We start from the raw sequence: 126,273 nt of genomic DNA, 5'->3' as shown, positions 1-126,273 counted from the left end.
CCCTCTTGATGGCAAAGAGAAAAATGCACTTCACATGTACATTTTAGTCATTTTAGCAGAAGCTCTTATGCAGAGTGACTTACAGTTAGTGCATTCATCTTAAATAGCTAGGTGAAACAACCCCACAACACAGTTATAGTGAGTACAGTTTTCCTCAATGTAGCTCTCAGCAAAGTCAGAGCTAGTAAGGGGGAACAAAGTCAAGTGAGAGTGTTAGTTCACGAAAGGCATATACTGTATACAGTACATTGAACAGTGTTAGTTCAATATTTATTTATTTAATTATTGAGGAGCTGCTGTGGGAATATTTAACATACTCTTTGAAGAGGTAGGGTTTCAGAAGATAGGCCTGGACTCTACTGTCCTAGCTTCTGGGGGAAGCTGGTTCTATCATTGGGGTACCAGGACAGAGAAGAGCTTGGACTGGGCTGAGCGGGAGCTGCCCTCCTGTAGTGGTGGGAGGGCCAAGAGAACAGAGGTTAATTTTCCTGCAATTAATTTCCTACAAGTCTACACATTTTCCATGGGGTGAGGAGAAAATGTTGCAGTTTTATAACACATTTCATGCAATTCTACTTATTTTGCCCAGGTGTGGAGTTAATTGTTTTTCAGTTTTAAAGCTTCCTGCATTTCTACACATGCCCTGTGTGCCTGGTAGTTTTTCTGCCATGATAACTACACGTTTAGATAGCTGGCTAGACTAATTGACCAATCTGAAGATTGTTAGCTGACATGGCTAATTGAGTGACTGACATACAAATACAAAAATACTTGATGCACAACCAAATCTTCAACTTCCACCTTGTGTATTCTACTATGTTAACTGTCAAGTCAGTTGAGACCCCGACTGAGTCACCCCCTCTGAATGATCCAATGTTGACCTAAATGACTAATGATGATAAATACAATCCACCTGTGTGTAATCAAGTCTCCGTATAACTGCACCTGCACTGTGATAGTCTCAGAGGTCCGTTAAAAGCGCAGAGAGCATCATGAAGAACAAGGAACACACCAGGCAGGTCCGAGATACTGTTGTGAAGAAGTTGGTTAAAATTGATGGGAAGATGGATGGAGCCAAATACAGGACCATTCTGGAAGAAAACCTGATGGAGTCTGCAAAAGACCTGAGACTGGGACAGAGATTTGTCTTCCAACAAGACAATGATGCAAAACATAAAGCAAAATCTACAATGGAATGGTTAAAAAATAAACATATCCAGGTGTTAGAATGGCCAAGTCAAAGTCCAGACCTGAATCCAATCGAGAATCTGTGGAAAGAACTGAAAACTGCTGTTCACAAATGCTCTCCATCCAACCTCACTGAGCTCGAGCTGTTTTGCAAGGAGGAATGGGAAAAAATGTCAGTCTCTCGATGTGCAAAACTGATGGAGACATACCCCAAGCGACTTACAGCTGTAATCGCAGCAAAAGGTGGCGCTACAAAGTATTAACTTAAGGGGGCTGAATAATTTTGCACGCCCAATTTTTCAGTTTTTGATTTGTTAAAAAAGTTTGAAATATCCAATAAATATCGTTCCACTTCATGATTGTGTCCCACTTGTTGCTGATTCTTCACAAAAAAATACAGTTTTATATCTTTATGTTTGATGCCTGAAATGTGGCAAAAGGTCGCAAAGTTCAAGGGGGCCGAATACTTTCGCAAGGCACTGTATGTCACTTACACCTGGAGCCGGTGTTGTGCCGAAAATCTCCTCCTGCCAACATTCGTGGCAAGAAAATGGCCTTGCCGAACCCCCCCCCCCCTTCTAATTTCCTTAATTTTGTCACTAGAGTCAAATACTTTCTGTGGCACACATTAGAGTCAAATACTTTCTATAGAACAAACTTCACATCAGGATAGGCAACCAAAATTAATAATTCATGTATGTGTGTTATATTAAACATAGAGGAGGGAGTCAAATGTAGGCAAGCAATAAACATTTCAGAATAACTAAGAAATGGGAGCGATGACACATTTTGGCAAAGAGATTTATTTATAGACTAATACACTTGAAACAAATAGCCAAACCGAAAACTGCAGACAAAAATGCTCTCTGCTACTAAGATCAGTGAAATGTAGGCTAAACTGACAACGGAGTGAAGAGCAGAAATCTCAACTAGCAAGCAAGTTGCAGCAATGAATAACGCGAATTGGGGGGAGAATTCTGGCAGGGGGGACATTTTCTGCACAATACTGGCCCTGGTGGTCTTGTTCAACATTGCATGCAATTGCTGACTGGCTGAGCTACAAAGAACCTTGCATCATGAATAACTAACTACTCATTATTATTTGTAGATCAGTCAGTCAATTTACCCATGATGCATTTGTAACGGATGTGAAACGGCTAGCTTAGTTAGCGTGGGCGCTAAATAGCGTTTCAATCAGTGACGTCACTTGCTCTGAGACCTTGAGGTAGTAGTTCCCCTTGCTCTGCAAGAGCCGCGGCTTTTGTGGAGCGATGGGTAACGATGCTTCGTGGGTGACTGTTGTTGATGTGTGCAGAAGGTCCCTGGTTCGCGCCCGGGTATGGGCGAGGGGACGGTCTAAATTTATACTGTTACACATTATGGTTTTAATCGTCTCGAACACAGTCAATGTTTTACCCACCTCAAGCGCATTTTAACGAGATTATACATGTTCACACACCGTTGGCAGCGTTAGAGAAGCAGCCAGTCAATGACTTGACTATTCAGCAGCATTGAAATCAACAGAAAAATAAAGTGTATCAGGTATGAAATAGGTGTCAAAAATTGTTATTTGACCTGTGTGTCAAGGCTCTCCAAATCTGATATGGAGGCTATCCCTGTGTTTGCCTAATTGAGGTCCACATAAAAGATTATCACAACCATATGCACAGAAACATGCACCAATTAAACATCTTACTATAATTTGTTTGACCAGGCCAAGGCCTATCCAATGATCAGAATGTTGCCACACCGAAAAGACAACTTCTTGACTGGTGAACACCTGGCCCTTGATCATGACTCTCAGTTCCATTACATTACATATAAGAGTCATTGGACGAAGGGATCCTCTGTATGGTGGAGTTTTGGTAAGAGCTCCGACGCTCGGTCTAAACATTAACACGCGTCTCTTGCTGTACGGTTTTGGAAGCGTAAGGATATCTTTTATATCATCAAAAAATATTTTTTTTCCAAAAACAAAAGGTTAAATTGATACACGTTTATAGGTTTAGGGTTCCCACATATTTCCATGTTACAGCGCTTGTTTACGGAAAACAGACAGAAGACAGTGTGGACTACCTGTGCTAATTAGCTATCTGCATCTTCAAACACCTGTGTCTAAATGGAAAACGGATGCCACAAACGTGTTGTCACTGAAAAATACTGTCGGCTGCAACTGTGTTAACACCGGTTAAAACAGTCTACAGTAAGTGTGTATTTTGCATTTGTGAATTTATTTTTATGTGGTATGAACTTAAGTTTCTAGAACCGTACTGCAATTGAGAATCAATTCACGTTTAGATGGAGAATTTGACTGTTCTGGCTTCCAGACTCAATTTGCCTTTAAACAGAACATTTAAGGTCCTTGGACTATGACTGACTTTAGGTTCCTTTAGTCCATTATTGGGCTAATGAACACCAAGCCTACATTGTAAACAAGCAAGGTAGAATTATTGAGATGGCAAACCCCAGACTATCATAATAATCCCTGTCGCTGTGCTGTCATGGGTCTAGAAAGCGAGCATCATAAAATGAACACAAAACCTGACCTTTGTGCAAATGTCAAGGGTGTGTATTTCAGCCCTGAACATCATCAGAGGCCTTACCAAGAGGGACAGGCCTGATACAAAGAATTTGTCACTCACTGTATTCCATATCAGAGAGCCTGGGCAAAGAAGTGGAGGCTATAAATGACTCGTCCCACCTGAGCGATTGACCATCGACTTACTTGGTTACAAACCTACTTGGTTTCCTCACTATAAAAAGGATCTCACTCTCAGCCACAGCAGTGATAGATTCTTACATTTTTCTCAAACTGAACTCGCGGTCATGTGTTTCCAGGCGATGTGTTCCCACTCCTCAATTGTCCAGCGTTGGTGATCGGGTGGCCCACTAGAGTTGCTGCTTCTTGTTTTTAGCTGATAAGAGGGGAACCCGATGTGGTCGTCTGCTGTAATATCCCATCCGTAACAAGGATCGACGAGTTGTGCGTTGCACACCACTGTTGTACTGCGCCGTTATTTGTCTGTTTGTGGCCTGCCTGTTAGCTTGCACGATTCTTGCCGTTCTCCTTCGACCTCTCTGATCAACAAGCTATTTTAGCCCGCAGGACTGCCGCTGACTGGTAGTTTTTTTTTTGTCTAACCATTCTCTGTAAACCCTAGACACAGATGTACATGAAAAGCCCAGGAGGGCAGCTGTTTCTGAGATACTGGATGCAGAGAGCCTGGCACCGATGATCAATACATGCTTAAAGTCGCTTAGGTCACTCGTTTTGCCTATTCTAATGTCCAATCAAACAGTAACTTTATATAGCAAGCCATGGCCACGTGACTGACTGTCTGTAGGAGCTATCCATTTTTGTGAACAGCCTGGTGTACCTAATAAACTGTCCAGTGAGTGTATTCTGCCCACCTCATAAGCTCCCTGCCCCCAAGACTAAACATACTTTTGTATGTGCGGTGTATGTGGACACCCCTTCAAATTAGTGGATTTTGCTATTTTTTCCACAAACGTTGCTGACAGGTATATCAAATCGAGCACTCAGCATGCAATCTCCATAGACAAACATTGGCAGTAGGATGGCCTTACTGAGGCCTCCCGGGTGCAGCGCCAGCTGTGCCATCAGAGTCCCTGGGTTCGCGCCCAGGCTCTGTCGTAACCGGCCGCGACCGGGAGGTCCGTGGGGCGACGCACAATTGGCCTAGCGTCGTCCGGGTTAGGGAGGGATTGGTCGGTAGGGATCTCCTTGTCTCATCGCGCACCAGCGACTCCTGTGGCGGGCCGGGCGCAGTGCGCGCTAGCCAAGGTTGCCAGGTGCACGGTGTAGCCTCCGACACATTGGTGCGGCTGGCTTCCGGGTTGGATGTGCGCTGTGTTAAGAAGCAGTACGGCTGGTTGGGTTGTGTATCGGAGGACGCATGACATTCAGCCTTTGTCTCTCCCGAGCCCGTACGGGAGTCGTAGCAATGAGACAAGATAGTAGCTACTACAACAATTGGATACCACGAAATTGGGGAGAAAAAGGGGTAAAATAATAAAAATTAAAAAAAGAATGGCCTTACTGAAGAGTTCAGTGACTTTCAACGTGGCACCGTCATAGGATACCACCTTTCCAACAAGTCAGTTCTTCACATTTCACAAAAATTGTCTGTCCTCATTTGCTAAAACTTCCAAATTGCTTCTGGTAGCAACGTCTTGCCAAGAACTGTTTGTCGGGAGCTTAATGAAATGGGTTTCCATGGCCGAGCAGCCACACACAAGGCAAAGATCATCACGCGCAAGCCAAGCGTCGGCTGGAGTCGTGTAAAGCTCACCGCCATTGGACTCTGGAGCAGTGGAAACGCGTTCTCTGGAGTGATGAATCATGCTTCACCATCTGACAGTTTGACGTACAAATCTGGGTTTGGCAGATGCCAGGAGAATACTACCTGGTTCAATGCATAGTGCCAACTGTAAAGTTTGGTGGAGGAGGAATAATGGTCTGGGGCTGTTTTTCATGGTTCGGGCTAGGCTGCTTAATTCCAGTGAAGGGAAATATTAACGCTAAAGCATACAATGACATTTTAGATGATTCTGTGCTTCCAAGTTTGTGGCTATAGTTTGGGGAAGGCCTTTTCCTGTTTTAGCATGCCAATTCCCCCATGCACAAAGCAAGGTCCATACAGAAATGGTTTATTGAGATCGGTGTGGAAGAACTCGACTGGCCTGCACAGAGCCCTGACCTCAACCTCACCTAACACCTTCGGGTTGAATTGGAATGCAGACTGCGAGCCAGGCCTAATCCCCCAACATCAGTGCCCGACCTCACTAATGCTCTTATGGTTGAATGGAAGCAAGTCCCCACAGCAATGTTCCAACATCTGGTGGAAAGCCTTCCCAGAAGAGTGGAGGCTGTTATAGCAGCAAATAGAGACTAACTCCATATTAATGGCAGTGATTTTTAAATAAGATGTTTGACAAGCAGGTGTCCAAATACTTTTGTTAATTTAGTGTATATCAATGACCTATCAACCTTTCACCTCATGAGTATGGCAAATGTAGTCAGATTGCATCTTTATAAGCACTTTAAGGGCTTCAGTGTGTCAATTTAGTTAATGTTTTAAAAAGTGTAGTATACCATTCACCCCTTTCACATATAAACTCAACTCAACCATTTTTCAGGACCCTGTCTTTCAAAGATAATTCATAAAAATCCAAATAACTTCACAGATCTTCATTGTGAAGGGTTTCCCATGCTTGTTCAATGAACTGTAAACAATTAATGAACATGCACCTGTGGAACGGTCGTTAAGACACCAACAGCTTACAGACGGTAGGCAATTAAGGTCACAGTTATGAAAACTAAGGACACTAAAGAGGCCTTTCTACTGACTCTGAAAAACACTAAAAAAAGATGCCCAGGGTCCCTGCTCATCTGCATAAACGTGCCTTAGGCATGCTGACTGCAGATGTGGCCAGGGCAATAAATTGCAATGTCCGTACTGTGAGACGCCTAAGACAGCGCTACCGGGAGACGGGACAGACAGCTGATCGTCCTCGCAGTGGCAGACCACGTGTAACAACACCTGCACAGGATCGGTACATCCAAACATCACACCTGCGGGACAGGTACAGGATGGCAACGCACAATCCCTCCATCAGTACTCTGACTGTCCGCAATAGGCTGAGATAGGCTGGACTGAGGGCTTGTAGGCCTGTTGTAAGGCAGGTCCTCACCAGACATCACCGGCAACAACGTTGCCTATGGGCACAAACCTACTGTTGCTGGACCAGACAGGACTGGCAAAAAGTGCTCTTCACTGACGAGTCACGGTTTTGTCTCACCAGGGGTGATGGTCAGATTTGCGTTTTTCATCGAAGGAATGAGCGTGACACCGAGGCCTGAACTCTGGAGTGGGATCAATTTGGAGGTGGAGGGTCCGTCATAGTCTGGGGCTGTGTGTCACAGCATCATCAGACTGAGCTTGTTGTCATTGCCGGCAATCTCAATGCTGTGCGTTACAGGGAAGACATCCTCCTCCCTCATGTGTTACCCACAATGCCACCACCCATAATGCTCATTCTGTGCGTGATTTCCTGCAAGACAGGAATGTCAGTGTTCTGCCATGGCCAGCGAAGAGCCCGGATCTCAATCCCATTGAGCACGTCTGGGACCTGTTGGATCGGAGGGTGAGGGCTAGAGCCATTCCCCCCAGAAATGTCTGGGAACTTGGTGGTAGTGTGGGGTAACATCTCACTGGAAAATCTGGTGCAGTCCATGAGGAGGAGATGCAGCTGGTGGCCACACCAGATACTGACTGTTACTTCTGATTTTGACCCCCCCTTTGTTCAGGGACACATTATTCCATTTCTGTTAGTCACATGTCTGTGGAACTCGTTCAGTTTATGTCTGTTGTTGAATCTTATGTTCATACATATATTTACACATTAAGTTTGTTGAAAATAAGCGCAGTTGACAGTGAGAGGACGTTTCTTTTTTTGCTGAGTTTATCTGTATATTGGTAAACAGCCACCAAAATACTTTAAACTATTTCTTCACTCTTATTTACTTGTACATTTCCGGAGAGAACAGATTATCAGTCCCACTTGATGGGACACTTTCTAGGGCCAGACACTCTGGTCCTTGCACACACACACATTGGCATTTCAATAGTCCTACTACTGAAAGCTCTGTTGAAACATCTATTTGCAAAACTTAAGCCCAAGCCCAGATAGTGAATCAAGCAGTGGGGAGAGGGATACCGTGAAACGTATGCACCTAATTATAGTTTTACATTGGTCGCTGTTATGAAAATGGTTTTCAATAATGGCTTCCTCGTGATTACAATCAAAAATATTATTAATAATGATCTAGCAGAGCTACTATACCTCATTGATGACTTACAAGGCCTTGGTGAAGGGCCTTTCAGTATATTAGAAAAATAAAAATCAATTTTAATAGTGTAATCGATACATGATTCAGCTCGTAGTCCTTTAAAGAGTCTGAGAGTACACAAAGCCTAACCTTCGCTCTGACTATGATTACTGTTCGCAGCACTGTACTGCATGCAAGGTTGCCATGACTAATCTCAACTTTGAGGAGCCTTGATGGATCTCATGCCCCCTGTAATAATTAGATAGACCTGCATATTATTGCTTTTTTTGCTGGAGTAGGAGCTGGTAAACAAATAGCCACAGCAAAATGCCAAGCAAAGAGTAGCGGCAGTATGTTTCCCACAGAAACAGGCTGCAGGCAGGCTGGTGGAGAGAGCAGCTCAAGGATCTTCGCAGACAGTCTTCCTGTTGTTTGTCTGAGTGCATTTTTTTTCTCCAGCACAGTCACAAATCATCTGTCTGTCTGTGTAGGACTTGACTAGACAAGTAGATTCATGGGTACCGGTAACACTGGATTTTATAGTCCTAGACCTAGGCTATTTCAGGGAGGTGGTATTTTTTACCTGGTGTGACACAGAGGACATTCACTTCAAATAATTCAACACGATTAGCAACTACCTGATACCAATTTATACTGTGTGGTGCTTGTTTTAGTGTTTCACAAATGAAACAAAATGAATTACCTGGCAGTAAATATAAAATTTTATCAGATTATACCTTTGTAAAAAAACAGGTAAACCAGTGGTACACACAAAATACATAAACTGTCCTTCACTTTTAAAGTTAGCATATTTTGTATTCTTTTCACAGATAAAATAATGTGAAAGGGAACAAAAAAAAGTTGATTTGCTCCAGGAGGCTTTGATGAGTCTTTGATGGGTCCTCTGTGTCATCCAGCTACTGCCATGCTACTTTACACCACTGGTCCTTCACGCTGAGTAAGCTGCATCAGCAGTACATTTGTGCTCACTGATGAGGTAAATAATATCCTCAGGTGATTTTTGATTAGAGAATTATTGTTGTGTTGCCTGACAGAAGACGGCAGTCACACTGTATAATGCTCTGCCTCTCTATCACCGTACCTTGCCATATGGCACAAAGTAAGAGATTTTTACTAGGATAAAATGCCTTTTTTTTACGGTTCATAGCACATGTTGCGTGAGAGAGTACAGAAATGACCTTATCATTCTGAGATAAAAACAGTGGTGGCCCCCAAAGGCTGGATGAGACATTAAGCCTAGTTTACACACCGAGCTCCAAGGCACTTGAAACTCCCGAGGAAAAACCGAAGCTTTAGATTTCCTGATTTGTATAAGAATCATAAAAGAAAGTCATTTTACTGGCTCTGTGTTGCCAGGTTTGTTCCAACGATACAGTATTGGATTTGATTTAGGATTTTGTATACCACATTTGTTTGTGGTTTAAAAGAAGTCAAATCAAATGTATTTATATAGCCCTTTGTACATCAGCTGATATCTCAAAGTGCTGTACAGAAACCCAGCCTAAAACCCCAAACAGCAAGCAATGCAGGTGTAGAAGCACGGTGGCTAGGAAAAACTCCCTAGAAAGGCCAAAACCTAGGAAGAAACCTAGAGAGTAACCAGGCTATGAGGGGTGGCCAGTCCTCTACTGGCTGTGCCGGGTGGAGATTATAACAGAAGATGGCCAAGATGTTCAAATGTTCATAAATGACCAGCATGGTCAAATAATAATAATCACAGTAGTTGTCGAGGGTGCAGCAAGTCAGCACCTCAGGAGTAAATGTCAGTTGGATTTTCATAGCCGATCATTAAGAGTATCTCTACCATTCCTGCTGTCTCTAGAGAGTTGAAAACAGCAGGTCTGGGACAGGTAGCACATCCGGTGAACAGGTCAGGATTCCATAGCCGCAGGCGGAACAGTTGAAAGTGGAGCAGCAGCACGGCCAGGTGGACTGGGGACAGCAAGGAGTCATCATGCCAGGTAGTCCTGAGGCATGGTCCTAGGGCTCAGGTCCTCCGAGAGAGAGAATTAGAGAGAGCTTACTTAAATTCACACAGGACACCGGATAAGACAGGAGAAGTACTCCAGATATAACAAACTGACCCTAGTCCCCCGACACATAAACTACTGCAGCATAAATACTGGAGGCTGAGACAGGAGGGGTCAGGAGACACTGTGGCTCCATCCGATGATACCCCCAGACAGGGCCAAACAGGAAGGATATAACCCCACCCACTTTGCCAAAGCACAGCCCCCACACCACTAGAGGGATATCTTCAACCACCAACTTACCATCCTGAGACAAGGCCGAGTATAGCCCACAAAGATCTCCGCCACGGCACAACCCAAGGGGGGGGCGCCAACCCAGACAGGAAGCTCACGTCAGTGACTCAACCCACTCAAGTGACGCATCCCTCCTAGGGACGGCATGGAAGAGCACCAGCAAGCCAGTGACTCAGCCCCTGTAATAGGGTTAGAGGCAGAGAATCCCAGTGGAAAGAGGGGAACCGGCCAGGCAGAGACAGCAAGGGCGATTCGTTGCTCCAGAGCTTTCCCGTTCACCTTCACACTCCTGGGCCAGACTATACTCAATCATATGACCCAGTGAAGAGATGAGTCTTCAGTAAAGACTTAAAGGTTGAGACTGAGTCTGCGTCTCTCACATGGGTAGGCAGACCATTCCATAAAAATGGAGCTCTATAGGAGAAAGCCCTGCCTCCAGCTGTTTGCTTTGAAATTCTAGGGACAATTAGGAGGCCTGCGTCTTGTGATCGTAGGGTACATCTTGGTTTGTACGGCAGTATCAAATCAGAAAGATTTAAATCACAAATAATATAAAATAATTTGTGCTGTTTTGCATTGAGCCATTGATGCTGTAAAATGTGCAGAGATTTTCCTGGCATTATGACTGCACTGTTTCACCAACTATCAACCAGCAAATAGATTTCCTAGTATTGTGCAGCATTTCTTATTCTCCTTCCTCTGAGGTAGAAAATATGTCACGATTCACAAACACGGTTCTTCTAAATCTTATCTACTTCCTAAACTAAACACAATGTGCAATATGGCTCTATTTGGCGAGAAAACAAATCTGATAAGACGATCGGGTTATCAAATGATTTCATCTAGTCACTTAGGACGGTAAGATGAGCCAAAGGCAAGGGTTTTGGAAGAGAACACATGGGATCTCAATCCTATCAGTTTGGTTAAAATACCTTTTTAAATTAGGCATTGTCTGTTGCAATCGCCTTTGAAATCAACACACTGGTTGTTAACTTGATAAGCTAGTGGAGAAGGAGCGAGTACATAAGTTGTTTCCTTTTTACCATAGCATTATTTACTATAGAACACAATAAATGATTATCAACAAATATATCCACAGCCATATACACTGTATGTCTATAGACCTAGCTAAATGGCACTGGGTATATCCATATACAGTGTATGTCTATAGACCTAGCTATATAGCACTGGGTATATCCATATACAGTGTATGTCTATAGGCCTAGCTATATAGCACTGGGTATATCCATATACAGTGTATGTCTATAGGCCTAGCTAAATGGCACTGGGTATATCCATAAACATGTGTATGTCTATAGGCCTAGCTAAATGGCACTGGGTATATCCATATACAGTGTATGTCTATAGACCTAGCTAAATGGCACTGGGTATATCCATATACAGTGTATGTCTATAGACCTAGCTATATAGCACTGGGTATATCCATATACACTGTATGTCTATAGACCTAGCTATATAGCACTGGGTATATCCATATACAATAAGGATCACTATGGAAACTAGACAAGTTAATATCCTTGATTCTATGTTCAGAGGATCCCATGGAAGCAGTGGGAGTGTTCCTCTGCCCAGGCATCGCTGACGCATGCCAGATCCTACAATGCCTGGAAAGGTATTTAACGTATCAGCTAACCACATCCTATGCTATAGCAATCTGTCAGTCTATGACGTGGCACTCAACCATTGGTTGATGCATGCAACATCTGAGCAGGGTAACGTGACCAATATGTCCCCATGGCTGACATCAGAAGGTTTTGGAGCGTGTTCATAGACTCATATCAGAGACTCATATCAGAGATATGAGTGTTCATATCAATGTTCAGAGACTCATATCTCCCTCACTAGCTTTAAGCACCAGCTGTCAGAGCAGCTCACAGATCACTGCACCTGTACATAGCCAATCTGTAAATAGCCCATCCAACTACCTCATCACCATATTGTCATTTATTTTGCTCCTTTGCACCCCAGTACCACTACTTGCACACTCATCTTCTACACATCTATCACCCCAGTGTTTAATTTGCCATACTGTAATAATTTCACCACTATGGCCTATTTAATGCCTCCTACCTCATTTGCACACACTGTATATAGACTTTCTCTATTGTATTATTGACTATGTTTGTTTATTCCATGTGTGTTGTTGTTTGTGTCGCACTGCTTTGCTTTATCTTGGCCAGGTCGCAGTTGTAAATGAGAACTTGTTCTCAACTGGCCTACCTGGTTAAATAAAGGTGGAATAAAAAAAGTGTTCCTCTTCCCAGGCGTTGCTGACACATACCAAATCCTACAACGCCTGGATAGTTATTTTTACTTATCAGCTAACCACATATATTATAGCAATCTAGTCGAGTCGACGGCGTGGCATGCAACCATTGGCTGATGCATGCAATGTCTGAGCAGGGAAGGCAACCTAGATTTTCATTCTTGTGGCATCCAGACATTGTCTGGTCTGAAATTTACATCATGCTAAAACGGGAAGGTTCAACCCATCATTGCCTCTTGTTGCACTTGACTGGCAAGCATGGCGACGTGGGAATCATGTGGCAAAGGCAACATTTTATTAAAATGAGTTTTCAATCCAGTCAAAAATTATATATTTCTCATGTGCATGAAGGTGTTATAATAGGAATGCACATTTTGTGGGGGGAAATTAGAGAAACTGATCCAAGTAGTGCCTAGTCCCTAGTATTCCCTCTTGCCTTTTGTTAAATACCTCCCATTGCCTGTTCAGTCTCTGTTACTGTCAGCAAAATGGGGATGCTGTATGATGTTGAACACTGCCTCGTCCATGTTACACCTTGTCTTTGAGTGGTAAAATATTATTTCCCAAGGGTTTTGTACAGTATGAAAAACTTTTCCCGAAAACAGAACAAGATCTGATGTTGTAATACACAATTTCTTCTCTGTCCTTAGAGGGGAAAATAAAATATGCTCCTAATCATTTGTACGAAGTGAGAGTGGCTCATCTTTTATGAGTTTTGTGAAAAGCGTCAAACATGCTCAGGGGATTTTCAGCAGTATGAAACAAACAATACCAGTTTCATATTTGCAACCACCAGTAAACCAGTAAGTAACTCTTTCCCTGCGAGAAAATTAACAGGAAAATATATCAAACAATATGTAGCTCACAGGTTTTTGCTCCATCAATGAGCCAGGTAGCTAAAGCAGATAATCAATTTTCTCCACGTTTCTCATGAATGAAAATTCAAAGGCTGCAGCTTCAAGCCCTATCAACGATTGATTCAATCAAACAATGCTCTCAGGTACCTCTTGTTATTGTTGTCTATGAATACATAAAAACATATTCATCAATTATTAAATGACTTTAAGTTCAAGTACTAGAATACGTCCTTGAATGTAGAGAAGAGTTTTATGTGTGTCACACTTGCATTTTGTAGCCCATGCTCATCCAAAATGAAAATATAGGTGATGCAGGGAAAAAGTGATAACTTTTCCAACTCGAGAGCAGGGTTGAGTGCTTGACAAATAGCATTCATGGACCCATTTTCTGTATCTGCAACACGTTTATTTGTTTAGATTATGAGCAATGGCAAGGCCCCAGACAAATTTGAGTTTGTACAGCACTTTTTATTTCCAGTAGTTAAGTTGACACATTGCGGTGGTGTGTAGCGGGGGATGACTGGACTGGATGGGCAACCAGCAGCATTCAGTGCTCAACGCAGAGGGCAGACAGTAAATAATGGAGCGTAGGAGCACCTCTAGAGCCTTGCCCTCCTGAGCCTCTTGCACCACCAATTGGTGGGCCAGTCCGCCCCTACAACACTCCTTCACCTCCACCCAAACACTCCACACACGAGGAGCTGTGAAGCAAGGCTTCTCCCCTTCAACGCAGTTAATAAAGAGAGATGGGGAGACAAATGTTGTTGATGGTGATGATGATGTCGGGAGTTGGGGTCATCTAGGGGTGTGTGCATGTGGAGAGGAGATGGGGGGAGGGGGGGGTGAATAAATGGTCCGAGAGTTCTATTCAGCATGGTTCTAGTCGCATCTTCTCCTCCCCCCTCCTCACCCCACAGCTCTTATGGGTTAGGTTGCCCTCCTCCTCCCACAGAATGACTTGCTCCCAGCTTCTCAGCAGGCCCTTGTTTCCAAGGCAACAAGATGTTGCTGTGTATCTGGGAGGTTGTTCTGGTCTAGACAAACATCATTATTTTGGTAACCACACATAAAAGAAGCAAAGGCTTGATTAGAAAAAATGTACGTTAAATTGTTAATAATAATTAATTTATGGAGCACATTTCCCCATAATGTTAAACAATAAGAAGACATTTTATATTTCCAGCTCTTGCATCCGCTTTGACTCAAATCTCTTCTTGGGAGACATACACTACATATACAAAAGGATGTGGACACCACTTCAAATTAGTGGATTCGGCTATTTCAGCCACACCTGTTGCTGACCGGTGTATAAAATTGAGCACACAGCCATGCAATCTCCATAGACAAACATTGACAGTAGAATGGCCTTACTGAAGAGCTCAGTGACTTTTAATATGGCACTGTCATAGGCTGCCATTTTTACAACAAGTCAGTTTGTCAAATTTCTGCGCTGCTAGAGCTGGGCTGATCAGCTCACAAAATGGGACCACTGAAGTGCGTAGCGCGTAAAAATCTGTCTGTCAGCCGCCCGGGTGGTGCAGTGGTCTAGGGCACTGCATCGCAGCGCTATCTGTGCCACCAGAGACTGGTGGAGGTCCTGGGAGGTCTGTTGGCCTAGCGTTGTCCGGGTTAGGGAGGGTTTGGCCGGTAGGGATATCCTTGTCTCATCGCGCACCAGTGACTCCTGTGGCGGGCCGGGCGCAGTGCGCGCTAACCAAGGTAGCCAGGTGCACGGTGTTTCCTCCGACACATTGGTGCAGCTGGCTTCCGGGTTGGAGGCGCGCTGTGTTAAGAAGCAGTGCAGCTTGGTTGGGTTGTGTTTCGGAGGATGCATGGCTTTCGACCTTTGTCTCTCCCGAGCCCGTACGGGAGTTGTAGCGATGAGAGAAAAGTGGGTAAAATACAAAAAATCTGTCTGTCCTTGGTTGCAACACTCACTACCGAGTTCCAAACTGCCTCTGGAAGCAACGTCAGCACAAGAACTGCTAGTCGAGGTATTCATATAATGGGTTTCCATGGCCGCACACAAGCTGGCTGCCATTGGACTCTGGTAGTCCGATGGATGAATCTGGGTTTGGCGGCTGCCAGGAGAATGCTACCTGCACCAATGCGTAGTGCCAACTGTAAAGTTTGGTGGAGTAAGAATAATGGTCTGTAAGTGTTTTTCATGGTTAACCCTAACCCTGCACAGAGCCCTGACCTCAACCCCATCGAACACCTTTGAGAGGAATTGGAACGCCGACTGTGAGCCAGGCCTAATCGCCCAACATCAGTGCCCAACCTCACTAATGCTCTTGTGGCTGAATGGAAGCAAGTCCCCGCAGCAATTTTCCAACATCGAATGGAAAGCCTTCCCAGAACAGTGGAGGCTGTTATAGCAGCAAAGGGGACCAATTCCATATTAATGCCCATGATTTTGGAATGAGATGTTCGACGAGCAGGTGTCAACATACTTTTGGTTATGTAGTGTATAAATAGCTGCAGTGTATATGAAGGAAAGAGGATCTTATCAATGCTCTTTGACAATTAGTTTGACACTCAAAAAGAAAACCACCAACTCGTAGTTGGCAGGGAACATCTCCAAACTTCCTTTAACAGAAAAACAAAGCAGCAGTTCAAATGAAAAAAATTGAAAAATAAATCAAAACAAACCATTAACTCCAAAAGGAGTCCAGGAGCTTTGTTCCCCTCCAACACCTTGACCTTGCAGCAGTATTAGTAGAGTTTTGTTGCTGACAAGAGCAGACAGTGTAGAAAGTGAGAAATGGTTTGGCTCGCCCAGACAGAAGGTAGTCTTCTAATTCCAGGACAAAGTGGTAAGAAAAATACCCCTCTAAGTTTGACTCTTTTACCTAAAATAACCCAGAATTACCCAAAGTTAGTCCAAGGCACAATTTAAGATCAGCTCTCTAGATGCAGTATTTGGGTGAGAAAACACTCATTTGACTGTATCTTACCTAGATGAATGTGTTTGTCGTCTTCCCAGTTAAACTTATTCAGAATTCTATCTCAAACAAATAAAAACGGTGTTATAAAGTAGTTTCCACTGTGTTTGGGTGACATTTTGTAAATTGACATTTGTTAATTGTATTGATTAAATACCCCTGAACAAGACAGTTAACCCACTGTTCCTAGGCCGCAATTGAAAATAAGAATTTGTTCTTAACTGACTTGCCTAGTTAAATAAAGGTCAAATAAAATGAATAAACATCAAATGTGGTAAAGAGTAAAGAAATACCTTGAGACTAAACCCAGTGTGAGAGGATCCTCTTCCCTATTGCCTCGCCTATCACCTGTCCTTGGAAACAAGCATGAGGATGACGAGAACGGACAGGCTAACCTTAAGACGCTCATTATAATGCACTGTGGCATTCGGAGGGATCCACATGATATTTAGCAGAGGGACTTTTACCTCCCCACCCCCTTGCTAATTAGCATGGAGGAAGTTACCTTTTGATTCATTACAGGCCTCTGCCGTTGTTGCCCTGGTGAGGTCCAGGCCACTGGGATGCCACCTTGGCTGTGTTCATTATGCACCAAACAGTGGAAAACTGACTGAAACACACAGGGACTTACCAGGACCCGGACTTGTCCAATTACAAATGCTTCTGTTACAAAACGTTTTAGAATGTTTTCTGATGCGTGCCTTTATTGAATACGTCCCTGTTTCTTGAAAGATGCTTGTATGTTAATGCAAAGCAACTTCTTTTGAAAGGCATACCAATGCAATTACAGTGCATGGCCGCCTAAAAGAAAAGCCTGAGGAATCAGATAGTCAGACAGTCATACCTTTCACTGATAAGAGATTGAAGATACTGTCCTTGGCTTGATGAATTAGGGGTTTGAAGACTACATTTAGATGTCATTCCCCTATCTGTCTTCTCTATGGCTTTTACAAAGTATTTCTTAACACAGTGTTTTTTAAAGTTAGATTTTAAAAGAGCCCAACTGTCAAAGTGTAAAGGATTGCCAATGTCCCTGTCAAGTCTGACAAACTCTGATGGGTATGTCTCATTAATCCCCCCCCAATAAAGGGAATCGCAGTGAAAAAGTGATCAATTGGATTCAAAGCACAGACATGTACCTTCAGAGTGACCGACGTATGGAATGGTGAGACAGACAGCCACACTGTAATGGTCATCACTCAGTGGTGTGGTATTGACAGGGGAGCAAGAGGAAGGGGGGTTAGTGGCTTTCCTCCATATTTCCTCTGCGGGGAGGCAAGGAGGCGTGTAGCTGTGTTACCTTAACGCTCCGCTGTGTATCTGAGCATCAGGAACAGAGATGCCCACACACACACACACACACACCTCCCAGGGATGGAAATAATTATTTCCCCCATTCTCTTGCCTCTCTCCCGGGCCAAACCTACAGCACTGAATCAGTGTCAGAGCGCGGTGGAAACCGGTGCGGGGCTGTCTCACTCGCCCATTCTCCTGGGCATTTACACCAGTGTGAGTGATGTCAGATGGGCAGAAAAAACAGGGGGAGGAGAAGAAATCCTCTTGGAGATAGGGGTTAGACCTAAGAGTGGAGGTGGATGAGAGCTGAGTTGGAGACACTGTAGAGAGACAGTCAGGCAGAGGCAGCAGCATATGCACCGTTCCTGCCCATCTCTTCTTCTCCTTTCAAAGCTGTCAAAGTCTCCAGGTCTAGCCTCCTACCTGCAGGCTGCTTAAATCAGCTCAGTTAATAATATAGCGCCTGGACAGATGGAGAGACTGAGAGGAGAGAGGGAACCGAAAGGAGATGCGGTTGAGGGAAGGAGGAGGGGAGGGAGGGATTCCAGAGACGGTCCGTTTCGTGTCTGCACGGGTCAGCGTGGACAGACCTCCAGAGATGTGTTATTACAAAAGAGAGGTTATTTCTCTCTCTTTTTTAATATCATATCAGTTTGTTCCACTTCTGCTCTTTTCAGATCCATGGGAGGGAAGTTTGGAGAGAGGGGAGATCTGCTGTGAATCTAATTGAGTTTGAGGTGAGATGAAGAAATTAAAGTCCTGATATGGCATGCCTTTGTACTTTGTGACCTGGGCAATTCCACACCAGCGAAGGCGTAAAATGTTTTTGGTAGCTCAGATTGTTCAGGGATTGTCATGGATCATAAGGTTTTACAGCAGGCAGTCGAAGTCAGAAATGTACATACACTTAGCTTGGAGTCATTAAAACTTGTTTTTCAACCACTTCACAAATGTCTTGTTAACAAACTATAGTTTTGGCAAGTTGGTTAGGACATCTACTTGGTGCATGACACAAGTCATTTTTCCAACAACTGTTTACAGACAGATTATTTCACTGTATCACAATTCCACTGGGTCAGAAGTTTACATTCACTAAGTTGACTGTGCCTTTAAACAGTTTGGAAAATTGCAGAAAATGATGTCATGGCTTTAGAAGCTTCTGATAGGCTAATTGACATCATTTGAGTCAATTGGAGGTGTACCTGTGGATGTATTTCAAGGCCTACCTCCAGACTCAGTGCCTCTTTGCTTGACATCAAGGGAAAATCAAAAGAAATCAGTCAAGGCCTCATCCGAAAGCCTGAAAGTACCACGTTCATCTGTACAAACAATAGTACGCAAATATAAATACCATGGGACCAAGCAGCCGTCATACCGCTCAGGAAGGAGACGCGTTCTGTCTCCTAGAGATGAACGTACTTTGGTGCGAAAAGTGCAAATCAATCCCAGAACAACAGCAAAGGACCTTGTGAAGATTCTGGAGGGAACAGGTACAAAAGTATCTATATCCACAGTAAAACAAGTTCTATATCGACATAACCTGAAAGGCCACTCGGGAGGAAACCACTGCTCCAAAACCAGCATTAAAAAGCCAGACAATGGTTTGCAACTGCACATGGGGACAAAGATCATACTTTTTGGAGAAATGTCCTCTGGTCTGATGAAACAAAAACATAACATTTTGGCCATAATGACCATCGTAATGTTTGGAGGAAAAATGGGGATGCTTGCAAGCCGAAGAACACCATCCCAACCGTGAAGCACAGGGGTGGCAACATCATGTTGTGGGGATGCTTTGCTACAGGAGAGACTGGTGCACTTCACAAAATAGATGGCATCATGAGGGAGGAAAAATATGTGGATATATAGAAGCAACATCTCAAGACATCAGTTAGTTAAAGTTAAAGTTTGATCGCAAATGGGTCTTCCAAATGGACAATGACCCCAAGCATACTTCCAAAGTTGTAGCAAAATGTCTTAAGGACAACAAAGTCCAGGTATTGGAGTGGCCATCACAAAGCCCTGACCTCAATTCTATAGAACGTTTGTGGGCAGAACTGAAAAAGCGTGTGCGAGCAAGGAGGCCTACAAACCTGACTCAGTCACAACAGCTCTGTCAGAAGGAATGGGCAAAAATTCACCCAATTTATTGGGGGAAGCCTGTGGAAGGCTACCTAAAACGTTTGACCCAAGTGAAACAATTTAAAGGCAATGCTACCAAATACAAATTGAGTATGTAAACTTCTGATCCACTGGGAATGTGATGATAGAAATAAAATATGAAATACATTTTTCTCTCTATTATTTTTCTGACACTTTACATTCTTAAAATAAAGTGGTGATCCTATCTGACCTAAAACAGGGTATTTTTACTGGGAATAAATGTCAGGATTAGTGAAAAAACTAGTTTAAATGTATTTGGCTAAGGTGTATGTAAACGTCCGACTTCAACTGTATTTGTCTAAAAAGGGCATAAAATTGTCACTTTCATCATGAACTTCTCAAAAATGGTTTGACACAAATGTAAAAAGCACGCCAAACATCCTTCCTCCCAATAAAGTTTCTATGTGAGAACTGCCAGAACATGCCAACAATAATTCCCACCTATGCATGGCATGGAATCGCCCACCTGTGAAACAAATTGGCTATAGCTGGTCATTCAGGTGTGTTTAAATGTTTTTATTTATTTAGTATTTAGTTTAGTTCTTGATAATATTGTGAAATTACGCAACATGCTAGATGTGTTTTCTACATAGAATCACAGTTTCTGCTTTGTTATGTGAAGAGTTTTTACATTATGTAGGTCTTGTTGTCCATACCATGAGCTACAACTACACCTACTCTCCGACCGTATTTTAAATTATACTGAAAACGGTTTAATTCTGTACATAAATCCGAGACACTCCATTTAGTATTGTAATGTTACATTTCATATACAGTAGTATGTATTAATTTGTGGATCATCCATCATCCATTTCATATGATATGTTACAAATTACAATTTTTATATGTTACAATGTGCAAAATCTTATGTTACGAATTTGCAAAAAGTACAATATGTTATGAATTTGCAAAACATACTATATGTTACGAATTTGCAAAATGTATGATATGTTACGAATTCTAGCTAGGTGAGCATCTGCTAAATGACTAAACTGTCAAATGTTTTATATTTAGGAGTTAGGTTAAAGAGTTAAAGTTATGGTTAGGGGAAAGGTTAGCTAACCTGCTAAGTAGTTGCAAAGTAGCTAAAAATAAGTAAGTAGTTGTTAATTGGCAAAAATGCTAAAGTTGTCTGTGATGAGATTCGAACTCGCTACCTTTGGGTTCACACTATACGCCCACCCATCCACACCGACTGACCAACCACCCTATTTTTGTTTTTGCCTTAAAGTAACCATCAGTCTTATGTAACCATACCAAACGTAACATATCATACTAATTTCAGTGTCACGGATTTAAGCTTACTATGTTACGTCTTGTCTATGTGACTAGACTGCTCTCCCTGACTTTAATCATGCAAGTTAAACTATTTGGGTAGGAGACTTGGCAGTCATTTCGGTGATTCTTTTCCTCAACATTGGAGGATTTGCCAAAGTGCTATTTCTCTTTCTGTCATGTTCTCAGACAAAGAGGAGAAGGGTAGTGGGAACACATGCACATAATAATTCCACATAAACCGTGAAGCATATAGGCTGAAAATGAATTTCTCTCAGATTACTGAATTAAAGAAATGCAGAAGCAGTGAGGGGGATTAGTGAAAAGGATTGTCTATGTAGGCTGCTATAGCTAAGTGTGCAGAACAGTAAGCACTTAAATGCTTTTTTAAATGGATTTTCTTCCCACTCGGAGGACTCGTCACACTTTGGACTGTATCCTTGTCTTCTCACTCGGAGGACTGATCACACACTGGACTGTATCCTTGTCTTCTCACTCGGAGGACTGATCACACACTGCACTGTATCCTTGTCTTCTCACTCGGAGGACTGATCACACTCTGGACTGTATCCTTGTCTTCTCACTCGGAGGACTGATCACACTCTGGACTGTATCCTTGTCTTCTCACTTGGAGGACTGATCACACACTGGACTGTATCCTTGTCTTCTCACTCGGAGGACTGATCACACACTGGACTGTATCCTTGTCTTCTCACTCGGAGGACTGATCACACACTGGACTGTATCCTTGTCTTCTCACTCGGAGGACTGATCACATGGACTGTATCCTTGTCGGAGGACGGATCACACTCTGGACTGTATCCTTGTCTTCTCACTTGGAGGACTGATCACACACTGGACTGTATCCTTGTCTTCTCACTCGGAGGACTGATCACACACTGGACTGTATCCTTGTCTTCTCACTCGGAGGACTGATCACACTCTGGACTCTGGACTGTATCCTTGTCTTCTCACTCGGAGGACTGATCACACTCTGGACTGTATCCTTGTCTTCCCACTCTGAGGACTGATCACACACTGGACTGTATCCTTGTCTTCTCACTCGGAGGACTGATCACACACTGGACTGTATCCTTGTCTTCTCACTCGGAGGACTGATCACACTCTGGACTGTATCCTTGTCTTCTCACTCGGAGGACTGATCACACTCTGGACTGTATCCTTGTCTTCTCACTCGGAGGACTGATCACACACTGGACTGTATCCTTGTCTTCTCACTCGGAGGACTGATCACACACTGGACTGTATCCTTGTCTTCTCACTCGGAGGACTGATCACACACTGCACTGTATCCTTGTCTTCTCACTCGGAGGACTGATCACACTATGGACTGTATCCTTGTCTTCTCACTCGGAGGACTGATCACACACTGGACTGTATCCTTGTCTTCTCACTCGGAGGACTGATCACACTCTGGACTGTATCCTTGTCTTCTCACTCGGAGGACTGATCACACACTGGACTGTATCCTTGTCTTCTCACTCGGAGGACTGATCACACACTGCACTGTATCCTTGTCTTCTCACTCGGAGGACTGATCACACACTGGACTGTATCCTTGTCTTCTCACTCAGAAAGGTGGGGGAGGGATGTGTTCAGAAGGGCTTCAGCCGTAAATCTAGCGGAATGTTTGAAACCTCTGCCACAGGGACAGGGAGCCTGGTTACAAATATTATCTGGTTACAAATATTATCTCTGACCTTAAGGCACCATCAATTATGGGGGCTTTTAACCTTGGTGTTGAGATTGACAGATGAGCTGCAGGATAACGGGGAAATGTTTTCCTCTGTTTACTGAAAATCTGGAGGAAACCTGCAGTATACAGAGTCTCGAAATTGAGTTTCTGTCTCTGTAATGGTTGTGTGTTGTGGCATCTCTGCTGTTGCTCCCAGTGGACTTAACAGACTTACTGGCACCTCAGACAACAGAAATGAGAAAATAAAAAATGAACCATGTTTGTGTATGGACGTGTCTCCTTTTATGTGATTACAGCTGATGTATAATCTCTAGCTGGTTAATTGTGGTCCACCTTGGCTTTTCTGGGCCAATGGTATTGATGGTGCTTTTTTAGTTGTGTTGTTGTGCAGAGGATTGTGCGTTTGCACCGTGTTTCTCTGCACAGCATTTTCAGTGGTTTTCCTACAGGAGAGGCCCGAGTATTTTGTTTAATGTAGATGTGACATTGTGGGGGAGACAGACCTTGACATGAGCCTTTATAAGGTTGTCAGGAGAATTCTAAGGGAGAGGAACTGCTAAATAGGATCACTCCTCTCTCCTGGCCCCTACGTAAAGGGAGCTATTGAAGTGACCACATATGAAATTATTCACCATTATTCACCAGTGTATTCACCATTTTTATTTTTATTTCACCTTTATTTAACCAGGTAGGCTAGTTGAGAACAAGTTCTCATTTGCAACTGCAACCTGGCCAAGATAAAGCATAGCAGTTCGACACATACAACAACACAGTTACTCATGGAATGAACAAAACCTACTGTCAATAATACAGTAGAAAAAAAAAGAAAAAAAAGTCTATATACAGTGAGTGCAAATAAGGTCAAATAAGGGAGTTAAGGCAATAAATAGGCCATGGTGGCGAAGTAATTACAATATGGCAATTAAACACTGGAATGGTAGATGTGCAAAATAGGGATATGCAAGTAGAGATACTGTGGTGCAAAAGGAGCAAAATTAATAAATACAGTATGGGAATGAGGTAAATAGATGGGCTGTATACAGATGGGCTATGAACAGGTGCAGTGATCTGTGAGCTGCTCTGACAGCTGGTTCTTAAAGCTAGTGAGGGAGATGGGAATCTCCAGCTTCAGTGATTTTTGCAGTTTGTTCCAGTCAGTGGCAGCAGAGAACTGGAAGGAAAGGCGACCAAAGGAGGAATTGGCTTTGGGGGTGACCAGTGAGATATACCTGCTGGAGCGTGTGCTACGAGTGGGTGCTGCTAGTGACCAGTGAGCTGAGATAAGGCGGGGTTTTACCTAGCAGAGACTTGTAGATAACCTGTAGCCAGTGGGTTTGGCGACGAGTATGAAGCGAGGGCCAGCCAACGAGAGCGTACAGGTCGCAGTGGTGGGTAGTATATGGGGCTTTGGTGACAAAACGGATGGCACTGTGATAGACTACATCCAGTTTGCTGAGTAGAGTGTTGGAGGCTATTTTATAGATGACATCGCCGAAGTCAAGGATCGGTAGGATGGTCAGTGTTACGAGGGTATGTTTGGCAGCATGAGTGAAGGAAGCTTTGTTGCGCAATAAGAAGCCAATTCTAGATTTTATTTTTGATTGGAGATGCTTAATGTGAGGTATTTGTAGTTGTGTGCCGTCCAGAGTAGTGTAGAGCCGTCCAGAGTAGTGATGCTGGATGGGCGGGCAGGTGCGGGCAATGATCGGTTGAATAGCATGCATTTAGTTTTATTTGCGTTTAAGAGCAGTTGGAGGCCATGCACGGATATCTATATTTGAAGTGCCTGGTGACATTTTCAAGGTCTACATTAAAAACCCTGCTTGGAGCAATTCCCTCTGTACAAACACTCTATCATATTTTATAGTGTGCGAGTCTGAGGAAGGTAGTGAGTCGATAAGTGCATATTTGCTGTTGATAGCTGTGTTCCTTGGTATCCTTGTCCCTTGTAGCGTCAGCTGGGTTCCTTGGTATCCTTGTCCCTTGTAGCGTCAGCTGGGTTCCTTGGTATCCTTGTCCCTTGAAGTCTCAGCTGGGTTCCTTGGTATCCGTGTCTCTTGTAGCGTCAGCTGGGTTCCTTGGTATCCTTGTCCCTTGTAGCGTCAGCTGGGTTCCTTGGTATCCATGTCCCTTGAAGTCTCAGCTGGGTTCCTTGGTATCCGTGTCTCTTGTAGCGTCAGCTGGGTTCCTTGTTGTCCTTGTCCCATATAGCGTCAGCTGGGTTCCTTGGTGTCAGTTCCCCCGTCTAGTTGTGCCAACAACCATTCTATTTGGTTTTTATTTGTTATTTTATGCACTTTGAGAAAAGTGCTTTACAAATGTAATTAATTATTGTTATATTCATGTGTTTCTATGCTTGTGAGTGAGAAATGGTACTGAAAGACAGAAAAGGCTTTCATCCAAAAAGACAATAGTATTGATTACAACAGTCCTAGGATGCTCCATGGTGGCTTACACATCAGTTTTTACCTGTGGCTTCCATTGACATTCTACTCCGAGGAAGTGGCAAAAGCATGTTGATTATCCCCAAGTGCGAGGCAAAGGCAATGCCCTTGACATAGCGGACCAACGCATCCATCAAACCAACACGTCTGTCCTTTGTTCACTTGTGTTGTTGAATGCTCATGGACAACCAGAAAATGATAAAGCCTGCCATGAAGAAATGGAACAAACACACAGATCATATCCTTTTCTCCAGTGCCTAGTTGGGCCAAATTCCCTTTCTTAGACACAAAAACACGCCTCGCTACAGAAGTCATCGAAGTCGACTGATGTCACCTGTTGTGAATGACGCGGCATCGTCAAGTGGCTCACGGTCGAGTGAGTGAATAAATATTTAATATTCTCATTTGAAGCCATCGTTCCGATGGAAAATTAGTTTATTGATTAGAACGTTAGAGGGCTCTGTGGTTCCGCCTTTACCTATGATGCCCATCAGGAGAAACCCTGGGGGCCACCTCGCCAAGATCAATCATGCTACTCTCACAGAGAGTGCAAGAGAGCGATAGCTGCGTTTGTAAAAGTCCTCACGTTCCCGGGGATTAAGTGCGTAATGACAGTTAGCTTATGAATCCCGGTTGCTTGTCAAGAGGAAGGTCCGCGGAGTCGTCTTACAGGGGCATCCGTGAGATTCCACTTTATTGGAATCCATTAGAGCCCCACCACCCTTCAATCTTCCCCCATTTCCCCGAGTAAAGAGACCCTGAGGATAAGTGTTCCCTTCAGGAGGTGGGGATGGAGCAGGTGGGAGCAGGATGGAGCCTAGTGGGAGTGATGCGCCAGAAAGCACAGGGCCTATTTTGTGTGTGTCAGTCATGGATTGCAGATTTAGAAAAGCCTCTTAAACTGACACAAAAGCACAATTTTTCTTCACAAAATGAGACAATGCCTTCTCATGTTATACAGAGCCATAATTCAAATAAATGGATACATTATTGCTGTAATGGTTGTTAAAGTAAATTACAGCAGTCTCCATTTCTGGAACTTTTCCTGTTGCAGTCTCTCCCCCTTGGGTTGTGATCGCTGTGAAGAAGACCCTCGCTGTTGACTACAAAATCCAATCTTTTTGACATTTGCCTATTGCCCTCAGATTTCCTTTTCAAAAATCTACTTAAGCTGTCAGAGGCGAGTATGCAGGGTTTAAGCGAATGTGTCAACCCACTATATCCGTTCTCATGTCCAGAAACCCTTCAACTCTCTGAGGCAATGTGCCTCACCTTCCCCCATTTCCGATGTTTCTTTTCATGTATTCATGTCGGGAAAAGGGGGTCATCAGCAAACTTGATTTGAGACAACAGGAATCGAGCTCTCGTCAGTAACTTGTCATAGTGAGGACGGTGTTTTATTATGGGCCTTCTAGGCCACCTTGGGTTAACTCTGCATTGGGCATGTGGAAGAGTATACATGTAATTTCAGAATCATAATGACAAGCTCCATCAGAGGGGAAAAATAGCCCCTTCAAAATCTGATTGTATGGAGATTGTATGCAACTATCCCCCAAGTAATGAGGAGATCCCACTCCCTTTCAGTCTGATTGGTTTACGTGCTGGTTTTTGACAATAGGTCTGTCTGTATGCATCGATTCATCAAGTGTCCACAACCTCCTACCTACACCCCCACATCCACACACACCCCCGCACTCACCCGCCCATGGGAGCACAGCAAACAAGAGTTGATTAGGAATGCCTCGTCTCAGACAAAGGACAGTGAGCTGAAGTTGCTGGTCTGGATTCATTGTCATTAGCCGTGAACGGCAAGTCCTTTTTAAACTCATTAGTTGATAAAACACCCTCTGATTTCCCATTTAAAAAATCATTTATCCTCCCTTGCTGGCAATGCACTCTTTCTTTCCACGTCTCCACACGTCCATAGCCTCACTAGGGACAGGAAAATGAACGGGAGCTTTCATACGTTTCACTCAAGGATTCTGGCAGTGATGCTTCTAATAGAAAAAAGTATAGGGGTGATGCATGTTTCTGCTAGTGACAATTAATGCCTCGGGGAAAAGCCTTCAAAAACTATTGATGTCCACTGGCTCCAGGTCATCTACAAGTCCATGCTAGGTAAAGCTCCGCCTTATCTCAGTTCACTGGTCACGATGGCAACACCCACCGCGCTCCAGCAGGTGTATCTCCCTGATAATCCCTAAAGCCAACACCTCATTTGGCCGCCTTTCGTTCCAGTTCTCTGCTGCCTGTGACTGGAACGAATTGCAAAAATCGCTGAAGTTGGAGACTTTTATCTTCCTCACCAACTTCAAACATCTGCTATCTGAGCAGCTAACCGATCGCTGCAGCTGTACATAGTCTATCGGTAAATAGCCCACCCATTTTTACCTACCTCATCCCCATACTGTTTTTATTTATTTTATTTTCTGCTCTTTTGCACACCAATATCTCTACCTGTACATGACCATCTGATCATTTATCACTCCAGTGTTCTGCAAAAACAATCTGCAAAATTGTAATTATTCGCCTACCTCCTCATGCCTTTTGCACACAATGTATATAGACTCTCCTTTTTTCTACTGTATTATTGACTTGTTAATTGTTTACTCCATGTGTAACTCTGTGTTGTCTGTTCACACTGCTATGCTTTATCTTGGCCAGGTCGCAGTTGCAAATGAGAACTTGTTCTCAACTAGCCTACCTGGTTAAATAAAGGTGAAATAAAATGTAAAAATTTAAAAATTTGCTGGGAGGCAAAGTTGTAAAATTTCATGAAATAGTGGCAACACTTTTTGCACTTGCCTAATGGAATTTGGCCCACTGTTGGTGTACTCTAATTAAGTAATTCTGCCTGAGGGGGTGTAGTATATGACGAATTGACCACGGCTAAGGGGCTGGTTTTAGGATTACAGCCCTTTGCCATGGTATATTGCCCATATACTGTACCACAACCCCCTGAGGTGCCTTATTGCTATTATAAACTTGCTTACCAATGCAATTAGAACAGTAAAAATGTATTTTTTGTCATACCTGTGGTATTGTCTGAAATACTGTACCATGGCTTTCGGCAAAATCAGCATTCAGGTCTCCAACCACCCAGTTTATAATGGAAGACTATAACAGAAAGCAATTGTCTATGATGCTGTAAATCTGTTGGGGAATTTCCTGACTGTTTTAAAAGTCAGTCTTGAATCTTCTGTGTATTACAGCTCTGCTCTTCTGTGATGCAAGCAATTTCGATCTTCCGCCAACAATACATTTAGCGACAGAGGAGCAAAAGCAATTGCGATTTCCTGGCAGAATATCCCATTTATTCAAATGTTAGACAAAAGGAAATACACATTTGTGAGGTGTGCAATCGATGAACAACTCTGTTTATCTACAGTTTATACATTTGTGTGTGATACATATATAATCTCGTCATATGTAGTTAAAACAACATATCCCCACCCCATTTAAATATCCAGAATATCAAAGACCCCAATCCCTCCCTCATTTGTTTGGCAATCTAAAGTTGTAAAAAAGCCTTTTTTTAATTGTTATTTTTTAAAAACATTAATTCAAAGATGCATTGAGTGTTAAAATTCAAGTCAGCATTATCCATCCAGCTACAATCAATATTCACTTTGGAATATGGCTAAAGGCAAAGACAACGACTTCAGAGTTCAGGCAGAAGTTCAAAGACTAGCATTGTTATGTCTCTAGTCTAGCGCCTGTAGCATCTGCTGTAATCCAGTCAAAACAAGAGGAGTAAGATAAAAGAGAATGCAAAAAACAAACTGCAATCTAACACCAGTTTTAATCCATATCTTCACTTCGTTCTCTGCTCACATGCTCTCGCTCTGAGATCCTGAAGACCTACCTGAGCAGAGTTTTTAGGATCAATGGTTATGAAGCATATGCCTCTGAAACACTTAATCCTCCTTTTTTAATGTATATCTTGCAGGCAGTTTTGGTTGAAAGAAGAAAAACTGAAATGTAGCATGAAACAATGAGGAAGTTGTGGGGATTAGAGCAGAGAGTGTATTACAAGTTTGCATGGATGTCTTCGTGTCGCAGCACTTTGTAGGTGATCCAGTAGAAAATGTTGAAGAAGAGGAAGCTCAGAGGGAAGACGGCCCTGGATATCGTGTCGATGCGCTTGGCCCGGTCCACGAAGCGCTGGCGGACCACTTCGCCATCATAAACAGTGGACACCGCTGGGGGTGGCGGGGTGAAGACTGTTGCCCCCTCCACAGTTGTTCCGTCCTTGGTCTGTAGGCAGTGACCCAGTCCGTAGCCGCGGAAGTAAAACCCACGGCTGTCTCTCGCCAGTTCCTCTTCCTGGGGGATCAAAAGGAAAACACAGATTGGCTTCACACTGTCAACTGGCATTAGCTCATATTTCTTCCCAGTGGATAATTCTCAGACGCAGGCATTTGGGGTGTATCGTAGCAAAAGGGCTATAGGGTGAGGGCATGATATAAAAATAAAAAAACATCAAGCATGCCTGAAAATATAACTTAAAGGGAGATGTATTTCCAGTCTAAAGTGTTGTACTTTTGCCTCGTGTGATGGATTCTTTATGAGAGATGGGCTTTATAAATACATTTGATTGATTGATTAATTAATCAAGCCAGCGACCTAAGATCACTTTTGTTCAATCATCTGCCTTTCTGGAGTGTCAACAGCGTCATTAAAGCGAAGGGGACGTTTTAATTATCAGTATAACAAAAATTACCTCCATTTCTCTTTGTAGGCTAAGGACACTTTTTTTAATGATCTCTCAAGGTGCCTGAGTGAAAAGTCGGGGTCCGACAAAAAACTCACAATGGGCATTACCATGTGATGGATGGCACCCTTTCCACGCAGAGTGAGACGCCCTGTTCTCTTTCTTTGTGGAGAATATTAATAGACATGTAGCTTAACGCTGACAGTCCTTTGACACCTTGAGAGATGCCATTTGGCAGGGGGAAAGTGGAGATGTAGGATCTAAATTGGGTGATTAATAGTCAGTGTGAAGGCAGTGAGTCAATTGACAATTGTCAATTGAGTGTCTCTCTCCCTAACCCTTGATGCCCTTAGTGAAGGGCAGTTACCAATATGTCCCCATTTATTGCCCAACTTCAGCTCCGCCATGTTCCTTTCTTCAATAATGAGCATTGGCTTCCCTCTCCAACTTGCCTGCCCTGTTCCTTGGCTGTAAGTGAACTTGGTAGAAACTAACCATTTATCTGTTGCACAATGACAAATTACACCTTACAACAGAAGGATGAGGAGATCTTCTTGCACTTAATTATCTCTTCTACTTCCACCTAAACTACAGTACGTCATGTGCTGAGGTCTAATGATGCGTTTCACTAAAGATAATAGGTACTCATCGTCATTGGCCCGTGCTCATGGCCCCAGTCAGGTAGCTTTGGTACACACTTTGTGATTTGTTGAAGAGGAGTGCCGTTCTCACCACTGGGATCAACAGCATGCAGTGTCCTGACTCTGCAGAGCAGGGGTGGACAAGGACCAGAAATTGGTCAGAGCATTTCTGAAACACCGGCCCTGGGTCGGTCCATTTTGGGCCAGCGTCTGGTTAATTGGACAGCAGTCAATTAGCCAAATGGTGATCATTCTGAGCAAAAATCATAACATTTGCATGCCCATGGGCTGCGCCCGCTCTGCGTCCTAAAGATGGACCAGCCCACCGGGTATTTGCCTGAACTGCCCTATTGCCAGTGTAAACAGAGTGTATATGGAAAAGTTGGTGTTAAAAATGGAGTTGCACTTCTGGTGACTTTCCTTTTACCCGACTGCTAGAAATTCACACCAACGTTTTACATTATCGACTTTGGCCTGGGGGTCAGAGCAGCAAGTAGTTGTCGCCACTTTGAAATCAAACAGGTAAGTATATTTCAAGGGGTATGTATACTTTCTGAAGGCACTGTGAACCACCCCCCCCCCCCCCACAAAGTGATGACAGACGAGGGAGAGAACACACCTGGAGCCGCAGACATAAAGGCATCGGACTTCAAATAAATGTTTATAATTAGGACGGAGTGAAGGTCAGGAGCCAAACCAGGGGAAGGAGAGTGAGAAGGGGCTTGTTTTAGGCCGACACATGGTGGAGCAGACCACATTCAGTTTGGGGATCAGAAGTGGCGGAATACATTCAGTTTGGGGTGACACGGGTTGGTTTTACCCTGGCACAGGCGCTGCAGTGCTGATTCAGGTTCCCGTGGTAGCTGGTGCTGGTAGTGCTGTTGCTAGGCAGGTCGTTCACTTTCCTCAGTGACTCTACACTCCCCGGTTGATTGGCCAAGGCCATGGCCTCCGTAGGGAAAGGAGCAAGGACACAGATTGGAATAATGCCATTTGAAACCATGCTATTCTCTCAATACCAGTCAGAAACCAGTTGCACATTGGACTGTGTACTTATTTGCTCAGCTTTTATTATATTACAAGGGTCCCGAGAGAAAGAGTCGCTTAGTTCCTTAAACTTAATTCCACAGAAATGCTAATCTGCTTTTTGCTGAGTGCAGGAAATCTTCTCTGCTTCATTCCAAATTCAGCTAAAGCACTAGCTTTGAGCCAAAACGTGTGATAAAAGAAGTGGACATAAAATGTATCAAACATGGTGATGTGGAACTAAACGGAAAACAAGCTATGCTATTTAGTCTTTAAGTCAGAAGTACTCAAGGAAAACGTTGAAAGTACAATTCATCATCCATAGCTGTTACCAAAGGAATTACTGTGGCTCAGGAGGCTGAGGAAAATATCCTTAAGGAACTAGAGTAGGCTCGGCAAACACCCTACAATTGTTGGCTCGGCAAACACCCTACAATATAACACATTTTAATTCCTGTATGATGTAAGCTGTAGTGTATACAGTAGAGGTACATGGGTGCTTGGAACTCAGGGTCTAACTGCTCTCTCTGGTTTTTCAAAGCTGAAGACCATGGAGGTACAATAGGTATTGATGAACCCTGGTCAGTCGGTGGCAGTAGACAGGTGTGCTCCATCAGACCAAGGCTTTGCCTCAATACCATCCTACAGTGCCTTGCGAAAGTATTCGGACCCCCTTGAACTTTGCGACCTTTTGCCACATTTCAGGCTTCAAACATAAAACTGTATTTTTTTGTGAAGAATCTACAACACAATCATGAAGTGGAACGACATTTATTGGATATTTCAAACTTTTTTAATCAAAAACTGAAAAATTGGGCGTGCAAAATTATTCAGCCCCTTTACTTTCAGTGCAGCAAACTCTCTCCAGAAGTTCAGTGAGGATCTCTGAATGATCCAATGTTGACCTAAATGACTAATGATGATAAATACAATCCACCTGTGTGTAATCAAGTCTCCGTATAAATGCACCTGCACTGTGATAGTCTCAGAGGTCCGTCAAAAGCGCAGAGAGCATCATGAAGAACAAGGAACACACCAGGCAGGTCCGAGATACTGTAGTGAAGAAGTTTAAAGCCGGATTTGGATACAAATAGATTTCCCAAGCTTTAAACATCCCAAGGAGCACTGTGCAAGCGATAATATTGAAATGGAAGGAGTATCAGACCACTGCAAATCTACCAAGACCTGGCCGTCCCTCTAAACTTTCAGCTCATACAAGGAGAAGACTGATCAAAGATGCAGCCAAGAGGCCCATGATCACTCTGGATGAACTGCAGAGATCTACAGCTGAGGTGGGAGACTCTGTCCATAGGACAACAATCAGTCGTATATTGCACAAATCTGGCCTTTATGGAAGAGTGGCAAGAAGAAAGCCATTTCTTAAAGATATCCATAAAAAGTGTTGTTTAAAGTTTGCCACAAGCCACCTGGGAGACACACCAAACATGTGGAAGAAGGTGCTCTGGTCAGATGAAACCAAAATTGAACTTTTTGGCAACAATGCAAAACGTTATGTTTGGCGTAAAAGCAACACAGCTCATCACCCTGAACACACCATCCCCACTGTCAAACATGGTGGTGGCAGCATCATGGTTTGGGCCTGCTTTTCTTCAGCAGGGACAGGGAAGATGGTTAAAATTGATGGGAAGATGGATGGAGCCAAATACAGGACCATTCTGGAAGAAAACCTGATGGAGTCTGCAAAAGACCTGAGACTGGGACAGAGATTTGTCTTCCAACAAGACAATGATCCAAAACATAAAGCAAAATCTACAATGGAATGGTTCAAAAATAAACATATCCAGGTGTTAGAATGGCCAAGTCAAAGTCCAGACCTGAATCCAATCGAGAATCTGTGGAAAGAACTGAAAACTGCTGTTCACAAATGCTCTCCATCCAACCTCACTGAGCTCGAGCTGTTTTGCAAGGAGGAATGGGAAAAAATTTCAGTCTCTCGATGTGCAAAACTGATAGAGACATACCCCAAGCGACTTACAGCTGTAATCGCAGCAAAAGGTGGCGCTACAAAGTATTAACTTAAGGGGGCTTAATAATTTTGCACGCCCAATTTTTCAGTTTTTGATTTGTTAAAAAAAAATGTCGTTCTACTTCATGATTGTGTCCCACTTGTTGTTGATTCTTCACAAAAAAATACAGTTTTATATCTTTATGTTTGAAGCCTGAAATGTGGCAAAAGGTCGCAAAGTTCAAGGGGGCCGAATACTTTCGCAAGGCACTGTAGATGGATAACTCAGAAGCCAAATTTCTCGACGGGAGTAATTGCCCAACTGATGTGGAGAGGAGGAGTCATAGGGAAGTAGGGGTGCTGGAACACCCCCTGAAAAATAGGAATTAAAAAACAATATTAATATTTCCTCACAAAAGTAATGTACTGGCCCTTTACTAGTCCTGTGTTAACGGACCGATATAGCCGCTATGGGAGGAGTTAGTTCTTGCTCTCGTGGACAATCATTTTCTCCCCTGTTATTGATTTGGGTCCAGTAGACGGTCCATTAAATCTGTGGGATTTGTCTGCCCTGGACAGTGGAGGCTTTACTACAAGTCTGGGAAAGCAGCCCAGCCATTTTGGAGCACAGCTTAATGTGATTCTTTCGGACTCTTGTCTCTGCTCTTGAGATTTAATTCTGTTTCGCTAAAGGGTCTTCCATTTGATCATATGCTCTCAGTAGCACTACCGCTCTACACTCTCTACAAGTGGGTACATGGTGGATTGGTTGTTTGCCTGGAAAGTAATACGTCAGATCAGCAATTTAAGTCGTAAGCTCTCATTCATCCTTTAAAACCCCCTGTATTACTTTCCCAGAGTTCCAGTGATGTGAGGCTGGAAAACAGCCTGTTAACCCAGCAGGGGAATGGTGTGCCGGGGGGAGCAGGGAGCACACAAACCTCTATGCAAGTTAGTGCTCACCATGGAAATGAGCTGAGCCTGAAACGAGCTGATCTTTCTCATGTAATGTGACGGCCAGCTGTAGTGTGTTGCCGTTGTCAGTCTCTGAATAAACATAGGCGCACTATAACATGGGGCATAAGTCAGTGTGATAGGAGATGACAGGTAGGTGTATGTGTGGTGGTTTACACTCACTATTCTCTGCCGCCGCTGCTTCTTCCTCAGTCTGATGAACTCCTTGTGTTGCCGTGAGACAAAGTTGACTGCTGCGTACTCGAGCAGTGCGGCGAACACGAACAGCAAGCACACGGCCATCCAGATGTCAATGGCCTTCACGTAGGACACCTGGAGACGCAGGGAAGGGGTACACAATGTCGCCGGGTCATCAATAGCCAATCAATTGAGGTGTTGGTGCGCATAATGACGGAGGTGTGACTTTCAACCCATCCCTCAACCAGGCAGACTATGGAGCCATGTCCTCAGAATGGCTCAGAATTCCAATGGGAGTCAATAAGATACAGGCAGACATCATCCTTGAGAGGTCACAGTAAGACCCAGGTAAAGTCAACTCCGCTCTATTCATGAACACGCCAAGGTCAAAACAGATCAAACTCAAATTGGAAATTCAATAGTCTGCCAGCTACCTGTCTAGACATGGCCTATTTATTGTGATATTTCCTTATTCAGTCTAACCTAGCTATTGTGATATTTTCTTATTCAGTCTAACCTAGCTATTGTGATATTTCCTTATTCAGTCTAACCTAGCTATTGTGATATTTTCTTAACCCGTCAAACCTAGAGGCCTAGCGTGAGGCAGCAGTTACTTATCCAGGTACTTCCACATGTGTGTCATGGCAAGCATTGCAGATGCTGGAAGTATTGGTTATGAACTGGACCGTTACATTGCGTTCTGTTGATCTGTCAGGTGACGATAACCAGGTGTAACATCAAATTGATCTTAGCTTCATACTTCGAAAATGGGCATGTCCTACTTTGAACCAGCCTACTAAAGTGACATCTGAAATAGCCAATCAGCATTGGGAGAGGAGTCATTTGATTGGACTGAAACAATTTGAAAGATTCTGATACATACCCACCAAATCTAGCGGTTCCTACAAGCCCTGCGTTGACAGTGACGCATCTGGTGTATAGTGTTTACGTGCGCTAGCACTTACTATGCTCGCCGTCCATCATCCCGCTTACTTGCCTTACTTTTTAACACTACATCCCTGAGGTTGGTAGACCATTATCTCTGCTGACCTTGGGTAGAGAGGCCCGGGACCCAGAGCTCTGGGTGGTCATAGTGAGCACGGTGGTGATGCCTAGGCCCACTCTAGCCGGGGCAGCATCCATGTTGATCCAGAAGGAGACCCAGGACAGGATGACAATGAGCAGGCTGGGGATGTACATCTGGATCAGGTAATAGCCCATCTGTCTCTCCAGGTGGAACTTAACCTCGATGCAGGTGAATTTACCTGCCACCGGAAACAATAGAAATGGCAAGTATGTGTGTCAGTCTTCTTGGCATATTCAGAAGAATTTAAGTAGTTCAAATGTGTAGGTTGGAAAAGTTGCCACTGGTCCATGTTGATAAGGAAGTTGTTGCTACTCCATAGAGCACTTAATTATATATATTTTTCTCAGTTAAACTAAGTGAGCAGAAAGCACTGTCTTTATGCTCTGAACTTTTCTTAAACTTGGATTCAATCCCCAAACCTCTATACTGTCATTTATGTTTCTACCAGAAGAACAATGGAAGTGAAGTTCCACCAAGGTCCCACCTGTGTTGTAGTGCTTGGTGCAGTAGCCTAGATCCTGCTCATCTTTCAGCACAAACTGTGGGAGCGTCAGATCATCAGCCACCTGCACCGGGTTCTCGGCCAACCACTCGAAGATCAGATCATTCATGGTATACCCAACTACAGAGAACGAGACAGTGGGGGGAGGAGGGGTGGAGAGATTGAGAAACAGAGGTGCAAAGGGCAAGATATAAGTGTTGGGCGGTTTCCAGATTTTTGTATCTTCATTCTGGGATTTACAATATTACATGCTTAATACACCAGGGGGCGCCAAACAAATGCAAAAAAACGACCATTGGGAATCTGTTTCCAGAATACTAACAAAAGTAGCACAAGTAACAGCGAATTTCCATTGAGTCTGCTATCTAAATATGCTAACAAACACACACGAAAATAACAAATGGCAAAGACAGGCAATCCAGCTCATAAAGTTATAAATATATGTAGGAGCTACCGAATGTCACTTTTGGTAAGTTTAGACATTTACAAGCGAATGTGAATGAGACATTGCGCAAATGAACAATGTTTTGATCCATGCTTGTCTGCTCTGATGCAGCATGTGTACACACTGTGTCTGTCCAGAGTCGCTAGGGCAAGGGGCCTGCCTGCTCTGCTCTGAGAAGACGGGAAAAGAGCAGACGGAGAGGAGCAGACAGGCAGAGGAGAAAAATGCAAGGAAATCAAAAAGACAGCATTGGCAGCTGTACAGATAACTCATCCAAAGGGCTTTGACTTCTTTGACACGGCAGAAAGCTAAGACATTATGATGCCTCGTCACCTTATTAATTCAGTATCTTAGTTAGATAACTAGCAACCCTTATAAAAAAAGTGCAGCAACTGCAGTCGACTGTGGTATTTTGGACACAGTAATTGCAGAATAACTGCAGTGGTACTGCAATATAATTAAGCAATAAGGCACAGGGGGGGGGGGGGTATATGGCCAATATACCACAGCTAAGGGATGTTCTTATGCACAACGCAACGCGGAGTGCCTGGATACAGCCCTTAACCATGATGGCCATATACCACAAACCCCCGAGGTGCCTTATTGCTATTATAAACTGGTTACCAATGTAATAAGTGGAGTACAAATAAATGTTCTCTCATGCCTGTGGTATACGGTCTGATATACCATGGCTGTCAGCCAAATCAGCATTCAGGGCTCGAACCACCCAGTTTATAACTGCAGTTATATTGCACTGTAACTGCAGTTACACTGCAAAATTACCGTAGTAAATGTTTTTATTTTTTTTTAAGCAGTATTTGCAGCATAGTGCACTTTAACTGCAGTTATACTGTATTGCACCTCGGTTATACTGCACTCTGACTGCAATCTTTTTTCGTAAGGGAAGTTAAACTGAATTTTTCACGCAGGAAAAAAAGATAATATGCGTAAGAAATCTTATTCTGCGTTTTGTAAAGGCAGATCTAAAATGCTTATTTTTGTCATTTCTGCTGGGCATCACACACATTTTGTGAAACCATGATAAACATTAGAAATAGCCATGGCCATGCACCTAGCTCCACATGAAAATTCATGAGAATTCAAGAAAATGGGCATTGAAACGCGACTTGTCAATACACAGCTGGCAGACAGTGCTAGTTGCACAAGTTGACTGCAGGTATTTACTTAAAAAGTAGCTACAATGTATTGAAAAACTTCAAAGAAAGTTTCAAATGGTATTGAAAAACCATCCCGTGGCCATTTACAAATAACCTGGTATACGGTATACCGCCCAAGCTTAAATGATAGACATATGGAGAGAGGGATAGAGTTGAGAAAGGGAGAGATAGACCAGGGTGTAAAGAGTTAGGGTGGGAGAGGGAGAGGTGTGGGATATACAGGGTGATGTCCCTCAGTCCAGCTGCCATTCTGTTCACATCTCCCTCTCCGCCTGTTTGTCATGATAAAGGTCATACGCCACAGCTTCCAAAGTGGCAGACCAGTTGCTTGAAGGTTGAATGCGAAGGTTGAACGTGAGGTGCATGCCTCCCCGACAGCGGGAGCTAATGGCTTAATGGATGTAGGGTTGCCCTTGCATTCGCTTACACGTGTTTGCGCCGCTGAAGACCCACAAAGCCTGTCAGTTTGGCGAGGTTACAGTGTAAGCAAACATACATCACACTCGACCAAGCACCCGTACGTAACCACTCAAGACGAGACTGTAATTGCTTTGCACACACACACCCCACCCTCTGCCGCCCATTAGAGCACAGTATACAGGAGTTGATTAGTGTGCCTGGCCTCAGACAAAGGACAGTAGGCTGCCGTGGAATACTTCACACATCTGAATAATACTACTGATGTCCATCTGGGGCCCCTTGGGGCCTGAATAACAAAGACATCAATTATTGAAGATATCCTTACCAGCAGACTGAAAACAACGCCACCACTAAAACACACGTATTTCTCCCTTGTTGAGTTCTGAGTCATTCACACAACCTTCATTAACGAGCAAGGAGAATATCAAGGTTTTCATAACGGTGATGAAATGTTCTCTGGACTGTCTGGATGTGTTTAACAAGGTTACCTAGCAGAGAATATGGTTTCGTATTGATGTGGTCTGGTCTATTTTTGATGTTTATGGGCCTTGTCCCTGTAAAAAACACATTTAGATGGTGCTCTGAATTAGTCCAGTCTAACTCTGTCCTGTGGATTTACACTTTATCCATTTACTTACTAGCTTAATGATACCAAATTGGGTCACAAGAACACATCATGGTTTAAAAGATTGTTTGAAATATGAAATAGCTACATGATCTGTCAGAATAAGGCAAACATTAAAAATGTAAATGTTTACTGGAGCTCAAGGCATCAAGATTACAGCTAACAAACAGCACTGGAATCCTCAGACCACTCCCTCTTTCCCTCCCCCTCCCTTCCCTCCTCGCTCTCTCTCAATGTGGCAGCGTTGGCAGTTAAACCTGCAACTGTGTCCTCGCCCTGTCCTCCGGGCAGACAAGGTGATCACACCCTTGGGCGGTGTAGTAACACTTGTCAAAACAGAGCTGGCCGGCCCCTTTAGAGCCACGGAGAGGAGGGCTTCCTTTAATCAGAAAGGATTAGGACTCCTGTAATGGCCCTGTCAGGTAGTAAACCTGCTGGCTGGCACGTTCTCCGCTGTTGGACAAGATCTCTCCTCACTTGATCTCCACACTTTAGGAGGGTTTAACTGCAGACAACGGAGGGGACGATGACGACGACAGTGGTATAGGGTTACTCTGTAGGGCAATGCTGAGAATAGTGAACCTCACAGATGTAGGATTTTGATTTGATCATTCTTTTGTTGCTGAGAATTTTCCTGCACCACAGGAAATGCAGATGAGCTTCATAATTTGCATAAATTCACAGAAAACCAACATGGATATATTAACAGTTTAGCACTTTTCATGTAGCCTGATTGTGGCCAACTAATAGCCTATCCATGATCAAGCAACATTATGAACTAAACTTTCAAATCCTATTGCTGCAGGATTATTTTGCTGTGACAATATAGGTCAAATTAAGATCCTACATCTGTATATGCATCTGCATATTGATTCCCACAAATATATTTATTCATCTTTATCATATTTGGCATTGAAATACACTGAGTATACAAAAGACTGGCCAGGTGAATCCAGGTGAAAGCTATGATCCCCTATTGTTGTCACTTGTTAAATCCACTTCAATCAGTGTAGATGAAGGGGAGGAGACAGGCTAAAGAAGGATTTTTAAGTCTTGAGACAATTGAGACACGGACTGTGTATGTGTGCCATTCAGAAGGTGAAAGGGCAAGACAAAAGATTTAAGTGGCTTTGAACACGGTAGTAGGTGCCAGGCACAACGGTTTGTGTCAAGAACTACAAAGCTGCTGGGTTCTTCCACACTCAACAGTTTCCCATGTGTATCAAGAATGGTCCACCACCCAAAGGACATCCAGCCAACTTGATACAACCGTGGGAAGCATTGGAGTCAACACGGGCCAGCATCCGGCATGGACACCTAGTAGTGTCCATACCCCGACATATAGAACCCAACAGTGGAGGTTTCATAATAGCCATAAAACCTAGTGGTCAAACAGGGAAATGGTTCCAATGGAAAAACGATTGGAACCATTTCCCTGTTTGACCACTAGGTTTTATGGGTATTATGACTCATACTGTGGTACACCCTAAAGGCTGTTCTGAGGGCAAAAGGGGGGAAGTGCAACTCAATATTAGGAAGGTGTTCATAATGTTTGATATAGTCTGTGTTTTTGCTCCAAGCAAGTTCTTAAACTAGTAAAACTCTTCCAATTGAAACAGAGGGGCAAAGCAATAGGAATATTAACTAGACTTAAGTTATTTTGTCTGGCCTTGTGGAGGGCGCCAGGGGTGGGTCATATAATAAAAGGGAACATAAAATGAAGGTTTCATTATTGATATCCTGGAAATTAGATTTGTGGGGGGGTAGATGCCATCAGTGCTGGGGGCAAGGGGGTAGCAAATTGACTTTTTTTCTTGACCTTTATCTAGGTAATAAGGAAGGACCTGCTATATCCAGGATTTATCCACTGACTTTGTTCTATTTATATTTTTTTATGAAGAGATTCCTACGTTTGATACACTGCACATTAATTTCATTACCCTTAAAGGATATCACTGTCAAAGGGTTGGCAGGTAGCCTAGTGGTTAGAGCGTTGGACTTGTAACCGAAAGGTTGCAAGATCGAATCCTCGAGCCGACAAGGTAAAAATGTGTTGTTCTGCCCCTGAACAAGGCAGTTAACCTGTTCCTAGGCCGTCATTGAAAATAAGAATTTGTTCTTAACTGACTTGCCTAGTTAAATAAAAAGTGTGTCATTTGTTATTGCACTACACAAGTCGGTGTCAGAAAGTCCATCTTTTATTTTATGCATGCGTAACCGTTATCAGAGGATGTTTGATAAAAGCAGCAACTCAAAACCTAGCCGGTCACATTCAGGCATTGAATATAACCTCAATCAATGTCACCCCTTTGTGATGATAAGATTAAGATTTTCACAACTAAAATTGCTCCATCTATAAGCTATTAGCCAGTGTGAAAAGGGGAGGAGGAGGAGATGAAAACGAGGAAGAGGAAGGAGATAGAGGGAGACTCACAGCTTTCAAGCTGCATGGTACAGGTCTGAATATCCATGGGGAAATTCTTTAAGTCCATAGGGCAGGACAGGATGAGAGTCAGCCTGAGATAGAAAGAGAGAAGGGCAGCTTTAGGTTAAAGGTAAAGGGCAAAGGAGAGCGTAAAAGAAGAGAATTATAACATACAGAGAGAAATGAAGACAGGGGCAAGGAGGACAGCTGCAAAGGTCACCAAAGGTGCTTCACAGGGCAGACATTTGATTAAAACTCACCTAATGCTTTGACGGTGGACAGTTTTACGACCTATCCCAAGATGAACTCTGTACTATACATTATGGCATGAATTGTGAGCGTTATCAAAAAAGGCAAATTGCAAAGGATGCCGTGAGTTACAATGCCATTTGGTTACAATAGCAAACTAATTGGTAGACACATCCTTCCCTTTATTTATTGAGGCGCTGATGCATTGAGCCTTCAAGGAGCCTCGGGGAAGGGAAGTAACTATTAAGGAGTTTGAGTTAAGAGAAGCCGTGTAATTACCTGCTGTAATGCATTGCCCAGAGGACAGACGAGAGGCACCAGCGCTATGCTGCTCGCAGCAGGAGCCCCATCGCTATCAAGCTGCGATGACGTGAAATTCCAGGCTCAAAAATATCCCCCACAAATACACTGACGAATGAGCCTCCAAAGTTTCTTTGTGTCCTCGGTTTCAGAGAGGTAGCTACTAAAATGCCTTTTGGACTACTGTGTGATTGTTAGCGAATAAATCTGCCATAAATCTGCCATTGTAACCAATGCAGTTAGGCATACCATACGTATGCCTAACTGCATGTTTTTCAATTCCTTTCATGGGGTCATGAATGTTGATGAAGGAGAGATAGATCAACTCACAGCAGTGTTTGGTTTTGATTGTGGGACTAATATATTGGTATCAAAGTTAATGTGATGAATAACTCACTCGGTCCCCCTGTGGCCACAGACAGAAGCATCTTGAATAACTCACTTGCTCCCCCTGTGGCCACAGACAGAATTGTTTCTGCTCACCTGATGCTATACAGTACACTCCCATCTTGGAAGATCCGCAGCAGTTTGTTGTCGGTGGTGACCTCGTGAAAGTTAGCCCCCTTCTCGTTAGCGAAGAAAAGGTCAGGCTTCCAGATGGAGTCCAACATGGAAGGATCCAGGTCCAAGGAGTCGTCTGGGTACTCCTGGTAAGCCAAGCGGGGATCGTTCCACTTTTGCCGTAGGAACACATTGAGCCTGTAGTCCTGTGGATTGACCAATACATTTAGTAATCGTCACTTTCTCAATTAATCTTTCCTCGATTCCTCGCATTCTCTTTCTTCGCCACCTCCTCAAAAACACACTTCTCCTGGAATTGAGAAGGAGGCAAGGAGGTAGGACGTCAGGAATTGTAGAAGATGAATCGAGATTGAGACATAGTAGTTTGAGACAGTGTGTCATGCCTTGTCACACACCATAGGAGGCAATTAATGAAGTGATACCATTGCCAGGTTTCAATTCTTCAATTAGCTTGTTCGGTTCATGATCGTCTGTCTCTGATGTAAAGTAGGAAGTCTGATTCAATGAATAACCTTTACTGTTGTTAATTATAGCCAAGACAATGCGACATTTTAATTAGTTCTTTGAAAAGTAGGGTGTATTTATACTTTGGAAAGTAGTGTGAATCTATGTAGTTTAGGGTTACGCTAAAGGAATTAGGAGTCATGCAGGAGTAATTGACATTTTGTCCATTTGTAAAGGGGGAAATCACAGACAATAACCTAGAATATTTAGTGCAGAATGAAGTACCAGATTCTGGGTTAATCTAAGTTCTGTTCAGTGCCTGCTGAAATGACAAAAATATGCTTTGTGGGAAGCAAAATCAATGAATGACTACTTTGAAATTTGGTTAATTCCACAAAAAGTTCACGTCCTCATTTAGTCACAGGAGTTATTCAAGTGAATAATTTAAGTAAATGCTCATGGTATTGAAAGACTCAGCTGTGTCTGTCTCCTCCGGCAGATCATAACGGTCTGTCTCTGTTCCCATGAGGTACCACAAATAAACTAAAGGGCAGCACAACACATTTATCACAATAAACACTAGGCCTTTACCACATCGTCCAGTGACATCACTAGTGTCCTCTGTCCACACTGACCTAACCTGGGGTCCAGCCCTCTGTGTCAAAAGAGCCTTTAACAATCTACTGACCAAGCACTTTCCCTCTTGTATTGCACAGGCTTACAGGGAGAGATTCTTTCACACTTCTTCCCATTTCACTCTTTTTTTCCTCCAATTTTTCATTTTAATTGCAGAGTGGACAGTTCATTATCAGAACATCACTGACCCACTGGTCTCTGAAGGTTGCTCTGATAGACTCCAGGAAATAAAGGGAGAGAGGTGAGGGAATTGATCCAATACTGAGCAGGCCAAAGGGTAGGAATTAACAGGGTATTGTATTAGCTGGAGGAGATCATTTAGATTTCTCTTTCTTCAATTCAGGGATTTAGCTAGTGTATACCTGCTCAAATATGCTCCTTATCACGGTCATTCATGATTACAAAGCAATGAGACTGCCTTAGGGTTATCATGCTACCTGGATAATTATGGTATTTTGTATAAAGCGCATATTCATTTACATTTTTTATTTCACCTTTCTTTATACAGGTTTGTCTCTCTGAGACCCGTTCAAGATGGCAGCAGTCAGCAACACATTAAATGATTAGCTTAAAACAGTTTCTTATTCCAGGATGTTAATTCACTGTGGAAATTCAAGTTGGTCAGTTGACTCACCATAGTAGTTTCCGTGATGGACCCAAAGCTGTTGATGAAAATATTGCAGGTGACATTCACAGGCGGACCTGAAGAAATGATAAAAAGACAATCCATCACTCCTTATATGGAAGAATCCTTTCAACTGTTTGACCTGCTGTGTAAAAGTTTGTTAGAGATCATTTTGAAATCTTTGAATGACACTGAGGGTTATTGTATGTACAGGAAGTGGTGAGTGTCTTGCTGTTAACTCTCTGATGTGGAGCAAGTCTGAAATAGCCACTCAGTGGCCAGTTTATTATGTACACTATCCCTAGCCGCATCCTCTGAGCATGCGCAGACCAGCTGGCTGGTGTGTTTACGGACAATTCAATCGCTCCCTATCCCAGTCTGTTGTCCCCACATCCGGGGGACTTCAGGAAACAGCAGAGGGAGCACCCCTCTATCCAAATCGAAGGGATGTGGAGAAGGTGGAAAGTTTTAAGTTCCTAGGTGTACACGACACAGACAAACTGAAATGGTCCACCCACACAGACAGTGTGGTGAAGAAGGCGCAACAGCGCCTCTTCAACCTCAGGAGGCTGAAGAAATTTGTTTTGTCACCCAAAACCCTGACAAACTTTTAGAGATGCACAATCGAGAGCATCCTGTCGGGCTGTATCACCGCCTGGTACGGCAACTGCACGCAAGGCTCAAGAGCCTTGGTGCAGTCTGCACAACGCATCACTGGACACCTACAGCACACCTACAGCACCCAATGTCACAGGAAGGCCAAAAAGATCATCAAGGACAATAACCACCTGAGTCACTGCTTGTTCACACCGCTACCATCCAGAAGACAAGGTCAGTACAGGTGAATCAAAGCTAGGACCAGGAGACTGAAAAACAACTTCTATCTCAAGGCCATCAGAATGCTAAACAACAATCACTAACTCAGAGAGGCTGCTGCCTAAACTGAGACCCAATCACTGGCCACTTTAATAAATGGATCACTAGTCATGCTACTTTAAATAATTCCACTTGAATAATGTTTACACATCTTACATTACTCATATCACATGTATATACTGTATTTTCTACCATCTATTGCACCTTGCCTATGCCGCTCGGCCATCGCTCGTCCATATATTTATATGTACATATTCTCATTCACCGCTTTAGATTTGTGTGTATTAGGTAGTTGTTGGGGAATTGTTAGATTACTTGCTAGATATTACTGCACTGTCGGAACTAGAAGCACAAGCATTTCGCTACACTCGCATTAACATCTGCTAACCATGTGTATGTGACAAATTTGATTTACACCACCCCGTTCATGAAATGGTTTGCTATAGAAAGTAGGCAGACCAGCATTGAGGCATTCAGTTACGGTTTGATTGAACGTTAACATGGGCAAATGAGTTCACTTTCCTTGCTTTGTCTAACACTATCATGAATCTAGCAAAGAAGTTGTATTTAGTTTCATAGCACAAACGTTTGTTAGCACGGTTCTTACACTGGGTTTAGCCATGGAGGGAGCAGGCCTGCCCAGGCAAGTGCAGGGCGTTGCCTAGCAACACGTGCCTCGGAGGGAGACCGTGTCTGCACAGCACAACGGATTCCCATGATTTGTGAATATTTCTGGCTGAGCAGCTAGCGTGACAGCTAAAATGGCTTCGAAAAAATATGATTACAGCTATTAAAATAATGACATTATAGCATTCAGTAATCAAAATGTTTTAGAAATCTGGGTACATTTATGGATAGAATTCAAACTTTAAGTAAGCAGTTCTATGCTTCCTATATACAGGCAATATATATCCTATTCTACAGGCAAGTCCTATTTAGCGTTGTATTAAAAACAGTGGCTGTCCGCTTGCATTCATTCCGTGACGTTTCAGTGTTTTTTTTATGGGAGCTGTGTCCCACTTCTGAACATACTTACGGTACCTTTGAAGTTGGGTCTGATGCGGGCGTCATAGCCAGACCTTTTCCCCATGAGCTTGTCCAGGAAGTCAGACGGGGACTGCGAGGAGGGGACTGTCCTACTAGAGGACTTTATCTCCTCCTTACAGGAGCCCGGTCTGAAGAAGAACAAAAACAAACACATAAAGAGGGGGAGAGAGAAGCAAGAGTTAGAGAAACTTCAAATTGGCATCAGTGGAATACATAATGAGAGAAAAAAAACTTTTACACGGCCGCCTCCGAAAACCCATTGTTTGTCACATGATGTTCAGTACATAGTGTTTAATAGACCCTAACTACAGTGAGGTGGTGAAAGGGAAAAGGTACATCCACATCCAACCCCTGCACTCCCCCTTTCAGTGTGTAATCCAGCCTGGCTTAGCAGCAGTGGGGCTTGACAGATTGATGGCTCAATTGAAATGCTGTGAATGTCACTCCAGGGGAGGAAGGCTTTGATTCCAGCTCCAGCATGGCTCAGTCTGCCACTGACAGGCCCAACAGGCCAAGGAGAGAAAGAGAGCGATAGAGAGAGAGGGGGAGAGAGCAGTTCCGGAGCCCACGGGCCCTGGCTTGTGTGATGGATCTCTCCTGTGAACTATGGAAGGCTATCCCACCATAGGCCCCTCCCCCAGGCTCCCTGTGTGCTGTCTGCCCTATGTAACCTGGTGCGCTGTGTAACCTGGTGCCCAGTGTAACCTGGGCTGTGAAGAGGCTCCCTCTCTGCTCTGTGTAACCTGGTGCCCTGTGTAACCTGGGCTGTGAAGAGGCTCCCTCTCTGCTCTGTGTAACCTGGTGCCTTGTGTAACCTGGGCTGTGAAGAGGCTCCCTCTCTGCTCTGTGTAACCTGGTGCCCTGTGTAACCTGGGCTGTGAAGGGGCTCCCTCTCTGCTCTGTGTAACCTGGTGCCCTGTGTAACCTGGGCTGTGAAGGGGCTCCCTCTCTGCTCAGTGTAGCCTGGTGCCCTGTGTAACCTGGGCTGTGAAGATGCTCCCTCTCTGCTCTGTGTAACCTGGTGCCCTGTGTAACCTGGGCTGTGAAGAGGCTCCCTCTCTGCCCAGTGTAACCTGGTGCCTAGTATAACCTGGTGCAATGTGTAACCTGGGCTGTGAAGAGGCTCCCTCTCTGCTCTGTGTAACCTGGTGCCCAGTGTAACCTGGTGCCATGTGTAACCTGGGCTGTGAAGAGGGTCTATGTGTGACCTGGTGCCCAGTGTAACCTGGTGCAATGTGTAACCTGGGCTGTAAAGAGGCTCCCTCTCTGCTCTGTGTAACCTGGGCTGTGAAGAGGCTCCCTCTCTGCTCTGTGTGCCATCTGCCCAGTGTAACCTGGTGCCCAGTGTAGCCTGGTGCCCTGTGTAGCCTGGTGCCCTGTGTAGCCTGGTGCCCTGTGTAGCCTGGTGCCCTGTGTAGCCTGGGTGGTGAAGGTTCCAGACAGATCACAAGGTTTCTGAACTGTACTCATCTGCTGAGTCCCATACACTCTTGTTCGAACCCCGGTCTCCTACGTGCCAAGACTGTGTTAGCCTAATGAGCTAAAGCCAAGGCATTTGCTTGAGAAACTAGCACACAAGTTCAGGTCTCAGGCAAGGTTACATATCCAAATATCATGGTTCAACAAACCACCACCTCCATTTCAGAAGCACTGGCGCATTTGATGTGTCCAGTTGCGTATGAGAAAAATAATGAAACCCAACACCTCGAAAAGCCACAACACTGACTCCATTCAATCCTGGAAGAGCCCCCAAATCTGATGAAACCGGGTAGCAAACTTAGCTACATAGAAATGATTGTCATTTTTTTTACATGATTGGGATGCTCTGGTGTTTCTGATGACTACATTTAAACAGGAAATACAATTGTTTAAAAGCCTTGAATAGTATCACAAATCCCTCACTCAAACTTTGCTGTGATGTGTTTAATAAGATGATGCCTGCACAAAAAAAACATGCATTTTTAATGACAGATGAGAGTAAAACCTTTGATTTGGGGTCTCCTTGGATGTCTGACTAACGTTCACTTTCTCCACCCTCCATTGAAAATCAATCATCAACTATATACCCCTGAGGATTCTACTGAGCTACATCTCAGTCTCTCTCACTGCGGGAAAGTTTCTGAATTCCCCCTAGTCTTTGGTTCATCTGCTGTTGAATGAAGTTTACAGTTGATGCTACTGCATTGATGCACCTTCCATCTCTTTTACTCTCGGTTATGGCCACAGAGAGAGACACACACACACACACACACACACACACACACACACACACACACACACACACACACACACACACACACACACACACACACACACACACACACACACACACACACACACACACACACACACACACACACACACACACAACGTTGTATGGGTAACCTGAATAGAATTCTATCCAGTAAATATATGTTTCATTCCTATCTGCTGTGAGACCAAGCTCCAAATTAAATTTCCAAAGACAAAAGCAATCTGATTTTCTTGACAAGTTTGAAATAGCGATTTCCTCTGAGCTGCAAATTTGCGACTCGATCTCGCCTCGAGCGTTAAAAAACTAAATAGCTGTGACAGTTCTCTTCAGACTTCAAGAAATATTGACACATGAGAAACTGGTCTCCTTAAATACAATTGCGAAGGTGTTGGCATGGATTTCTGGGTGATTGTGACAGGCCGGCGGGAAGGTGACTGAGGACAATTACGTGAAAACCGAACAAATCTCCATAGGGTGTCCATTTTATGACGCCCATGTCAGTTAAGCCGCAAAAGGGTTCAGGGGAGTTGGGGAAACTTATTTTATTCACATTCTCGCTCAAGACGGAGTGAGCCGAGACCATAAGCCAACCTACTTCCCTCCCATATACTGTATCAGCGAGGCAATGCTCTGGAAACAAAGCTATTAGGCAAGACATACTTTTGAGAGAATGAGTGAATGTCAGCCTAGAATCGTGGAGCTGTCTTTAGGTGACTCATTATGTGCCTGGTAATACTAATAAGCACTGAGGACAGTTCAGTTTGAGATGTCTCCTCGGTGCTGGCACCCCGTGTATAAAGAAAAGTTATCGGTACTCATTGTGAATCTATTATATTTCTATTTTTCTATCTATTTCTATTCTTTCTCTATTTTCTCTCTCTGCATTCTTGGGAAGCTCCCATAAGTAAGCATTTCACTGATAGTCTACACCTGTTGTTTACAAAGCATGTGACAAATACAATTGAAATGTTATTGTTTTTAAAGCTGTTACTTTAATAAGCAGTTAGAATTTTGACTTCGGGACTGAGAATATATTTATTTGGACCGTCCAACCCACCCGGTACATACTGACTGCTATTATAATAAGCTAACTTTCAAAGTCATAAAAAATAAAAGAGAGTGGTCCTCGAGTTTGGATCCTTCCCAACATTATATAGGCTTCCTTCAGTCCACAACAGTTCAGCAGTTCTTCGGTCCTGTTTGTAATGGTCTGCAGCCCTCTCTCATGTGAATCTTGAATCTTTACCCATGTGCCCTTGAAAGCTGTGGGATTCCTATGCATCCCCTTAGGCTTTACAATACACCAACTCTCCATCAACCCTAACGCATTTCTAATCTGAGTCTTGCCTACACTGTCCTGCGTCGTCAAGGGTAAAAAAATGACCCGACGTTGAATGTAAATTGTGCAACTATCTGACAGAGGTTGTGGCCTCCATCAAGTCTGTATTGCTTGCATCTTTAGGTCAGTGGTGATGGCTCAACAGAGCAGCAGGAGCCTGTTAAATAAAACCGAGGGCCTCTTCCTAAATCACTGAGATGCAAGTTGGGGACATTGAATTACCTTTTCAGGCCTTCTCTACATCTTGTCTGATCTCTGTATCCACATCGGAGCGTGTCCAAGAATTTCTATCAACTCTGATTTCCTTATCTCTCTCCCTCCCTCCTCACAGAAGGCTTGTATTTTCTGTGTATCAGATTCCTGTAATGTGGTTAGTTTATTATTGACTTTCAGACAAATAACAACATTTGGTCAACAATGTGTTTTGAAACAGAGGTTAAATTGTTGCCATATTTCTTGAAATGAATAACAAAGAGAGACACAGGGACTTGTAACTGCTCTGCCGTTGGAGAGGAGAAGAAGAAAATCAACATTTCTGCCATAGATCAAATGCAATTGGAAACCTCAAAGCTGTGGGATTGGGCAAACCTTGAACAGTGCTGTTACCAAATACAACAGGAGAATTGCATAATAACTCAACAGCTTTTCAGAATGCATTTTGGTGAGAAAAAAAAAAAAATTCCCGTAAAACATCTTTGTCACTGAATTTTACATGCAGAAATTTAGCATGAATCGTTGGTTTCAAATTTTTACATCTCTCTTTGAGCAACAACCGAGACCGATGAACGCATAGTGAGAATGTAATTTCCTCAAGATGGCTTCATGCCATGTGACTAGTGTATTCATGCCATGTGACTAGTGTATTCATGCCATGTGACTAGTGTTTTCATGCCATGTGACTAGTGTATTCATGCCATGTGACTAGTGTATTCATGCCATGTGACTAGTGTATTCATGCCATGTGACTAGTGTATTCATGCCATGTGCCTAGTGTATTCATGCCATGTGACTAGTGTATTCATGCCATGTGACTAGTGTATTCATGCCATGTGCCTAGTGTATTCATGCCATGTGACTAGTGTATTCATGCCATGTGACAAGTGTATTCAACTCCGTCTTGAATGTCAGTTTTTGTTTAGCATCAAAGATGCAACTGCATAGTACTAATTCAGAATGAATGCGATATTTAACTTTGTCAGAAAACCACAGGACCAATATTTCCCATTTCATTAAGGGAGACGAGTGTGTATATCTTCATCTTGTGTTGATTGTGTCGACCCAGTGTAATATGCTGACAGTCTGGTTTGAGAAGGAAGCACTGTGTCGACCTCCGTCAGCCGTGTCAGGAGCATTGAGTGTACGGTCGGCACAGCAACAACATTTGACAGTCCTGTAACTATTGGAAACATGTTTGTAGGCCTCCCTTTGTTGCTTTTCAAGCTTTCATCAATTCTTGATTTGACAGATGATACAATATTAATACATTTCTTATGTCAGTCATTAAAGGCTCACCGTAAAAGATTTTGCTCATGGGCGTAGGGAGTTTATTTTAGGTACCACAACTTGTTCTGAGTTTGAAGTGGCCATGTTCACCATCATTGTTCTTCTGTTGACTATGCAAGTCATATGGGGCTGGAGCCTTCTGCTAATTTGGGGAGTTTATCTCCAGTGAGCTTTTGCAGCCAAATATCTTACAATGCTGCCAAGACAGTCCAGCCTTCTGCCTCACTTAGCCTCACTTAGCTAAAGGTTTTCTGACATTTGGAGCGCCATTGAACAGCTTTATACAGTAGCATGTCTTCTACCCTCATACATAATGCACTGTTTTCTCTTTCTCCCATCAACTCAAGGCTTGGATTTATGAGGCTATAATCTTCATGAGGAGTTGTAAGGCAACCAGTATGGCCGAGGTAAAGCAAGAGAGACAGCTAACAACACTATATAATATATAATGTGAACATTCACTACAATGCAGGGACAATGAGAAGATGCAACTGAAAGTGAAAGAACAGAACAGACAAGTCAGGAGTTGTAGAACAATAATACAATGCATTGAACTGCATTGTATTAAATATATTTAAACTGGAGGAAGGGGGAAAGGTGTCTGGGTCAGTGTTTAGGGCACCAACTCTTCTCTCCACAGGCATCATTGGACCCCTAGGAGTCTATGAAACACACTTCTATACTTCTTCTTTCACCACATTAAAGCTATAGCCGACACGGTTAGCATGGACAGTCTTAAATAATACATCCTCGCCTCTTGACCTACCTTAATGCAAGTCTCAAACTATTTTACTCAATGTTACTTTTACTCTGTTATTCAAAAAAGGAACTGGCACATTTGACCTCTGTTGCAGGTGCATGGTAACAATTGAAAAACATGAGAAAAAGAAGAAACCTGCACTCTGCTCTTCTTATATTAAACACGTCTAGAAATCACTTTTAGAATATTTATGAATATTTATGAAATACAGATTGTTATATTTGGTAACACGTACATTTTTCCTTCACTCCAACCCCATTCGATGCATTGAATGGAACAATGTCTACATAAAGGTGCAAATGAAATAAAAAATAAAACTCCCAAAAGCTCAGACGAAGGCCTTAAGGCCGATTCGTAAAGCTTAATAAAGAACAGTGATACTAGCAAGAGCAGAGTGCGGGCTTCTCTTCTCTCATGTTACTTAAGCATTGTTGAAATTATTTTGCCTTACAAGAAGCAAATTGGCAGCGCCTCTGTGTAGAATTCACAGAATTAGATTCATTTTAATTAGACCGAGCCCATATTCAGCGCATTAATTACAAACATATGCTGCCAATTGCTTTTTATTAGTGAGCCCAGTGATCAGATCAATTCGGAATAGTGGCCCCGTCGCTCCTTGGATTTAGCACGCATCACGGGAAATCAGAGTCATTTAGACAGCCATGCGTTTTGTGTTATTAGCATAATGGGAGATGGAACAAAACAGGCCCTTCCACCTGTTGGAATATGCATTTTTAATTTCCCCTAGTTGGGAAATTGTCCTTTAAATCTACTCAAGCTTTCAATTTTTCTCTCTGACAAAGGCCACCAATTTATGACAATTTTGCGTGCATGACTAAGTCACTTTGGATAAAAGTGTTTGCTGAATGACATATATACTATCATCATCATCACAGTACTCTACAGTGAGTGCAGTACATTTGCCCCTAAAATTAGATGTGTGCGAACGGGAAAAATGATTTACGAGCAGTGTGCATGTACTTGACAGGGGACCGTTTATTTACTCACTACTTAACAGATAAAGCGGGAAATAAAGAATGCCCTCTTTTGTATTCTGCCATTTTCTCCCAGACATGTTTGAGGAGCTGTTCTCACTTAGCCTCCCCCTGCAAAGAATGACCTGATCCTCCCCCAAGCCATGTCACAGTTGAGGAATACAGTGACCAGACTGGAAGCACTCAAGCTTAGGGCAAAGGCAGGAGGCATGCTGGAGAAGATCCAGACCATGCTTGCTCAGTAGCAGGGTGATGAGAGGAGATTCCAGGTGTGTTAGGATGAGAGCTTATTAGGATGTAAGATAAATCAATGATTAAGACAGATTCTCAGTGTGAAAATCAATGTATCCGTTGCTCAATAGAAGAATTTGAGGATAAGGAGGGAAATACAGTGGAGAAGTCTTTCAAAATAATGTTTATGGGAGACAGACAAATGGCCAGACATTTCATTGTGTGTTGGTGTGCGTGCGTGTTATTTATGTTAAAGGGAATTAAACTGAAGGGAAATCTGAAAGGCTTCACAGACCTCACCAATCCCCAGCTGAAGCAGCAGATGGAGGCGTCCATCAACATGGGCGTGGTGGATGATCTCAAAGCCAGGTTTGGTGGTTTGCTGAAGGGTGAGGGTGTCCAGAACACAGTGGAGACTTTCAGAGTGATAAACCCTGACACATGGCCAGAAGACCAGGCCAGCCTTCTCACCTTTGGCGATGATGGCGTGGCAGACCTGATGAGGCATTTCAAGGAGCCTCTAGAGAGGTAAGAATTTATTTGACACTGCATTGCCATATGAGACAATGTTATGTTTGCATATTTGCAAACTCACTTGCTCTGTTCAAACCTGCAGATTGGGGTGCAACATGGCTGCAATCCACTATGAGTGTCAGGGACTGAAAATCCTGGGCAGCCACAATGTCAAGGACAAGTCCTACAGTGGCCTGTGGGAGTCCATGTTGACAAAGTACCCCTACAGGCACGATTACAATGTAGACGAACAGTCCCGAGTGGTTATGTATGGCATCCTTCTATGGTTGGTTTTGATAAGTTAATGTTAAGAGTTTAAATGAAATTGAAAGATATCATCTTTTCCCTAGAACATACTGGAGTTGGTGCAGCTTATGCTGTTGCTGCCCATTTCAGCCGCCCAGTGTGAGCGAGGCTTCTCTGCGCAGAACCGGATTAAGAATTCGACAAGAAGCTGCCTTGGGGTCTCTACCACCGAAGACCTGATGAGGATCAGCCTGGAGGGGCCTTCTGTCGAGGAGTTGGATCCCACTCCTGCCGGGGACCGCTCGCTGACCTCTAAGCGTGCCAGACGGCCAACATACAAAAGCATCTGGACAACTGATCTCCTTTGCGTCTAGTAGGCCTGGGTCAATGTGTGATTGGTGGTATGTGCTGTTGCACAGATGTGTGTCCCTTAGTACACGAGCGCACACACACACAGACACACAGCGTAAATATGTATGGAATAAATTGTTTGTTAATAAACTCTGTTACTTAAACATTTTATATTGTGCTCCTGCATTCCTTTGTGTGCTCCTACATTTGTTCATTTAGGAGCACATGTACTCCTTGGGGAAAAAGTTAGTGTAGAACCCTGATTCATCATCCTCATCAACCAGACCAGATCATGCTAGTACATCTGTCTTTGCACTAGCGTGTTTGATCAGCAAAAAAAAGACACCCTTTGTAACAACTGGGTTACATTGCAAAGTACAACGATGCGTTGCACAATTGACTGCTCATCTGACACAATTCACACGCTAAAACATTTAAAGTATGTGAATATATATATATATTTTTTACATTAAAACCAAATGAATGGTACCTTGTACACAGAGCTTTGACGAGCCCTATTTCATGTTACATATCCACTGACCTTTATATGGTAATATATCAACATGTAATTTTTTTGTCCTGAATGACCCATGTGGACCTTCTCGCTCTATGGCCTGTAACAGAAGCCCTTCGCTATTGATCAATAGCCTCATTGGGGAATGGGATTTGGAGAACATTGCAATTTACCCCTGCACATTCGTCTTCACTGCCACTGCACCATGGCAAACAGCGATGGTGCTCTATACAGTAGCAGAATTCAGCAACTCCCAGCCGAACACAACAAAAGGGATCGCATCAACAGCTGGACAAAATACTTCGAATGAACAAGACGGACTGATATGCACTTGACGCACTAAGTACTTTGACATGCAAATACAGGCCCAGCATTACTCAGACATTTTAAGACCTTTGCACTATCATGCCGACCTTTTTGTAAATATTCGGTCAATATCTGTAGCTTTTCTCTGTTGTGTTTTACATATGAATATGTATCGTGTCTGTATGTACTTTGACTGCTGCAAAATGTTTTCTGAATCTGAAAATGCTCTGCCCGAGAAATTGTGAGAAACTGGAATGGGTCAGATGTAAAGGCCATATGTATCCTTTGTGAGCAGGGGGTGAAACCCCACAAGACAGCAAACTGGAACACAGTGCAAAGGGAAGGGATAATTGCCGCTACCTCACTTGCCAACCAAGGTGCCTGAATTAAGGATCAAAGAAGAGGTCAGACATACAGAAATATACCTGGGAGGAGAAACTTGTTTTTGTTGAGTCGTGACTGGGTTGTGAAAAAGAAGTTAAGTCATAAATGGTGATAGGGGAGTTCCTGGTTCAATTTACAGCCGAGGCTCTTTGTAAGACACATGACTCCAATATGTTTCACTGCTGGGCTGTTACCGTCATGGGGAGAAAGTTAAATCTATATCTTTAGAGCATTTACATTTCCTCAATTTTATACAAATTTCAGCTCTACCCGTTATGTAAATCAACATTGCAGGAAGTGTTGAACATCCCAAAATGTTCTAATAGGCCTACTATATATATATTTTTCAAGACACCTATCTAAAGAAAGAGGAATTGTATTTCCTGTTTACCATTGAAGTCTGAAGGAAGAGAACATAGGACACACAGGATCACATTTGACTCCACTTCGCTGCCTCATCATTGGTTCATGGAGCGCCAAGAATTCATTATCATCCTTCAACAATTGTTTTTCAGAGTACAGTTGAGAATTGGCGGTATAGAGTGGGAGGGAAAATGCTGTACAGGGCAACAAGAGACACAGGAGCAGGCAGTAGAGTAAAAATAGTCCCGGGACATAAATTGACCTTGCGAGTTGTGTGGCTGGGTTGGAATCTACACAGTCTCATTTCTACAAACATAGCATATCCTTTTTTTTCCCATTCTTATTGGTCTCTCTTCCATCTCCACCTCATCACTAAACTATTAATATTCACTACTGTGTTTATGGTAAATCTTTTTTAAATTACTAAATATACATTTGTTTAGTGCGCAACGCAACAAATTGCTAAATTAGCTTTATGGAAACATTGTACATTTAGCCATCTGATTGCAAGCCCTGGGGTATAGATGATGATTTAAACTAATCTATGCTGCTAACCCACTAAGAAATCAATCGCCGCTTCCGACACTCATGCGCTCTACCCTCAGACCAGCTACATCTGCTGAGGGTAGAGCTACATCTGGTCTGAGGGTAGAGCTACATCTGGCCTGAGGGTAGAGCTACATCTGGCCTGAGGGTAGAGCTACATCTGGCCTGAGGGTAGAGCTACATCTGGCCAGAGGGTAGAGCTACATCTGGCCTGAGGGTAGAGCTACATCTGGCCTGAGGGTAGAGCTACATCTGGCCTGAGGGTAGAGCTACATCTGGCCTGAGGGTAGAGCTACATCTGGCCAGAGCTACATCTGGCCTGAGGGTAGAGCTACATCTGGCCAGAGGGTAGAGCTACATCTGGCCAGAGGGTAGAGCTACATCTGGCCAGAGGGTAGAGCTACATGTGGCCAGAGGGTAGAGCTACATCTGGTCTGAGGGTAGAGCTACATCTGGCCAGAGGGTAGAGCTACATCTGGCCAGAGGGTAGAGCTACATGTGGCCAGAGGGTAGAGCTACATCTGGTCTGAGGGTAGAGCTACATCTGGTCTGAGGGTAGAGCTACATCTGGTCTGAGGGTAGAGCTACATCTGGTCTGAGGGTAGAGCTACATCTGGTCTGAGGGTAGAGCTACATCTGGTCTGAGGGTAGAGCTACATCTGGTCTGATGACCCAGATAACGCCATTCCAGTTTTAGCTGATCTACTCCTCTAGTTTCAGTCTTGCAACTTACATATTTTTTCACACTGAAACCTTCAAACTATTCATATTGACTATTCCCTCTAATGTGATGCTGCTATCAGCTAGGTGTCTGGATGTTATACGATTAGAAGTGAGAGAAGCTTTCTTTCTATCACGTTGGGTTTCTTCAACTCTTAATTGCTACATCTGCTGTCACTTTCAACCGTCTCACTGAGTGCCGACTCGCAAAAACCCAGCAGCTGATTATTCTATTATTAATTATCACGGCAGCTTTGTCTCTTTTCAACATTGGTCTAAGTAACTAACTGATTAGGTAGAATCCAGTTTAATATGCGCATACATACTCAAAAGGTCACCCACTAATTGTGCCCAATGTAAGGATTTACATATGGAGAAATCCACACATTAATGAGCCCAATATATTTGTTTTTCTCCGGTATGTTGTCAAAGCTTTGGTGTAAGGTCTATAGAACTGCCTTTAAGTATTTCAGTCTAGTAACAGCTATTTTCAAATTGCTAGACTTAATGCTCCTGAAGGCCTACTGTACAGTGAAGGGCACTGATTGCATTGTTCTGCTCAGCACCTGAAGGACTTGATGAATCCTGTTAACACCTGCAACACGTCAACTTCCTCCTTGTTGTCTTAAAAACAGCAATTACTCATACAAATGTTGACCCTAAAAACTCTACCCTGTTGATCCCACCGCTACACTACAGCAGGGTTTAAGGGCTTCTAGCAGGTGTGCATCCCAAATTGAACCATACTATTCCCTATACAGTGCACTACTTTTGACCAGAGCCCTATGGGATTAGGCTTCTATTTGGGACACACACCTGGTATACAGTCAGCTCTGCTGAGCCCTCAGTCTCCAGATATCTCTTGTCTCTCCCATCCTCCCTGTATTCAACACCTTCCCACACGTCCAAGATCTGATATCAGCACGGATTGCCTCCTGTCAGTCTCACTGCAACACTGCTAGCATGGATCTCTGATAGAGACAGGGACTGTGCAGGCTGTGAAAGAGGTCTTTGTGTCTGTTTAGGGCTGGAGATACGGCAGGAGTACAACGGGTGATGTGTCTGTTTAGGGCTGGAGATATGGCAGGGGCAGCTCTATAGAAACTAGGCCTGTCCCCGACTAAATAAATATTGGTCGACCAAGAGCCGTCTGTTGTTGCACCAATCAACTGGTTAAAATTGTTTAAATGTGTATTTTTCCATATATTGACACTCCATGCGTTTTAATCAAATCCACTATATTCACTGAGCTTGTCTGATGCTTTAAGCACATGGTTTGATTAAATAATTAAGACACACAAATTACTAGAGGGAGTCCGACCAGCAATTGATTTGATTGTCCCGGGCCCAGACTTGCTGCAGTGTGTAAAAATAAAATAAATACAAAAAATACTGAGTGACTGTTACTAGCACCTGTTTTCTCTCTCTCCTCCCTGCTGCAGCAACCACCACAGAACATAAGTATTTATCGCACTGTCCATGTTGCAACATAATTACAGCCATTTCTGAATGAAAAGTTCTGTTACCGAAATCCCTAATTTGTTTAGGAAAAACATTCCCTATTCCCTCGACCCTTGCTCTCTTTACGTTGCCCATGTATCCATCGCATGCACATGACCAAATACCTATTGGCATGGGACTAGTATTACTAGAGAATGTTGTTTATGTAATTATTACTCCAGAATATCTGTTATTCCAGAGGACGATTCGGACAGGATAAGTTTTTTCCAAACTGCCACACTGTAATTCTTTATTTTCTTCCAATAATTTGACAGTTATGACGGAAAGTTTTTATTCTAGGAGTGAAGATACAGTATTTCAACATGTGGCCCTAACCAGGTGATATGTATAACTCAAGCTAGTTTCTAAACCATACCAAACCATATAGTGTCACCATAATATTTGAATTGAAGTGTGATCATAATCATTGGTGACCCGTTACGTAAAATCGACGGGGAGAGCTCGAAAATCAAGCCCCTTGGGTGCTGCCATAGATTTACATTAGAAGTTCCCATCCAAGAAGGCTCAAGGTCATTGGCCACAGATAAAATGAAGTCAAATCACGTTATATCTACCGTAGCTTTGATTGGACTGAGCAATGTCAACATCATACTTTCAAAATCTTAGCAAGCAAGCAGTCATCATTATGAATCAAGTCGACAATCTACTGGCAAATCCTTTTCAAGGATTTTCATATGAAGAGAAATGATAGATACAACGTATTGGTGCTCATCGGCCATTTGACATCAACATTACACAACAAGTGGGAAATCACAAAATCAACAATGAGTGGTTTGGAAGGAATCAGTGGCTAACTGCCTGCAAGCATTGTAAAACAATCATTAGCTTGCTATCCAGTTGAGAGGATATGTGGTTCAAGTCTGGGTTTAAGGGTCTCTTTTACAAGTTTAAAAATATAAACATTCACATGCAACATCATGGGCCAGAAAAGTTGAATACATTGGCCATGCTGTCAATCCAGCATGACTTCTGTCACATTCAAAACAGCTGGGAAAATGTTTCAGAACATTAACCATGTGCTCTCATTTTGTACTGTTCTGTAGTTTCACCCCAATGATTCGTCTGACAAACAAAGAACTTTACGTCCTGCAGGCCCAGGCATGGATCCAAGCTGGCGAGTCATTCAATGATGTCATCTTCACAGAAGAATCAACCGTGGCCCTTGAGCAATTTGCTCAAAATTTCTACAAAAAAAGGAAGGTCAAGCAAGCAGAGTCCCGAGCATCCCCTCAAACTCCATGTGTGGGGGGCAATGTCTTGCCAGAGACCAGGCCCATATTTGATTTTTGTTGGTAAGTTTGGCTATTTACAAATCAAAAAGGTACATCAAATACGGTAGCCTATACCGCACAGACTGCTATGTGTTCCAAAATAATTCACTGTTGCCTCCTTTTTCAGGTATCATGGCACATTTCTTTGTGGAAGAAATCATCAAGAGTTATGCTGGACCCTATGCTTAAGTAGACCTTTATGTAGTAAAAAAAAAACATTTAAATAAAAATAAATAAAAAGACCTACAACACCTATGGTAGGCCTACAGTATATCTAAAAATGTTTTGTTTTTTTATCTCAACATGCATCAACTGAAAACATTAATCCGTAACTCTGCCAAACCTACAAGCAAAGGTGAACTGGTCAAGGCCATCAAGATGTTTTGGCTAGAGGAATTGACAATACTACAATGCAACAAATACATTGATCATCTCAGCAAGGTTTTACCTGTGGTCGTGGAAGTAGGTGGCTGTGCAACTAAAATGTAGTTTAAATAACCATCTGCATTTATGTATTTTTTCTAGTTAATTTAACGAAAGCATAAAGATGTTGATGAAGAAATACTGTACTGATGTTTTGAGTTAGAAATGTAACACTTCAGAGTACTTAAGCATCGAATACATTGCAGGTAGGGGGATGTTCACACCTACAGTAGCCAGGCTATAAAGAGTATTGTCCAGTGAAAATCGGGCTACAAGTGTTTGAAAATCTATTTTCAAAATGCCACCAGCTGTCCATCACTACTGTAAATAAAAACACAGCATCTTGTTTACATTCTTTATAGTAACCACAAATCATTTGTATCTACCTTTCCACTTACTTAATTTGATAAATATTATGTTTTTATCCTAAGAAAAACAATGGAGGATGGAACGGAAACAAATGGCGCTGTTCAACGTGACGGTCGAGACCAGGGTTCAAATCCCCGATGGGCAGGAAGGAGTAGGCTGTCCTTGTAAATAAGAATTTGTTCATAACTGACTTGCCTAGTTATAAACCATAATTGTAGTCTAACCAACACCCAAACGGAGATTGTCAAAATAAAAATCTCTGATTCTTCAAGATCAATAAAGATCCACCCTCCTTCCTTCCCTATGGGATAGGTTGGTCTTCTGTGCGTGGCATGTGCCATGCCGTGCCCCCTGCCCTTGTGCCTTGAACCTCACACGCTTTGAGTGGATACAGCTAAGCACTGCAAGGCAGTCCCATTGTGCGCCACTCGGGAGCCATGACCAAGATATACATTGTCCTGCGAATAACAAGGTTAATAAAAAGCCCATATGCCTTTGGTTGAGAGAAATTGTAATTGTTTTTGGGCAGGTTTTATGTGTTGTTGTTGTTGGAGGTGCATCTTGGTCTGTTTAGAAAATGTTACCCTCGTCAATCTGCCGCCATAGACGGCCGCCTAATCCTGCAGGCAGTGCCTATAGCATATCATAATCACATCAATAAATCGGTTATAACAAACTCTGAACACGTAACAGCAAAATGGATGCAGAGGTCATGACAAATTCAAATGGGGGAACATTTACAGGTTGCGCAGGAGTTAAAGAGAAAGTCAGATGTGTGGAATAAATGTGACTAGTTGTGTAAAATATTGGAGATCAAGCAAAATAAGGTAAGGTGCAAGCATATTGTGTGTGCCAAACAGGTGCTATATAGATTACAATATAATTATTATGACCGTTTGGAACTAAATCAAGTTTAAGAATATTAGAGTCTGTGGTCAAGTTTTTTTGCTAAGCCTTTATTACAGCAAACATTAAAAACTGTTTCCGAGATGGAGCAGTTTATTTATTATTTAAGCTAATTATTCAAGGCTTGCTTTATTTTAAAAATAAAATGCTAAATTGAATTTCCAATCATGAACGACTTGTATGTATTGAAATATAGGCCTAAGTAAGTTACAGCATTAAGACTAAACAGGATGTGCTCTTAGACCTACAGTTCGATGGTGGTTAAACAAGGCTGCTATACTAAGCCTGCTAATGACACTACTTATTAATAACAATAAGGAGATCAAGAAAAAGGAGAGCTATTATTATAAATATTATTTAGTGTAAACACTAATTATAAATAATACGAGAGACATTTCTAATGAAAAAAAAAGTGTAAAGCTTTTATTACAGCAAAGCAAATATCAAAACGTCCGAATTTGTGAAATTGTTTACTTGACATGCTGTTGCATGAGGCTTGGAGCTCACGGAAACAGTAGGCTATTAAACAAACACTCAAACAGGCAACAGAAGCAGGTTCTGTCTTATTTCTGTAGATTTACAGTTGAAGTCAGAAGTTTACATACACCTTAGCCAAATACATTTAAACTCAGTTTTTCACAATTCCTGACATTTAATCCTAGCAGAAATTCCCTGTCTTAGGTCAGTTAGGATCACCACTTTATTTTAAGAATGTGAAATGTCAGAATAATAGTAGAGAATTATTTATTTCAGATTTAATTTCTTTCATCACATTCCCAGTGGGTCAGAAGTTTACATACACTCAATTAGTATTTGGAAGCATTGCCTTTAAATTGTTTCACTTGGGTCAAACGTTTTGGGTAGCCTTCCACAAGCTTCCCACAATAAGTTGGGTGAATTTTGGCCCATTCCTCTTGACAGAGCTGGTGTAACTGAGTCAGGTTTGGAGGTCTCCTTGCTCGCACACGCTTTTTCAGTTCTGCCAACAAATGTTCTATAGGATTGAGGTCAGGGCTTTGTAATGGCCTCTACCAATACCTTGACTTTGTTGTCCTTAAGACATTTTGCCACAACTTTAGAAGTATGCTTGGGGTCATTGTCCATTTGGAAGACCCATTTGCCACCAAGCTTTAACTTCCTGACTGATGTCTTGAGATGTTGCTTCAATATATCCACATAATTTTCCTACCTCATGATGCCTTCTATTTTGTGAAGTGCACCAGTCCCTCCTGCAGCAAAGCACCCCCACAACATGATACTGTCACCACCGTACTTCACAGTTGGGATGGTGTTCTTCGGCTTGCAAGCCTCCCCCTTTTCATCCAAACATAATGATGGTCATTATGGCCAAACAGTTCTATTTTTGTTTCATCAAACCAGAGGACATTTCTCCAAAAAGTATTATATTTGTCCCCATGTGCAGTTGTAAAACGTAGTCTGGCTTTTTTTATGGCGGTTTTGGAGCAGTGGCTTCTTCCTTGCTTAGCGGCCTATCAGGTTATATTGATATAGGACTCGTTTTACTGTGGATATACAGTGCCTTGCGAAAGTATTCGGCCCCCTTGAACTTTGCGACCTTTTGCCACATTTCAGGCTTCAAACATAAAGATATAAAACTGTATTTTTTTGTGAAGAATCAACAACAAGTGGGACACAATCATGAAGTGGAACGACATTTATTGGATATTTCAAACTTTTTTAACAAATCAAAAACTGAAAAATTGGGCGTGCAAAATTATTCAGCCTATTTACATTCAGTGCAGCAAACTCTCTCCAGAAGTTCAGTGAGGATCTCTGAATGATCCAATGTTGACCTAAATGACTAATGATGATAAATACAATCCACCTGTGTGTAATCAAGTCTCCGTATAAATGCACCTGCACTGTGATAGTCTCAGAGGTCCGTTAAAAGCGCAGAGAGCATCATGAAGAACAAGGAACACACCAGGCAGGTCCGAGATACTGTTGTGAAGAAGTTCAAAGCCGGATTTGGATACAAAAAGATTTCCCAAGCTTTAAACATCCCAAGGAGCACTGTGCAAGCGATAATATTGAAATGGAAGGAGTATCAGACCACTGCAAATCTACCAAGACCTGGCCGTCCCTCTAAACTTTCAGCTCATACAAGGAGAAGACTGATCAAAGATGCAGCCAAGAGGCCCATGATCACTCTGGATGAACTGCAGAGATCTACAGCTGAGGTGGGAGACTCTGTCCATAGGACAACAATCAGTTGTATATTGCACAAATATGGCTTTTATGGAAGAGTGGCAAGAAGAAAGCCATTTCTTAAAGATATCCATAAAAAGTGTTGTTTAAAGTTTGCCACCTGGGAGACACACCAAACATGTGGAAGAAGGTGCTCTGGTCAGATGAAACCAAAATTGAACTTTTTGGCAACAATGCAAAACGTTATGTTTGGCGTAAAAGCAACACAGCTCATCACCCTGAACACACCATCCCCACTGTCAAACATGGTGGTGGCAGCATCATGGTTTGGGCCTGCTTTTCTTCAGCAGGGACAGGGAAGATGGTTAAAATTGATGGGAAGATGGATGGAGCCAAATACAGGACCATTCTGGAAGAAAAACTGATGGAGTCTGCAAAAGACCTGAGACTGGGACGGAGATTTGTCTTCCAACAAGACAATTATCCAAAACATAAAGCAAAATCTACAGTGGAATGGTTCAAAAATAAACATATCCAGGTGTTAGAATGGCCAAGTCAAAGTCCAGACCTGAATCCAATCGAGAATCTGTGGAAAGAACTGAAAACTGCTGTTCACAAATGCTCTCCATCCAACCTCACTAAGCTCGAGCTGTTTTGCAAGGAGGAATGGGAAAAAATGTCAGTCTCTCGATGTGCAAAACTGATAGAGACATGCCCCAAGCGACTTACAGCTGTAATCGCAGCAAAAGGTGGCGCTACAAAGTATTAACTTAAGGGGGCTGAATAATTTTGCACGCCCAATTTTTCAGTTTTTGATTTGTTAAAAAAGTTTGAAATATCCAATAACTGTCATGTCCCACTTGTTGTTGATTCTTCACAAAAAAATACAGTTTTATATCTTTATGTTTGAAGCCTGAAATGTGGCAAAAGGTCGCAAAGTTCAAGGGGGCCGAATACTTTCACAAGGCACTGTAGATACTTTTGTACCCGTTTCCTCTAGCATCTTCACAAGGTCCTTTGTTGTTCTGGGATTGATTTGCACTTTTCGCACCAAAGTATATTCATCTCTAGGAGACAGAACGCGTCTCCTTCCTGAGCGTTATGACGGTTGAGTGGTCCCATGGTGTTTATACTTGCGTACTATTGTTTGTACAGATGAACGTGGTACCTTCAGGCATTTGTAAATTGCTCCCAAGGATGAACCAGACTTGTGGAGGTCTACAATTGTTTTTCTGAGGCCTTGGATGATTTCTTTAGATTTTCCATGATGTCAAGCAAAGAGGCACTGAGTTTGAAGGTAAGCCTTGAAATACATCCACAGGTACACCTCCAATTGACTCAAATGATTTCAATTAGCCTATCAGAAGCTTCTAAAGCCATGACATCATTTTCTGGAATTTTCCAAGCTGTTTAAAGACACAGTCAACTTCTGACCCACAGGAATTGTGATAGATTGTTTCACTTAATTCACTGTCAGTAAACAATTGTTATAAAAATGACTTGTGTCATGCACAAATTAGATGTCCTAACCGCCTCACTTTTCTTAGACAATACGGCAAGGGCTGTTTTCCCATCTCCTATTTCTGCTGCTGCCTCTGAGGCATTGTTCTTACCACCAGTATGCTGGTTAACTTTGCTGTTATGCACATAACATGGTCTCGGAAGAAGGCGGAAATTCAACAGTGCACTGATGTGTTTCAGAACCGTGGACAGAAACCACAATCCAAAGAGGGACAAAGCGCATGTTACTAAATCATATCATTGTATTAGTATTAGTATTGTTCTTATGTAATATAACCATATACAATTTCAATAGCACGTCTTACACTGTGCCATCCCCACGGACTCCACAATGGTTCAAGCCACACAGACAGGTGTCTTGTACATCATGATATACTGTATTTTCTTTTGCTACTGCTCGACTAAGAAATCTCGGTCGACCAACAGCCTATCGACCAAACAATCGACTAAATGTGGTCAGCCCTAATAGACACACACTATAGGCAACTAGTAGTCAAATACAAAGCCTAGACATCACACACACACACACACACACACACACACACACACACACACACACACACACACACACACACACACACACACACACACACACACACACACACACACACACACACACACACACACACACACACACAATGTTGTATGGGTAACCTGAATAGAAGTCCTGGTATATTTATGGTGCTGCTGTATACTCCATACTAACTTAGTGATCTTGTGCTTAGTGTCCTCCCTGAGATTGTACGGTTGGGGTTTCGATCCCCAGTCCAGTCATACCAAAGGACTGTAAAAATGGCCACTCAGCATTAAGGAAATTAATTGGAGATAATGCCCTTTGATTGTCCAGAGGGTGTACAGTGCCTTGACTTTTTACACATTTTGATAAGTTACAGCCTTATTATAAAACGGATTAAATGAAAAAATATACAGTGCCTTGCGAAAGTATTCGGCCCCCTTGAACTTTGCGACCTTTTGCCACATTTCAGGCTTCAAACATAAAGATATAAAACTGTATTTTTTTGTGAAGAAAGGCACTGTATATAAATTAACAGCAATCTACACAAAATACCCCATAATTACAAAGCAAAAAAATAATAATCTAAGCATTAAAATCAGAAATACCATATTTACATAGGTAATCAAACCCTTTGCTATGAGACTCAAAATTGAGCTCAGGTGCATCCTGTTTCCATTGATCATCCTTGAGGTGTGTCTACAACTTGATTAGAGTCCACCTGTGGTAAATTCAATTGATTGGACATGTCTATATAAGGTCCCACAGTTGACAGTGCGTATCAGAGCAAAAACCAAGCCATGAGGTCGAAGGAATTGTCCATAAAGCTCAGAGACAGGATTGTATGAGGTACAGATCTGGGGAAGGGTACCAAAAAATGTCTGCAGCATTGAAGGTCCCCAAGAACACAGTGCCTTCCATCGTTCTTAAATGGAAGAAGTTAGGAACCACCAAAAGCTGGCCGCCCGGCCAAACTGAGCAATCAGGGGAGAAGGGCCTTGGTCAGGGAGGTGACCAAGAACCTGATGGTCACTCTGACAGAGCTCCTCTGTGGAGATGGGAGAACCTTCCAGAAGGATGACCATATCTGCAGCACTCCACCAAATCAGGGTTTATGGTAGTAGCCAGATGGAAACCATTCATCAAAAAAAGGCACATGACAGCCCGCTTGGAGTTTGCCAAAAGACACCTAAAGACTCTCAGACCATGAGAAAGAAGATTCTCTGGGCTGATGAAACCAAGATTGAACTTTTTGGCCTGAATGCCAAGCGCCACGTCCGGAGGAAACCTGACATCATCCCTACTTTGAAACATGGTGGCAGTATCATACTATGGAGATGTTTTTCAGCGGCAGGAACTGGGAGACTAGTCAGGATCGAGACAAAGATGAATGAAGCAATTTACAGAGAGAGCCTTGATGAAAACCTGCTCCAGAGTGCTCAGGACCACAGACTGGGGCGAAGGTTCACCTTCCAACAGGACAACCCTAAGCCCACAGCAAGTGGCTTCAGGACAAGTCTCATTGTCCTTCAAGGGCCCAGCCAGAGCCCGGAGCCCGATCGAACATCTGTTGAGACGTGAAAATAGTTGTGCAGCGATGGTCTCCATCCAACCTGACAGAGCTTTAGGGGATCTGCAGAGAAGAATGGGCGAAACTCCCCAAATACAGGTGTGCCAAGCTTGTAGCGTCATACCCAAGAAGACTCGAGGCTGTAAATCGCTGCAAAGTACTGAGTAAAGGGTCTGAATACTTATGTAATTGTGATATTTCAGTTTTGTATTTTTTATAAATTAGCAAACATTTCCAAAAATCAGTTTTTGCTTTGTCATTATGGGGTATTGTATGTAGATTGATGAGATTTAAAAATATATACATTTTAGAATAAGGCTGTAACCTATAACATGGAGAAAGTCAATGGGTCTGAATAGTTTCCAAAGGCACTGTACTTGTTCATCAAGCTGCCTCACGCTACAGAAATGGGAGATGGGCTCCTGCCCTATGGCCAGTTCTGGCTGGGACAAAGCTTAGGGTTACCATTAGGGTTACCATCAGCGTTCAACACCATAGTGCCCTCAAAGCTCATCAATAAGCTAAGGACCCTGGGACTAAACACCTCCCTCTGCAACTGAATCCTGGACTTCCTGACGGGCTGCCCCCAGGTGGTAAGGGTAGGTAACAACACATCAACCACGCTGATCCTCAACACAGGGGCCCCTCAGGGGTGAGTGCTCAGCCCCCTCCTGTACTCCCTGTTCACTCATGACTGTACGGCCAGGCACGACTTCAATATCATCATTACATTTGCCAATGACAACAGCCTGATCACCGACAACAACGAGACAGCCTATAGGGAGGAGGTCAGAGACCTGCCCGTGTGGTGCCAGGACAACAACCTCTCCCTTAACGTGATGAAGACAACAGAGATTATTGTGGACTACAGGAAAAGGAGGGCCGAGCACGCCCCCATTCTCATCGACGGGGCTGTAGCGGAGCAGGTTGAGAGCTTCAAGTTCCTTGGTGTCCACATCACCAACAAATTAACATGGTCCAAGCACACCATGACAGTCGTGAAGCGGGCACGACAAAACCTATTTCCCCTCAGGAGACTGAAAAGATTTGGCATGGGTCCTCAGATCCTCAAAAGGTTCTACATCTGCACCATCGAGAGCATCCTGACTGGTTGCATCACTGCCTGGTATGGCAATTGCTCGGCCTCCGACTGCAAGGCACTACAGAGGGTAGTACGAACAGCCCAGTACATCACTGGAGTCAAGCTTCCTGCCATCCAGGACCTCTATACCAGGCGGAAGGCCCTAAAAATTGTCAAAGACTCCAGCCACCCTAGTCATAGACTGTTCTCTGCTACCGCACGGCAAGCGGTACCGGAGCGCCAAGTCTAGGTCCAAGAGGCTTCTAAACAGCATATACCCCCAAGCCATTAGACTCATGAACATCTAGTCAAATGGCTACCCAGACTATTTGCATTCCCCCACTCTCCACACCACTGCCACTCTGTTGTCATCTATGCATAGTTACTTTAATTAACTCTACCTACATGTACATACTACTTAAACTAACCGGTGCCCCCACACATTGACTCTGTACCGGCACCCCCCTGTATAGATTGTTATTTTTTACTGCTACTCTTTAATTACTTGTTACTTCCCTCTCATTCTTATCTGTATTTTTTTTAAACTGCACTGTCGGTTAGGGGCACGTAAGTAAGCATTCCACTGTCAGGGTCTACGCCTGTTGTATTCGGCTCATGTGACTATTAGAATACTACTAGATTATCTCCTGTACTATTCTGTTCTCATCCACAGTGCATTAGATTGGACCTGATAATTTAATAATTGTTAACGTCTACGACATGTTTATTCAGCGATCCAATGATATGCCCCCTTATTGAAAGGCAAACGACCCTCCAGCCAATAGGCAGTCAGCAATTTGGCCTTGTCCCCACAGCATAATGATGTGGGTGACTGGGTGTTTTACGGGGGCCAGACAGATTAATGGGAAGAGCCAGTGGTCAAGCATCAAGGTGAGAGCAAAAACAAGAGTTATGTCAGAAAGAGCACCTTATATAGTGCACTACTTTTGACCAGAGCCCTATGGGACAACCTATAGGGCTCTGGTCAAAAGTAGTGCACTATATAGGGAATAGGATGCCATTTGGGACACAAGCAAGGATGAAAGTCAGGAGCTTAATCGGTGTAAGGGTCTACACCTGTTGTATTCGGCGCATGTGACTAATAAAATTGGATTTGAATTAGAATACTACTAGATTATCTCCTGTACTATTCTGTTTTCTCATCCACAGTGCATTAGATTGGACCTGATAATTTAATAATTAATTAAGCAAGTAGGCGAGATGTACGCATCTTGGTTCGTTAAGGTAACATGCTTACGGTTGCGCACTGTGTGTGTGTTGCTCTTTACACACAACATTTACAGCAGATGTTTGCTGACTGTGGGTTGATGTAATTTACACCTGTCAATAACCTTTTCACTAACCTTGCCTTGTGCAAAGAAGGTGTGTTCAAATGTAGTCAGTATAATCTCCCTGATCAGAGAACCAGGGGCTTCATGTTCTTGATCTAGTCAAGGCAATGAAATGCAGTGATTTGAGAGGAGTACGATTGGATTTTAGATGCGAGCTAACTGGATTGGTAATTGGGTTAGATAATGAAGTGCGTGTGTGTGTGTGTTACTCAGTGGTTGTGTGTGCGCAATTGCTGGTGTGTGTGTGTGTCCCTTCCCCCCTTCCCACCACTGACAAGACACCTCTGTTTCAAATCCCATTGGGATTTCTCACCAGACGGAATCACACACAATCCCATGGGAGGAGTCTACATACAGTATCTTACTGTATATTCAGAACCTGCAGTGTGCTTCTTAAATGGCACCCTAGTGCAACACTTTTGTAAAAGTATTCCATTGTATAGGGAATAGGATGCCATTTGGGACACAAATCAGTCTGCTTGAGTGAGATGATAAAATGTCTTCCACTTACCACTGAGCCAGCATGAATATGAATGGAGGTGTCAGTTCAGCAGTCGAAACGTTAATCACTTGAATATGGATGGAGGTGTCAGCTCAGCAGTCGAAACGTTAATCACTTGAATATGAATGGAGGTGTCAGCTCAGTAGTCGAACTTGTAATCACTTGAATATGGATGGAGGTGTCAGCTCAGTAGTCGAAACGTTAATCACTTGAATATGAATGGAGGTGTCAGCTCAGCAGCTGAACTTGTAATCACCTGAATATGGATGGAGGTGTCAGCTCAGCAGTCGAAACGTTAATCACTTGAATATGGATGGAGGTGTCAGCTCAGCAGTCGAACTTGTAATCACTTGAATATGGATGGAGGTGTCAGCTCAGCAGTCAAACTTGTAATCACCTGAATATGGATGGAGGTGTCAGCTCAGCAGCTGAACTTGTAATCACTTGAATATGGATGGAGGTGTCAGTTCAGCAGTCGAAACGTTAATCACTTGAATATGGATGGAGGTGTCAGTTCAGCAGTCGAAACGTTAATCACTTGAATATGGATGGAGGTGTCAGTTCAGCAGTCGAAACGTTAATCACTTGAATATGGATGGAGGTGTCAGCTCAGTAGTCGAACTTGTAATCACTTGAATATGGATGGAGGTGTCAGTTCAGCAGTCGAAACGTTAATCACTTGAATATGGATGGAGGTGTCAGCTCAGCAGCTGAACTTGTAATCACCTGAATATGGATGGAGGTGTCAGCTCAGCAGTCGAAACGTTAATCACTTGAATATGGATGGAGGTGTCAGTTCAGCAGTCGAAACGTTAATCACTTGAATATGGATGGAGGTGTCAGTTCATTAATCTCACTCAGTGGCGGTCGGTGCCATTTAAGATGAGGGAGGACAAATGTTTTCATGAGCATGGCCTTATTTCTATTACAGCATATTGGATGACTGTCATTCATATTACATTCATCCAGTTCCATGTAACATCGATATGTTTAGGCTACTTACTACATGATACTCAAATTTTCCCTATACCCATCATGAGGTTACTACAACCTAGCCTATGAATGAAAGTTTACAGGTAGAGAGAAATTTGAGTAATCAAGGTGGTAGACAGTGACACATTCAATACCGCCTTCCACAAACTTACCTGCATCTAGCTGATCTATGTTGTACTCATTAGTCCAACAGTTGCAAACGAGTTTCTATTGGACAAATCCAGGTATGTTTATCCCCGTTTTCTTCCGTTTTCTTCAGTTTCAGCAAAGTTTTTTCAGGAATGAATACACCCCTGATCACACGCAAACACGGTTCACTTCTATAGCAGCCAGATCATTGAAGAATACCTTCTCGCATCTATGCACTCGCCTCCTCTCACCTTTTCTCTTCACTTGTGGACTTCAGTGAACAACAAATCAGCTGCCTGTGACCAGGCAAAAAAAAACTTTCCAAGCCAACCCATATCATAACCGCTAACTGCTACACACAGCCTACATCGTTGTCACCATATTAGCTAAAGTCAAGTCAACATAGCTACTACGGTAGAACTAATGCGTTAGTAAACCCGCTACAATCATGCAATAGAGTGTACAGTTAGCAAGCAGTTTAGAGGTTACACCAGAGGGCCCCGGTGGCAATAAATTAATAACCTGAGCCTGTCAGAGATTGTGTGTGTGCGCGTGCGTGCGTGCGTGCATGCCTGCATGCATCCATGTTTGTTTGTGTATCTCGGCTGGGGTTTTCAATCATGCTTGTGAAAGACACGAGAAAGTAAGGCTTTTCCATATCAGCCATGCAGTTAATGATGCATTTAACTGTGTACAAACCCTGGGAGGAGGTTCCTCTTCTGAAACCTGACAGATGCACAGCACCAGAAAAGATGGCATGTGAACCCTCTCCACTGTAAGTATGAACAAAAGTCATGTTTTACTCTCTGAGGCTATCAGAAATACATGTTCACACAAAACATTTTGAGCCGCTTTTTCAGGAAAAATCTTTACAAACAACAGCTATTCATTATTCAAAAGTCAGTTCTAAATGAGAAACAGCATCTCAGTGTTAGAGGCGTTACCACAGATCCTGGTTTAATTCCAGGCTGTATCACAACCGGCTGTGATTGGGAGTCCCGTAGGGCGGCGCACAATTGGCCCAGCGTCGTACGGGTTAGTGTTTGGCCGTCATTGTAAATAAGAATTTGTTTTTACCTGACTTGCCTAATAAATAAAGGTTAAATAAAAAATAAAAAATAGACTCATGCACTGAGTATAGACTGACCAGGTGAAAGCCATGATTCCTTAATGGACATCCAGCCAACATGACACAACTGTGGGGAGCATTAGAGTCAACATGGGCCAACTCAATATTAGGAAGGTGTTCTTAGTTTTCGTACACTCAGTGTGTGTCTGATTCACACAAAAGGGCCAAATTGAGCTCTACTTGGCTTTCCTGGTTACACATACATCATAGCTACTGCAGGAAAGGACTACATTAAAGTTATATCTCCGAGCCAGTACGGTACGAGTTGGCACTATAGTGTGAATCAGCCAACTGAGTGGAAAGACTTTGGCTCCACTCCTGAACAGTATAATCCTCACTCACTAGCTGGTCTAACCAGCAGAGCTCTTGCCCACTCGTATGTTTGTCCAGAGGACGAGTCCTCTTTTGTGTGGAGTGCCTTCTGTTTGCAACCTGGCACCAACTCCAGTGTGTTGGACACACACAAACACTGCAGCATTGCCATGCCACAGTCCACCTGATTCCTCTGTTGCTCTGGGCATGATGCATGCTGAAAGAGATGTGGACACGCATCACGCAACACGCTCAATGTTCAAACCCACAAATACTGTGTTCCCATTACGATTTCATTTTGATAGATTGTGTCCCGTGTGTCGGCACTGGGTTAGTTAGTCTACTGAATATATTGCTACACATGTCCAAATCACTTATTTTTAAAAAAGGAGTGAACTCCCACTCTTCTTGTATTTTTTACATTTATTGGACAAGGTTGTGCGATAGAGAAAAACAAAGAAGGACAGAGAGAGAAGTAGGTCGGATTCAAACCCATGCAGTGTAACAAAGATACTACACGTGACCCAGAGGCAGACCACCCCAGGCCTGAACCCCCAATACTGTAACAACTTGGACTACAAATCCCAACCGCGCCTCACTTAAGGACAGCTAGCCAATCTCATTAATGGTGTGTAGTCGGGTGTCTGGGACTGGACCGGAGGCCACAGTATAGGGGACTTATGACCACGGATAGACTCAGCTGTTTTATGCTTGAGAAAGCACCTCCATCTACTAAAACCTGTACTAATGCAGTATCAAAGCATAATGGAGAACGACACTGAACTAATCAATAAATTACAATTGTTATGGCAACAGATTATTGGAGGAGGCTTCCAAGGGTCTCGGCCAGTACAGTGGAGGATGCAGAACGCCGATAAAGTTAGTACACACTTCCTGTGTAGTAGCTAGCTTAAGTAGCGAGGTCAGTGCACAAGTCAGCCTTTGCTACTCGGCGGTGGCACGCTTGTGGTTAGTGTTGTTGGATTTAATGTGCTCTTGCAGTAGCAGGCTGGATGGAGTCAAAGGGTTACGGAGATCTACTCTGACACCAAGCCCTGCTAATTTATGCGGCGCTGCGAGGAATTAAACGTCTCACATGTGCACCGGCAACAGCTTGCTCTCATTTCATGCTCTTGGAGAGGAGCGGGGTCCGCCACGCGCTACCATTGTGTTGTTATCTGACGAGCACAGTTGTAATCCCCCCCCTTCTCAAGACTGCTTCGCCAGCCATGTGTGACATGGGCTTCAAAATGTTTTTGTTGTTGTTGTTTTTTTTAATAAGAGAGAGAGAGATGGGTGAGTGGGGTAGAGGGGGTAAGCGAGAGAAGGACAGAAAGATGTGTTTTGTTATTTGGGGTCTTATCGAGGTGCTTGTTTAAAGTCTGTCTTATAAGAGTGACCTCAACACCAGCCTATATCCTACCTCACCTATACAGACGAGCTACACAGTGAATTCCTAAATGGACACCGCTTTGCCTTTGCTGCCACTTTCTCTAAACTGCATTTTATAATGCAAATCACTTGCAATATATGGTCTTAAGGATCTTAGGCAGGCATTGTCATAGACCTACATAAAAGCAGACAGTACTAAGCAGTGCCAATAACCTAGATTTAAGTGTAGTTATGTGCGATCCAACCTCATTCATACAGCCCCGTTTAAAAACACTTGTCACAAAGTGCTTTACAGTAACCTGGCTCGGACCACCTAAGAGGACGCAGCAGCAGTGTCAAGGAAAAACTCCCTTGAAGGAAGAGATCTTGATAGGAACCAGACCTTCTTTTCCTCCTCTGGCTGTACCGGGTAGAAGTCTGAAGGGCATAATATGCTCATCTAGTCAAGACAGGTGTTCATTTAGGCAGTGCAAGAAGGGCAGTCTCATCAATCATTTCCTGACCAACCTTTAACAGTTCTTCTGAATTCAGAATACTCTCGTCTATTTTGACAGACCAATGCAAGGTTAAACTGAAATGTTGACCTCATGACTTCTCATTTGGTCCAAATTCCTTTAGCTGTCAACTCCGTTCCACCTATTCGCTCCCACGCTGTTTCATCTTAGCTGAGGAAATCTCCTCGGAAGGATTCTACCTGCACTGACACAATTCCATGCTTTCAGACCTCGGCTAACCTACAGTATCCATCTTTCAAAATCAAATCGAATTCTTTAACCACACTATTACAAACCAGGCTCACACTTAGCATATGGAATTTTATTTTGGTTGTTGCTAGAACTCATTACACCGTTGCCTAATAAATTACTACAATGCTATTGCACTTCACTTAATTGCACTAATTTGTAAGAGTTTGGTTTAGTTATATATAATGGAATCATTGCTTTACCTGCTGTTTCCATATACAACGAAGGACATTACATACCAGCTTCGATAGTAATTATGGAGTAATCACATGCATAAGCGTTACATAATGGAGGCCAAATTGGTAATCCATTGACGAGGTCGAGAAGTAAGTCAGTCAGTCTCTCAAGCTATATGGTGTGGGCTTAATGATATGATGAAGGGCTTTGTAATGGGCCCACTGCATGTCCCTAATTGCAGTGAACATAATGACTTGCAGCAATGGTCTCAGGAGCCATTGGCTGGAGTGCTACTCAGCCAATTAAAGGCTATTTTCATTATTGGGGGCAAGAGAGAACAGATTCCATGGATTCTCTCAGGTAGCCATAGACAATATACCAGTATAGGGTTTGGTATAGAGCAGGGCAGCCATACTCAAAAGGCTGACCGGATCCAGAATGGGGTCATTACGGTCTGTGGGTCTGTGTTATTTTACTCATCTTAATATTTTCTTTTTTTGGCCAGTCTGAGATAGGGCTTTTTCTTTGCAACTCTGCCTAGAAGGCCAGCATCCCGGAGTCACCTCTTCACTGTTGATGTTGAGACTGGTTCAGTCTGCTTTCCAAAAATCTACATTTAAAGCTAAGTAAAGGTTACCTTGATTGACCAAGGCATCTTCTCAGCCAGTGTTAACATGCTATTTATAAGTAAGACTTGAGAAGGGGGCACCATTGGCATTTCTCCCTTTAGTTGTTCACATTACTGTATTACATTTACATTTCAATAAAATGTGTAATATGTTGTGTAATTAAAAAGTACAACATTATTCCGTTTGAAAATGAACATCAAAATATCTGAATAAGCTAAATATGAGGAACAATATAATATTATAAATCAAAACTTCAACTGCAGAAAAGGATGCTGGTAATATATACACATTTTTGTGCACATGCATTCTTGAAAGGAGACTTAAAATATATTTTGTACACATTTAAGTATACTTTTTTTTAAAAGTATATTTTCTTGAGATATGAAATTATTGTTAACTTCTCAATTTTTGCAAATCTTATAATAAAGTTGTTTGAATAAGCTACAGTCCATCTTCCTTTTGGTTAGAATTTCCACGACAAGTTACAAAGTGGGATTAACAGCTTTACACACCTGGATTGTGCAATATTAGCACTATTATTTCATAATTCTTCAAGCTCTGTCAAGATGTTGGGGATCATGGCTACACAGCAATTTTCAAAATCTTGCCATAGATTTTCAAGAATATTTAAGTCAAAACTGTAACTTGGCCACTCAGGAAAATGTACTGGCTTCTTGGTAAGCAATTGTAGATTTGGCCTTGTTTTGCACCTTTTTGCTGAAAGGTGAATTCCTCTCCCAGTGTCTGTTGTAAAGCAGGTTTTGCTCTAGGATTTTGCCTGTGCTTCGCTCCATCTAGTTTCTTTTCATCCGGAAAAACTCCACAGTATTTGCCAATATCAAGCATACCCATACAATGATGCAGCCACCACCATGCTTGAAAACAAGCCGTATTCTGTGTATTTGTATTATTATTTTCACTCTGTCATATAAATCATTATTGTGGAGTCACTAAAATGTTGTTGATTCATCCTCAGTTCTCCACTCACAGCAACGACTCTGTAGCGGTTTTAAAAATCACCAATGGCCTCATGGTAACATCCCTGAGCAGTTTCATTTCTGTCCTGCAGCTCAGTTTAGAAAGACAACTGTATCTTCGATATTTTGGGTGGTTTAATACATAACCACAGCATATTTATTAACTTGACCATGCTTGTAGAGATTTTCAAAGCCTGATTTGATATCGTTAATTCTTGAATACTACACTGATAAATGACAGAAATCCATCCAGACCTTTGCCACCTAGGACATTTGTGTGACTTGACCTTCTCAAACAGTACTTGAGTACCCCTGGTATGGCCTATAGACTGGCCATTGTGTTCAATATGACACAGTGACCGTGTCTAAATACTCATACTTGCGTCTGAAACAGTAGGCCGTTTGAGTGTGCGTAAAGATGAAGTTTAATAGTATGCGACTTTTCAAAAATCATGTATATTTTAAATGCCCGGATGTCAGTAATTTCCGCTTTGACAACAGCTTATCAATTAGACATGGGGATGCCCTACCGAAATCAACGAAAAGCGGGAAACGACGCAATCACGCATGGCGCATTCTCAGTATGGCAAAAAATTATGTTTAATAGTGTGCGACACTTCGAAAATAGAGGATGGTTTAAATGCCAGGATACACAAATTTTCATCTCTTCATCTAATTGAATTCGATGCACACTTTTACAGTGCATTGAAAGAGGAAAGCTGCAAGTGATTGGCCGTAGCTCTCGTCAAGTAGCCAACAAAACTAGGCTGCTTAACTGGGAAGATGCCGAAGCTTCTGCGGTGGTGTTCAAATGTATGCTAAGTAGTTTGTTCTCCTTAATATGATCACGAGTATTGCATTGTAGGTTATCTTTGAAAAACAGAAGTATTTTTTGATTTATTAGATGAAGTGGATTTCTGTTTCCTCACTGAAGTGTTTCTTGTTTTTCCGCTTGGCCTTCGTCAGAGCTTATTTCTGAATGTGTCAGCACCAGGGACTCAGGAGGTGGCGGTGTTATTGATGTCACGTTAAATCAGGACTTTTGATTTTAACATATGGATTGTTTTAGTTTTGTAGGCTCGGCTACCTATTTAAATGATACAATTTATGGATCAAGCCTGTGCAATAGCCTTTTGATTTGAACATTTGAAAGGTTTTGTTGTGTGCACTAGGCTATTTTATATAAACTGTGCACAAAACATTAAGAACACCTTCCTAATATTGAGTTGCACCCCTTACTTTCGCCCTCGGAACAGCCTCAATTTGTTAGGACATGGACTCTATAAGGTGTCGAAAGCGTTCCATAGGGTTGCTGGCCCATGTTGACCACAGTTGTGTCAAGTTGGCTAGATGTCCTTTTGGTGGTGGACCATTCTTCATACACATGGGAAACTGTTGAGCATGAAAAACACAGCAGTGTTGCAGTTCTTGACACAAACCAGTGTGCCTGGCACCTACTACCATACCCCACTCAAATCCTTTGTCGTGCCGATTTACCCTCAATGGCGCGCACACACTCCCGTTCAAAAGTTTGGGGTCACTTAGAAGTTTCCATGTTTTCCATGAAAACATACATGAATTGAGTTGCTAAATGAATAGGAAATAGTCAAGAAATAGACAAGGTTATAAATATCGATTTTTTATTGAAATAATAATTGTGTCCTTCAAACTTTGCTTTCGTCAAAGGATCCTCCATTTACTGCCTTCCAGACCTTTGGCATTCTAGTTGTCAATTTGTTGAGGTAATCTGAAGAGATTTCAACCCCATGCTTCCTGAAGCACCTCCCACTTCTTACGTACCATACGGTCAAGCTGCTCCCACAACAGCTCAATAGGGTTGAGATCCGGTGACTGTGCTGGCCACTCTATTATAGTCAGAATACCAGCAGACTGCTTCTTCCCTAAATAGGTCTTCAATAGTTTGGAGCTGTGCTTTGGGTTATTGTCCTGATGTAGGAGGAAATTGGCTCCAATAAAGCGTTGCAAAATGGAGTGATAGCCTTCCTTCTTCAAGATCCCTTTTACCCTGTACAAATCTCCCACTTTACCACCACCAAACCATCCCCAGACCATCACACCATGCTTGACAGATGGCGTCAAGCACTCCTCCTGCATCTTTTCATTTTTTCTGCGTCTCACTAATGTTCTTCTTTGTGATCCGAACATCTCCAACTTAGATTCACCTATCCATAACACGTTTTCCAATCTTCCTCTGTCCAGTGTGTGTTCTTTGGCCCATCTTAATCTTTTCTTCTTATTGGCTAGTCTGAAATATGTATTTTTCTTTGCAACTGACTAGAAGGCCAGCATTCTGGAGTCGCCTCTTCACTGTTGATGTTGAGACTGGTGTGTTGCGGCTACTATTTAATGAAGCTGCCAGTTGAGGACTTGTGAGGCGTCTGTTTCTTACACTAGACTCACTAAATGTACTTGTCCTCTTGCTCAGTTGTGCACCGGGGGCCTCCCACTCCTCTTTCTATTCTGGTTAGAGACAGTTTGCGCTGTTCTGTTAAAAAGGGAGTAGTACACAGCGTTGGCAATTTCTTGTATGGAATAGCCTTAATTTCTCAGAACAAGAATAGACTGACGAATTTGAATTTGCTTCTGGTCATTTTGAGCCTGTAATCGAACCCACAAAAGCTGATGCTCCAGACACTCAACTAGTCTAAAGGCGGACAGTTTTATTGCTTCTTTAATCAGTACAACAGTTTTCAGCTGTGCTAACATATTTGCAAAAGGGTTTTCTAATGATCAGTTAGCCTTTTAAAATGATAAAGTTGGATTAGCTAACACAACGTGCCATTGGAACACAGGAGTGATGGTTGCTGATAAATGGGCCTCTGTACGCCTATGTAGATATTCCATAAAAATACAAATCTGTCGTTTCCAGCTACAATAGTCATTTACAACATTAACGATGTTTACACTGTATTTCTGATCCATTTGATGTTATTTTAATGGACAAAAAAATGTTTTTCTTTTAAAAACAAGGACATTTCTAAGTGACCTCAAACTTTTGAACGGTAGTGTACACTATCCATGTTTCAATTGTCTCAAGACTTAAAAATATATTTTTAACCTGTCTCCTCCCCACACTGATTGAAGTGGATTGAACAACTGACATAAATAAGGGATGATAGACTGACCAGGTGAAAGCTGTCATGGAAAGAGCAGGTGTTCCTAATGTTTTGTGCACTCAGTGTATGTTGCAGTATTTGGTTTCATCAATAAATATGTTGAAATAGAACTAAATTATCTGTTTCGGTCTTAAGTCCTTTTTAAATAGGATAGATGGGCTATGATATAGGTCAAATGTGATAGTCTGCCTATAACCAGCCTGAGTAGGCCTATAATTCCATTCCTGCTCAGAGTAATTCATTTAAATTATAAATTAGCTACTATCAGGCTGGTTAATGTGAAGCATGTTGAATTTGGAAAAATCCAACTGCACTCGGCCCTGCCCCACCTACTCAGCCAATCAGGAGCCACTACTGTGTTGCAGACGTAACATACTGCATACCTTTTACTAAGCTTGCAACAATGAGTACATAGTATGCAGTACGCTAGTATTGGTATTCGGACACGGCCAGTATGGAATGGTACGTGTTTATACGAGACGGTTGTAATGACTCTTATGTTAGTACAAGGAGAGGCTGTGACTGTCTGTTGATATTGGGTTGTACTGATTGAAGTTTGTGTCATATGCAGGGTTTAGGAAACACTGCGAGCGGAACACCAGTCATCTTACATATGCACTTTAAAGTCTGCGTCTCTCTCCGACCCAGACCAGCGGACGACTTTGCATACTGATGACTTCTAGCCGACTGCTGTCTAAGTCTGCGTCTGAAATGGCACCCTAGTCCCTTTACTGTGCACTACTTTGGACTAGAACCTAAAGTAGTGCGCTATAGGGAATAGATGCCATTTGGGATGCAGACTTAATCATTAGGGGGACTTGTCAAGAGGGAGAGATTAAAAGTAGACATGGGGCTCCCATCATCCGCATCAGTTACATTCCATGATGGGCGCTTTATTTAGTGGCTCTGGGTTTGGTGGCTGGCAGTGGAGAAATTCCACTTTGTCAACTTTGCCACACAAGCCTGGGGACATAGCGGGTAAGGGTTACTACAGGGTAAAAATTCAGTGGCCTTCCTCTCTCCAGAAAAAAGTTGGGTGAAAAAAATACTAATTTAGTGCATGTGAGGTGATATGCTTGACAAGGAGATATGACATAATTGGCCCCTTTCCCTGGGTTACAAATTGAAAACGGAATACTCATTTTCACTTCACTGAGTCAGTCTGGGCCTGCTTCAACAGAGGGACACTTAGAATTGGCTAAATTATAGCAGGTCAGATCAGTCTTCACAGTGACTGCAAAACACACCTCATTCCAGACACAGACTGTGGCCTTGTCTGAATACCCATACTAGTGTACTGCATACTATTTACTCATTGTCGCACACTATTTAAAAATTACAGTTTACTAAAAAGTATGCAGTATGCCATGGTTGCAACGCAGTAGCGGCTCTTGACTGGCTGAGTAGGTGGGGTCGGGCCGAGTGCAGATGTATTTTTCAAAATTCAACAGACACGCATCGCTTTAACCAGCCTGATAATAGCTAATTTACAAATGTGATTAATTTCTCTGAATAGAATAGGAGTGTAGTTATAGACGAACTCAGGCTGGTTACCATAGTAGCCCATCTATTCTATTTCAAAAAGACTCAAGACAGAAACAGAGAATTTGGTTGAATTTCAATATGTTTACTAGTGAAACCAAAGTGCTGTAACATATATAAATAAAATCAAATAGCCTAGTACATATACCAAAACTTCTTAAATGTTCAAATCAAAAGGCTATTGCACAGAACAACGTGGACAGTCGGGTGCATCACGAATTCAGAACTGCTGGTAGGACGATGGATAGGGCTGCCGTGCTTCAAGCTCTTAAGAAACTTCGCAATATTTCATTTTTTTGTGTTATTCTTACATTATTAGCCCAGGAAATTTTTGGTGTTATTACATACAGCCGGAAGAACTTTTGGATATCAGCGCGGCGGTAACTCACCAGCATTACGACCAGGAATACAACTTTCCAGAACCAGATCCTTTGTTCGTACCCCCCAGGGCAATTAAACAGCTACCTTTGTTCGTACCCCCCAGGGCAATTAAACAGCTACCAGAGGCTGTTCCAAAACTCCGCCAGCGGAAAAGAGGTAGTCGGAGAGGACTATTAGTCCAACTCAGGAGGCGAGCACACCACCCACCGCTTCCGAGTATATTACTTGCTAATGTTCAGTCTGGATAATAAAGTTGACGATGATTCTCTTACAGAGAGACATCAGGGATTGTAACATACTCTGTTTCATGGAAACATGGCTCTCTCGGGATATACTGTCAGAGTCCATTCATCCAGTTGGGTTCTCAGTTTATCGCAGGAATAAATATCTCTCCTGGAAGAAGAAGGGCGGGGGTGTACGTTTCATGATTAACTACTCATGATGTGATTGTGATAACATTCAGAAACTCAAGTCCTTTTGTTCACCAAACCTAGAATACCTCAATCAAATGCCGACCGTATTACCTCCCAAGAGAATTCTCTTCGGTTATAGTCATATATATATGTGTATATTCCCCCTCAAGCCAATACAACAACGGCCCTCAAAGAACTACACTGGACTTTATGCAAACTGGAAACCATATATACAGAGGCCGCATTTATTGTAGCTTGGGATTTTAACAAAGCAAATTTGAAAAGGTGTTCTATAGTATTCGCACTGCTAAAACAAACAACCACTGCTACTCCAACTTCCGGGATGCTTAAAAGGCCCTCCCCCGCCCTCCCGACGGCAAATCTGATCACGATTCCATTTTGTTCCTCCCTTCCTATAGGCAGAAACTCAAACAGGAATTACCCATGCTAAGGACTATTCAACACTGGTCTGACCAATCGGAATCCACGGTTCAGGATTGTTTTGATCATGCGGACTGGGATATGTTCTGGGTAGCCTCCGAGAACAACATAAACAAGTACACTGATATGGTGACTGAGTTTTATCAGGAAGTGTATAGGAGATATTGCACCCACTGACTACTAAAACTTACCCTAACCAGAAACCGTGGACAGATGGCAGCATTTGCGCAAAACTGAAAGCTCAAACCATCGCATTTAAACATGGTTAATGTGACTGGGAATATGGACCAATACAAACAGTGTAGTTATACCCTCCATAAGGTAATCAAACAGGCAAAACGTCAGTATAGAGACAAAGTGGAGTCGCAATTCAACGGATCAGACACGAGACAACTACGAACTACAAAAGGAAAACCAGCCACGTCGCGGACAGCGACATGTTGCTTACGGACAAGCTAAACACCTTATTCGTCAGCTTTGAGGATAACACAGTGCCACCAATGCGGCCCGCTACCATGGACTGTGGGCTCTCCTTCTCCATGGCCGACGTGAGTAAGACATTTAAGCGTGTTAACCCTCGCAAGGCTGCCGGCCCAGACGGCATCCCTAGCCACTCCCCAGAGCATGCGCAGACTGGGCTGGAATGTTTACAGACATATTCAATCTCTCCCTATCCCAGTCTGTTGTGCCCACATGCTTCAAGATGTCCACCATTGTTCCTGTACCCAAGAAAGCAAAAGTAACTGAACTAAATCACTACTGCCCCATAGAGCTCACTTCTGTCATCATGAAGTGCTTTGAGAGGCTAGTTAAGGATCATTTCACCTTACCTTACCTGACACCCTAGACCCACTTCAATTAGCTTACCGCCCCAATAGAGCCACAGACAATGCAATCACCATTGCACTGTACACTGCCCTATCCCATCTGGACATGAGGAATACTTATGTAAGAATGCTGTACATTGAATGCTGAGCTATAGTCAACACCATAGTACCCTCCAAGTTCATCATTAAGCTTGAGGCCCTGGGTCTGAACCCCGCCCTGTACAACTGGGTCCTGTACTTCCTGACGGCCACCCCCAGATGGTGAAGCTAGGAAACACCACCTCTACTTCACTGAACCTCAACACATGGGCCCCACAAGGTTGGGTGCTCAGCTTCCTCCTGTACTCCCTGTTCACCCATGACTGCGTGGCTATGCATGCCTCAAACTCAAATCAATCATATTTCAATCATATTTATTTATAAAGCCCTTTTTACATCCGTAGATGTCACAAAGCGCTGTACAGAAACCCCGCCTAATCAAATTGACACCTTGCTCGAATGCAAAGTCACAAAGAAAAAACAAAAACAAAATAAGACATAAAAAAACATGCAAACCTTATTCATTGCCCAAAGTCATGCCCCACACTATACACCATTCGTGCGTTGTTTTTTGGGTACTCTATAGCTTACTTGCTCCAGAGGATGGCATGTCATAGCACTGTTGTTTATGACAGCTGGTAGGAAGGTCCTCTGTTGAGACCAGTGTCCTCTGTTGAGACGTTGTCCAGGTAGGTTTCATGTTGTCTTCACCCATGAAATGGTCCACACAGTATAAGACTGCTGGCAGGGCAGCTCATAAATGCCTAAAACATTGACCAGCAAACCAAATGGACTGAATAATATATTATAATATATAATAATAATATATTACAATATACAGTGGGGCAAAAAAGTATTTAGTCAGCCACCAATTGTGCAAGTTCTCCCACTTAATAAGATGAGAGAGGCCTGTAATTTTCATCATAGGTACACTTCAACTATGACAGACAAAATGAGAAAAAGAAATCCAGAAAATCTACATTTTTTACACAATTGAGAATATCCTGTCAGGCTGCATCACCGCCTGGTATGGCAACTGCACCGCCCGCAACCGCAAGGCTCTTTAGAGGGTGGTGCGGACTGCCCAATGCGTCACAGGGGGCAAACTACCTGCCTTCCAGGACACCTACAGCACCAGATGTCACATCAAAGCCAAAAAGATCATCAAGGACAACAACCACCTGAGCAACTGCCTGTTCACCCTGCAACCATCCAGAAGGCGAGGTCAGTACAGGTGCATCAAAGCTGAGACCGAGAGACTGAAAAACAGCTTCCATCTCAAGACCATCAGACTGTTAAATAGCCATCACTAGCACATTAGAGGCTGCTGCCCGATATACATAGACTTGAAATCACTGGCCACTTTAATAATTGGAACACTAGTCACTTTAATGTTTACATATTTTGCATTACTCATCTCATATGTATATACTGTATTCTATCCTACTGTATCTTAGTCTATGCCGCTCTGACATTGCTCATTCAAATATTTATATATCTTAATTCCATTCCTTTACTTTAGATTGTGTGTAGTTAGATATTACTGCACTGTTGGAACTAGAAACACAAGCATTTCGCTACACCCGCAATAACATCTGCTAAACATGTGTACTGTATGTGACAAATAACATTTTATTTGGATAGCAACATAATAAACTAAAGCACTGATCATTGGGAACAAGATCAGAATGACTGCTAAGGCTTGAAAAATATATGAAATAATTCAATAGGTAGCCTAGCCTACAAAACTAAAACAAAATCAGATCAAAAGGCCTGATTAACATGACATCATTAATGTCCCCGGTGCAGACACATTCAGAATTCTAAAGAGGGTTTAGTATTTTTGTTTAAAAGCTCTGACGAATGACAAGATAACAATAAACACTTTTCAGTGAGAAAATAGAAACCCACTTTGTGTAAAAAAATCTAATGGAAAAAAACAACTTCTCAAAAGATGTGGTCTACGATGCAATACTGGTGATCTTTTTATGGATAACAAAAACTACTTAGCATACATTTGAACACCACCGCAGAAGCATCTGCCATTTTCCCAATTAAATAGCCTAGTTTTGTGGTTGGTTACTTGAAGAGAACTAGGGCCTCGCAGCCCACCTCTTCTAATGCACTGTGGAAAAGTGTGCATCAAATTCTATTAGATGAAAAGTTTAAATGAGTATAACATCCTCGAAATGTCCCATACTATTAAAATTCTATTTTTGCTTAGAGAGAATGCGTCATTACGTAGTTTCTCGCTAATAGTTGATTGCAGTAGCGCATTCCCATATCGAATGAATCAGCTGTTGTCAAAGCCAAAACGAGTATGACATCCGGGCATGTAAAGTGTCCCCGATTTTCAAAATGTTGCATACTATTAAAACATAAAACTATTTTTTCCTCACATACTTAAAAACTGCCTACTACTTAGGACACAAGGGTATTTGAACACGGCCAGAGTGATATTCAGTGTGGATCCCAGGCTACTGTACCTCTCAGCCCTACATACTTTCGCCATTGTCCGTCACGCCTATCCCTTATCATTCAGTTGTGTACAAAAGGTGGTTGTTCTGCACATTCCATCTCATGGTAGAGACATGTTTCAGGTCAAGCGAGGTGCCGGGTGAAATGGGCTGAGAACCATTGGTTTCTTCTCTCCCAGCCCAAGGTGTTAGCCTCTGTCACCAACACACTGGAGAGACCATCAGTAAATTGTAACCTCCAAATTTAGTAAATCAGGTAAGTCCCATTGAGATAGGAATCTGGCAAAGAGGAAGCTGCAATGCATGCTTGAATGTATGCCTTGGGTTTGTGTGCTCATTTCCTGTCTGCCGAAAGCCTGCCAGGCGACGAGACAAATATTGATAGTAGGGGAAATGTTGGTTTGCTCTGTACAAAATGAGTGTGGCTGGACCAAGGGCTATTGAGCTCATATAAGCTGCTGGTAAACAGCCTCAGACAACTATGTGCACAGAGGATGAATGGTAAAACGGTACCTCTATCCAAAGGAAAATTTGCATTTCTGTCTGACTGAAATCAGAAGTGTATTCTGATGGTGTTGCTATTCCAAAGCTGCCAGGTAGTGCCCGGCTGCCTGGCCATGGATGAAATGCATTAACAATGCGTTATATATTTGTTTAACTCAATGCATATTTTGATCCAAAAAAGACAGAACGGATGCTGTCCAACGTCCCTATTGTCTGTCATGTATGATGAGTCCCGTAGACAAACATTGTCTCAATACGGTTGACAGAGGTGACATTTCGATGTGGCTGGGTCCATATTCAAAGCTTTTGGTGGTTCTCTAACAAGAATGATATGAAATGATTTGGCTCCTTTTTCAGTCACTCATTTGTATCCATTCTCTTTGAGTATTACTTGTATTATTTGACTGGATCCTGATAGCGCATTCCTTCAAGGCAGAGATGACGGGCAGAGGAGAACAATCCCATCTAACTTCGCCCTCATTTTCTACCATTAACCCACGTGTGCATCCCATCTGCCCCCCCCCACCCCCCAAAACATCTCATTAGTCTATTCTGACTGTGAAAAACTACCATAAATCGGCAGATAAATTTAAGATAATGAAAAGATACTCCAGCACATTGGAAATATTAATGCTCCTCAGATTCAATGAATCTAATACCAACGTCTCAGTCTCAAAAAAACAGACAAATGTAAGAAATGTGTCCCCACGTACACTTTATTATTAAGACATATTTCTCTTCATTTGTATGAACCACTGTACCCCAACATTCTTTGAACAACAGGACTGTGATTCATTCAAAATCAAGGCTCTCTCCTTTGTTGACTAGCCCCGGGTCTTGCTCCGTTGATGCTTTCATACCAGAGAAAACAGCAGTCAGAATTTTATTAAAGCAGTAATAGCAAGTTCATGTCATTTCTGGAGGACTTTTTTAACTTTCTTTCAAAGTCTGTTGTATGCCCCGAATCCAAAGCTTCCCCAAAGGCAAGTTTGTTTTGATGCGTGTTGTGTGAATTTGAAAAGGAACAGTTCCTTGACACAAGTTGTCATGTTCCCTACTATCATTGTGGATGTCAAGTTTACGGACGACACTATAGTGGTAGGCTTGATTACCAACAACGACGAGATGGCTTACAGGGAGGAGGTGAGGGGGTGAGGGCCCTCGGGAGTGTGGTGTCAGGAAAATAACCTCACACTCAACGTCAACAAAACAAAGGATATGATCGTGGACTTCAGGAAACAGCAGAGGGAGCAACCCCCTATCCACATCGACGAGACAGCAATGGAGAGGGTAGTAAGTTTTAAGTTCCTCGGCATACACATCACGGACAAACTGAATTGGTCCAGCCACACAGACAGCGTAGTGAAGGCGCAGCAGCGCCTCTTCAACCTCAGGAGGCTGAAGAAATTCAGCTTGTCACCAGAAGCACTCACAAACTTATACAGATGCACAATCGAGAGCCTCCTGTCGGGCTGTATCACCGCCTGGTACGGCAACTGCTCCGCCCACAACCGTAAGGCTCTCCAGAGGGTATGGAGGTCTGCACAACGCATCACCGGGGGCAAAACTACCTGCCCTCAAGGACACCTACACCACCCGATGTCACAGGAAGGCCATAAAGATCATCAAGGACAACAACTACCCGAGCCACTGCCTGTTCACCCCGCTATCATCCAGAAGGCGAGGTCAGTACAGGTGCATCAAAGCAGGGACCGAGAGACTGAAAAACAGCTTCTATCTCAAGGCCATCAGACTGTTAAACAGCCACCACTAACATTGAGTGGCTGCTGCCAACATACTGACTCAACTCCAGCCACTTTAATAATGGGAATTGATGTAAAAAATGTATCACTAGCCACTTTAAACAATGCCACTTTATATAATGTATATATACCCTACATTACTCATCTCACATGTATATACTGTACTCAATACCATCTACTGCATCTTGCCATCTTTTTGTAATACATGTATCACTAGCGACTTTAAACAATGCCACTTTTATGTTTACATACCCTACATTACTCATCTCATATGTATATACTGTACTCAATACCATCTACTGCATCTTGCCTATGCCATTCTGTACCATCACTCATTCATAAATCTTTATGTACATATTCTTTATCCCTTTACACTTGTGTGTATAAGGTAGTTGTTGTGGAATTGTTAGGTTAGATTACTCGTTGGTTATTACTGCATTGTCAGAACTAGAAGCACAAGCATTTCGCTACACTCGCATTAACATCTGCTAACCATGTGTATGTGACAAATAAAATTTGATGTCACTGATACGTAGAATAATAGATGCTATTTAGCAGATGCTTTTATCCAAAGCTACCAACAGTCATGTGTGCATACATTTTACATTTGGGCGGTCCTGACAATATGTCCAGACTATTTTACATGGTTGGTCCAAATCCTAACCAATCATCTCTGTCCCATGAGGGTTATTACTTGCCTATTGGTCCAATTCCAATATGATCAAGCTTCCATCTTAAAACCTACCCAGTCCTCCTTGGCCCATTAAGGGAAGACAGGAAAGTCCTAGAATAGGAGCAAATTATCTGAACTGGAACCAGGACTACCCTCATAAACAAGATCACTGGGCTCTCTCAGATATCCCTTTGTGTGTTGTCTTATGCATTCCACCTAGGGCTGTTACAGTGACCGTATTACCGCCAGTCAAGAGCCATGACCACAGTCAAATTCCATGTAACTAGGCTTCTCCAAAACTGCGCTCTGATGTCTACCGACCCGTAGCACTCATATCTGTAGCCATGAAGTGCTTTGAAAGGCATATCAACACCATCATCCCAGAAACCCTAGACCCACTCCAATTTGCATACCACCCCAACAGATGATGCAATCTCTATTGCACTCCACACTGCCCTTTCACACCTGGACAAAAGGAAAGGAACACCTATGTGAGAATGCTATTCATTGACTACAGCTCAGTGTTCAACACCATAGTGCCCTCAATAAGCCATCAATAAGCAAAGGACACAGGGACTAAACACCTCCCCCTGCAACTGGATCCGAGACTTGCTGACAGGCCGCCCACCCAGGTGGTAAGGGTAGGTAACAACACATGCGCCACGCTGATCCTCAACACAGGAGCCCCTCAGGGATGAGTGCTCAGTCCCCTCCTGTGCTTCCTGTTCACTCATGAATGCATGGCCAGGCACGACTCCAACACCATCATCAAGTTTGACCGATGACACAACAGTGGTAGGCCTGATCACCGACGAGACAGCCTATAGGGAGGAGGTCAGAGACCTGGTCGTGTGGTGGCAGGACAACAACCTCTCCCTCAAAGTGATCAAGACAAAGGAGATGATTTTGGAATACAGGAAAAGGAGGGCCGAGCACACCCCATTCTCATCGACGGGGCTGTAGCGGAGCAGGTTGAGAGCTTCAAGTTCCTTGGTGTCCACATCACCAACAAACTAACATGGTCCAAGCACACCAAGACAGTCGTGAAGAGGGCACGACAACGCCTATTCCCCCTCAGGAGACTGAAAAGATTTGGCATGGGTCCTCAGATCCTCAAAAGGTTCTACAACTACACCATAGAGAGCATTCTGACTAGTTGCATCACTGCCTGATTTGGCAACTGCTCAGCCTCCGACCGCAAAGTACTACAAAGGGTAGTGCGTACTGTCCAGTACATCAATGGGGCCAAGCTTCTTGCCATCCAGGACCTCTATACCAGGCGGTGTCAGAGGAAGCCACCCTAGTCAAACACTGTTCTCTCTGCTACCGCACGGCAAGCGGTACCAGAGCGCCAAGTCTAGGTCCAAGAGGCCCCAAGCAATAAGACTCCTGAACATTTAATCAAATGGCTACCCAGACTATTTGCATCCCCCCCCTCTTTTACGCTGCTGCTACTCTGTTTATTATCTATGCATAGTCACTTTAATAACTCTACCAACATGTAGATATTACCTTGATTAACCGGTGCTCCCCCACATCGACTCTAAACGGTAGCCCCTGTATATAGCCTCGCTATTGTTATTTTACTGCTGCTCTTTAACTTGTTACTTCATTTTTTTAAATTTTTCTTAAAACTGCATTGTTGGTTAAGGGAATTTCACTATAAGGTCCTGTTGTATTCGGCGCATGTGACAAATAAAATTTGATTTTATCATTAGTAGCCTACAAAACTTGCTAAAGACCAGTCGCTAATGGCCAGTACTTAGCACTCTATTGTCCCTCTAATCACTCTGACATCAATGCAAAGGAAATCAAAAATCAAATCAAACACTTCATGAGAGCGGAATACTGCACACCGAGATCCAGCCTCATAGCTGGTTGATGCATAGAATGAAATAAGAGTTCCTATAAGCCCATGTTGCGCAACAATTCTATAGGCTTTGCTATCGTGTGAGAAAACAGAATTTTGATGACTATTAAAAAGAGGATCCCATTAGCTTTCTATAGCTTAGGCCTACTATATCTATTTCGCAACTTTCCTAATATGAAGCACATCGCTTCGCTTTACAACAGGAGCAGCCTACCTGGCTGTCATGAAAATGAACTGCGGGAAAGTGTCCTTCATTAGCTATTCAATCGATTAATTACAATTCACTGATCCATTCTAAGTCAATACTAAATTCACACATCTATTGTTTAGTATATGTAAAGGCAAAATTAAATTGACAATAGTCTGATGGGTGAGAATAGTATCACTTGTGAATGATGCCCAGGTTGTGCAGTCTACTAAAGAAATGTTTTGCCTACTTTTTCAAATCAGTCGCATGCATCATGCATTCTAGCCCATAGGCCTATATGTTTTGAGAAAGTTTGTATCACAACTTAAGTGTCCAAATAACAAAGTACAGTACCCTATAGGCCTAGGACTCGTAGAACATGGGTGGAGAGCCCATAGTCTACAGAGCTTAGTGAAACGTGTTCTTATTAGCCCAGTACCGCAATCACGTTTGAAAACAGTTTTGACTGGCCACTTTAAAAAGACGATCCCAGTTCTCTCGTGCTGCTATATTTATTGCTCAAATCATTAAATTAAGCACATTCACTTGCTTTACAAACGGTGTAGCCTACCTGGCATATTGAAAATGTAACCTCACACAATCTCCATTTGCTATTCAAGTGCAGCCTATTTTGTGGGCCATTCTTAATAAAAAGTAACCATTCCACACATATTATTAGGCCATATGTAAACACCAGATTCATTTGAGAATAGTCTGATGGGTAAGAATATTATCAAGTGCTTATCAAATGGTGAATGAGAGATTGATGAAGTGTGTTCTGCATGAGCAAGAAACAGTAGAGAGCTTACCTTTCTTGCAACTTTTTTCAAATAATACTTTGAGTTGCATCATGCAGCCTTAAAATGTATTAGAAATCAAAACATATAGCCTAACATTTGTATCACAACTAAAGTTGCATAAATAACTCAGAGAACCTGTTTCTTTGCTAACCGCTCAACACAATAGCCACATGTGCACACTCCCTTGGAAATCGTTTGTGTGAAAATATCCTTTCTATTTTATTCAGTTCAATTCTATTGTTCCTACTATAAAATAATGCCACAGGAATAAGTAAATCCTGCCTGCAAAATGAACTAATGTAGCCCACAGACATATGGCATAGCCAGATCAGGATGACTCAAAATACGCTATTCTGTTCAACTGAAATAGGCTACCATTTCTCCTCATCATAATGTTTCCTTAGACCTGCCTAAAATAAATAATGGATTCATTTTGATGGTGTATACTATAGGATTTGGCGCTTGTCTGAGTGAGGGAAATGCTGTAAATCAAGAGGAGTCAATGTGTTCTGAAAGTTGAGACGTTGGGGATTATAATAAAATACCCCATTGATGTCATACAAGCTAGGCTTGGGTGGTGCACCGTATTTGGAAATAGCCACAGGATGGTATTACAATACCGTCAATAGAAACAATTTCTTTGATATTTTTTAAATACATTTGAATATTTGTTGGTACTTAAGTAAATACCTGCAGTCAACTTGTGCAACATGTTAGGAGATATGTAAAATAGTGTTCTTCATTTCACCCATCGCATCATTTTTCCATTATGAAGCTTACCGGTAGTACTCAGTGACGTGGTTTATGTTTACAAGCACACAATGACGAGAGACTCTTATGAACCAATCTCGTGAGCTCACATTGTGTATCCGTATAGTGAAACAGAATGTGAGCTCGCCAGATCAGGATGGTTCATACGATGCTAACGAAAGACCGGAGCCTTGGGAGTCACTCACTGTTGTACAGCACGCACCAGGTGATCTAGTTACAGTATGGAATTCACAACTAAATGTTTGCCAGCTAGATATCTTATAACTTTTAAGTTAACTGTTTAAAAAGGTGCTAAAAATGCTATGCAGTTGTGAATTTGGTTTGCTAATTAAATAGCTAGTTAGCTAAGTGTTTAGCTTCTTCAATATCAAGCTTCACTTGCCGGTCTAATATTTGTTTTGCAACAAACTGTGAGTAGCATTTTTTATTGACTTGTATAACTTTATGAGCTGGCATGTCTGTCCTGAAAACAGTTTAAGTCAGAGACTGTATAAAAATGTTTGCTGGTGCTCGTTAGCATTCTCTATAGCATTTGATATGTAACGTAAACTCACCCCATTCTGTAAAAATGTGCGCAACCGCAACATTCAAACGAGGCTACAAAGAAAACTAAATGGGACTGTAGAGACTGTGTTGACTTCAAAATCGGGGGTGTGAACTAGGTTTCTATTCAAGCGTTGATCGACACGGTAATGGCTCTATAGTATTGGAGAAAAGTTGAAAAAACGGACCCTCCGTTACATCTTGACGTGTCATGTCTTAACGTACAGCACGCATAAAGCAACTATTTCTGTCTTACAATCTCTCTCCACCAGGTGTAGCACTTCTCTCATCGTTAAAAATAAGAAATGGACAGTGACGGGAGTAAGGGGGGGATACCTAGTCATTTTTTGCGTCATCATTACATGCGATCATCCTTCTCAAAGCCGCTGTTTACTTCACTTTAGCACCGCCCTAAAAACCCGTTTCAGATTCGACACAAACCTTCAAATAGGTATGTAATGACTCTTTATAGTGTTTTATTTACATTTTAGAGGCGATAAGGTGATAAGTTGGTCAGATCGAGTGAAAAAAAGCAATTTTCCCACACAACATCTCTCCTTCTCACTATCAAGCATTAGTTCCGCTTCACCACCCGCCATTTTTAAAAAGACCCGACGGGGCTCATTGCCTGCTTGAATCATGCAGAAACGGGCAGCTTTTAGGTCATGTAATTGATTCTGTTGGAAAGGGTAGAAATTGTGCTTTATAATGGATTTGACATTACAGTTGATCTGGAAGTATTACGTTTTTGGGGCGCTAAAATAAGTTCAATTGTACGGACCAAGGCGATGTACAAAAGTGAGTGAGTTTACGTTACTTGTTGGCATTGCTAACATTCAGATTAAAGGCTTAGCGGGGTTTTGAAAATAGTACCCGTGTGTTCAGTGCCGGTATAACCGAATATCCCAGTATGACAATCTGGATCCCATTGAAGCCTAGTAGGCTATATTAAATGGATTTATTCGACTTTTTAAAATGTAGACGTTCCAAAGGCCTGAATCATTGGCTTGTAGACTATACGTGGAAACCGGAGATGCTAAAAGTGCTTATGTTAATTGACGGTCAATTACCGTGAGGCCGGAAGTTATTTGCATGACAATCACTGACTGACAAAATTTCATGACCGCCACAGCCCTAGTTCCACCCACTCGACCACGTTCAATCCAATTCCTTGCTTATTTATGACCACTTACTCATTTTCAGAAGAAAATTCTACAATCTCAAAGTTGACTATCCAGTGTTGAGTACATATTTAATAAATGAAAGTCCTCGTTCGTGTTCCCTGTCGTCCCTCCCTGGGACATTTGATGAGATGGGTCAGTTCAGCACGGAAGACAGACACTGGGATATTGTAGTGTCTGAGTAGGCCAGAGCAGGCTCACGTTTAGCGTGCCTGCTAATCACAACACTGCAGGCCCGGCTACACAGCAGTTACTGATGGGGAGGTGCTCTGAGATCAGGGTCACGTTCACGCATTTATGATGCATAATGAACACCAACCAGCTCAGCTTTGACTCAGTCTGGGTCCCTTCACTAACCAAATAGCACTGGGAGCAGGGTCTATGCCATTTTACGGCTGTAGATGCCGGTGTCTGTCTTTATCCACACGTTGGGTTAGCAGTGTAGTGAACACACACAGACGTAAATTACACACACAGAGTCTCCACTACAATGACTGATTACAAAGCGTGTAATTTACTGAGCCCTGCTCAATGTCCTGGCTTGTTAGTCCCTAAGAAACCAACCATGTTACCCAGCCACAGGTCACTCCTTCCCCATCCCCACAGGGGACTGTGTCATTCCCTCTCCATCCCTCTTATTTTGCCCCCTCCCGTCCACCAAACCAGATGTCCCCTCTTCCTAGTCTACCTCTATCCTACTCTACACCCCATTCTCTTTCTACGTCTCTCTATTCCTCCCATCACCTTCACACCCTCTGTCCTCTGTCTAACCATTTCTAGGCCCTGTGCTCTCCTCTTCACTCTCTCCCTGCCTGGTTGGAGGGCTGATTTCTCTGAGGTGATGTTGTCAGTTCCACTGCTCCCCAAGGCTAAAGGGCTGCTCTCTCCAGCCCCAAGGTTCACCGAGTGTTGAACCTGGCGGTGGGATTATGCAGATCTTAATTCCCTCTCCTGCTCACACCTGGGTTTGACAGGGCATGAAATAGGGAAAGCGTTCACTGCAAAAGTTTCCGCTACGCAGGGAGGGAGATACAGCAAAAAGAGAAGAGGGAGAGTAGAGGTGGGTATGATATATATATATATATATACAGTGCCTTGCGAAAGTATTTGGCCCCCTTGAACTTTGCGACCTTTTGCCACATTTCAGGCTTCAAACATAAAGATAAAAAACTGTATTTTTTTGTGAAGAATCAACAACAAGTGGGACACAATCATGAAGTGGAACGACATTTATTGGATATTTCAAACTTAATTTTGCACGCCCAATTTTTCAGTTTTTGATTTGTTAAAAAAGTTTGAAATATCCAAAAAAGGTCGTTCCACTTCATGATTGTGTCCCACTTGTTGTTGATTTATATCTTTATGTTTGAAGCCTGAAATGTGGCAAAAGGTCGCAAAGTTCAAGGGGGCCGAATACTTTCGCAAGGCACTGTATATATATATATATATATATAAATATAAATGAATAAATAAAATATAGAGAGCGAAACAGCGCAAGAGTTTTTCTTTATATTTTTTTACTATTTTCTAAATTGTAGAATAATAGTAAAGATATTGTCACGCCATGACCTGAGTATTCTTTGTTTTCTTTATATATTTTGGTTAGGTCAGGGTGTGACATGGGTGATGAATGTGTTTTTGTACTGCCTAGGGGTTTTATAGGTTTATGGGGTTGTTTACCATCTAGGTGTTTATGTATGCCTATGGTTGCCTAGATTGGTTCTCAATTAGAGGCAGCTATTTATCGTTGTCTCTGATTGGGAACCATATTTAGGCAGCCATCTGCTTTGGGTATTTGGTGGGTTATTGTCTATGTGATGTTGCATGTTTGCACTCAGTTTTGATAGCGGTCACGTTCGTCTTGTTATTTTGTTTGTTTAGTGTACTTTGTGTTTTTTCGTCTTTCATTAAAAAGATCTATTCACATCATGCTGCGCTTTGGTCTCTTCACTACGACGATCGTGACAGAATAACCCACCAACAATGGACCAAGCAGCGTGGTAACGGCTAGCAGCAGCAGCGGCAAAGAACGCAGGACTCATGGACTTGGGAGGAGATTATGGGCGGCGAAGGACCCTGGGCACAGCCAGGGGAATATCACCGCCACAAAGCAGAGCTGGAGGCAGCGAAAGCAGAGAGGCGCCGGTATGAGGAGGCAGCACGGGGGCGTGGCTGGAAGCCCGAGAGGCAGCCCCAAAAATGTATTGGGGGGGCACACAGGGAGTGTGGCGAAGCCAGGTAGGAGACGTGCGCTAACTTCCTGTGTTTACCGGAGAGAGAGAGGAACCGGGCAGGCACCGTGTTACACGGTGGAGCGCACTGTGTCCCCGGTGCGTGTGCATAGCCCGGTTCGGTACATTCCAGCTCCTCGTATCGGCCGGGCTAGAGTGGGCATCGAGCCAGGTGCCATGAAGCCGGCTCTACGCATCTGGTCTCCAGTGCGTCTCCTCGGTCCAGCATACATGGCACCAGCCTTACACATGGTGTCCCTGGTTCGCCAGCACAGCCCAGTGCGGGCTATTCCACCTCGCCGCACTGGCCTGGCTACAGGGAGTATTCAACCAGGGAAGGTTGGGCTGGCTCGGCGCTCAAGATCTCCTGTGCGCCTTCACGGTGCGGACTATCCGGTGCCACCTCCACACACCAGCCCTCCGGTGGCAGCCCCCCACACCAGGCTGTCTCTCAGTCTCATCCCTACAGGTTCTCCCGTCTGCCCTGAGCCGCCAGAGTCTCCCGTCTGCCCTGAGCCGCCAGAGTCTCGCGTCTGCCCTGAGTTTACATGAGTCCATATGTTATTTATTATTTCTGTCACGATCGTCGTAGTGAGGAGACCAAAGCGCAGCGTGATATGAATACATCTTTTTAATGAAAGGCCCTGAGCGGCCCTGAGCCGCCAGAGTCTCCCGTCATGCCGGCGATGCCGAAGTCGCCCTCCTGTCCGGAGCCGCCAGAGTCTCCCTCCTGTCCGTAGCTGCCAGCGTCGCTCCTCAGTCCAGAGGCGCCTTTCCGTCCAGTGGCACTCTCTACGATGATCTTCAGTCCGGGGCCCGCTGCGAGGGTCCCCGCTCCTGAGGCGCCACCTAAGTGGGCCAAGACTGAGGTAGAGTGGGGTCCACGTCTCGCACCCTAGCCACCGCCGTGAAAGAGGCCCACCCGCACCCTCCCCTTTAGATTAGGTTTTTGCGGCAGGAGTCCACACCTTTGTGTGTGTGTGTGTGTGTGGGGGGGGGGGTACTGTCACGCCCTGACCTGAGTATTCTTTGTTTTCTTTATATATTTTGGTTAGGTCAGGGTGTGACATGGTGATGAATGAGTTTTTGTACTGTCTAGGGGTTTTATAGGTTTCTGGGGTTGTTTACCATCGAGGTGTTTATGTATGTCTATGGTTGCCTAGATTGGTTCTCAATTAGAGGCAACTGTTTATCGTTGTCTCTGGTTGGGAACCATATTTAGGCAGCCATCCTCTTTGGGTATTTGGTGGGTTATTGTCTATGTGATGTTGCATGTTTGCACTCAGTTTTGATAGCGGTCACGTTCGTCTTGTTATTTAGTTTGTTTGTTTAGTGTACTTTGTGGTTTTTCATCTTTCATTAAAAAGATGTATTCATATCACGCTGCGCTTTGGTCTCCTCACTACGACGATCGTGACAGAAATAATAAATAACATATGGACTCCTGTAAACTCAGCAAAAAAAGAAACATCCCTTTTTCAGGACACTGTCTTTCAAAGATATTTGGATTTTTGTGAATTAACTTCACAGATCTTCATTGTAAAGTGTTTAAACACTGTTCCCCCTCTGTTCCCCATGGTTCAATGAACCATAAACAATTAATGAACATGCACCTGTGGAACGGTCGTTAAGACACTCACAGCTTACAGAAGGTAGGCAATTAAGGTCACAGTTATGAAAACGTAGGACACTAAAGAGGCCTTTCTACTGACTCTAAAAAGGACCAAAAGAAAGATGCCCAGGGTCCCTGCTCATCTGCGTGAACGTGCCTTAGGCATGCTGCAAGGAGGCATGAGGACTGCAGATGTGGCCAGGGCAATAAATTGCAATGTCCGTACTGTGAGACGCCTAAGACAGCGCTACAGGGAGACAGGACAGACAGCTGATCATCTTCGCAGTGGCAGACCACGTGTAATAACACCTGCACAGGATCAGTACATGATTTAGAATTTTATTATCCATTTTCATACATTTCAATTATCCTAATCGGTCTACAACCCAGAGTGTGTAAAGTTCTGGTTTAAATGAAACAGACATAATTCCCAGCTCACAATTTGTCAAATCCAAGTTTATCTACAAAGATGTTCCTTCTATAACATTCTTCTAACCTACGCACACTCACATTAGGAGAGCTATTATGTTTAATATTTTCAGTTACTCCTTATCCATGCTACATAACCTCTAACCCCTACTGGTTAAGTTTCCGGGTATAATTATTTAATCATTTATCTTAAACCTTATAAATTATTTTACCAGTAGGGGTTAGAGGTTATGTAGCATGGATAAGGAGTAACTGAAAATATTAAACATACGTCTGTGTGTCTGTTACTTGAACTTTGTGAAGCATTTATTTGGGCTGCTTTTTCTGAGGCTGATAACTCTAATGAACTTATCCTCTGCATCAGAAGTAACTCTGGGTCTTCCATTCCTGTGGGAGCCAGTTTCATCATAGCGCTTGATGACGTTCAACATTTCTTAAATTGACTGACCTTCATATCTTAAAGTAATGATGAACTGTCGTTTCTCTTTGCTTTTTTGAGCTGTTCTTGCCATAGTACGGACTTTGGTATTTTACCAAATAGGGCTGTCTTCTGTATACCCCACCTACCTTACCACAACACAACTGATTGGCTCAAAATTCCACAAATGAACCTTTAACAAGGCACACCTGTTAATTGAAATTAATTCCGCATGAAGCTGGTTGAGAGAATGCCAAGAGTGTGCAAAGCTGTCATCAAGGCAAAGGGTGGCCATTTGAAGAAACTCAAATCTAAAATATATTTTGATTTGTTTAATACTTTTTTGGATACTACATGATTCCATATGTGTTATTTCATCATTTTGATGTCTTCATTATTATTCTACAATGTAGAAAATAGTAAAAATAAAGAGAAACTCTTGAATTAGTAGGCGTTCTAAAACATTTGACTGGTAGTAAGTGAGATATATATATCCACACACACACACAGTTGATGTCAGAAGTTTACATACACCTTAGCCAAATACATTTAAACTAATTTATTTACTCATACATTTAAAGTTTTTCACAATTCCTGATATTTAATCCTCGTAAAAAAATCCCTATCTTAGGTCAGTTAGGATCACCACTGTATTTTAACAAGTCAGAATAATAGTAGAGAGAATGACTTATTTCAGCTTTTATTTCTATCATCACATTCCGAGTCGGTCAGAAGTTTACATACACTCAATGAGTATTTGGAAGCACTGTCTTTAAATTGTTTAACTTGGGTCAAACGTTTTGGGTAGCCTTCAACAAGCTTCCCACAATAAATTGGGTACATTTTGGACCATTCCTCTTGACAGAGCTGGTGTAACTGAGTCAGGTTTGTTGGCCTCCTTGCTCGCACACGCTTTTTCAGTTCTGTCCACACATTTTCTATAGGATTGAGGTCAAGGCTTTATGATGGCCACTCCAATACCTTGACTTTGTTGTCCTTAAGACATTTTGCCACAACTTTGGAAGTATGCTTGGGGTCATTGTCCACTTGGAAGACCCATTTGCCACCAAGCTTTAACTTCCTGACTGATGTCTTGAGATGTTGCTTCAATATATCCACATAATTTTCCTTCCTCAATATGCCATCTATTTTGTGAAGTGCACCAGTCCCTCCTGCAGCAAAGCACACCCACAACATGAGGCTGCCACCCCCGTGCTTCACGGTTGGGATGGTGTTCTTCGGCCTGCAAGCCTCCCCCTTTTTCATCCAAACATAACGATGGTCATTATGGCAAAACAGTTATATTTTTGTTTCATCAGACCAAAGGACATTTCTCCAAAAAGTACGGTCTTTGTCCCCATGTGCAGTTGCAAACCGCAGTTGGGCTTTTTTATTTCAGTTTTGGAGCAGTGGCTTCTTCCTTGCTGAGTGGCCTTTCAGGTTATGTCAATATAGGACTCGTTTTACTGTGGATATAGATACTTTTGTATCTGTTTCCTCCAGCATCTTCACAAGGTCCTTTGCTGTTATTCTGGGATTGATTTGCACATTTCGCACCAAAGTACGTTCATCTCTAGGACACAGAACACGTCTCCTTCCTGAGTGGTATGACTGCTGCACTGAGTTTGAAGGTAGGCCTTGAAATACAACCACAGGTACACACCTCCAATTGACTCAAATGATGTCAATTAGCCTATCAGAAGCTTCTAAAGCCATGACATCATTTTCTGGAATTTTCCAAGCTGTCAACTTAGTGTATGTAAACTTCTGACCCCACTGGAATTGTGATACAGCGAATTATAAGTAAAATAATCCGTCTGTAAACAATTGTTGGAAAATGTTGGAAAATGTACTTGTGTCATGCACAAAGTACATGTCCTAAACGACTTGCCAAAACTATAGTTTGTTAACAATTTGTGGTGTGGTTGAAAAACAAGTTAATGACTCCAACCTAAGTGTACGTAAACTTCTGACTTCAGCTATATATATATATATATATATATATATATATATATATATATATATATATATATATATATATATATATATATATATATATATAGCACATACATACATACACATACATACATACATAGAGAGAGAGAGAGGAGAGATAGAGGAGAGGAGAGATAGAGATAGAGAGAAAGACTGACCACGAGAGAGCGTGAGAAAGGAAGATAGGAAGCAAACAATTTATATACAGAAAGCAGGGAAGAGGGAGAGAGACTGCGACCGAGAGAGAAAGAGTGAGCGTCTCTCTCGTGTCTGTCAACCCAGACACCTTGTCTAAACAGAAATGAGACAGCAGAATTCCACTGTTTTCCTATGATAATTAAATCAAGCATTGTACACGTGCCAGGCACACTCATTTCATCACTCCATTTCTGAAATCTCATCAGGACAGATTTTTTCGAAAGAATGCATTTGTTATTTATATATATATATTTTTTTAAATATTTAGAAGGTAGAGCTTATGGTGAGGTTACCAGGTTATGGTGACTGTTATATAATGGTTACAATATACATGTATCCACTATTTATAATACAAGTTCAGATGGATGCTCTACAGGTAGTTTAAGTCAATACAGGTTATCTTCTCTCTCTCTTCTGTTTAGGTGTGGGTGAGATAGAGGTCTTTTGCATAATATTGTGTTAATACAAGGGTAACATGCCAGGTAGAATCACACAAACCTGTTACTTGCACATAAGGAGACTGTGCTGTGAATAATCCATTGTTTGCATGTCTCTTTTGTTGCTAGTTATTTACCCTCCGTTATAAAAATCGAGTGTTACTGGTCAACATATTGCCTCTATTTTTGACTAAACTGTCAAGATAACTTTTAATGCATTTTTAAGCAAAGGATCTAGGGCTCAAATAGTATATATTAGAATGTGTTTGCCAATGTCCAAATATACAAAAGTCTGGTAGCAATCAATGTTCGGTTAGTCTCAAGATCAATTGATTTTACCTTAACCTTTTATTCCTCTGCATACTCAATGCAAAATGTAACCATAATGATCAGATAGATAGTGATATAATCTCGGTAAGGGATTATATGAAATGTAGAAAAAAAAACTGCTTTAAATCCACTCTGTTGCCCAGTGAAAGACAACCCACAAGCAATGCAATACTGTCTTTCTTACCTGATAAAGCCTCCTTGAAAAAAGCAAAAAGACAAGACATATAGAATCCTTATGAGCTGTGGGAGCATCCTCTGGCTCAATCTCTCAATCCCTTCCGTTGGAATAATTTGCAGAAAATAATCTGAGCGGCAATCAAATCCACTGAGCGGTTTTTGAGACTAGGCAAAAGAAAGGCATCGTCTCTGTGAGTCTGCAAATCTAATACAACAGTTTGGCTTTGGGGAAAGAAACTTCTTCCCCCCAACCACTAAATCCAGAGGACTGTACGAATCCACTCGGTCTCTTCTTTTACACTTGTGTTTGTTTGTCAGTGTGTGTTTTAACCGGAGTGTGTTTTTCTCATTCTTTCTCGCTCTTTTTTTTAACGGCAAACTGCTTACTCCAGGAATAATACGGGGGAGGATTTAAAGGGACAGTAGCCTCTTTTTTATATATTGGTCAGATAGATAGATGGCTATAGAGCTTTTTGCAGTCCTAAAACTCCTCAAAAAATACATCTGGTTAGTCCAGCCATCCCTATGGATAAAAAGAATGGGGAAAGATTAGAGTTTAGGAATAAACCCCTCAAATAAATTCTGAGGATAACACAGGCTCTTATATTTTGTGTTACGAGACAATAGCAGTTGGTTAACATGAACTTTATGAATGATGAAGCCCTTATGATTTATGTATTTTTATTATTACATACATTCTTCAAAATTCACAAAAAGTGACATTAGCTGATGAAGATTATCTCATAGGACAAAACGTATAAGATCTCCTAAACCTGTGTTTACCACAGACCTTATTTTGGGCGTTCATCCCAAAAACTCAAAAAAACGTTTTTCATTTTCCTCATAGGCTTTGTCCAAAAAACCATGGTGGAGTTAGTGCCTACAAAAAGACGCCATTACTATTTCTCTCTTTTGCAATTAGCTCTATGTGTGGGAGATCAAATCACATTTTATTTGTCAAATGCTCCGTAAACAAAAGGTGTAGACTTATTTACTGGTCCTTCCCAACAATATAGAGAGGAAAATTATGGAAATATAATAACATGAGGAATAAATACAAAATGTGTAACGATAACTTGGCTATGTACACAGGGTACTAGTACAGAGTAGATGTGCAGGGTTGGTAAAACAGTTTCAATACGGGGAGAAGATTTTGTGGGGATGGTCGTGTGGAAAAAGGCTACAGAGACAAGCGGGAACCACAGGAACTTCTGTTATGAGTTTGGGGATTTACTGCCTCTACCTAAACTGCAGGATACAGTCTTCTATTTCAGCTGTGAGGAAGGGAAGATGAAAAAGAGGAAGAAGGAATTGAAGAGAATGAGGAATGCAGAGGTTGAGGTTGAATTTGATGAAGATGGTGATAGAAAGAGGGACAGGGGGGGCGAAGAAGAGTGAGCAGTGCACCAGGTTGAGTAATGGAGGTGAAATGGAATTGAATGAGGCCGAGTTATGTGAGGTGGAACGTGTGGTGAAGAGCTTGGAGCCTAAGCCTTTCATCGATGGACATAAAGAAGAATCTGGTCCAGTAGGAGGGAAATTTTGGGAGAAATTGGATCCTTGCCGTTTAGCAGGTCCATTTGTGATTTCAGGGTGGTTGCAGTTGAGTCAGTGAAGGAAACCTGTAGTGGGCTTGCGATATTTGCGTGTTTCTTCCGTCCAAAAGGGAGAGGGCGCTCCGTGTCACACAACTCGGGGCAAGATCGGTTTCTTGCTTTGCTCTTAGTAATAGGGTACCATTGAAAGGAGTGATTACTGGGCTAGCGGTAAATGTAAAGGTGGACAAGCGTCAGTTGGAGTGATGTAAATTTTGCTGCCATTGGACTCTGGATCAGTAGAAATGTGTTCTCTGGAGTGATGATTCACACGTCACCATCTGGCAGTCTGACGGATGAACCTGGATTTGGCGGATGCCAGGAGAATGCTACCTGCCTGAATGTATAGTGCCAACTGTAAAGTTTGGTGAAGGGGGAATAATGATCTGGGACTGTTGTTCATGGTTCGGGCTAGGCGCCTTAGTTCCAGTGAAGGGAAATATTAACGCTACAGCATACAAGGACATTCTAGACGATTCTGTGCTTCCAACTTTGTGGCAACAGTTTGGGGAAGGCCCTTTCTGGTTTCAGCATGACAATGTCCCGTGCACAAAGCGAGGTCCATACAGAAATGGTTTGTCAAGATCAGTGTGGAAAAATTTGACTGTCCTGCACAGAGCCCTTACCTCAACCTTCGAATGCCTTTGGGATGAATTGGAACGCCGACTGCGAGCCATGCCTAATTGGCCAATATCAGTGCCCTACCTCACTAACGCTCTTCTGGCTGAATGGAAGCAAGTCCCCGCAGCAATGTTCCAGCATCTAATGGAAGCCTTCCCAGAAGAGTGGAGGCTATTATTGCAGAAAAGGAGAGACCAACTTCATATTAATGTCCAGGATTTTGGAATGAGATGTTTGAATAGCTGAGGAGCTGTCCACATACTTTTGGTCATGTAGTATAACACTTAACTAGTTGCCTTGAACTCAGTGCCCTAGCAACTCAACAAGCACCAGCTGCTAGCAATTGCCAATCAGCCTCCAGTGCCATTTGCAACACTTAACTAGTTGCCTTGAACGTAGCTCCTCAAACAAGCTCCAGCTGCTACTAAATCAAATCAAATGTTATTTTATTTGTCACATACACATGGTTAGCAGATGTTAATGCTTGTGCTTCTAGTTCCGACCTTGCAGTAATATGTAAGAAGTAATCTAACAATTTCACAACAACTACTTATACACACAAGTGTAAAGGGATGAATAAGTACATGTAAATATATGGATGAGCGATGGCCGAACGGCATAGGCAAGATGCAGTAGATGGTATAGAATACGGTATATACATATGAGATGAGTAATGTAGGGTATGTAAACATTATATGAGGTGGCATTGTTTAAAGTGACTAGTGATACATTTATTACATCAATTTTTTTTATTATTAAAGTTGCTAGAGATTTGAGTCAGTATGTTGGCAGCAGCCACTCAATGTTAGTGATGGCTGTTCAGCAGTCTGATGGCCTTGAGATCGAAGCTGTTTTTCAGTCTCTCGGTCCCAGCTTTGATGCACCTGTACTGACCTCTCCTTCTGGATGATAACGGGGTGAACAGACAGTGGCTCAGGTGGTTGTTGTCCTTGATGATCTTTTTGGCCTTCCTGTGACATCGGGTGGTGTAGGTGTCCTGGAGGGCAGGTAGTTTGCCCCCGGTGACTGGTTGTGCAGACCTCACTGCCCTCTGGAGAGCCTTACGGTTGTGGGCGGAACAGTTGCCGTACCAGGTGGTGATACAGCCCGACAGGATGCTCTCGATTGTGCATCTGTAAAAGTTTGTGAGTGTTTTTGGTGACAAGACAAATTTCTTCAGCATTCCTGAGGTTGAAGAGTCACTGTAGCGCCTTCTTCACAACGCTGTCTGTGTGTGTGGACCATTTCAGTTTGTCTGTGATGTGTACGCAGAGGAACTTTCCACCTTCTCCACTACTGTCCCGCGGGGTGGAGATGTTGTTTCCTACCCTCACCACCAGGGGCGTCCCGTTAGAAAATCCAGGACCCAGTTGCACAGGGCGGTGTCGAGACCTAGGGTCTCGAGCTTAATGACAAGTTTGGAGGGTACTATGGTGTTAAATGCTGAGCTGTAGTCGATGAACATCATTCTTACATAGGTATTCCTCTTGTCCAGATGGGTTAGGGCAGTGTGCAGTGTCATTGCGATTGCGTCGTCTGTGGACCTATTGGGGCAGTAAGCAAATTGTAGTGGGTCTAGGGTGTCAGGTAGGGTGGAGTTGATATGATCCTTGGCTAGTCTCTCGAAGCACTTCATAATGACGGCAGTGAGTGTTTTAAATGTTTTACTCAAGTTGGCTGCGGTGAAGGAGAGTCCGCAGGTTTTGGTAGCGGGCCGTGTCGGTGGCACTGTATTGTCCTCAAAGCGAACAAAGAAGTTGTTTCGTTTTTCTGGGAGCAAGACATCAGGGTCTGCGACTGGGCTGGTTTTCTTTTTGTTGTCCGTGATTGACTGTAGACCATGCCACATACCTCTCGTGTCTGAGCCGTTGAATTGCAACTCTACTTTGTCTCTATACTGACGCTTAGCTTGTTTGATTGCCCTGCGGAGAGAATAGCTACACTGTTTGTATTCGTTCATGTTTCTGGTCGCCTTGCCCTGATTAAAAGCAGTGGTTCGCGCTTTCAGTTTTGCACGAATGCTGCCATCAATCCACGGTTTTTGTTTCGAGAAGGCTTTAATAGTCGCCGTGGGTTCAACATCACCGATGCACTTGCTAATAAACTCGCTCACCGAATCAGCGTATACATCAATGTTGTTGTTCAATGCTATCCGGAACCTTTCCCAGTCCTCGTGATCGAAGCAATCTTGAAGCGTGGAATCAGATTGGTCAGACCAGCGTTGAACAGACCTGAGCACGGGCGTTTCCTGTTTAAGTTTCTGTCTATAGGCTGGGAGCAACAAAATGGTCAGATTTTCCAAAAGGAGGGCTTTGTATGCGTCGCGGAAGTTAGAGTAACAATGATCCAGAATTTTGCCAGCCCGGGTCGCACATTCGATATGCTGATAAAACTTAGGGAGCCTTGTTTACACGACTGTGATTATAATCGAAGAGAATTCTCTTGGTAGACAATGCGGTCGGCATTTGACTGTAATGTATTCTAGGTCAGGTGAACAAAAGGACTTGAGCTCTTGTATGTTGTTATGATCACACCACAAATCATTAATCATAAGGCATACACCCCCGCCCTTCTTCTTACCAGAGAGATGTTTGTTTCTTTCTGCGCTATCCGTGACAAAACCAGGTGGCTGTACCGACTCTAACGTATCCCGAGTGAGCCATGTTTCCGTGAAACAGAGAATGTTACAATCTCTGATGTCTCTCTGGAAGGCAACCTTTGCTCAGATTTCGTCTACCTTGTTGTCAAGAGACTGGACATTGGTGAGTAGTATACTCGGGAGTGGTGGACGATGTGCCCGTCTACGGAGCGTGACCAGAAGATCGCTCTGTCAGTCCCTTCTGAGGCATCGTTGTTTTGGGTCACCTGCTGGGATCCGATCCATTGTCCTGGGTGGTGGACCAAACAGAGGATCCGCTTCGGGAAAGTCGTATTCCTGGTCATAATGTTTGTAAGTTGACATTTCTCTTATATCCAATAGTTAATCCCAGCTGTATGTAATAAGATTTAAGATTTCCTGGGGTAACAGTGTAAGAAATAATACATAAAAAATACTAAATACAAAATACTGCATAGTTTCCTAAGAATGCGAAGCGAGGCCGCCATCTCTGTCAGTGCCGGAAGTACTAAATGCTAATCAGCCTCAACACCTGTTCTCACTCTCCTTAATCACAACTACCATCCTACTAAAACCTCACCAAACAGTCATTCTTTTTTTGCTTCTCATGCAAGACACTGTGTGTGAAAGATCTTTATCGTAAGTTAGATAACTTACTTAGATTACAATGAAGATTGATCTCACTGCCTTGTATTCCGAGATGTTTTCAGACTAAATTCCAGACTCTCCATTATCGGGGACACACCACCTCTAACTAGACAGCTGTGTCCGTTGTCTCAGTACCCCAACACCGAGCCTCACAAAGAACCAAAATGCTTTGGCCAGCCTCCAGGCTGATTTCCCCACCGGCCTGCCCGCCGGAGCTAACCATCCACCCTTCTCTTCATGCGGGGAACGCTCGACCCCCACCATCCCGCCCTTCTACAGTACCCCTCCCCTCTGCTCCCGCATCCACTTCTGAGTCATCCAAATCAGAGCCTCCAGTGCTGTCAGCCTGGACTGTTTTTAGTCTACAGAAGAAGCTCCGGGAATGAGGGATCCCGTTCCATTGTAATGATAAGGCAGAGCTGTTCTGCCTGTACGTGGGCTCTCTGGGGGGTAAGCTCCTATGCGTATGGACCATACTTATCCATTCTGACCAACTTTCTGTGGTACACCTTAACAATGGCCATTCTGACTCCCTCTGTATCATGAGTTTCCTAAGACGTTTAGCCTGGCAATCTGTTAACCAATCGCTTCGTTCTTAGAGCTGCACATTTACCCGGCTAATGTAACTCAATCGTGATTCAGGTGCTTGACCCCGTATACAGAACCCCTACCAACCCCAGTCCCTCCTTATACATCTATCACATGCCTTTTTCTCCAACGACTTGGTCATTATGTCTGCCTTCATTATACATGCCAGCTCATCCCTCTCCATGCGGACATCCTCCATCCGAACTTTCTCAATTTGCTTACTGGGTCTCCATGTTCATCCTCTGACCCGAATGCCTCCCTTCTCAAGGTCCTCCAATACACCTAAGCCCCCCCCCCCCCCCTCCGCCCCTTGCTGCCAGCCCATCACAATCGACATCCTGTCTGCCTGCATCCAGACGCTGCAGTCCGATTATCTCCATTGCAGTCTCTTCCACAGTAGAGTCAATGGTTTTTTTTAGGAAAAAATATATTCCTGAAATGTTCTGAGTTTACATCCTCATGTGCTATCTACAACCCTTCCTGTCATCCTAGCGAGTCAAATGTCGCCATCCTCGACATAGATTTCACCATCAAACACACCAAAACCGATCAGTTTGGCGGAACCACACCAGTGGTCCATACGCATAGGAGCTGTCTCCCTGACATCCCAAAGCGGCATCCCAGACTACACCGTACAACTTCTCAGCCACTTGTCCACGCAAGCCTATCATTCCTACATCTGCTCCGACATCATCAGGACAGCCCACAACATGCTGAGTCTGGTTCCAGGTTTTCTTCCTACAAGGAAGTATTTTTTTTCCTTGCCACCGTCGCTTCTGCTAGTTCTCCTGGGATCTACGGTTGGTTCACTGTGGACATCTTGTCCGTATGCCTGTACTACCTCAGCTATATTGCCAACCATTCAGCAACTACAGTCCAGAACCTCTAACTTCCTCTCCAGGGTCTGACTAACTTGGAGTTCTCTTTTTGTGGATTGCCTTCACCACAGCCATCTAACTATCCCGGCCTGACAATAATGTGTCTACGGGAGCCAAACAAGCCAAACCCTACAGAGTCCCCCCCCCCCCCCCCCCCCCCAGATTCTTCATCTGCAGGTCTTAGCTTCATCCAATCCGTCCTCATTCGGCCCACTTTGACAGTTCACAAGTTGAGGACCAGACATGAAATGGGTTTAGAATATTTGAGGAGATGGATTGGAGAATAAGTTTCATAAGGGGACTGTTGTAACCATAACCCTTGATTTACATTATCAACTGACAAGCATATACCTCTCAGTGGCGATTTTTGCAAACCCCCCATTTTTTTAGATACATGCCAGCAAAGCCACTATTCAATACATGAATTGCACTATAACTGTGACAAACGATGCCCACAAACTGTTAGGGCCGACATAAAGCTGTCCCAACAGTTGAGCTTTCTTTTTAGCACAATGGAGTGAATCCTTACCACTGCTACACCTGGCTATCAGCAGAGCCTTGTCTGAGAGCGAAACAGTGCTTTCAGCCTCATTTTTTTAAAACATAGCTGATATGGCTGACTTGCTTCAACAAATGTGGTTTCTACTGACAATTGAGATGTACAAACTATGGCATAAGGGAATGATGGGCAGATAAGAGGCAATCTGTAATTTCAATTAAGACATTAATGAAAGACCTAAGACTGACATAATCAACTTTTTTCACTTTTAAAATTTACAGCAACAGAATTCAGAATATGGGCCATTCTTAGTGTTCTCCCTGTACACCAAGTCAGAACCGTAGGATAAATAAAGGGAGCATATAAGCAGACAATGAAAGCTCTTACAGTATTCAATGGTGACACTCTAAAACAGGCTATAGGCTACATGTGCACCACCAAGTCAGAACAGTAGGCTAAGTTATGAGTGGGAAAGGGACCAAATTATTAGGGTGAGGCACATGGTCTACTAACACAACTTACACTTTCTTAGCTACAGTATACATCTCTCCCTGGCATATTACATAACTTATGCAGCAGCATACAATACATTTTTGGACTCCCCTTGTTGTGCTGTGCTAACTTGAACAGGAGTTGCTGCGATGGTCCTGTTGTCATCAACATTTGGCATTCTCTGGATTTATGGTGCTTTCAAGACAACTGGAAACTCTGGGACAAAAAACAAGGTTGATTCATGACGTCAGTGAACTTCGAGTCGATCTCTAGAAAGAGGCCTGAGTTCCCGACTTGGAATTCTGAGTTAGTTGACTGTTCAACACGTATTTTCCCAAACGGAGCTTGTTTTTTTTTCTCTCAAAATTCCTACTTGTTCTGAACTCACTGAAGTGTGAGATTTTCCAGTTCTGAGTTTCTGGCTGTTTTGAATGCGGCAGAAGTCATGCTGGATTGACAGCATGGCCAGTGTATTCAACCTTTTATGGCCCACGATATTGCATGTGAATGTTTTTCCTTTTAACCTAGGAAAAGAGACCCTTAAACCCAGACCACACACCCTCTCAACTGAATTGCAAGCTAATGATTGCTTTGCAACGCTTGCAGTTAGCCTTTGATTCCTTCCAAACCACTCATTGTTGAATTTGTGATTTCCAATTTGTTTTGTAATGTTTTATGTCCAATGTCCGTTGAACACCAATATGTTTTATCTATTATTTCTCTTCATATGAAAATCCGTGAAAAATATTTGCCAGTAGATTGTCGACTTGATTCATAATGATGACTGCTTGTCTAGCTTGCTAGCTACGATTTTGAAGGTATGATGTTGACATGATCAGTCCAATCAAAGCTATGGTAGATATAACGTGATTTGACGTAATTTTATCTGTGGCAAATGACCTTAAGCCTTCTTGGATGGGAACTTCTAATGTAAATCTATGGCAGCACCCAAGGGGCTTGAATTTCGAGCTCTCCCTGTATATTTTGAGGTGATGTAGTGTCCCCATGATTGACAGAACACTGAGCCAATCACGGCCAACTAGATAACATTACCAACCCCAACGCTCTGTATTTTCTGCTGGTTGCCCCATCACCACTGAAAGTTATAAAGGCTTTAACACCTGCATTTTGGAACTTCCTTACTCAAGAAAGCAAAAATGAGACCATGTTTGTATGCAGCTTTATTGACTCAATTAACTAATTTATTTTACATTGTTTACAAACTGATATGTGACACATTAATGCCAACACATTTTTAGTTTATCGCTTAACAGATGGGGCTCAAAACAGGTGGGGCTCTGCTCTGAATGGCAGGTCGCCACTGATACCTGCCACATTTTACCGAGTTGTAAAGCATAGGGGAGGTAAAGGGTGCATAAAACGTGACACACAAAGTAGTGTGTCCTGGGGGGTTAAATCTATTTTATGCGCAAGATACCCTACTGGGGATATAGTCGTTTAAAGAACACCAAAGCACTTTGGCTGCGTTTACACAAGCAGCCCAATTCTGATCTTTTTTTCCACTAATTGGTCTTTTGACCTATCCGATCTATTCACATCAGGTCTTTTTCAGAGCTGATCTGATTGGCCAAAGGACCAATTAGTGAAAAAAATAATTTGGTTGACTGTGTAAACGCATTTTTTGTAAGGCAAGTAATTTTCTCTACATTCTCGTTTATCCACTAGTTTCTTTTGATGCCACCACGCTGAGCCCTCAATCACCAATCTGAATAGGAATGTCTCACGAGGCACTTTTCTGAAGAAAAACACAAAGTAAGGAGTGATAACGGAATTAATTTAACGGGTTTGTAAACTGGGAGATCAAAGGGTGGGAGCACAACATGAGAAATCACTCACGGGTCCTAACCATCAATTTCCCCCCATTCTGTTTAAGTCATTCATCTTCCTTGCGGATTTTGTCATATGCCCCTGACGCTTCCTAAAGAGATAATAGTCTTGTATTTTTATAAATCTATTCGTGGGGAGAAAACCCACCCGATTAAACTCATCCTTTTTTGTGAGTGGGACAATTATCTGCCTGTTCCTTCTGCACTGAAGCCAGCTTATTAAAAATGCATTTGATTCTGATGCTATTATTGCCAGCTTCACATTTTCCCAATCACAAGATTTTGCACTCTTTTGTTCTTTCTCTTTCTTTCTTCCTCTCTCTTCACTTTGAAATAAAAAGCTCTTATTTTATCGTTGCTATTCCTGTGATTTTTTTTCTGGCTGCTAAAGCGCTTCTCCCTGGGGAGCCATGATTCAGCAGAAGCCAGAAAAGATTTGGAAAATTGACTGGAAAAATGGCTTGCTACACCTGCCACTGTTGGTTTCCTGGTAGCTGGCGTGGTGGCTTTGTGTGTTTTGACACAATTGTATATTTCTCTTTATTTTTCTCTTTCTCTCTCTCCTCCCTCCCATCATGCCTTGTAGCCAACCACTCCATGGTAACAACCTGCAATGGAGGAGGAATGGAAGCGAGTGATAATGAGGGAAGTGGAGCAGTGTTGAGACGAAAGCTGTGGAATGGGGTGAGAAGTGTTGGTGGAGGGAGAAGAAGTGATGGTGGAGGGAGAATGGAAGAAGATAGGGGGAAGAATGGTGTTTGTTGGCAGCAGCACTTATCAAACACTGTTCTGACAGCATCATTTTCCCTGAGCATGGAGCTACACACCTAGGCTTGGTTGGCTGCCATGGCCCCCCTAACGGGAGTGCTGACATCTGGGGCCGGGGATACATCTGTCACCCACCTAGAGACAACGTGATGGGGAGAGCGCAGCTCTGACCAAATATAGGCGAATATTAATGGTGCGTGACATCCTTGCCCCATTGGCTTGGGGACAGCTTGCTCGGCCACAAATCAAGTTGTGAATTCTCCCCTATTTTGGGAGATTTGGAGCACAGGAGCTGTCACTTCTGCTGTTTGCCTTAGTGTGTTTGTGTGTATGTACTCTGGTGGGTCTACAAGTGAGCAATGGTGAGCGTTTTTCATAGTCATAACAGAGACAACATTTTACATGAAGTCCCCAACAGTCAACACCCATTAAAAACACAGTCTTATTGATTAGGCAGTAAACGGAAGAAAAAGTACTGAAACGTTTTGATATAGTGTACTCTTATGAATATAGGAAAAAAGGTCTGTGCTCCAATTCAACGCTAACATAGACCCTACAGATTAAAGTATGTACAGTATACTTAAGAACACCTTACATGGGCGAAAATAGACAGCTACAACAGACAAACCCCACAAGATGGATGCTACTGTAAAATAATACCCGCCGAGTTATTCCAATCCATCTCATGCTGCGCAACCTCTAACATCATACTATTCCCTGCCTTCTACTTATTGGAGCTAGCCACGAAAGGTATGACTCCAGCTGTGGCCTTTCACTTATACAACCCCAATAGAACATCCTCTCCCAGCAACCTTAATATAACCAAACACTTACCTCTCAGCAACCCTAATATAGCCAAACATGCATGTACCTAGACAAGGTCTTGATCTTAATGCAGCTGCTTTCATCCCTGTCACATACAGTAGACAAATTTAGTTAGACAGAAGTCAAACTTCCCGGTAACGTTAATATAACCAAACGTGTCTCTTTTACCTATACGACCTTAACCAAACAAGCAGGTAGTGTCACGACTTCCGCCGAAGTTGGCTCCCCTGCCTGTTCGGGCGGTGCTCGGCGGTCGTCGTCACCGGCCTACTAGCCGCCACCGATCCCTTTTTCGTTGTCTGTTTGTTTTGTCTTATTAGTTTCACCTGTGTCCTGTTGTATGTGCTTAATGGACTTCCTTATTTAAAGTACGTGTACCCAACCTTGTTTTGTGCGGGATTGTATTTGTGTTATGTTTGGATCGTTAGGTAGAGGTGTTTGTGTTTCTGGACCTGGCACCCTGTGTTGTGGGTGGTCCACATTATTGTCCGCGCCCTGTGTTGTGGGTGGTCCACATTATTGTCCGCGCCCTGTGTTGTGGGTGGTCCACATTATTGTCCGCGCACTGTTGTGGGTGGGCCACATTATTGTCCGCGCCCTGTGTTGTGGGTGGTCCACATTATTGTCCGCGCCCTGTGTTGTGGGTGGTCCACATTATTGTCCGCGCCCTGTGTTGTGGGTGGTCCACATTATTGTCCGCGCCCTGTGTTGTGGGTGGTCCACATTATTGTCCGCGCACTGTGTTGTGGGTGGTCCACATTATTGTCCGCGCCCTGTGTTGTGGGTGGTCCACATTATTGTCCGCGCCCTGTGTTGTGGGTGGTCCACATTATTGTCCGCGCCCTGTGTTGTGGACTTGTTGTTTTGTGTCGCATTAAAGTGCACCTTTTCCCAGTGGAACTCTCTGCGCCTGATTCCTTCCTCACCCACCTAGTCCCGCGTGACAGGTAGGGCTTCTTAGGTCCTATACTTCGCTGCTTTCATCCCTGTCACATACCTGTATCACCGTCTAAATCACAGAGAATTTAAAATATTAATGTACACCCGACATGCCCACTTTTCAACAACAACAGAATGTATTTACAGCAAAGGTTGTCAAGGTTGTGTTCATAAGTGCATGCAACAGAAAAAAACTAAGTATTTATTATTATTATAAGGCTAGGTAGTACCTCCCTGTTTCAGTCATTTTTCTTCTGCTATGTGCCTGATGATCACTAATACGTTCCCCAACAAGAAACCAAAAAGATGGGGGACCTAACAAAGAGTCACTAACAACAACCAAAATGAAACAGGTGGGGTTTTAGGAGAGGTACTCAGACACACATGGGGGTGTCCACTGAAAGTTGACTAGCAACAAGAAACTGGGTCCTAAAAGACACCAACCATGAGTCCAACTAAATTTGCCCAAGAAAAGGCAAATGAAAACCCACACCAACTTGTTATATGGAGTAAATAGTAAGTGGCGCTAACTAAAGATAACACAAGATAAAAGGCTTTGTTTTTCACAAACTCAATGAGGAAGAGTCAAGGTCTTCCAACATCTCACTGGGCCAGCCGCTCTCACATATCATCTGTGCCAGCACAGGTGAAACTAATGACTGACAAACGAGGCGACAGGTGCAACACATCCTGACCAACTAGGATGATTCCAATCAGGGCAAGCCACACCCAAACAGAACCAACCTTGAAATCAAAAACGAAATTGAGCAAAGCCCTAAAGCCTATAACATCACGATCTGGTCTTTAGCTCTCTATTATGTTGTTGATGTGAGTTGCAATCCAACAGAAAGTGGCCATAAAGCAGGCTTAAGGGTTACCTTCCAAGGGGTGTTGACCCTACACTTCCCTCTGAAATTGGTAAGCACGTGCAGAAACACATCACTGAGGCACACAATCCCCCCAGTCTGAAGTCCCCAAGGAGGGATTGACCTGTGGCTGTAAAGCTCTGTTTGTAGCTAACCTGTCCTTCCATTGATCCTCCATAGCACAGCAGCAGACTAAACACCAAAGACCCTGGTTCAGTGGAATACTACAGGGTTTGTCTTGGACATAGAAACGAGTCCAGCTAAATATTTGGCCCCTCCTCTTAGATCAGGAGAAGCATCTTTAAGGTTAGGGAACATCAATTAGTCAAAAAGAGAGGATAGACAACCAAAACCTTGAGAAATAATTATATAGTCAAAAAGGGTAGACAACCAGGTCGTTTCAAATCAAGCTGGTGGACAGTGAGACATAAATTAAATGGAAGGTTTAAGATAATGGAGATGGGGGCGTGGAGTTAGATTCACAAATCACTTTATTCTAAGGTGAACAATAGAGTAAGATAAGCACAATCCCAATCACAACATTAAATGATCTGTTTAGCATTTCTATGGTAGGCTTTTAGAAATACACAACATCTACTTAGAATATACACATGGTGCAAAGACAACAAAACCAATTCTATGAGAAAGTGATTTAAAAGGTATGCAGATAAGCCTATTCAAAGAGAGAGGACCCATATGCAACAAAGAATATGCCTGTTCATTTTAAAGAGCCTTATACATAAAGATGTCATTCCTCCCTTTAAATCTAATCCTCATGGCCTTTCTCAATTTGCCGGTTCACATTTTTATCTCCAAAAAAACCTGGTTTGAGGCAACTTTCGAAAGCACAAGAATGCTTTCTAAATATAATATTTATATCATTTGATTACATGTGTGTGGCGCGGCAGAAAGGAACGTTCCCCAAAGCAGATGTAAATCCAGAGGGATAGCGTTCGCTTGCTCTTTCTCCCTGTTGACAGCAAGGCTTTATTCAATGGGACAGACTCTAGCATGAGTTAGCAGGCCTAAAGCGTTCGTACAATATCCAAGGCAGCCAAAGTAGACAGCCCATCCACATAAATGGCAACAGGCACTGACAGAATGAAAGGGCTGACATCGAGCAGATGACTACCCATATCCAGATATGATGTAAGATCATAGTGGTGATATAAGGAGAGTTAAATGGGGAATTCCACCCAGAAGTTGAAATTTGACATTTTGTTCTTGACCTTTCTTTAATGTTTATCTGATATGTCTACCATGTGCCAGGGTGCTAGGAAATTCCATCCTGACATCAGCTGTCGGTGCTGTGGTGAGTGCCAATTTTCTATTTATTTAACCTTTAATTTAACAGCGAGTCATGCTGAGACCAAGTTCTCTTTAACAGATGAGCCCTGTTCTCCAAACAAGGGAAGACAAACAATTCTCTTACTTCCCAAGGTGTTTTCTAAGCAGTCAGAATTATTCTGTCTCAAAGTATGTGGGTAACAAAGATGCCAAAAACGATTTTCATTAACAATGCAACATTTGGGTAAGATGTTTCTCTGGGCAAAAATAGGGTGTTTTTGTGATTTGAAAACTTTCCCCGGTGCTAAGAGAGTCGTCTAAACTAAATTCCAATGTTTTACACAGACTCATTAAGGAATCTTCATAAGGTTTTCTGAGAATTTCCCCCACGACTTCCAAATAAGTTTTTATATATTTTTGACAGCGTTGTGCTTTGTGAAAAGTCCAAATTGTCATTTTCTGGTTGCAAACAGTTTTTTAAAATTGAGGAATCATAATATAACCTGATGTCGTTTTCATGATGACATTGAGACATGATGACATTAAGACATGGTAACATTAAGACATGATGACTTTAAGACATGGTGACATTAAGACATGATGACATTAAGACATGGTGACATTAAGACATGGTGACATTAAGACATGGTGACATTAAGACATGGTGACATTAAGACATGATGACATTAAGACATGGTGACATTAAGACATGGTGACATTAAGACATGGTGACATTAAGACATGATGACATTAAGACATGGTAACATTAAGACATGATGACTTTAAGACATGGTGACATTAAGACATGATGACATTAAGACATGATGACATTAAGACATGGTGACATTAAGGCATGGTGACATTAAGACATGATGACATTAAGGCATGGTGACATTGAGACATGATGACATTGAGACATGATGACATTAAGGCATGGTAACATTAAGACATGATGACATTAAGGCATGGTGACATTGAGACATGATGACATTAAGACATGGTGACATTAAGGCATGGTGACATTAAGGCATGGTGACATTAAGGCATGGTGACATTAAGACATGGTGACATTAAGACATGGTGACATTAAGACATGATTACATTGAGACATGGTGACATTAAGACATGATGAGAAAGACGTCCTATTTTGCTTCATATCTGTTCAGATAACCAGATTACAACCGTCTGTTTGCTAAAAGACGTTAAGAAAATGTTGTTTTACAACCTGAACATGATGTTTATAACCTAACCAGTTTTGCCTACCGGGTAGTGTTCCAAGTCTGAATCAGTCCCTGATTAAAGAATAATGAAAATCAGCAGGACTTTTGGCCTCAAGGTCCAGTCTTGAGAAAAAGGGATCTAAATAATGACCCAGGTCATGAGTTGTCCTCCAGACATGCATCACCAATTTAAAGGATGTAATAATAATGATAACAATTATAATTTGGTGGGTGCTTAAATTTATCTGATTTCATACACAAGTGTGTATTATGGGCATGTGTGCATTGGAAATGTGTTTTTTCACATATCCCAACTCTCCCCGAGACACCCTCTGAGAGTTTGTCAGAAGTATTTAAAGAATGTATGTCTTTGGTATCAGAAGTGGGCCAGGATGTACTGTGAGGAGTTATTTTCCATACACTACTACTCAAGGTCCTCCAGCCTATCCATTATGTCCTTAATTGCTATAGCTTCTGATATACAGTGAGGGAAAAAAAGTATTTGATCCCCTGCTGATTTTGTACGTTTGCCCACTGACAAAGAAATGATCAGTCCATAATTTTAATGGTAGGTTTATTTGAACAGTGAGAGACAGAATAACAACAAAAAATCCAGAAAAACACATGTCAAAAATGTTAGAAATTGATTTGCATTTTAATGACCCCTCTGCAAAACATGACTTAGTACTTGGTGGCAAAACCCTTGTTGGCAATCACAGAGGTCAGACGTTTCTTGTAGTTGGCCACCAGGTTTGCACACATCTCAGGAGGAATTTTGTCCCACTCCTCTTTGCAGATCTTCTCCAAGTTATTAAGGTATCGAGGCTGACGTTTGGCAACTCGAACCTTCAGCTCACTCCATAGATTTTCTATGGGATTAAGGTCTGGAGACTGGCTAGGCCACTCCAGGACCTTAATGTTTCTTCTTGTGCCACTCCTTTGTTGCCTTGGCCGTGTGTTTTGGGTCATTGTCATGCTGGAATACCCATCCACGACCCATGTTCAATGCCCTGGCTGAGGAAAGGTTCTCACCCAAGATTTAATGGTACATGGCCCCGTCCATCGTCCCTTTGATGGGGTGAAATTGTCCTGTCCCTTTAGCAGAAAAACACCCCCAAAGCATAATGTTTCCACCTCCATGTTTGACGGTGGGGATGGTGTTCTTGGGGTCATAGGCAGCATTCCTCCTCCTCCAAACACGGCGAGTTGAGTTGATGCCAAAGAGCTCCATTTTGGTCTCATCTGACTACAACACTTTCACCCAGTTGTCCTCTGAATCATTCAGATGTTCATTGGCAATCTTCAGACGGGCATGTGTATGTGCTTTCTTGAGCAGGGGGACCTTGCGGGCGCTGCAGGATTTCAGTCCTTCACGGCATAGTGTGTTACCAATTGTTTTCTTGGTGACTATGGTCCCAGCTGAGATCATTGACAAGATCCCCCTGTGTAGTTCTGGGCTGACTCCTCACCGTTCTCATGATCATTGCAACTCCACGAGGTGAGATCTTGCATGGAGCCCCAGGCCGAGGGAGATTGACAGTTCTTTTGTGTTTCTTCCATTTGTGAATAATCACACCAACTGTTGTCACCTTCTCATCAAGCTGCTTGGCGATGGTCTTGTAGCCCATTCCAGCCTTGTGTAGGTCTACAATCTTGTCCCTGACATCCTTGGAGAGCTCTTTGGTCTTGGCCATGGTGGAGAGTTTGGAATCTGATTGATTGCATCTGTGGACAGGTGTCTTTTATACAGGTAACAAACTGAGATTAGGAGCACTCCCTTTAAGAGTGTGCTCCTAATCTCAGCTCGTTACCTGTATAAAAGACACCTGGGAGCCAGAAATCTTTCTGATTGAGAGGGGGTCAAAAACGTATTTCCCTCATTAAAATGCTAATCAATTTAAAACATTTTTGACATGCGTTTTTCTGGATTTTTTAGTTGTTATTCTGTCTCTCACTGTTCAAATAAACCTACCATTAAAATTTTAGACCGATCATTTCTTTGTCAGTGGGCAAACGTACAAAATCGGCTGGGGATCAAATACTTTTTTCCCTCACTGTATGTGAAAGTGGTCGGAACTCAGAAGTAATGATATGACAGAACATAAATAAACCTGCTTCGAGAAGATTACAGAAAAAAAGCAGACATCTGCCATCGAATTCACCCGGCCGGCTTCAAGTCGAGCTCCCGGATCGCTTGGGCCATTAATGCAGTGAAAGTTGCCTGATTGACACACAATTACAAAGGAATCTCTGTGAACTCAGCGGGAGACGGAGATCTCCACAACAACAACATCAACCCCTCTTAGATTAGACATGAACAATGCCAGAAGGAAGAAGTGGAAAAGGTAATGGGGAATTATATGGATGTCATACCCCTGTGGATTTGCTGGCCTCATTTTCTTTCTCTGTCCTCTCTTGGATAGGGCCGGCTAGGATGTCTCCCCTGGATAGGGCAGGCTAGGATGTCTCCCTGGATAGGGCCGGCTAGGATGTCTCCCCTGGATAGGGCAGGCTAGGATGTCTCCCTGGATAGGGCAGGCTAGGATGTCTCCCCTGGATAGGGCAGGCTAGGATGTCTCCCCTGGATAGGGCAGGCTAGGATGTCTCCCCTGGATAGGGCAGGCTAGGATGTCTCCCCTGGACAGGGCCGGCTAGGATGTCTCCCCTGGACAGGGCCGGCTAGGATGTCTCCCCTGGACAGAGCCGGCTAGGATGTCTCCCCTGGACAGGGCCGGCTAGGATGTCTCCCCTGGATAGGGCCGGCTAGGATGTCTCCTCTGGATAGGGCCGGCTAGGATGTCTCCCCTGGATAGGGCCGGCTAGGATGTCTCCTCTGGATAGGGCCGGCTAATATGTCTCCCCTGGATAGGGCCGGCTAGGATGTCTCCTCTGGATAGGGCCGGCTAGGATGTCTCCTCTGGATAGGGCCGGCTAGGATGTCTCCTCTGGATAGGGCCGGCTAGGATGTCTCCTCTGGATAGGGCCGGCTAGGATGTCTCCTCTGGATAGGGCCGGCTAGGATGTCAACAAACAGCTGTGGTGAGACTCAAGGAGAGAACAGAGTCTTGTATCGAGAGCAGTGAGCGTGAGCATAAATAGCCAGAGCGGTTAAATGAGAGGAAAAGGTTGAATGAAAGGAAAATGCTTTAATGACAGACCATGGCTTTGCAGGTTAGTAAGGTCACCACTATTGGATTATTGGGATGCCTTCCTGCCTGCTCATGGGGCATCCGTATGGTTTCCTTTTTACGTATGGTATGGTGTCCTTTTATTTTACTTACGAATGGTATGGTTTCCTATTATTTATGGCCTTACATGGACAGTTTGATTGTATAGTTTTGTTGGGGGAGGATCTCCAGATACCTCATTCAAAGTGGCCCCCTTACATCTAAAAATACATTTCAGACAGAAAATGCCAAGTATTCGTTTAACCATTTATTAAAAAGATTACCCTACTGGATACATTGTATTGGCGTTAGGCTCTGCTCCTTCGGGGTAACTCACAGCCAGAGCGTGCATAATGTTAAGATAATAATTATAATTACAGGCAGTGAGCAATGTACGCTGTACCAATCTCCAAAACAGAAAAACTGCTGGCAGACAAACTGTGTATGGAAGAAGCGTGCCATTTTAGAGCTTTAATTCAGCAATGCTATCTGCATGACACTATGTGTAGCAGGATTGTGGAACTACGCTACTTCCTCCTTGAATGGAATGACGATTTTTCTGTGATTGGTGTGTGCACCGAACGCACAGACTCTGCCGTGCTGGCATAGTACTCCTGAGACTAATCCTACTAGCTAGCTAAAGCCGGCTTTTACTAATAACAGTAAAGCAGGCAAATTGATTGATCTGAAGAGGATAAAATCTGGGGCTTCATGTGATTAATATTTTTTTTATTTCATCAATATAAAAGTTTTTTTTTGCTATACTTTACTCAGTGGGCCCACATCAACACTTGTACTGCAGTTAAACTGCACTCTGACTGCAATCTTTTTTCGCCAGGGAAAGAACTATCTTGCCGTAAATTGTAGAGGTGGCCCTTTTGAGCAGCATCAATATGAGTCATATTCGTAACAATGGGATGTGAATGAGTGTTTAACGTGGGCTGCCCCATTTTCCTCAGCTATGCCTGGAGCGTTCATGGGGCTGGAGATGGGACGATGTGGAAAATGCAACAATACAGTGCCCTGGGGCTCCTATGTAGCTGCAGTGCTGAATACATAATGGAGAAAAATGAATGCAACACAGGCATTAAAGTTAAATGAGCAAACAGCAGTGTGGCAGCAGTGTGGCAGTGTGAATCACTTGGTCATTGGAGAATTGTACGAACTCCCGTCCACTGCTGTTTTTACATTTGCATGTGTCTTGCTTAGCACACCTGGAATTGTGATCAATTTTTTATTGGACTCCAGAATATTATACATTCCCCTTTGGAAAGCAGAGATACATTCCTTGAAAATGTTTTCAACTTGAACCTCAATAGAAGGAAAAGGCACATGCATGTTATGCCCTCAATATGTCTACATTTTTAAAACAGTTATGAACTTGAAAAGTTATTAATAAACCAATTAGGCAGATTTGGGCAGTCTTGACACAAAAGTTTGAACAGAATTGCAGTGGTTCACTGGATCAGTCTAAAACTTTGCACATACACTGCTGCTAAAATCTAAATTATGCCTGGGCTGGAATAATACATTATGGCCTTTCTCTTGCATTTCAAAGATGAATACAAAATACCACGTGTTTTCTTTGTATTATCTTTACCAGATCTAATGTGTTATATTCTCCAACATTAATTTCACATTTCCACAAACTTCAAAGGGTTTCCTTTCAAACGGTATCAAGAATGTGCATATCCTTCCGTCAGGTCTTGAGCTACAGGCAGTTCGATTTGGGTATGTCATTTTAGGCTAACATTGAAAAAAAAGGGTGCGATCCTTAAAAGGATATTATTAAGTATCAAAGCGCACAGTGTTTCCAAAGTCTAAGAAAAGCATCTCCACGTCAAGTCATGTGACTGTTTGAATTTCCTTTAGTGTTCACCTTTCTGTTGTCATATATCAATTGTGTAATCTGGGACCTGGACTGATGGAAGAGCTGTCTTGACCAGGGACTAGGAACCATCATGTTACATGAGTGATGCTCCCTCTTCACCATATAACCTCTCTCTGATAAGCCCTCTGCAAGGCTAGCATCAGATGTCTGACTGAGAAAATGCACCTACAATTAGTTTAGCCTTGTCTACTCTGGGGGAAGTGCCTTAAAATGAAGCGCAATGATGTGAGTGCTCCTACTGAACCTTCTTATTAACTGGTATGAGACAATTACCGCAGATCAACAGGGCATATGAAATACATGCTTCTGTGAGATTATTAGAAATGAATATGTATTCATGATGGAATTGTTTGATTTTCAGATTACCCATAGCTCAAATTGAAAGAATGAATTGATTTAAAAAAAGAAGAAAACAAAATGGCGTCCCCAAGCCACAACATGAATCGAGTTTGAACTTAGTGGTTGAGAAATTGGCTCCAATTACCATTGTGTCTATTGACACCCCTGGTTGGTCTGAATCCTATTCGCTGGCATGAGTTCATTTGTTTTTCTCTGATTGTTATTGATGTCCAGAGCTGCTGTGGAATGGAAATGTTTCTCAGAGCCAGAGTTAATGGTCTAAGTGGGAATTGAGTTTCTCTACATAACACTGACCAGACAGAAAGCTTTCCTCGACCGTTAAAACTGTTTGTCAAGAAGAAGAGAGGTGGTTACTGAGTCCAACATGAAAGTCTAACATTTTGTTTTTGACCCATGATGAAATCTGAAGTAAGCTCAGTTTCTATTTTTTGATTGTATGACAAGCGCACCAGCACTTTTCATGTGAAACAGACGCTCAAGCACTTCAAAGCACAGCTTGCTAATTGATGTAGTCAACTTTAGATGAGTCAGTGGCAAGAGGAAGGACCATAACTATCATTATAACATTAGTACTTGCTGCATGACAGCACATTGTGGGAGGATAAAGTAACATTTCCTAGATGATTGATTGTTGTGCTCTGGTAGCATGCTGGTGTTGGCACAGGGTGAGCTAGTTTGAGGGTGTTTTGAGGGATTTACTTTAGGCTACACAAAGCCTGCCCACAAAGGCTGTGTTGACATTGCAGTGATTATAGACAAGTTTTTCCTGAATTTGTGGGGCCTTACATGCAAAAACATTCAAGATGTTGAACATTTAGATGAAAGTATATAGTCCTGTGATAAAGGTCATAGAGAGGTTTGTGTTTAAAAAGTGGGCCAATAGTACACAGCTACTCTTTAGCCTCCTCTGTACACTTTTAGGAGGCCACCCACCACACCATCAATGTCCTAGTTGAGCGGTAGTCTGCCTCAGCACACCGAGAGAGCAAAGGTTACTGTAAGAGAGCAAAGGTTACTGTAATAAAAAAAAATTATGCAAATGTCAAGCAAGATGCAGAAGGGTCTGGGAGCTAGGCGCAGGAGGGTATGGGAGCTAGGCGCAGGAGGGTATGGGAGCTAGGCGCAGGAGGGTCTGAGTTCTAGATTCAGGAGGGTCTGAGTTCTAGATGCAGGAGGGTCTGGGGGCTAGATGCAGGAGGGTCTGGGGGCTAGATGTAGGAAGGTCTGGGAGTCAGATGTATGAGGGTCTATATGAGAGAAAGTCCATTTTCTGAAGTCTGAACACTGCCCAGAGCCACGTTTGCTTGAGCTTCAGTTTGCTGTCTCGACTGGTTATTCCGTCAATGTGTCAATGGTGCACAACCCTTTTAATACGTGATATTCACCTGGATTCAAATAAAGAAGTGATGAGTAATTGATTCATTTTAATCCAGGTTATTATCGCTTTTTAAAAGGTTGTGTAATGTACACACAAAATATAACTCTGAAAACAAAGTGATGTTGGGGAATTAAGTTTGTTGAATGGCTGGAGACCAGAACTAGTGACAAAACAACCTTTTTATAATCTTCAGTAGTCTTATATAAATCATTATGAAAGAAATGTGTACTTGTGTTGGAAATAAAAACATTGTATTCTTTCTGTACCTTTTGCAGTCTAAAGGAACATTTTGTCTAATAACCTCAAACCATCTGATAAGATTACCTTCCTCTGTCTAGGCAACAAAATAAAAAACTGTTCTCAGCCTGACTTCAAAATACGCCCCTAGCTAGAAAAACCACCAGAGATGCAACAAAGTGGCAAACAATCCAAGCATGGGGTCTTCCTTCTTGCTTGACCTTTGCCATCAGAACAAACAAGAAGGAAGACGTTCCAGCAGGAGGAACACACTCTTCTCAAACTTCGGCCAGGTGCCAAGTTTGTTTTGAGAATGCTGCTTCCTCATAGGCTTTCCCTGGTCTCCCTGCTCATGAATTTTTTATTTTGTGTAGCAGAACCAGATTAAGCAGCCCAAAGCGCCTGTGAGAAAGAGCTGTGAGATGCTTCTTCCGGTCATGAGCAGGGTATTATCGCTTAACGCACCTGCTCTAAAGGCCAGACATCTCATGCTGTATTCAATCTCTGACGGCACCAACTAACAGAAAAATTGAGAAAAGTTTCAGAATTCAGAGCTCTAGTGCAGAAGGTTAGAATACTAGATGAACATCCCAGCATTCCGTTGATAAACGTCCTCTGTGACTACTTTGTGTTTTGGCTTAAGCTCCTCTGAGAGATTTCTCAAACTCAGTCTCGGTCAAATTTTAGCCAACTGGGCACGGATGTCATTTCAGCATCTATTTTTGATTTACATTTGGTTGAGCTGTCAACTAACCTGAATTCAATGTGAAATCAACAAAAAATGTCACTCTCATTGGATTATGTTAAAAGTTGGGTGACAAAAAGACTAAATTCTCTTACACTGATTACTTTTTGCAAATCCAGTCAATTTTCCACATTGATTTAACATTATCACATAGATTTTATTTTGTTGAAATGACATGGAACAACGTTTATTCAAACACTTTTGCCCAGTGGGAGACAGCTTGATGCGCTGAAACTACTCCACCATACAGGGCTCAGCAGGACTGTCAATGATCTATTATAAATGCATTTGATGCCTTGCCTCTCACTTTGGACTATAAACTTATATTCTGGTCAAATCAGAGAAGGAGCAGAGATTCCTGAGCGGATATCTAAAAACATGAACAACTTTCTGAGGTGTCATCATGTCCAACGTGCCCCCTCAATTTGATACATTTTGAAGATAAATATTGACAAGGTATACAAAGAATAAAAGCAAATATATTAAATTCAATGATGAAAATAATCATGGCCTCTAAACCTCCAAGCTGCATAC

The 126,273-nt window shown here is 42.9% G+C and overlaps 1 protein-coding gene across 1 annotated transcript; it reads right to left on the bottom strand.

Moving 5' to 3' along the window:
• Window positions 1–29,028: 29,028 nt before the first annotated feature.
• LOC139366024 (glycine receptor subunit alpha-4-like) lies at window positions 29,029–102,502 on the bottom strand. The gene is made up of 11 exons (XM_071103102.1): window positions 102,279–102,502; window positions 46,185–46,318; window positions 44,277–44,344; window positions 42,524–42,747; window positions 41,501–41,583; window positions 36,381–36,518; window positions 35,860–36,074; window positions 34,795–34,944; window positions 34,621–34,704; window positions 31,486–31,614; window positions 29,029–29,636 (listed from the first exon to the last, which is right to left on the bottom strand). Exons 1-11 carry the CDS (start codon window positions 102,344–102,346, stop codon window positions 29,340–29,342), a joined length of 1,590 nt encoding a protein of 529 aa, XP_070959203.1. The 5' UTR covers window positions 102,347–102,502; the 3' UTR covers window positions 29,029–29,339.
• Window positions 102,503–126,273: the final 23,771 nt, after the last annotated feature.

This window comes from Oncorhynchus clarkii, chromosome 14, assembly GCF_045791955.1.
Source record: "Oncorhynchus clarkii lewisi isolate Uvic-CL-2024 chromosome 14, UVic_Ocla_1.0, whole genome shotgun sequence".
NCBI classification, from domain to species: domain Eukaryota; kingdom Metazoa; phylum Chordata; class Actinopteri; order Salmoniformes; family Salmonidae; genus Oncorhynchus; species Oncorhynchus clarkii.
Note: the sequence above shows the minus strand (reverse complement) of the source record. Positions and strands in the feature narration are given on the sequence as shown.

What these genes read in the sequence shown, in the direction of transcription:
- LOC139366024 (XM_071103102.1), bottom strand. Translation starts at nt 102,346, where the DNA reads ATGCTCCCACAGCTCATAAGGATTCTATATGTCTTGTCTTTTTGCTTT. An exon ending in CATCAGACCCAACTTCAAAG is followed by an intron (nt 44,345 to 46,184) that starts GTACCGTAAGTA and finishes TCATTTCTTCAG; the next exon opens with GTCCGCCTGTGAATGTCACC. An exon ending in TACCATGCAGCTTGAAAGCT is followed by an intron (nt 36,519 to 41,500) that starts GTGAGTCTCCCT and finishes CGTTCTCTGTAG; the next exon opens with TTGGGTATACCATGAATGAT.